This window comes from Lepisosteus oculatus, unplaced genomic scaffold, assembly GCF_040954835.1.
Source record: "Lepisosteus oculatus isolate fLepOcu1 unplaced genomic scaffold, fLepOcu1.hap2 HAP2_SCAFFOLD_306, whole genome shotgun sequence".
Classification (NCBI taxonomy): Eukaryota; Metazoa; Chordata; class Actinopteri; order Semionotiformes; family Lepisosteidae; genus Lepisosteus; species Lepisosteus oculatus.
The window spans coordinates 1-114,807 of record NW_027167838.1 but is presented as its reverse complement, the minus strand read 5'-3'; the positions used below and the strand labels follow the sequence as shown (position 1 = coordinate 114,807).

The following is a 114,807-nucleotide window of genomic DNA, read 5'->3' as shown; positions in this document are numbered from 1 at the left end:
CATTTCTCTCTCAAAATCCTTCCTTTCCTGTAAACTCTCATTTAGCTTTTGCTGCTGGAGAGCAACCTTCCTTTTATAATATTCAAATGCCTGAGAATGACAGAAAACCTTTCACAAGTGGCTATTGTTTAATGAAAAAGGAAAGCCTCTCAACAAAAGATGAAAAGGTCCATCTCATTGTTGAACATCTTGTTAGCAGTAGAAAACTTCCCATCCATAAGGTCACTACAGGAGACTCCAATCTCATCTCAATCTACAGCACCCTGAAGCTGGGAAGCTGGGTCTGGTCAGAGCTCAGAAGAAGAAAGGCTGGGTCCGACATTACTTGGATGAAAGACTCTGTGTGTAGTTCAGAACCTTGCAGGCTGGGTATAAGAGATTGAAGCAGCAATGTCTCTCCTCTAATGCTTAGGTAATGAAGAGGAGAGATCATCAACCACCCTCTTGGATCCTCTTGGGGAGATACCTCTGAGAGATACTTTAGAACAGCCAATTATGCAAAGCAGCATGTCTCTGGGATGTTACTTGGAATTAAAACCCACAACACGCAGAATAAATGCCACACAGGGAGGTGCCCAAGGCTGGAGATAAACAATGGGCTTTGGAGATGCAGTGCTATAACCATGAATTGGAGGCACCAAACACTACCAGAATATGGTGTTTTGGCACCTCTGTAGCATATCTTGGCATAACCACCCTAGAGTAGATGCACAATATAAGAGGTGCCAACATACCATGCTCATTGTGGTCACCGAGGATCCAAAGGTATTAGTTTAGGTTATTAATTTAAACCTATAGGTGCTCATCTTGGAAATACAACAAAATATAGCTGCAAGGTCAGTGTCAAGTCCGGAATTTGCATGAAGAAAAGTTCACCTTAAGAGGATGAATCCAAACATTCATTACTCCAGTACCTTTTTGTGCCTTCTAGCTCTGGTCTGATTCTTCAGCTGGGCCTGTCGCACCTCCCTCCGGGCATCTTCCTCTATTCTCATATGTAAAGCCCTTTCTCTGATTTTCCACATCTGTAGAGCCGTCAGTGAAAAGGCAAAGCCGATGAGAAACAGCAGAAAGCTAGATTGTGTTGAGCACAGAACAGCTACGCTACTAGACATTTATATTTATATGTCACCTGCTTATAGGTGGTACATTAAATATTGAGGAATCTGTTAGATCATGTGGAGCTGAATCTCTCCCCTTTTTACAATTTAGCAAATGAGGCCTTTGGGCATTTTTCAGCATATTAGGAGCATTCAGCAGCTGAATGTGGTCTGGGAAGCCCAAAGACAAAATAACTGGGAAAATAACATACCATACAGCAATGTACAGTGAGAATGTGAAAAAAAAACAAGAAACATGATTAAGCTGATGTAGAAAACCGATGAGGCTAAATACTGTATATTGATAATGCCGGTGATCTGAAAGCTGATAAATCAATGAAAGGGGTGAATAAACTATGTGTTTCAAAAGTGAGTTAAGCTACAGTGTGAAATGTAGGATTCATAAAAGCGTATGAAAAGTGTCTGAAGTCTAAGTGTGACAATACAGTAACATGATTCACTAAGGGTATCCACTCTGCAGAAATCTGTTCGGCTGGAAGAGGCGTATACACTATAAGGTGAGATAATTTTTTTAATGAGCATTTTGCAACATAAATGCTTAATTACTTGTCAGAAACACAACATCTTTTAAAACAGTTATGCTAGAGATCCTGTTATCTTTTGCTTGCTCCCCAATCATGCTGTATTTACAGAGGTGTCACAAGGTCACTTGCCAGAGTGGATATAAATGTCTCTAATCAGTTTAAGATGCAGAAGGAAACCAGCTATTAAAGATCTCCCATCCAGGTGATGACCAGGAGCAGCCCTGGGTCAAAATAAATCAAACTGTATTCTCATACCTCAGCCTGTCTGCATATCTCCTCTGTTTTCAGAGCTCCTGCCTGGTGCCTTCATAAACAACAACAGCAAAGAAAGCTTCATCCACAAGGCAATGTCAGACAGCAGCAGAGGAATTTGTGAATGTGGTATTTCCGTAGAGCAGATGTTCATCTTTTGGAAAACTTTGACTCAGTCAAGACTTCCACTTGCTTGCACAATTAATTAACTTAAGGCAAACCTTTACTTACAGTTGTATTCTTGACATCTAATGTTTAAACATAACAGTAAAATATTTACACATATTTACAGCGAAACAAAAAAAAATGTGATACAAATACAACAAATCAGGAATCCAAAAGGCAGGAACTTGCTGTTAAAGAGTGAGGAGCTTCCGTATGTTATTACCTGTCTCTGTTAGCCATAAACTGGTCTGAAATATTCTTGGATCCTTCCTCAAGGAGCCATTCCCTCACATCGGTGAAGCTGATATCCCTGGGAATCTCGTTCTGCTCCTGGAGCTCCAAGAACTTCTTCACTATTGTTTTCTGAAAGCCAGCACAGCCTTTTAATAGAGTGCCACACTCCCTTCATTGCAAGGTTCTCCTAAGCACTATTATAGCCGAGTGTTCACTTCAAAACCAACACTGACTTTTTCCATTAGATTTTTAATTTGAACTCACACCGATAGAATGTGTTTGCATATGTATAAGAGTGAAGGCTGAGCTACTGTAGTTTGTTGATCTAAACATTTCAATTTAAGATGTATATCTTGGATACAGTGGTTAACCTTGTTATCTCGCAACACTGGGGCCAGGGGCTCTATTCTGAGCCTGAGGTGATTTGTCTGTGTGGAGTTTATATGGTCTCCCCATATTCACATTGGTTTTTCACGGTTTGCTCTGGTTTTCTCCCACAGTCAAAAGCCATACTATACTGGTAGAAAAAAAGGTTTCTAGGAAAATTGGTTCTAGAGTGAATTTGTGTCTGTGTGTGTCTTGCAATGGACTTAATTCTGGTCAAGGGTGTATATCGCCTTAAGCCCGTTGCTTTCTGGGATAGGCCCCTGCTCCCTGCAGCCCTTAGATGAGGCGGTTAGATTAGATGACGTGGATGGAAAGGGATGGATGGAAGTTCAAGTCGTTTTTCAGCCTTGTCTGGCAAAGAAGACTTATAAATTCTGTTTTGGACTACACACAAAAGCTGCCTGTATTAACATGTGTTTGGAAAAATACATTTTTTTGCACTGAAAATGGATTAAAGTCTACTGAGCAGTACAGATAAGCAGTGAATGCTCCGATTCGGGTGGTACAATTAGTGGTTTTCCACAAAGAAAAACATCCAGATATATTGCCCAGCCTCAATGAATAAAAAAACTATCTTTTTTTAACTCTGTTATCGTGAACAGAGAAGACTACAAGGCGACCTGTTTCAAATATTCAAAATCCTCACAGTCAAGTCTGCTTGTTGAATGCTGACTTCTTTCAAGAAACAGCTGGATGAGACTCACAGACCAATTAGCAAGTAATTACCAAACAGGCTAAAGAGCTTCTTCTCATTCGTAACTTTTCTTATGATATGAAACCCATATCCTGCATGCAGAAAGGACTATATGGGCTATAAACAACACAAAGTATCATGAAAAGATGTACAGTATGGCTGAACTAACAAGAAGAAGCTAAAATAGGCTAGAGCAGTGACAAACATAAGCAACAACATCGTCAGCGTCAAAACACTAAAACAGAAATGAGCTTCATAGCAATTAGAGAAGAAACTGAAAGAAAACATTGAAATTGATCCTTAGAATACAAACACAGTCAAGGTAGAGACTTCCTTGAAGATGACATGATGACAGCAGTATATTCAAAAGTGCATAATGGAGAGATCTTATGGAAGCCTTCATCTAGAAATGTTACTGATTGCGGGCTGGATAAAGGCAGAAGTCTATGATGAAGAGTCAGAATCAGATGGACGGTTGTTTAAAAACATCACACTTACCTGTTTAGTCACATAATTTTTGTCATACTGCAACTTCACATTGCTAAGGTAGTTATGATATTGATTGTATTCTTTCAAAGAGCAGAGGACCTGAAAACAGACGAAACATGTTTCAAGTACTGTCTAGGAGGTTAAATGTTTTTATTTTTATTTTACAAATCTAGAGCACAGTCAAGTACTCTGTGTTTGAATATCTATTGAGCATAAGGACTTTAGCACAAACCATAGGCCTGCTTTGATTACATCTACTATTACATGCTTTGATTACAACCAAAGGCCTGCCCACCGAATACATCTATGCTGGAGTGCAGACATGAGTTAAATCACGCTACTGGAAACTGTTACAGCTAAATGAGCTAGAACCTGGTCTATTTTTTTTGACAACACCTCACTCCTTCACCATACCAAAAAAGACTCATTCTTTGCACAAACTCCAAACAGCCTTACTTTCTTCTGCTCATTGATTAAGCCTCTGTTCTGCAGAGACTCCTGCATGCCCTTGCGATGGTAATAGGTGCGCAGGTGGGGGTCATGGAGGCTGTTGTACTTCGAATCCAAAAGGAAACCGCGGGGATCAGTCAGAGTGAAGTCAGGAGATGGCTGGTGCAGCTGAAATAGAAGGTAAGTATTTTATTAAAACATGATATGTACAGGTAAACACAGATATGTATCCCCCTATGTTTCTGAACATAAAAATGAGAATGTTTTTTTTCTCCCCCCTCCGAAGGCGGTCGCCAGTTTCTTGGAAGACTACTCCAGAATCGCTGTTATCATTTTTTTCTACGTTCTTGAAAATCAAATTCCAATTTCTCAGTCATTGTAGCCAACTAAAAATATCTACATTGCAAAAAGACAGTAAGCACAATAAGCTTTAAGGCATACAGTACAGCTGAATTTCAATAATGTGATCAATATACTGCGTCTAGAAAAATATATAACCTTACTCCTGATGTTATATGCACAAAGATGTCAAGGGAAGACAGTTTGCTTACAGTTTAATCATTACAGCAACCACATTATACTAACACACACAGAAATGTGTTAATGTGTCCCAGGTATCATTTCATATTATACAATTTTACATGTTGGTTTACCCCTAAAAAGAATGAAAACCATGAATAAACATGTCATTTTTTACAATTTAAATGTTTGGATTTAAATAAGAATAAATGTATTCATGCTTTTCATTTTAGGTTACACTTACTTTCTCCGAAAGAGCAGTCCTGCAAAATTGAGGTTTAGACCCTGGGATTAACGGCAGTTTAGTGCCGACGGGTCTCTCCAACAGCTGCTGCTCTCCCTGCAGTGCATACAGCATGGTGTAGCAGCCCTGAAACACAGAACATAACTATCGTACCTCACAGAACCACAGCCAAAACACCAGAAAAAACAAGCAGAGCTGATGGCAGAAATGATTTCATCTGTCACAGAGTGAAATAAAATGGGTGTGGGGGCAACAGCAGGTATCAAGGACAATGTTGACTTTGCATAGAAGTTTGTATAGAATGACCAGTGACTTCAATGAGGGTGGTAATATGTGTCTTTCTTTGTTCTGGGGCTTCCTACTGATAAAGATGCTATTGCAAACATTGTTAACTACCACACAGTTCAGAGAAGACACATGGCATGTCAAAACTGGCCTAGCTGAGCCTCAGACCGAGGAGGTGGATCTAGAACATAACAATTCTAGAAAATCTAGAATGTTCTAGAGCAATCTTACACCTGGCCATCTGTATATAGCCATTTGATCAATGAGCCCCAAGAAGTTAGCTCTGCTTACACCCAAAACTATCAACCCCCCCCCCCCCCGAAGAAAGGTAGGGGGGCTTTAATAACCCCAGTGACAGAGCCAGAGCACACAGAAACAGAAGAAAAAGGAATAACCAATTTGTACCACAGCACCCAGGAGAGGGTTTGGACACCAGGGACTCTCTACAGTGAGCAAGGGAGGAAGGCTTTAGCATTGTCTTCCCCCCCTCTCTACTCAAAAAATTGACTCAGAGACAAATTGGGGGGCATATTAACAAACAGACTCAGTCAGGACTGAGGAGGATCCCTAAGACTACACAGAGTTTCTTTGCTATGACAGAAGCAGGCACACCAGGTCTCCAACTGGGGCTGGGTTTGGGAGAATATTTGCAGCTGGACTTTTCCTTTGGAACTCTGGTTTTGGTAACTGGGGTCAAATGGGGCTCTTGAGCTGGTCTGCAATATGTTCTGTGAGTAAGTAAGTAAGTACCTCTGGTGGATAAGTTGTAATATTTGTTCTGTGGATTAGGCTATGATAGATACTGGAATTGCAAAGTACTGTAATACAAATGGAAATTATGTAGGATGACTTCTGGTCTGTGGATGCACTAGTGGTTCTGGAAGATAAAAAGAACTTGTTGCTGGGGGAAAAGGTCTTTAGAATTGCTAGGTGGCATAATCAGCTACAAAACTAACTTTTAAAAGCAGTCCCTGCATTTAAAGGCCACGGTTCCTGACATATCTTTTTATAGATAGGTAAGAAGAGTTACCCTAGGGTGTTCAGAGGGCTAAATCAGTTCATAACATTCTTTTTTTTTCTTCTGCACAAACGAGTTGATTCTCTAAGTCTGTTTAGAGTTTTAGATTGGGAAGGCATATTCTCACCCAAGACATCTTAAGAGAACAAAAGAAAAGTACAGTACGTATATTCCCATAAAATACAGAAAGGGTTAACAATAAATTATTAACCCACGATTTCAGAAATAGAACACATAGCTGGAATTTTAAAATCATGTTCCATTTATTTTACCTTCTACAGCTTTTAAAACAGTATTAGAAATATTACTACGAGGTGTACGTTTTTACTGTTTTACTAAACCTTACCTTACCTTAAAGCTAAACTAATGCTGATTTTTTTTTTTAATTCACTACCTAAAAGTTCAAATATATAAACGTATGGATAGTACACTCACAGCTCCAGATCCCGGTTTCTTTCTCTCCATTTTTATCCCTGATATCGTTCCATTAATCCATTAATTAATTAATCTATTTTGAAAACAAATCCGTCGTGTTCGTGAGCGGTAAAACTTTATTTTGTATAATACGGACTTGAGCATAAACCACGGTATAACCAAAATGTTGTCTATTACGTCAGATCTGCAAAGCAGTTGCCTTATCTGACGTATCCAGCGTGTACAAGTAAAGACGTCATTAAAAGCTGCAGCAGGGAAGCTACAGTATTCGTCCCTGTACGGACTTGTTTTTTTATATATAAATTAATAATTAGGTTTTAATGAGAAAATCCAGACAAAAGGGCGATGTCCGATTTAATGTTTAATTTGAATGTCGCCATTCTAACTCAAAGCCTTCACGGTATCAAACCTGTGTGGTCACACGTCCCAAACAGTCTGGCTCTGCCAGTGGAGCCGAGAGACCCCAAAAATATAACACACGGTTTGCCTTTTAATAATTTACACCTCTAATCCTTTGGGATGGAAAAGAAGTGTAGAAATGCAATTTTAATTATGGTCAATTCTGGTATTGTAGCCATATATAGTTATACAGGTCTTGTCCTCAACAACTCAGGAGCTGGGTTCGAGCCAATGCAGTGAGGTACGAACTAGGGTGGGAGCGGCGAGGGCACAAGCCCTAGAACCCGAATCCGTTACAATAACAAAAGGACAGACAATGAAATATGGGCTATTTCGAACTCGCAAATGTGAGATATAAAGAGTTACTAAGTCAGAATTCAGAGTTGCTAAGTTGCAATTCTGAGATACCATAGCGCGTTTTTTTTTACTCCCTGGCGGAAACGGGCTTCCATAGAAAAGCCTGGAATGCAAGTGTAATCCTTACTTAAGGGGAGCCGGGTTTTAGAACTGGCTATAGTTGCTCACGGACATAGCGTTGGCTTTATGAACTACAACTCCCATAACGCACTACTCAAGTTTACGTCACAGTCCCTATTCTGCCTGGCTGTGGTGACCTCTAGCGGGTCCCTCTCAGTTCTGGCAGCTTTACCGTTGATCTTGTGCACTCACCGGCGCGCGCAAGAGGAACTCATACACGGCTCCCTTTTTTAAAGTTTATTTTCTAAAAAATAGAAGAAAATAAGGGAGCGTTCCAGAAATACGTACAAGTCAGGTTTACAGCAGGCTGGTAGCAAGAGTCTGACTCCTACCCTCGTACATGTTGTTTTCCCCTGTTTACTATAACACCATTTAAACGCGACACAACATAACAACTCAACTCACTAAGAAATTAACTCACAACACACAGACAGTTTTCATCTAGCGACTTAACACAGTTAGCTAACGAAGTTCAATTTCGTCTCTGATAACCCGCAGAGCCCGAATACACTTTTGATACTCTTAAAACAAATATAAACGAGTAAACCTTAAACCGAAACTATGACATCAGTAAACATAAATGTACAGACCTTTTAAAAAAGCCTTATTACTTCAGATCTTACCTAACAAATTAGAAAGAACCATGGGAGAGAAAGTCAGGCGGACAGCAGGCTGGAAGCGAGGGTCTACCAGCCCGCACGAGGCGCTGTTCCCGATTCCCGTGCCCAGCTGCACATCACCTGGTTGCACAAGCTTGACTTTTCATTTTCATTACTATATTTTCAGGTTGTGTTTTTCATACCACTACCGAATAAAAAACATATTTTAGAGGAAGATGTCAGCTTGATTAAAAAATATTGCTCCTTAAGCCTAGTCCCTTACTGTACTAATCTGCCACCTACTGGACAAGGTAATAAATAAAACAAGAAGAAAATCATAGAATATAACACCCACATTACAGGCCAGCCAAGTAAAGGGTGTAAAATGACCAGGGGAAGGGTCATTCATAACAGGTATTTTCAGAATGACCTAGTTAAAATACTAGATACGGACCTGAGCAAAATGGCTGCCAAAAAGAATAAGCTGACCCGTATATGGAAAGGGTCTACCCTGAGAAACAATGAGACACAGCTGAGCCGCATCAGGAACCGAAATATAAGTGCCCCGGAGGCAGTGAACAGGGAGAAAGATAGAGAGGAAAGAGGTTTATGTTAAAGATCGGACTTAGGAATAATGGACTACTGAAGGGAGAAAAGGTTTATGGTTTATGGTTTATGGTTTATGGTTTATGGTTTATGGTTTATGGTTTATGGTTTATGGTTTATGGTTTATGGTTTATGGTTTATGGATTGGGTTTATTACGGACTTTTGGAACAGGATTTAGAGAGCGGATTACGGACTGGATTTGGAAGATAATTGGAGGAAGAAACGCCACGAAACTCAGGAAAGAAAAGTGTGGTGTGAGTACTTCTCTCATTTGCATAAACTTTCCCCCGGAGACACCACAAGGGATATCTGAAGGACTGAAAAGTGCACTGATTGTCACATTATCTAAGGTTGTCTTTTAAAATGTACTTGTATTCCATTAATAGCATCTATTGCATTGCCCGAGAAAATCAGAAATTACTGTATGTAATTTGTTGGAATTGGGTTCCTATGAAAAAGACTTGTGAAGAAACCCAGCTGGGACTCAAAACCCTTGGTATCTCTTCAGAAGAAGAGAATGCAATGTGCCCCAAGCAGTATGATTTTCGAAACACGGATTTAGTACCAGAAACCAATTTGTAGCTATTTTGTGACCCAGTGGTGAATAGCGGAGTTATTCCAAATCCACTAGATGGCGGTTCCTGACGGTTGAGTCCAGCGTTCTGCGCATGGGCAGTAGGGACTAAGAAGCAGTGAGTTACCGTTAAAAAGAACCCGTAACTTCTACAGAGTCGTAACGGTAAATACGGTGTCATTTCCCTAAATGAGTATAGAGGGGTATTTCATAGGATTGAGACAAGATTAGCAAGATGGATATTGGATTTTAACGGAGTACACTGAAGCAGTAGAGTATTTAGGCAACTACTCGGGCTGGGGATATCTGTTTATTGGTTTGTTAGTAATGGGTTTCACATGCTCCTTGTATTTTCTCTTCCTTCATTCTTTACAGGGACTTATGTTTAGCACCGTGTAAGTGTTCGCAATTGTAGGTATCGTACTAATTATCGTAATGTAGTTCTCGGTGAGGGCTGAGAGGTGAGCGGCTTATTTCTGAACGTGCTGCGTGAACCACTGCCGTATTTTGTGTATATAGAAATATCGTTATGTCTTTTTTATTTTTTTAAACCAGGAACATATCAGACCACATATTTCTAGGCGAGTAAAGAACCCAAAATGTGTCCTGTGCTAATTATTCTTTGCCAGGCTACATTTATAAGAACCTTTCATCTTGTGTTTTAATTGTAATACAGTGTATTAAAATGCACAATGCTTTGGTTTTGGGAGAGAGGTAAGAAGGGAAAGCAAATGGAAGAAAAGTCCAGAATAGGCTTCTAGGCTGTAGAAAAAATGAGAATAGAATATGACGTATTCCAAGGAGAAGTCGGGGAAAAATAAGACCTTAAAAGAAATCAGCCTATCACTGTTTGCTGGGAGAATGGATGAATCCTGTCTAATGCTCAGCTGACACCCTGTTAAAAGCAATAAAAGACAATGTTAGTCCTCCGTGGTTAACCTACATTTGTTGTTGCTTTAAAACAGATAACGATGGAAGAACTGAATGACATGGTGGCGTGGGTGGCAGTGTCCATTATCCGAGTGCTACTCCCAGCCATCTCCCTGTATGATGAAAAGAGGAGCCGGAGGAGAGTCTCCTAATCACCTTGCCTCTGAATTGTGGATGGTGTTCTTGAATGTGTCAACTCTCCCTTATCGGCAAATAAGCCAAGAAGAAAGAATTCCCACCCCAGAGACTGTGCATCTTAATCATTCTGCAGACTCGGAGACTGACAGTGAGACTCTACAGGTTGTCTCTAAAAGCTTGAACCACTTTCACTGGATGTATTGAGTCAGTGTCAGTCTATGGTCTCCATATTAAATGAGATGTAAAGTCTCAAATTGTGCTTAATGAGTATGTTTTCTTTAGTGTTTTAATGATCCTTTCTGGTAACCGAATGGATGTAGTGTTTTTTGCAATGGAATGTGCAGCAGCACTGTTTCAGGAGGATATACAAAAGGTAAAATAGTTCATAGCTCAATGGATATGACTTAAAATTGCAGTGGTTTCCAGTACTAAAACTAGTGGTAAAAGGAAATAATTCTATAAGGGTTATGAAGGCTTTAATCCATCCATTTTCTAACTGCATTATCCAGTACAGGGTTGCAGGAAAGCCAGAGGCAGGATTCACTCACACCAGGGACAATTTTCACAAAAGCCAATTACTTGAAGACAACCCAAGCAAACACTTGTAGAACATACAAGCCCCACATCTGAGGATGAACTCATGGCCCCAGTGCTCTGAGACAGCACCACTGTGCCACTTCTTATGCTACTATATTCCAGTTAAATACCAGTGTTTACTGTTGCTTATTTTAGCCTGGAAGAGATGCATTATGATCATTTGATACTGGCAAATATTCTTGTAGCACAAGGAAAGCGGTGCAAACATATTTCCACTAGGGGGAACTGTCCTGCTTTGGCAACACAGTAAATTTATGGTATATATATTTATTATTTCTGGATAACCACTATAAATATAATTTGTCTTCTATTTCCTAAAACAATTCAATATTTCCCACTGTACTGCACACAGTATTTAGCCTTTAGAATTTAATTTGCTCAATGTTAGTACGGTAGAGGTACTATCATTTAACAGCATTCATGAGATACATTCAAACAGAATATTAATTCCATTGGAAGAGGGCCAGGGGAAGGGTCATTTATAACTGGTATTTTCGTAACGAAACGCTGTCTTTACTACTGGATAGACCTAGGCAAGATGGCCGCCACGGATCCCCGGCTGACCCGCTGTTGGAAAAGATATATACGGCGAAACAATGAGACACAGGTGAGCTCCGTCAGGAAACGGAATAGAAATGCCACAGAAGCACTGAGCCGGGCGGAAGCTGGTAAGGTGAGAGCGTTTTGGAGGAACGAGAGATTTAGGAGTGTACTGGAAGGAATTTAAGAATAACGGACTATTGGATATGGGTTTTGGATACGGCGCGGAGAAGTGTGGACATACGCATTTGGGGACTTAAGGATACTGGCAACGGATTGCGGAACGGATTTGGAGAGACATACGGACGAAGAACACAGAGGTTCAGTGTGGTGTGAGTTAAATCTCTTTTACACCTATTTCCCCCGGCGACGCCACACCATATATTCAATTGAATCTTTCAAAGAGAACCACCATTTCCCTGCAAAATTAGGCTTTTCTCTGTCACTTCCCAGGTGGCTCTGACAATCAGCTGCCGTTAAATTGTGGCTGTGGGCATCTGTTTCAATGGAGTTTGTACTCCCTCTTTAAGTGTGATATTAGAAATACATTTTTTTTTTTGCTAAAAAACTGCTTTTTACAAATTAAAGATACGGCTATAAACTAATATGACGTTTTGGTTGTGAAGCCTTCTTCAGGTGTGTGGAGACACGTATATTTTTAGACACATTTATTTAAAAACTAAGAGCTTTTTTTTAAATGGTAAGAATGGTAAATTGTGCCATGTGAAGTTCATTTTTCAGTTTCCACTGTCTACATTCCCGGGCACAGCTTATATGTGGGTTAATATTTACCTATCGGATTAGCAAAGGTTAAAATAAAACAATTGAAACAGGATGAGGAAATGTGCACACACTCCTCTGACATACTCATGAGAGAGTCTTTCCCCGCTTGACATGCTTTGAGCTTATAAAGAGAGATCACCCACTGGAGAAGAACACGACTGTGAGTGACATCACTGTGAGGTCACAGGCATTGAGCAGGTCAGAAAATCAAGACTTCAAGGGGAAACTCAATCCTACCCAACATTAGAGACATGCCTACTTTTGCAAGTGCCAGCTTGATAATGGTTTAAGTTCCTTAGATATTTTTTAACTTCAGCTAGGTGTATGGCCTTTGACTTAAAAATCAGTGAATCATTAAGGAATGCTGGAAGGCTTAATAGAATTAAGATATTCTTACCAGGTCGAAACACCAGCACGGCACTGTAACCTTATTCTTTATAAAAATGTGAACATAAACTCTCTCTTTTAAACTGTACAGGCCTATTACAAAGCCAGTTGAAGTGGACAGCTCCACAGAGTAAACAGTCATATAATCCGATGCTTCTAGTTGATCAATTATGTAGTAACTGTACTGTATATGAAGATGTGGTGATTGTTTTTATTTAACCTTAACCACCTGTTGCATAGGTTGTCTTGTGTTTTGCAATACGTAGTCTGTGGTGTTATTGATTTAGCTAGTAAAAATATATATATTATTCATCCATTGTGTGGTTTCTGCGTAAAAAAAAAAAACCCGCATCCACAGAAACAAAAATCACAGACATGTGCCGAACAGGACTACTAGTATCAATATAACGGCAGCGTCAGTTTTTGTGCTTGATATGAACTGCCTAATGGGGCCACAGGAATAATGGAAGGCAGGTCAGATCCAGCACTTTTATTACAAACAAGCCTTTAAAGAAACACAAACAGAATGTACTTTTATGATTTGAAATATTTGTATATCTCCCCCCCCATATATTCAGTACTTAATTCAAAAAATGTTTTTTTAGATGCATGACTTTCTCATGATACATATCCTTCCAAAATACATTTTACTTTTGCTATTAAGGTCAGTAGTGAATAGTTTAGGAACATGTAAAGGTTTATTCCATGCTGAAAAAAGAAAAGAAACATTTCAGCTGTAGAGTCTTCTTCAGGTGTCCGTTCCCGTTTCTTTTCTTCTCCTTTGCGGCCTACGCGTGTTGACGCACTACCTACTTGAGCTACTGCAGAGTTTTCTTACATATTACTTACCACCATTTGCTTTGACTTGGAAAAACTATGCAGAATCTTTTGAAAACAGCCCTTTGTCTATTTCTGCCAGCCACGTGTTACTGGCAGTCCTCAAATGTGTCAACTACCGCGAGGAAGGCCTTCCACACTCCAGGCCTGCTTGAGCACACAGCCCCGCCTCCTCTTCTCCTTTGACTGATCTCTCGGTTCGTGTTCGCGATGCAGGTCCAGTGCGGACCCCCGCCCTTCATCACACACCACTTGGAGTGGTCCACCATGATGCCGAAAGGCCTGGCCTCTGGCAGCTGCATAGTCTTCACGTTGTACACCTTGTGCGCCACAGAGCAATTCGACGGCAGAGGCTGATGAAGCTTCCCCCAGCTTTTGGCAAAGAAGTCGTCTCCTAAATAGTTAACCAGCAAACCTGAGTAGAGATCTGAAACGGAACAGAGTCACAGGTTCCCTGTAAGAATCTGTCCCAGACACACTTTCTACCCAACCAAAAACAGGAAGTGCACTTGCTACCAAAACGTCAAACTGGAACCGAGAACAAGTGAATGTGTATTTCTTCCCCCCCTCTCTGAATGCTGTACTGTATTGGTTGCTACCCAGAACGTTCTTTTTTAAATCAGCACCACCAATATACAGTAGATCAAGTGTGAAGTGTGACATATTGCTTTTGAAGGGCAGTGTTTGAAACTTACTGGATTGTTCCTTTTCTACATAACCTTTTTTTAAATGTATTTAAATGACAACCGTTTCCAATAACCTTTAAAGTAACAGCAGAATGAGATCCTTGGATCAATTAATCAATTTCTTTTCAAAACTAGTTGAGATTAATGGAACAAACTGCACATGTTATTTAAGTCCTGGTTCCTTTCAAGAAACAGCAGGATGAGATCCTTGAATTAACTACTAAGAAATTAGCTAAATGGGCCAAATGTAACCTCTCGTGTTCTTAGGTATTAAATGGTATCTAAAGAAGCTACACAAGTTATATTTTTATCCTTTCTTATGTTTAAATCAACATACCAAGAGAAAAACATGATTTAAATTGTTGTATAAATAAAAGATTCAAATATTCTATTAATCAATTTGTTCAAGAATTGGGCTTTACAGAATGTTAATAAAGCACCTACAAACTACCTCAGACACAAATCCTAAACCTAAATTACTACTGAGTATAAATTGATGCTTTACTAACATCCCATAAAATCTCTTTTGAAAGAAAGCGATGCTATGAAACCTTAAATCTAAAGTGTAACCGCAGAAACATGTAGGAAAGTTCAGTTGCCAGCTGGCAGATTGAGAAAGTTTCACCAAAACAAAGTATGCTTTTTTTATATAAATACATCTTCAATTGGGAAAGGCTTTGAGTAAAAATAAACTGGATATTGTTCCACAAAATCTTTGTGAGAAAGTGGGTCTTGCTGGCTAGAAACAGCCAACATACAATAGAGTTAGACTTTGTAAAAATTAAATAAATTCAGATTCTGAGAGGCTCAATAAGTGCTTGTTCAGAGTAAATCAGACATCGTTGTCCAAGTTTCAGCAGTGATACATAATTCACTGAATACCAAAACCAACAGGGTTGGACACTTTGGGATATCCAAGCGATCTCAAACTCGTCCGATAACTGCAACCTCTATGACCAGCTGGGCACCAGTGCTCTTGTACTGTTGTCAGTGAAAGAAAAACCATTAGTACAACTTATGCCAACTCTGACACTTAGCATCACTGTGGGGCTGTTAAGCACATATTTTGAAGAAATAAGTACATTTCATCATCTCTTCCAAGCTGGTACAGGTCTGGAACTGTGATAATTAATTTGTGATTTTAAAATGTAGAGGCATGCAAAAAATTAACTATTGATTCCAAATATCTAAAATGAGAAAAATAGCTGATGTGACATTTTCACTTCCCAGGAACAAACTGCAATAATGAAGCACAGAGATTGTTTATGGATCATGGCAACTGTGTTGTTCAATACTGTTTCTGTATCTTGAATTGGAGAATAGTTTCTAAAGAAGCGATCAGTTGGTAAACAAACGTGATCCATAGACTTTACTGATTTTTTTTCTGCAGACTCTAGCTCTGCCTTGAGTGGTGCTCACCGTCATTAAATCTAGAGCATTTTGCAAAGCTGGTGAAAGTTTACCCTGCTAAAGATGTCAGGGGCAGCTGCTTAAACCAAGGCTCTTTCCTGGGATAGCATGTTCTCTGAGCCACACACTGAAGGTCTCTGTGGAAGGTTTGGGGGACGTGATAGTCAAAAGAGTATACATGGATATACTGGAGTTGCACAGCTGTAGAGACAAGAATGAAAAATAACCAAGAGTAAGCATGGCATTTTCATACATCCAGGTCAAATGCCCCCTTTCTTTTTCCATTAGTCTGGAGAGTTTCCTTTATTTATTTTCACTTGTTAAACTATCCTCCAAGTTCTAAAATGTTGACATATATTTTCAGCAGCCACAATACACATCATTTAGATTTAATTAGAAAGTCTAAGGCTATTTTGGTATTTATTTTCATCTGTATACACAATGAGGTGTAAGTCTATTAGTGTCCACCTATTCTCAGGGTTATATTAAGCTTGCATATGAAATTGAACCACCAACAGAAAATAACAGAATAGACTGGTTTTTGCCCACAGGTAAATTTAGACTAGGAAAAGAAAAGGTGCTCCAAACCAGAACAAGAACTGCAAATAACCAATACTTGAATCTTAAAATCTGGAAAAATTGTACCAAAGGCTTTCAGAAAGTGATAGACAGCTGTGATGTCAATGCCATGGACATACTAAAGCTCAGCAATCAAACTTGTTCTTGAAAAGGTTCACACAGCTGTATGTACATGTGAACGCCTACCTATGTCCTTGAAGGTGCTGTATGTGTAAGTCCCGCAGAAGAAGGTCTGTGCATTTTCATGCCCACTGGAGGGCAAGAATGATGTAGAATGATTTTTCACATCTGGAAGTTCTGGGGTGCTGTGAACCAGCCACACTCCTGTCTGTCTAACATCACAATCCCTGAAAAAGGTCACACAAGATATATTCAAATCTCTTATCGTTTTTGATCCGTCTGGTTTTTCAGTTTCAATGTTTTTAAAGGACAAGTCTGCTCTTTTTGAACGGAGTCCATTATCAAGCCTGCTTCCAGCTGACGAAGTCAATTAATCAATTAAGTTCAAGAATCAAACGAACTGTATAATTGATCAAACTAAACAAAAAATCTTCTATTTTGGGCTAGTTTTCAGTTCTCTTAATCTGACCTTTGGCTTTTTTGTCCAACCGAATTAAACTGAACATACTTCATGGCCAAAAGTCAGATTAAGAGAATTGAAAACCACAGTCCAAAATAGGACTATTCTTAATCCTATTAATTGTTTTCATTTCTTTTCAACTGACAATTGGCCATGAAGTATGTACATTTATCTCTTAATCTCAACAATTTAATTTACTGTATTCATTTAGAAATGGGCTACTGTAAATTCAATTCAATAGAGCCCACAACAAGCATCTTTAGTGTTGTTTTACCCAGCAGATGAATTTTTTATTATAAACATCAGTATTATATTGATTTACAGAAGTGTTTTTAAACTCAGTGATTTTCACCAGGAGAAAAAGCTTTGAAGGCAACAGATTTGTTCTTAGCTTATGTGATGCCTCAGTCAAAGAAATGTAAAGGGGAAAAAAATAATGAACAAAAACAAGATGGAAATATATACTTTAAAGCTTTATGATTCAAGTTTTAAAACCAGAAAACACAGAAAGCTGGTGTTGGTATTCTAAAGACACAGTATATACTTCGGACGTGCCATCATGTCTTGACCATACACAGGAAATCCTAAAATAAATGTTTTCTACTGAATCAATGATTTGGACAACATCTGCAGAATCACACGTGTAAATGTTCTACCCTGAAATAGTGTAAATGTTAAAATATTTTATTTTAGATATATATAAAATGAACAATTCACATCCTGCATATGTAGCAAACATTGCACTTGGCTTTAATCATAGGAATAAGCAAGCAAACCCAGCAAGTATTACAGATACAATTCTATTGTTTGTTGTGCTGTCTATGATGTTTTTTCCCCCCATTTTCTGTGTCCTTCTGTCTTGTACATTATAAAATGTTACTTACCTTAAAGTTTGTATTTGTATTGCACAAAAGGCTTTTGAATTATAAGAGAAACCTGTGAAAATAAACAAATCGAAAAGACAATGTATATCCTGACCTCACTTTCTGGGAGATGACACAAATAATAAATAAAGGTTTCTTACCTTTTAATGAATGTAGGACAAAAAAGGCTGCAAAGTCTGCCCCACTGCACTCTTGGAGTCATTCACCAATTTCTTCCCATATACCCAGCCATTGGTATGGTCATCCATGTAGAGGTATCGCAGACCTCTTCCTTCATCGTGGTCTGGCAGCTTATACAGAATAAACCTGTATGATTCCAAAAACACATAAAAGAGTATCACATCCTGTATACTGCTCTAGAACTGTGACACTGTACAATGTGTCCTGGGTGTTGGACAGTGTTAACTGTTGAGATCACTAGAAAATAAAAAGGGCACTTAAACAATACTAGTGTCTGTTGCCAGTCTGTGGGTGCACTGGTGCTTCTGGGAGATGAACAGAACCTGTGGCAAGAGAAGAAGGGTCAAGCAGCCTTGATCATTTCTAGGTGATGTAGTGGCCTACAAAGCAAAAATAGCTCTTGTTTTTAGGGGTCCCCCATGTTTGACATGAGCATTGTGGCACAACTGGAATAATCGTATGCGATTAGAGCTCATTTTCTGCATTTTAAACCAGCAGAGCTCTGTAGAACTGAACTGCAGCAGTTGACAAAGAGTCAACAGTTGACTAAACGAAGCGAGGCAAGGCAAGCATCTCACAAACATTACTCTCCTCAAGAATACATTCTGGTGAATCGTTTCAAAACGAACTATTGAAAGGAAAAAAAAAACTTTCAAATCCAATAGTAATTTTTTTATGACAAAAAAATCAGACGTTGTACCCTGGATTTACAGATGCAGCCATTCAAAGTGCGCGGCACAGGCACGTACCGGGGGTAATTGGCTACGTCATCGCGCATCGTGACGCGAGACGATGCAAAATACCGCGGTACGTGATGGGTTGACCGACGGGCACTCGTGGTGCGTTGATCGGTCGTAGAAAGATTTAAATGTCTTTACTGTGCCAGTTTAAGTATTGAATATTTATATGGAATTTTACCACTGAAGGGAAATCTTAGTAGCTGAGCATAAAAAGAATAGGAGCATACTGTAACGTGTGTGAAGGCCATAAATGATATTAATTTTGGAACATAAACATACAGTATATGGCTGGTCTCGGTACTAAACAATACACACCAGTATTTTTTCTCCCTAAACATTTTAAGCTTCGAAGTCTTTAACTAATGTGATACTGGAGTCAACAAGCATACTTTTAGAATTTGATTAAAAGGGAATATAATATGGAATTGTGTATCTAAAGAAATTAATAAAGATATTATATTCATATACCGCAACACAAGAATAGTACACGCTGTACATTGTCTGTTGATAATGTTTCTGTAGTGCTTTTTCAGCACTCTGCATATGACCTTGCCGGTGGCGCTGTGGGTTAGGTTCCTGACTCCCACTCTGATCGAATTTAAGTAATTTTAATAACAATGAATAGTCACCTATGCGTTACAATATAAACATTTATATTGATTTAAATCACGTTTTGATTTAAATCGCAAACGCGGGTTTAAATACATGTTTTTTGATTCACAATCAGACAAATGCAACATAAATTGATATCTTTGTCTTCTAAGTATCTTAATAAACTTTCAGCATAGCTTTCTCCCCGTTTAGATTTATTTTTTCTTGGGACCTTGGGATCAAATGTGGAAAGATTATATTGTAACCATTTTTATTTTTTAAATACATTTTAGAAAAGTGTATTCTATACTAAAAAGCTGTACACCACCTCCTATAAAGATACATATTGTAATACTTTCGGGTTCGGATAGGACAGACACAAGAACTCAGACTTGCGGAGTCAAAGCAAGTTAAAGCCTTGATTTTATATATCACCTTTAAAAGTGGCATCTCAAAGCAAAGTAAATACCCAACACTGATTGTACCCATCTGTCCCCATTGTACCCAGAGAGCACAGCCAGGACAGACAGGCAAATAAGATACACTCCACAGACATTCACAACAGCGAAATATCATAAAACGTTTGCACATGTAGTTTAATTATTTGTTTTTCAGGAAGTTAAAAAAACACTTGAATTACTTATCCAGTCTCTCGAAATAAAATTATTTTTCAAGCAATGCAACTAACGTCAGGCAACGTGTTTTTTTTAATCCAACATTGACAGCCACATCTTAAATCTTGTCAGTCAGTTCTTTTTTCTCTATTTGAATTGTGGCGATTCAAACAACCTGGGATAACAAGTGGTCTCAAAGTCACCTAGCTCACAGAGCTTCAACAACAGATGACAATTCCCTTAGTCCTTCCTTAGTCTTCCTGAAATTGTCAGATTATGAGTGAATAAAAGCATTTTATTAAAAACGTTTTAATCGCGTATCTAAGGAACTAGCAGTATAACCTTGTTCATGCACAAACAGTGGCATGTGACATTATTAATTTGGGTGTCTCCTCCTGCCAGAAAGCTCTAAATTGCATTTTGAGTGCGGTTTTTGACTTTTTTTAAATTGCAACCCATAAATAAAGCTGATACTGTTTAGACTTTTAATTATTTTAAACTGTATTACAGCAGCACAATGCACAATGCAACGTAGATCGCTATCTTTGTCTTCTGCGTAATAATGTTCACCTCTCTGTCCAGCAAATTAACAATAGTAATAATAATGAACTTTATTGTATATGGCGCCTTTAAAGGTGGCTCCTCAAAGCGCTTTACAGGATAAAAACAATAACAACAATAGTGTCAGGCTGGGCAAACGATTTTTTTATAGAAATACAAAATGAGATATAATGATGTGTTCCGGTTTAGACATTAACGAGTACAGCCCCCCTCTCTGCGGGAGTGCTGGCTGTGACGAATTAAACCGGTTTCACAGGTATTTTCAAAGTAGAAGGGGACAAGATTTCCAGCGAAAGACACCTCCCCCCCTCCAAAAGTACAGTACTTACTAGTTAAGAAAGCTAGGCTACTCAATGAAATCGCTTTAACTTGCTAATACGTTGGTGTAACAGTCCGGGCGTGGCAAGCTTGTAATGTCAACCCGACATTTACGGCGAAAGGAACCCTTCTTTCATTGGAAGACAATGAACATATTCTAGCCCTAAATGAATTAATAGCAAATATGGTTTACATAAAAGACATTTTTCCAAGAAAGTTTAGCCTTTGTCACTAATGAAACCACTAAATAAAGACATAAATATAGAAATCTTAAGATTTTTAAAATACATGACTTTGCTAAACTTATTTAAAAATAAAAACGATTACAAAGGCCAGCGGAGAGAGACAACAGGGGAGGGATGTTGGTTTTACATAAGGGGCGGGGCTATGGAAATTAGGTCTGTTTGGGAATGTGGAGTTACATGTTCTGGCTGTTTGTGAATTATCGTTATTGAGTATAGAGTGTTGATGTATTGATTTTGTGTAATGCTGTATGTTGAAAATTGGATTTTGAGGAGGGTTTAGTTTTGCATAAGGGGCAGGCTATGCTAATTGTAGGAATTTGAGAGAGTTTTTGGTTTGTATTACAAATAATTCGTACTAGATATTGAGATTTGTTGTTGTCAGCATTTGTCTGATTGTGAATAAAAAAACACATACATTTAAACCCTCGTTTGCGATTTAAATCAGTATAAATGTTTATATTGTAACGCATAGGTGACTATTCATTGTTTATTAAAATGACTTAAATTCGATCATGTTGTGATATTTAGAAATATAAAAGTCAATTAATTGTCCATAATATTGCTATTCTATTTTTTCAAAGAAATGTCGCAATACACGAATATAATCATATCGTTACATCAGAAATTGAGAACAGTTCTTCTGAGGAACTGAAAAGAGACTCCCATCTTGAAAACAGTTCTGAAATCAAACCACTCAGTGTCCCTGTAGAACCGTTGAATATTGAACCGGTTTCCTTAGTTGGGCTCCAGGAAATGTCTATGGCTAAATCAACAGAATCACTTAATTTGACTTTAGTGTGTACTGAGACTGTGGAAAACATCATAACACAGCTGCTATTGCAGATATACCCTACTTTGATAAAAGAGGAAACTTCTACAGAAATCCCAGGGAAGATGTCTGTGTCTTTGCTGAGTCAGATAGCTGTGGACCTCTTTGACAGTGTGTTGCAGGACTTGTCCGAAAACCAGGAGATAACAGTTGTGAAACAGGATAATGATGTGTTTCATGAACCACACAAGATTCAGCAGGTTGCTAGCTCTGTTCACAATGAATTGCTGTGCCAAACTGGATCCCAACAGGTTCTACAGAAAGCTGTAGCCACCAGAAATGAGACAGTGGTCAAAACCATAATCAGTTCTATGGTGACCAACATTTCCAAGCTGACACATTCAGCTTCCCGATGTTCATCCCTTTCACCAGAGACCAGTATTAGCAGAGAAGCAAGTGAGATCGTTGATGAGGTGAGGGGTGATACTAACATAACTAGTGAGCACAACAAAGAGGCAATACCCAGTCCTCAGTTTTCTGAAGTTTCTCTTGTTTCTTCTGAAATAGTACATGGAATCACACATAATCTGCTAAAGGAAATTCAGCTAAACTGTTCCAGCCCTGAGTCCAGTACTCCTCAAGCTGCCATTGATATGGAAACCCGGAGCACTGAGCAGCTCATGTGCACCAAAATGGACCAGTTAGAACCTTCACCTGTTATTTGTCGAACAGTCAGAAGTAAAAATCTGCAGTCTCCTATGACAGTCTCCAAAAGGCTTTTCTCCAACAGTCCCAAGTGGTTTTGAAAACAGTTTCCAGCCAGAAGACACTATGGATAAGCCCTGCTCATCACGTTCCCTAGGAGAAGCTGTTGGTGTGACACCTTGTTAGCTTCTGAGACACGAGAGAAGCCTGGAGATTATCTGGTTCAAAGAGTCCAGGATCTAGAAGGAGTACAGCAGTGTAAGGCTTTAGGGAAGAAAAGCTCCTCGAGGCCAGACTGTATGAAAACACGACTTCTGGAGTCCTCTTAGCATGATGTGGTTGATGAGGTATGACCAACAGTTCCAAACCTGTAAAAATTTCTTATGAAAGTAGGATGGACCTGTTCTGTACCTAATTAACAGACATTAGTGTAGAAAGTACTGGAAACTGGAACTCTTATTTTGTAAATATGATGATAGTTATGTTGTGCATTTTCTTTTACAATAAAACTACAAATCCAGATTTGTTTTCCCTAATACTGTGTAACATCTCAGAAATATCCCTACTGTCAGTTCATAGCATACGTTCTAAACTCACGTGTCTGTGGATGTCAGCTTTATCACTTTCTTATTCAATTAGTACAAGAGCAATCAGGTGAGTTAATGCTACTATAGAGAGACTTGCTCAAAGTATTGTCTACATTTCCAAACTGATGTCTGCATCATAAAAAAAACTGAGATGCATTTTCTATACATGCAATTGTAAACATTCACATTGGTTTATTATTTTATATTTCATTGTCTGCCTTTATTCCAGTGTTAACGTCAGTGCTAAAAACATATACACACCCCATAATCCTTATCTTCTTTTCAGTAAGAGAAGTGTTACTTGTTTTGATTTACACTGAACAATCACTGAACTGTAACTTTTTGTTTTTTTGTGACAGGAGTTGCCCGGACACTCATCTTGGTACGTGTACAATCCCAGCCTTAATAAGGACAAAAATCTCAGTACAGCCCAAAGCAAGAGTGGTCTGCGCATTGACATAGCAAAACATTACAGGACCCCAATGCAACTGACCAAAACTCTAAGAGCGAAGGGCTTCTCTCGCACAGCAACATCCCCTTTGCAGTTAATAAGCCGGATGAAGATGTGAATGTGAGCCAGAAAGTCAAGAAGCATCCTTTGAAAAAGTTTGGCTCCATGATAAAGCATAGGATGAGGAAATGTGCACACACTCCTCTGACATACTCATGAGAGAGTCTTTCCCCGCTTGACATGCTTTGAGCTTATAAAGAGAGATCACCCACTGGAGAAGAACACGACTGTGAGTGACATCACTGTGAGGTCACAGGCATTGAGCAGGTCAGAAAATCAAGACTTCAAGGGGAAACTCAATCCTACCCAACATTAGAGACATGCCTACTTTTGCAAGTGCCAGCTTGATAATGGTTTAAGTTCCTTAGATATTTTTTAACTTCAGCTAGGTGTATGGCCTTTGACTTAAAAATCAGTGAATCATTAAGGAATGCTGGAAGGCTTAATAGAATTAAGATATTCTTACCAGGTCGAAACACCAGCACGGCACTGTAACCTTATTCTTTATAAAAATGTGAACATAAACTCTCTCTTTTAAACTGTACAGGCCTATTACAAAGCCAGTTGAAGTGGACAGCTCCACAGAGTAAACAGTCATATAATCCGATGCTTCTAGTTGATCAATTATGTAGTAACTGTACTGTATATGAAGATGTGGTGATTGTTTTTATTTAACCTTAACCACCTGTTGCATAGGTTGTCTTGTGTTTTGCAATACGTAGTCTGTGGTGTTATTGATTTAGCTAGTAAAAATATATATATTATTCATCCATTGTGTGGTTTCTGCGTAAAAAAAAAAAACCCGCATCCACAGAAACAAAAATCACAGACATGTGCCGAACAGGACTACTAGTATCAATATAACGGCAGCGTCAGTTTTTGTGCTTGATATGAACTGCCTAATGGGGCCACAGGAATAATGGAAGGCAGGTCAGATCCAGCACTTTTATTACAAACAAGCCTTTAAAGAAACACAAACAGAATGTACTTTTATGATTTGAAATATTTGTATATCTCCCCCCCCATATATTCAGTACTTAATTCAAAAAATGTTTTTTTAGATGCATGACTTTCTCATGATACATATCCTTCCAAAATACATTTTACTTTTGCTATTAAGGTCAGTAGTGAATAGTTTAGGAACATGTAAAGGTTTATTCCATGCTGAAAAAAGAAAAGAAACATTTCAGCTGTAGAGTCTTCTTCAGGTGTCCGTTCCCGTTTCTTTTCTTCTCCTTTGCGGCCTACGCGTGTTGACGCACTACCTACTTGAGCTACTGCAGAGTTTTCTTACATATTACTTACCACCATTTGCTTTGACTTGGAAAAACTATGCAGAATCTTTTGAAAACAGCCCTTTGTCTATTTCTGCCAGCCACGTGTTACTGGCAGTCCTCAAATGTGTCAACTACCGCGAGGAAGGCCTTCCACACTCCAGGCCTGCTTGAGCACACAGCCCCGCCTCCTCTTCTCCTTTGACTGATCTCTCGGTTCGTGTTCGCGATGCAGGTCCAGTGCGGACCCCCGCCCTTCATCACACACCACTTGGAGTGGTCCACCATGATGCCGAAAGGCCTGGCCTCTGGCAGCTGCATAGTCTTCACGTTGTACACCTTGTGCGCCACAGAGCAATTCGACGGCAGAGGCTGATGAAGCTTCCCCCAGCTTTTGGCAAAGAAGTCGTCTCCTAAATAGTTAACCAGCAAACCTGAGTAGAGATCTGAAACGGAACAGAGTCACAGGTTCCCTGTAAGAATCTGTCCCAGACACACTTTCTACCCAACCAAAAACAGGAAGTGCACTTGCTACCAAAACGTCAAACTGGAACCGAGAACAAGTGAATGTGTATTTCTTCCCCCCCTCTCTGAATGCTGTACTGTATTGGTTGCTACCCAGAACGTTCTTTTTTAAATCAGCACCACCAATATACAGTAGATCAAGTGTGAAGTGTGACATATTGCTTTTGAAGGGCAGTGTTTGAAACTTACTGGATTGTTCCTTTTCTACATAACCTTTTTTTAAATGTATTTAAATGACAACCGTTTCCAATAACCTTTAAAGTAACAGCAGAATGAGATCCTTGGATCAATTAATCAATTTCTTTTCAAAACTAGTTGAGATTAATGGAACAAACTGCACATGTTATTTAAGTCCTGGTTCCTTTCAAGAAACAGCAGGATGAGATCCTTGAATTAACTACTAAGAAATTAGCTAAATGGGCCAAATGTAACCTCTCGTGTTCTTAGGTATTAAATGGTATCTAAAGAAGCTACACAAGTTATATTTTTATCCTTTCTTATGTTTAAATCAACATACCAAGAGAAAAACATGATTTAAATTGTTGTATAAATAAAAGATTCAAATATTCTATTAATCAATTTGTTCAAGAATTGGGCTTTACAGAATGTTAATAAAGCACCTACAAACTACCTCAGACACAAATCCTAAACCTAAATTACTACTGAGTATAAATTGATGCTTTACTAACATCCCATAAAATCTCTTTTGAAAGAAAGCGATGCTATGAAACCTTAAATCTAAAGTGTAACCGCAGAAACATGTAGGAAAGTTCAGTTGCCAGCTGGCAGATTGAGAAAGTTTCACCAAAACAAAGTATGCTTTTTTTATATAAATACATCTTCAATTGGGAAAGGCTTTGAGTAAAAATAAACTGGATATTGTTCCACAAAATCTTTGTGAGAAAGTGGGTCTTGCTGGCTAGAAACAGCCAACATACAATAGAGTTAGACTTTGTAAAAATTAAATAAATTCAGATTCTGAGAGGCTCAATAAGTGCTTGTTCAGAGTAAATCAGACATCGTTGTCCAAGTTTCAGCAGTGATACATAATTCACTGAATACCAAAACCAACAGGGTTGGACACTTTGGGATATCCAAGCGATCTCAAACTCGTCCGATAACTGCAACCTCTATGACCAGCTGGGCACCAGTGCTCTTGTACTGTTGTCAGTGAAAGAAAAACCATTAGTACAACTTATGCCAACTCTGACACTTAGCATCACTGTGGGGCTGTTAAGCACATATTTTGAAGAAATAAGTACATTTCATCATCTCTTCCAAGCTGGTACAGGTCTGGAACTGTGATAATTAATTTGTGATTTTAAAATGTAGAGGCATGCAAAAAATTAACTATTGATTCCAAATATCTAAAATGAGAAAAATAGCTGATGTGACATTTTCACTTCCCAGGAACAAACTGCAATAATGAAGCACAGAGATTGTTTATGGATCATGGCAACTGTGTTGTTCAATACTGTTTCTGTATCTTGAATTGGAGAATAGTTTCTAAAGAAGCGATCAGTTGGTAAACAAACGTGATCCATAGACTTTACTGATTTTTTTTCTGCAGACTCTAGCTCTGCCTTGAGTGGTGCTCACCGTCATTAAATCTAGAGCATTTTGCAAAGCTGGTGAAAGTTTACCCTGCTAAAGATGTCAGGGGCAGCTGCTTAAACCAAGGCTCTTTCCTGGGATAGCATGTTCTCTGAGCCACACACTGAAGGTCTCTGTGGAAGGTTTGGGGGACGTGATAGTCAAAAGAGTATACATGGATATACTGGAGTTGCACAGCTGTAGAGACAAGAATGAAAAATAACCAAGAGTAAGCATGGCATTTTCATACATCCAGGTCAAATGCCCCCTTTCTTTTTCCATTAGTCTGGAGAGTTTCCTTTATTTATTTTCACTTGTTAAACTATCCTCCAAGTTCTAAAATGTTGACATATATTTTCAGCAGCCACAATACACATCATTTAGATTTAATTAGAAAGTCTAAGGCTATTTTGGTATTTATTTTCATCTGTATACACAATGAGGTGTAAGTCTATTAGTGTCCACCTATTCTCAGGGTTATATTAAGCTTGCATATGAAATTGAACCACCAACAGAAAATAACAGAATAGACTGGTTTTTGCCCACAGGTAAATTTAGACTAGGAAAAGAAAAGGTGCTCCAAACCAGAACAAGAACTGCAAATAACCAATACTTGAATCTTAAAATCTGGAAAAATTGTACCAAAGGCTTTCAGAAAGTGATAGACAGCTGTGATGTCAATGCCATGGACATACTAAAGCTCAGCAATCAAACTTGTTCTTGAAAAGGTTCACACAGCTGTATGTACATGTGAACGCCTACCTATGTCCTTGAAGGTGCTGTATGTGTAAGTCCCGCAGAAGAAGGTCTGTGCATTTTCATGCCCACTGGAGGGCAAGAATGATGTAGAATGATTTTTCACATCTGGAAGTTCTGGGGTGCTGTGAACCAGCCACACTCCTGTCTGTCTAACATCACAATCCCTGAAAAAGGTCACACAAGATATATTCAAATCTCTTATCGTTTTTGATCCGTCTGGTTTTTCAGTTTCAATGTTTTTAAAGGACAAGTCTGCTCTTTTTGAACGGAGTCCATTATCAAGCCTGCTTCCAGCTGACGAAGTCAATTAATCAATTAAGTTCAAGAATCAAACGAACTGTATAATTGATCAAACTAAACAAAAAATCTTCTATTTTGGGCTAGTTTTCAGTTCTCTTAATCTGACCTTTGGCTTTTTTGTCCAACCGAATTAAACTGAACATACTTCATGGCCAAAAGTCAGATTAAGAGAATTGAAAACCACAGTCCAAAATAGGACTATTCTTAATCCTATTAATTGTTTTCATTTCTTTTCAACTGACAATTGGCCATGAAGTATGTACATTTATCTCTTAATCTCAACAATTTAATTTACTGTATTCATTTAGAAATGGGCTACTGTAAATTCAATTCAATAGAGCCCACAACAAGCATCTTTAGTGTTGTTTTACCCAGCAGATGAATTTTTTATTATAAACATCAGTATTATATTGATTTACAGAAGTGTTTTTAAACTCAGTGATTTTCACCAGGAGAAAAAGCTTTGAAGGCAACAGATTTGTTCTTAGCTTATGTGATGCCTCAGTCAAAGAAATGTAAAGGGGAAAAAAATAATGAACAAAAACAAGATGGAAATATATACTTTAAAGCTTTATGATTCAAGTTTTAAAACCAGAAAACACAGAAAGCTGGTGTTGGTATTCTAAAGACACAGTATATACTTCGGACGTGCCATCATGTCTTGACCATACACAGGAAATCCTAAAATAAATGTTTTCTACTGAATCAATGATTTGGACAACATCTGCAGAATCACACGTGTAAATGTTCTACCCTGAAATAGTGTAAATGTTAAAATATTTTATTTTAGATATATATAAAATGAACAATTCACATCCTGCATATGTAGCAAACATTGCACTTGGCTTTAATCATAGGAATAAGCAAGCAAACCCAGCAAGTATTACAGATACAATTCTATTGTTTGTTGTGCTGTCTATGATGTTTTTTCCCCCCATTTTCTGTGTCCTTCTGTCTTGTACATTATAAAATGTTACTTACCTTAAAGTTTGTATTTGTATTGCACAAAAGGCTTTTGAATTATAAGAGAAACCTGTGAAAATAAACAAATCGAAAAGACAATGTATATCCTGACCTCACTTTCTGGGAGATGACACAAATAATAAATAAAGGTTTCTTACCTTTTAATGAATGTAGGACAAAAAAGGCTGCAAAGTCTGCCCCACTGCACTCTTGGAGTCATTCACCAATTTCTTCCCATATACCCAGCCATTGGTATGGTCATCCATGTAGAGGTATCGCAGACCTCTTCCTTCATCGTGGTCTGGCAGCTTATACAGAATAAACCTGTATGATTCCAAAAACACATAAAAGAGTATCACATCCTGTATACTGCTCTAGAACTGTGACACTGTACAATGTGTCCTGGGTGTTGGACAGTGTTAACTGTTGAGATCACTAGAAAATAAAAAGGGCACTTAAACAATACTAGTGTCTGTTGCCAGTCTGTGGGTGCACTGGTGCTTCTGGGAGATGAACAGAACCTGTGGCAAGAGAAGAAGGGTCAAGCAGCCTTGATCATTTCTAGGTGATGTAGTGGCCTACAAAGCAAAAATAGCTCTTGTTTTTAGGGGTCCCCCATGTTTGACATGAGCATTGTGGCACAACTGGAATAATCGTATGCGATTAGAGCTCATTTTCTGCATTTTAAACCAGCAGAGCTCTGTAGAACTGAACTGCAGCAGTTGACAAAGAGTCAACAGTTGACTAAACGAAGCGAGGCAAGGCAAGCATCTCACAAACATTACTCTCCTCAAGAATACATTCTGGTGAATCGTTTCAAAACGAACTATTGAAAGGAAAAAAAAAACTTTCAAATCCAATAGTAATTTTTTTATGACAAAAAAATCAGACGTTGTACCCTGGATTTACAGATGCAGCCATTCAAAGTGCGCGGCACAGGCACGTACCGGGGGTAATTGGCTACGTCATCGCGCATCGTGACGCGAGACGATGCAAAATACCGCGGTACGTGATGGGTTGACCGACGGGCACTCGTGGTGCGTTGATCGGTCGTAGAAAGATTTAAATGTCTTTACTGTGCCAGTTTAAGTATTGAATATTTATATGGAATTTTACCACTGAAGGGAAATCTTAGTAGCTGAGCATAAAAAGAATAGGAGCATACTGTAACGTGTGTGAAGGCCATAAATGATATTAATTTTGGAACATAAACATACAGTATATGGCTGGTCTCGGTACTAAACAATACACACCAGTATTTTTTCTCCCTAAACATTTTAAGCTTCGAAGTCTTTAACTAATGTGATACTGGAGTCAACAAGCATACTTTTAGAATTTGATTAAAAGGGAATATAATATGGAATTGTGTATCTAAAGAAATTAATAAAGATATTATATTCATATACCGCAACACAAGAATAGTACACGCTGTACATTGTCTGTTGATAATGTTTCTGTAGTGCTTTTTCAGCACTCTGCATATGACCTTGCCGGTGGCGCTGTGGGTTAGGTTCCTGACTCCCACTCTGATCGAATTTAAGTAATTTTAATAACAATGAATAGTCACCTATGCGTTACAATATAAACATTTATATTGATTTAAATCACGTTTTGATTTAAATCGCAAACGCGGGTTTAAATACATGTTTTTTGATTCACAATCAGACAAATGCAACATAAATTGATATCTTTGTCTTCTAAGTATCTTAATAAACTTTCAGCATAGCTTTCTCCCCGTTTAGATTTATTTTTTCTTGGGACCTTGGGATCAAATGTGGAAAGATTATATTGTAACCATTTTTATTTTTTAAATACATTTTAGAAAAGTGTATTCTATACTAAAAAGCTGTACACCACCTCCTATAAAGATACATATTGTAATACTTTCGGGTTCGGATAGGACAGACACAAGAACTCAGACTTGCGGAGTCAAAGCAAGTTAAAGCCTTGATTTTATATATCACCTTTAAAAGTGGCATCTCAAAGCAAAGTAAATACCCAACACTGATTGTACCCATCTGTCCCCATTGTACCCAGAGAGCACAGCCAGGACAGACAGGCAAATAAGATACACTCCACAGACATTCACAACAGCGAAATATCATAAAACGTTTGCACATGTAGTTTAATTATTTGTTTTTCAGGAAGTTAAAAAAACACTTGAATTACTTATCCAGTCTCTCGAAATAAAATTATTTTTCAAGCAATGCAACTAACGTCAGGCAACGTGTTTTTTTTAATCCAACATTGACAGCCACATCTTAAATCTTGTCAGTCAGTTCTTTTTTCTCTATTTGAATTGTGGCGATTCAAACAACCTGGGATAACAAGTGGTCTCAAAGTCACCTAGCTCACAGAGCTTCAACAACAGATGACAATTCCCTTAGTCCTTCCTTAGTCTTCCTGAAATTGTCAGATTATGAGTGAATAAAAGCATTTTATTAAAAACGTTTTAATCGCGTATCTAAGGAACTAGCAGTATAACCTTGTTCATGCACAAACAGTGGCATGTGACATTATTAATTTGGGTGTCTCCTCCTGCCAGAAAGCTCTAAATTGCATTTTGAGTGCGGTTTTTGACTTTTTTTAAATTGCAACCCATAAATAAAGCTGATACTGTTTAGACTTTTAATTATTTTAAACTGTATTACAGCAGCACAATGCACAATGCAACGTAGATCGCTATCTTTGTCTTCTGCGTAATAATGTTCACCTCTCTGTCCAGCAAATTAACAATAGTAATAATAATGAACTTTATTGTATATGGCGCCTTTAAAGGTGGCTCCTCAAAGCGCTTTACAGGATAAAAACAATAACAACAATAGTGTCAGGCTGGGCAAACGATTTTTTTATAGAAATACAAAATGAGATATAATGATGTGTTCCGGTTTAGACATTAACGAGTACAGCCCCCCTCTCTGCGGGAGTGCTGGCTGTGACGAATTAAACCGGTTTCACAGGTATTTTCAAAGTAGAAGGGGACAAGATTTCCAGCGAAAGACACCTCCCCCCCTCCAAAAGTACAGTACTTACTAGTTAAGAAAGCTAGGCTACTCAATGAAATCGCTTTAACTTGCTAATACGTTGGTGTAACAGTCCGGGCGTGGCAAGCTTGTAATGTCAACCCGACATTTACGGCGAAAGGAACCCTTCTTTCATTGGAAGACAATGAACATATTCTAGCCCTAAATGAATTAATAGCAAATATGGTTTACATAAAAGACATTTTTCCAAGAAAGTTTAGCCTTTGTCACTAATGAAACCACTAAATAAAGACATAAATATAGAAATCTTAAGATTTTTAAAATACATGACTTTGCTAAACTTATTTAAAAATAAAAACGATTACAAAGGCCAGCGGAGAGAGACAACAGGGGAGGGATGTTGGTTTTACATAAGGGGCGGGGCTATGGAAATTAGGTCTGTTTGGGAATGTGGAGTTACATGTTCTGGCTGTTTGTGAATTATCGTTATTGAGTATAGAGTGTTGATGTATTGATTTTGTGTAATGCTGTATGTTGAAAATTGGATTTTGAGGAGGGTTTAGTTTTGCATAAGGGGCAGGCTATGCTAATTGTAGGAATTTGAGAGAGTTTTTGGTTTGTATTACAAATAATTCGTACTAGATATTGAGATTTGTTGTTGTCAGCATTTGTCTGATTGTGAATAAAAAAACACATACATTTAAACCCTCGTTTGCGATTTAAATCAGTATAAATGTTTATATTGTAACGCATAGGTGACTATTCATTGTTTATTAAAATGACTTAAATTCGATCATGTTGTGATATTTAGAAATATAAAAGTCAATTAATTGTCCATAATATTGCTATTCTATTTTTTCAAAGAAATGTCGCAATACACGAATATAATCATATCGTTACATCAGAAATTGAGAACAGTTCTTCTGAGGAACTGAAAAGAGACTCCCATCTTGAAAACAGTTCTGAAATCAAACCACTCAGTGTCCCTGTAGAACCGTTGAATATTGAACCGGTTTCCTTAGTTGGGCTCCAGGAAATGTCTATGGCTAAATCAACAGAATCACTTAATTTGACTTTAGTGTGTACTGAGACTGTGGAAAACATCATAACACAGCTGCTATTGCAGATATACCCTACTTTGATAAAAGAGGAAACTTCTACAGAAATCCCAGGGAAGATGTCTGTGTCTTTGCTGAGTCAGATAGCTGTGGACCTCTTTGACAGTGTGTTGCAGGACTTGTCCGAAAACCAGGAGATAACAGTTGTGAAACAGGATAATGATGTGTTTCATGAACCACACAAGATTCAGCAGGTTGCTAGCTCTGTTCACAATGAATTGCTGTGCCAAACTGGATCCCAACAGGTTCTACAGAAAGCTGTAGCCACCAGAAATGAGACAGTGGTCAAAACCATAATCAGTTCTATGGTGACCAACATTTCCAAGCTGACACATTCAGCTTCCCGATGTTCATCCCTTTCACCAGAGACCAGTATTAGCAGAGAAGCAAGTGAGATCGTTGATGAGGTGAGGGGTGATACTAACATAACTAGTGAGCACAACAAAGAGGCAATACCCAGTCCTCAGTTTTCTGAAGTTTCTCTTGTTTCTTCTGAAATAGTACATGGAATCACACATAATCTGCTAAAGGAAATTCAGCTAAACTGTTCCAGCCCTGAGTCCAGTACTCCTCAAGCTGCCATTGATATGGAAACCCGGAGCACTGAGCAGCTCATGTGCACCAAAATGGACCAGTTAGAACCTTCACCTGTTATTTGTCGAACAGTCAGAAGTAAAAATCTGCAGTCTCCTATGACAGTCTCCAAAAGGCTTTTCTCCAACAGTCCCAAGTGGTTTTGAAAACAGTTTCCAGCCAGAAGACACTATGGATAAGCCCTGCTCATCACGTTCCCTAGGAGAAGCTGTTGGTGTGACACCTTGTTAGCTTCTGAGACACGAGAGAAGCCTGGAGATTATCTGGTTCAAAGAGTCCAGGATCTAGAAGGAGTACAGCAGTGTAAGGCTTTAGGGAAGAAAAGCTCCTCGAGGCCAGACTGTATGAAAACACGACTTCTGGAGTCCTCTTAGCATGATGTGGTTGATGAGGTATGACCAACAGTTCCAAACCTGTAAAAATTTCTTATGAAAGTAGGATGGACCTGTTCTGTACCTAATTAACAGACATTAGTGTAGAAAGTACTGGAAACTGGAACTCTTATTTTGTAAATATGATGATAGTTATGTTGTGCATTTTCTTTTACAATAAAACTACAAATCCAGATTTGTTTTCCCTAATACTGTGTAACATCTCAGAAATATCCCTACTGTCAGTTCATAGCATACGTTCTAAACTCACGTGTCTGTGGATGTCAGCTTTATCACTTTCTTATTCAATTAGTACAAGAGCAATCAGGTGAGTTAATGCTACTATAGAGAGACTTGCTCAAAGTATTGTCTACATTTCCAAACTGATGTCTGCATCATAAAAAAAACTGAGATGCATTTTCTATACATGCAATTGTAAACATTCACATTGGTTTATTATTTTATATTTCATTGTCTGCCTTTATTCCAGTGTTAACGTCAGTGCTAAAAACATATACACACCCCATAATCCTTATCTTCTTTTCAGTAAGAGAAGTGTTACTTGTTTTGATTTACACTGAACAATCACTGAACTGTAACTTTTTGTTTTTTTGTGACAGGAGTTGCCCGGACACTCATCTTGGTATGTGTACAATCCCAGCCTTAATAAGGACAAAAATCTCAGTACAGCCCAAAGCAAGAGTGGTCTGCGCATTGACATAGCAAAACATTACAGGACCCCAATGCAACTGACCAAAACTCTAAGAGCGAAGGGCTTCTCTCGCACAGCAACATCCCCTTTGCAGTTAATAAGCCGGATGAAGATGTGAATGTGAGCCAGAAAGTCAAGAAGCATCCTTTGAAAAAGTTTGGCTCCATGATAAAGCATAAGATCATGGGTAATAGGTCAAAAGACGTCAGAATTCAGAATGAAACAAATCCATCTTTGGAAAACTTAAGAGCCCAGGGAACATCCAGTGGACGTGGGAGCTGTGAAAGCTTTGGACCATTTCAAGTGCCTGATGAGTACAGCAAGCCTCAAAAACACAAGGTATGGATTAGATACCCAAACTTTAATTATTAATTTGGACATTGTATTTTTAATATTAGCACTACAGAAATTATTTGAATAGAATGCTCATTTGTACATCAAATAACACTCTAGAAGACATTCCTATTAATTGCAATCAACAAGAATAGCAACTGCTACTGTATGGTGGCCAATGCTGAATGTTCTGTATGAATAATGACTACAAATTTATCAAGATCAATACAGTACGTAACAGTTCAAGTATAATAGCTGTGGAAGAAATATTCCTAAATTGTTTTCTTTGTGTGCTCATAGTTTTTCAAAAAAAGTTTTTAGTTTGGACAGATTCAGTAGGAATAAGCCTCAGAACACTCCATATGGTGAGTATTTAGTTTGTGACTTGGATTTTATTTTGTGTAGCACATTAGTGACAAGTGTGGTTCAGAATTAGACATTGGATGGAATTTATGTAGAATGGGGGAATTCATCCTAAATTTAGAATCCTTTAAAAAACAAACTGATTTGTATACAAATTGGCCTTGGTGTTCTGCAAACGTCAAGTTTTATTGACTCTGCTACCTCCATAGGAATGGTGAGGCAGAACTCTAAACTCCACTCTGATCAAGTGGTCAACTGTGCACCTCTACTCTTCCCTGATCTCTCTTCTTCTAAATAGTCCATTGTCCAGTGCATCAATCTTTGGCAGTCCTCTTCAACAGTACTCTATTTTCTCAATTTTCAGTGCCCTCCCTCATTCCCTTCTACAGTATCTCTCGGTATAGTAAATATGACTAAATGTGACTTATATGATAGATATAAGATATAAGCTAATACGTCTTCCTTCTTTTACAAGTAAAGTTATGAAAACCACTTTAGAACTAAACAACAGGATCGCTCATATGAAAATAAGACCCTAGCAGTAGTCAATATGGTTTTAGAAAAGGTCATTCTTCCTTTACCATCTTGTTAAAATTCTTCAAACAAGTGACAGCAGTAAACACACAGAACGTACAAAATGATATGATTAGATTTTAAAGATGCTTTTGATAATGTTCTTCTTAAATTAAAGGCAATAGGCATTTAGGGAAATTCATGTATTGAACTGGTTAAGGGACAGGTAATAGTACAGATCAGGGGTGAATAGTCCAATAGAAGATTTCAGGAATAATAGTTATGAATGTGATTGAAATGACTGAAAAACAGTTGTCTAATAGCCAAATTACCACACACCTTTAATCAAATAGCTTCTTATTGAATAAACCTGACATTAAGATGCCTCTGGGTAGAACTGTATCCAAAGTCTATCTTACCTGCTGCCATGGAATAAAGAAACTGGAACAGTGACATGTCAAACCACTCTGTGTTTCCAGGGATCCCTGTAATTCCAAACTCCAGGAAGATGCCAAAAAAACCATCGTTGCTGTCGAAGATGTCGACTGCTTTATCCAGAGCCTTCCTGTAATAATCCATCTGCCACCATCAAACATGTTTCACATGGAGGGGAAACTCCTTGCAATGAAAACTCAAAAAAGGAGTTCTAATGATGGGAACCTCATTTGCCTATCTGATCTACTGTTTCTGAAATAAAAATAATCGCATTCATGTTTTTGTATAATGTTGTGTTATTCAAATAGGTGAGCACACTACCACATGCATGACCAGACACTTTTAAACTAAATCACAAAATGGTTTGTTAGTTGTCTGTAAATATCTTATTGGTGTACTATACCATTAAAAAAAATAAAACAGTCTTAGCCTTCATAATTCTATTCATAGTTATAGCAAGACCTGATTTACTGTAAGTATTCAAAATCCTCAAAGCTACTGACCTACAGTAGTGCACTTCATAAGATTTAGTAGTGCAGCACGAACTAGGGGAAACTATTTGGATTTAAAAAATATAAGAGGTTTAAATAATCTACCAAACAGGGAAATGCATATTTTTATTCAAAGGGTTTGGGGCCTGGAACAAACATCCCAACTATGATGTGGACGCTGATATCCTGACGTCCCTGAAGAAAGGGTTAGATTAGATACATGAATGAATTGGCTACTGAAAAACCAGGCAAGCCAGATGAACTATCAACGTTCTACTGTGCACCAACAAGTGCACCTAATGAACTTTCGTGTGATTGGCAAGTTGCAATGCCTCACTGCACAAGCTGTATTCCTGGTCAGAGGGCTTAAAACAAATTGCCAACTTTTTGTGAAAGTACATAAGCTATAACTATAGTATTCTCATTCCAGAAAATGTTGCGTTTCTTTTTTCCATCTGTACTGTGTATATATACTGTATGGACTAGGAACTTATCTACTCTGTGTTTTTGGTTTCCCTTCGGACCGCTTAGGGGAGCGAACGGTTAACGGACCGCGGTGAGCAACAAGTCCTGAAACGGTTAGCCATCATCTTGATACTGTCTGCAGGAGAGAGTAATTTTAATATAATTTGTCTTCCTGGAGATTGATTTAGATTATTCGAGAAATTCAAACTACGATCAAAACATTTATATTTATAGACATACTCCAATATGGCGTCTCGCTCTCCATTGTCTTCCCCCGACTCTGCTACGGGTTCAGGTACCGACCCGGCTCGGCCAGACACAGGAGAGCCGCTCGGTGGGTCAGATTCGGATTCAGACTTGGGTCTCGGGGAGGAAGGTTGCGGTGCTGGTGACCTGGGGTATCGCCTGGAAGAGACGGAGCTCGAAGCCGAGTTTGAAGCGGCAGCTGAGCGGCTCCGTGGACTGGTGCAGACAGCGAGCAGAGAACAGCTGCTTTACCTGTACGCCAGGTATAAACAGGTAAAGCGACCCCAAACCTTTGGCAACTCTTTAATAAACTGAAGCAAAGACGTGTTTGATGTGTTTTCGGGCTCAAGGTCAATTAGTTTGAAACCTTAAAAATGTGCACTCAGCATGTGCATAATCAGCTGCTGTCATGTAGTTGGTGACCTTCGTGTTTATAAAGTACTGAGTACGTTTGGATGAAGAAACCACTAGCAATATTTTCTAGTTCCCCAAGGGATCATCTTAACTGACAAACGTTGAATAGAAGTGTACAAAACGACTTTTCTGCTACTCTCCAAACATTTTGTATTACTGACAAACCTACTGGCCACGTAAACTGAGTTATATACATTATTTATATGCAAAATTTAGAAATAAGCAGTTGGCATAAATGAACAGGGTAATAAAATATATATCAATATATATATATATCATATCTAGCACATTTAAAAAATAAATTGAATCATTTTCCACACAGTGAGCATATTCCCCCTGTGAATTTAAAATAGGAATACAGTTAAATTCCAGTGGATTTGCTGTTTGAAACAGCCATTGTTATCCTGTGTTCACATGATGACTAGCTAATCATATTCTTAAAGTTTGCTTCTTCTCATTGATACCTTTTCAGTTGTTGAATATGTATTCCTTTCAGTAAGCGATAGCTAAAGTATTGTGCACAAACTCATTTTAAGTTACACAAGGCAAGAGACAAATCTGTGCGACTCCACAAACCCACACTAAATATAGGTTTCAGTGTTGTCCAGAAAAAAAGAAAGGTAAATGTGTGAACTTTCACAGATATTGTAAGAAACCCAACAGACCAGGGAGTGTAAGTAGGATTTCAGTTGTTAAAGGCTAAATACCATCCTAGGCAAGTAAGATCTGTCAGTCAACTTATGGGATAGACTATGACTAAATTACATACCCGAGAAGCTGAGTTCTAGCATTCACAGTCTCCTTGCCGAACTGTATTAAAAATAGAAAACAAAACATTTGCCCTACTGAAAAGCGGTTAAGAGTTTCTACCAGCTGGGCTCTGTAAGGCTGCTGATGGGTTACACATTGTGCTGTGATGCTGCAGGCAGGCCTGGAAGCAGCTTGGGGACATGAGCAAAGAACAGGCCATGCAGGAGTATGTAGCGTGTGTGCATTCGCTGGACCCAGAAGGAGGCCAGAAGGTAGGGACTTCTGACTCAATTTCACTTAAACCTGCTATTTGTTTGGTGTCAGCTTTTGGGCGCCAGGATGATGTCATGCATTGAGAGGGCGAACTGTCTCTGGGACAAGCTGTCAGATTTGTTCTAGAGATAAACCTGTTCCTGGGATTCCTACAGTACAAGAGACAGTTTCACATGATTCGTCAGTAAACTACTAGCTACTAGCAACCTAATGAATACGGTCACTTGAGCAGCCCACTTGTGTCTGTAACCTCTCTTGCGTTTTTCAGTTCTTGGCAGTTTGTATACTGAAGTAATTCTGGCAGTCATTTGTAACATTAACCTCTCTCAACACAGCACCGTCATCTTACCTAAACAAAACATGAATATTAATGATCAGAAACTAAGGCCCACTTTAAAAATCACAAATATGCTCCTTTAAAAAATCACAGAATCGGGTTCCAGATAGCTGCATGTTTTGCTTACTCAAAGAGCAAAAGGTCTGTTTTCTACCAAATGTTACCAAAAACATCCCTGCCCACTTGCAGCTGACAGGACTTAGCTGTTTCCCCATATATACTGTATGCCATATATATCCAGTGAGTATAATATGAAGAGGGGTGGATCAGTGTTCACTGTTGTCCCTTTTGTGCTACATTTAAATAAATAAAATAATTTTTCAGTTTGCATTGTCTTACCTTTATGACTACTGAGAATAAGTACTCTGGAACACAATCAAAAGAAAATTAAAATCTATATAAAGGGCCAGCATGGGTGTGGAGTGGATAGCGCTTCTGCCATGTAGCACTGGGGCCCTGGGTTCAATTCCAGACCTGAGGTGCTGTCTGCGTGGAGTTTGTATGCTCTCCCCATGTTTGCGTGGGTTTCCCCCCACAGTCCAAAGACACGCTGGTAGTTTAATTGGCTTCTGGGACAATTGGCCTTGGTGTGAGGTTGTGTGTGTCTATCTGTGTGTGTCCTGTGATAGACTGGTGTCCCCTCCAGCGTGTATACCACCTTGCGCTCACTGCATGCCAGGATAAGCTGCAGCTCCCCTGCAACCCTGTATTGGGAAAAAGCAGTTAGAAAATGGTGGGATTTATAGTTTAAAGTGTGAAGTGTATGTAGATAGAACAGTTATATTTCAGAATAAACAAGTATTCCATGTCTATGTGGAACAATTATTTGTTTATATTTTGGGTATCAATTTTGAAGTGACTAAAGGATTTACAAAACAGTAGTGCCTGGACTTTAATGAAGAGGATATGGCATTAAGGAATTCGAATTGTTTTAATTCAGCATTAGCTCTAGTGTAGATTTAACAGCCCAGTTCATAGAGGCCACGCAGAGTGGCCTCGATGTGTCAGCGTCTCTTATGATCATTGGTGCTATTAGTCGCAGTTCATGCTTGGCAAATTTGACAACTTGCCCAGAGTGGTGAGTGCAGTATTGCGAGATTTTCTCTCTTCACAATTCTCATGACTATGCATTGAAGGACAATAATAATAGTATAATGTTAATTTTTGAGTGTTTTTAAATAACCCTCAAAGCTCCTTATAGTAGTACACATAATACACAAAAAACGAATGGCACATATCAATGTTATAGCATTAATTTTTCAGTTGTTGAGCTAATATCAGTCTTGTCACGGTTTGCTTTCAGAAATGTTCTGTTGTATCTATGTCTTAATTTCAGACAGACTCCTGTAAAGTACAGAAACCAGAATAGTAGTAATCGAATTTGATTTTCAAATTAATCTGTCAGCAGGATAGCAGTGAAACCCAAAACCACAATGGTAAAAACGTTGCCCAAGAGCCAGTGTATAAATATTAAATAGTTACGTTTCCAGTACTAATCTCTATGTAATACCTCGGGTTAGTGCAATAACATCACTTTTAACTAGGATTTATCAATTTGTTTCTGGTGGTGGTATTGATAAATAAGAGCTAAACCAAGGAAGGGGTGTGCCAGATATCCCAAGATAAGTTTCCATGTGATCCAGTGTGGGACTGTGATTGACACCAGCAGCATTTTAGTTGAATAAAAAGCACATCAAGTGATCCAGAAGCCACTGGAAAATCATTAACTGACTTAACAATGGTAGTTTCTGTACTGTGTATCCAAACTCCAACTGAAGAGGTTCAAAGAGCTCATTAGATACAAGACGCAATTAGAATTAAGTCGCATTGTCCATTTCAGAGTTTTTGTGAGAAAAGGCAACTTAGTGGTACATAGTGGTAGTTAAGTGCTTGAGGTCCTAGGTCAGTTTTAGAAACCCTTACGTAACTAGAAATTTATGTCGAAATGCCCATTAATCACACCCCACGGGCTATGCATACATGTGTACAGTACATCAATGTGTCAGTTTACATATGATGTTATTTCGGTCAGTTTCTTTCTTATGAAGCACACATAGAAAATTAAGTTCAATAATTATTAATGCAGTGTTCTATAAATAGAACAAATATCTAAACATATTCATATGATGCATACAGAACGTTAAGCTCTATAATTTATAACGTAATGTGATATCAATAAAAAAATTGATAAAACCTGTTTGCCCGGATCGTGGTCACTGTCCCCCCAGATGACACGTTTCTTTTAAACCGCTCCACAAATTCTCACATGAACGTATTCTCCAATATCATCACAACAATACCATAATGTTTGTTTCCACAGATATGACACTATTATGCAATAAACCAATAAATTAATGAACTAGCAGAATCCCAATAAAAACACCCGGCCAGCACAGCATGTCAATATTATACATTTTTACCAACAAAACCGCAAAAGCAAAAACCAGCAAATATATATATATATATCCCATGTTTTTACCTTATTCTGAAGCATGATATATATCCAAAATAACCCAGACTTGAACGTTATTGACTTCATAGTAAATGTTTGAAGAACGACCGGTAGAAATAAGGCGATCTGATTAGTAAAAACCGCTTTCATTCATTGTATTTTCAGCCATTCAGAGCTCTTAGGGGGTAAGACTTCCTCTAGAAGCCTCGAGCTGCATTCCGCCTGCCTTTTAGCTGTCAATCATTGACTCAGAAGGGGTAATCAATCAGTTTTTTATCAGTGCTCCTTTTTTTCACACCAGAAGGCAACTCTGAGGTTTTTTTCATTGCATAACAGCAGATAAAGGCTCTCTAGCAGTGTCTAATAGTTTTTATAGCAATTGCAATGGTTATTATTCTTATTTTCAATATTTTTAGGATTTTTTATTATAGGCGTGAAATTTCATTCCAGGTTCAGTCTTCACAAAACATGATGTAGAATTTTTTCTAATTGATCAATTTTTCCCAGATTTGTATCCAAGCTAGTAGTCACCTAGAACAAGGCTCTTGACATGCATATAGTTAAAAAATCTGACCTCTGAAGACCAAAAAATCATGGTCACCTGCTGTTTTTTTTTTTTCATATGTCTGTCTGCTGAGTGGACACATTGAGAAATATAAGAAATTTGACTGTTCACCCTCAAAGCCAAGGGGGTTACCTTCAATTTAAGACCTGAACCAGGCTCCTGCTATGTTCTGCTGCAGAGATATAACAAATGTTTAAGGAGGAGGAAATTTCAGGCGGAAATTGGCTAAATGTGTCAATGTTAATAACAGGTTAAACAAAATTTGGAAGTGTCAAACATTTTTCTCCTACATTTTAATGTGAGAAAAACAAAACAAAGAGTTTGTTACCTGTCAAGGTAGGTGGGATGTTCACTACCTCATTATTTTTAAAGCAACTTAAAAGGTAAGTGTACAAATGCATAAATTAAGATTCAAACAATTAAAAGACAGTACAACAATCAAACAGCAAACTGGAACTATTTCTGATCAAATAATCTGTTCTCTGATAATAAAGTTGTTGTGAAAAAGTAATGTTACATTGATAGTTCAGGTGGGTAGCTGCGTCAGCATGCGTAGGCTGCAAAGGAACAAGTAATAGGTTTATTCCATGCTGAAAAAAAGTTTAGGCCATGGAGCCTTCTTCAGGTGTGACTCCAGTATTCAATTACTCACCAGTTAAATGAATCTTCAATTCCAACTCGGCTCTTACCTACCCAATTAATCTAATTATTTGCTTAGCCACAACGGTTTAATGTCCTTCCCCAAATCTCTGGGTGCTTCAGAGATAAAAGCCATGTCCCAATTCTTGACCTGCGCCCTAAGCCATTTCTACAAATCCGCACTTCTGTAATGTAGCGCAAGTGTGGACTTCAAGTGCGCCAGTATTAAAGGGCGCACTAGTACAAAAAGGTAAAAAACACCCTCGCGTGACGTCACTGTTTTGTCACACGGCTCAGGAGGGTCGAAATCCAAGTCGGCTGTTAAATTTCGTTGTCTGCTTGCAGTTTGATTAAATTGAATTTTATCTCGTCAATCCCTGTACAAATGTAGTGATACTGTGTTCATTCATGTTGTAAACTTAACCTCGATTCATAACAGGCGAAGTAAACTAAGGAATCACTGGCAATATTGCTGCTTATTCCAAGCTGTGTACTATTAAATACATTTCATATTGTCTGTCCCAGTACAAAATGACAGTATGAGGAACATAACGCTTTCATTCAACTAAATAAGGTAAACTTGGCTATACCTCAAAGCTTGTACTATAAAATACGAGCACCATTAAATGTTCTGTGTACAAAATACAAAGCTGGTAAATGAATAAATATACATCAGTTGAAATGGGGGTGACGAAATAAAAGCTTTATGTCAAAACTTTGTACGTAGAATACATACAGTTTAAATCTAAAGTAGCCTAATGAAGTTTGTTTTTTCAAAAAAATTGTAACGCTCCGGGGTTCACGTGGGTATGCGCCCTCTCCTCTGCCGCCTCAGGTCGAACCCCCACCATTGGGGACTCGAACCTGGGCCTCCGTTGCACTCGACAGGGACCCAGCCAGCTGAACTAAAGGGAAATCTCCCATCAGCCCGGCGGCTGCGGTCCCTGCTATTCACAGGGAAGGGCGGGGACGTCACCGCGCTGGTAAGCCGGCTCTCACAACCAATGGTGGCCGTATGAGTTACAATATTATGAGTTCTAAAACTTAAAAAAAGTTCAATTGTACCAATACGTGAATATTTTATTCTCCATGGCAACTTCTCTCCGCCTTGATACGTTAGAATGTGGAACGTCACCATTCCGCGAGCAACTGGGGGTAATTCCCTCCAGCGGAGTCCATTCCGATGCAGACTTCAGAGAAGTCTGCATTGGCGGTGCTGTTGAGCACCATTGTGACAAATTTAGAAATGGAATAACTATTGGATTTTAAGTCTTTCTTTCCTTTCAATAGTTCGTTTTGAAACGATTCACCAGAATGTATTCTTGAGGAGAGTAATGTTTGTGAGATGCTTGCCTTGCCTCGCTTCTTTTAGTCAACTGTTGACTCTTTGTCAACTGCTGCAGTTCAGTTCTACAGAGCTCTGCTGGTTTAAAATGCAGAAAATGAGCTCTAATCGCATAAGATTATTCCAGTTGTGCCACAATGCTCATGTCAAACATGGGCAACCCCTAAAAACAAGAGCTATTTTTGCTTTGTAGGCCACTACATCACCTAGAAATGATCAAGGCTGCTTGACCCTTCTTCTCTTGCCACAGGTTCTGTTCATCTCCCAGAAGCACCAGTGCACCCACAGACACTAGTATTGTTTAAGTGCCCTTTTTATTTTCTAGTGATCTCAACAGTTAACACTGTCCAACACCCAGGACACATTGTACAGTGTCACAGTTCTAGAGCAGTATACAGGATGTGATACTCTTTTATGTGTTTTTGGAATCATACAGGTTTATTCTGTATAAGCTGCCAGACCACGATGAAGGAAGAGGTCTGCGATACCTCTACATGGATGACCATACCAATGGCTGGGTATATGGGAAGAAATTGGTGAATGACTCCAAGAGTGCAGTGGGGCAGACTTTGCAGCCTTTTTTGTCCTACATTCATAAAAAGGTAAGAAACCTTTATTTATTATTTGTGTCATCTCCCAGAAAGTGAGGTCAGGATATACATTGTCTTTTCGATTTGTTTATTTTCACAGGTTTCTCTTATAATTCAAAAGCCTTTTGTGCAATACAAATACAAACTTTAAGGTAAGTAACATTTTATAATGTACAAGACAGAAGGACACAGAAAATGGGGGGGAAAAAACATCATAGACAACACAACAAACAATAGAATTGTATCTGTAATACTTGCTGGGTTTGCTTGCTTATTCCTATGATTAAAGCCAAGTGCAATGTTTGCTACATATGCAGGATGTGAATTGTTCATTTTATATATATCTAAAATAAAATTTTAACATTTACACTATTTCAGGGTAGAACATTTACACGTGTGATTCTGCAGATGTTGTCCAAATCATTGATTCAGTAGAAAACATTTATTTTAGGATTTCCTGTGTATGGTCAAGACATGATGGCACGTCCGAAGTATATACTGTGTCTTTAGAATACCAACACCAGCTTTCTGTGTTTTCTGGTTTTAAAACTTGAATCATAAAGCTTTAAAGTATATATTTCCATCTTGTTTTTGTTCATTATTTTTTTTCCCCATTTACATTTCTTTGACTGAGGCATCACATAAGCTAAGAACAAATCTGTTGCCTTCAAAGCTTTTTCTCCTGGTGAAAATCACTGAGTTTAAAAACACTTCTGTAAGTCAATATAATACTGATGTTTATAATAAAAAATTCATCTGCTGGGTAAAACAAAACTAAAGATGCTTGTTGTGGGCTCTATTGAATTGAATTTACAGTAGCCCATTTCTAAATGAATACAGTAAATTAAATTGTTGAGATTAAGTGATAAATGTACATACTTCATGGCCAATTGTCAGTTGAAAAGAAATGAAAACAATTAATAGGATTAAGAATAGTCCTATTTTGGACTGTGGTTTTCAATTCTCTTAATCTGACTTTTGGCCATGACGTATGTTCAGTTTAATTCGGTTGGACAAAAAAGCCAAAAGTCAGATTAAGAGAACTGAAAACTAGCCCAAAATAGAAGATTTTTTGTTTAGTTTGATCAATTATACAGTTCGTTTGATTCTTGAACTTAATTGATTAATTGACTTCGTCAGCTGGAAGCAGGTTTGATAATGGACTCCGTTCAAAAAGAGCAGACTTGTCCTTTAAAAACATTGAAACTGAAAAACCAGACGGATCAAAAACGATAAGAGATTTGAATATATCTTGTGTGACCTTTTTCAGGGATTGTGATGTTAGACAGACAGGAGTGTGGCTGGTTCACAGCACCCCAGAACTTCCAGATGTGCAAAATCATTCTACATCATTCTTGCCCTCCAGTGGGCATGAAAATGCACAGACCTTCTTCTGCGGGACTTACACATACAGCACCTTCAAGGACATAGGTAGGCGTTCACATGTACATACAGCTGTGTGAACCTTTTCTTGAACAAGTTTGATTGCTGAGCTTTAGTATGTCCATGGCATTGACATCACAGCTGTCTATCACTTTCTGAAAGCCTTTGGTACAATTTTTCCAGATTTTAAGATTCAAGTATTGGTTATTTGCAGTTCTTGTTCTGGTTTGGAGCACCTTTTCTTTTCCTATTCTAAATTTACCTGTGGGCAAAAACCAGTCTATTCTGTTATTTTCTGTTGGTGGTTCAATTTCATATGCAAACTTAATATAACCCTGAGAATAGGTGGACACTAATAGACTTACACCTCATTGTGTATACAGATGAAAATAAATACCAAAATAGCCTTAGACTTTCTAATTAAATCTAAATGATGTGTATTGTGGCTGCTGAAAATGTATGTCAACATTTTAGAACTTGGAGGATAGTTTAACAAGTGAAAATAAATAAAGGAAACTCTCCAAACTAATGGAAAAAGAAAGGGGGCATTTGACCTGGATGTATGAAAATGCCATGCTTACTCTTGGTTATTTTTCATTCTTGTCTCTACAGCTGTGCAACTCCAGTATATCCATGTATACTCTTTTGACTATCACGTCCCCCAAACCTTCCACAGAGACCTTCAGTGTGTGGCTCAGAGAACATGCTATCCCAGGAAAGAGCCTTGGTTTAAGCAGCTGCCCCTGACATCTTTAGCAGGGTAAACTTTCACCAGCTTTGCAAAATGCTCTAGATTTAATGACGGTGAGCACCACTCAAGGCAGAGCTAGAGTCTGCAGAAAAAAAAAAAAATCAGTAAAGTCTATGGATCACGTTTGTTTCCCAACTGATTGCTTCTTTAGAAACTATTCTCCAATTCAAAATACAGAAACAGTATTGAACAACACAGTTGCCATGATCCATAAACAATCTCTGTGCTTCATTATTGCAGTTTGTTCCTGGGAAGTGAAAATGTCACATCAGCTATTTTTCTCATTTTAGATATTTGGAATCAATAGTTAATTTTTTGCATGCCTCTACATTTTAACATCACAAATTAATTATCACAGTTCCAGACCTGAACCAGCTTGGAAGAGATGACGAAATGTACTTATTTCTTCAAAATATGTGCTTAACAGCCCCACAGTGATGCTAAGTGTCAGAGTTGGCATAAGTTGTACTAATGGTTTTTCTTTCACTGACAACAGTACAAGAGCACTGGTGCCCAGCTGGTCATAGAGGTTGCAGTTATCGGACGCGTTTGAGATCGCTTGGATATCCCAAAGTGTCCAACCCTGTTGGTGTTGGTATTCAGTGAATTATGTATCACTGCTGAAACTTGGACAACGATGTCTGATTTACTCTGAACAAGCACTTATTGAGCCTCTCAGAATCTGAATTTATTTAATTTTTACAAAGTCTAACTCTATTGTATGTTGGCTGTTTCTAGCCAGCAAGACCCACTTTCTCACAAAGATTTTGTGGAACAATATCCAGTTTATTTTTACTCAAAGCCTTTCCCAATTGAAGATGTATTTATATAAAAAAGCATACTTTGTTTTGGTGAAACTTTCTCAATCTGCCAGCTGGCAACTGCACTTTCCTACATGTTTATGCGGTTACACTTTAGATTTAAGGTTTCATAGCATCGCTTTCTTTCAAAAGAGATTTTATGGGATGTTAGTAAAGCATCAATTTATACTCAGTAGTAATTTAGGTTTAGGATTTGTGTCTGAGGTAGTTTGTAGGTGCTTTATTAACATTCTGTAAAGCCCAATTCTTGAACAAATTGATTAATAGAATATTTCAATCTTTTATTTATACAAAAATTTAAATCATATGTTTTTCTCTTGGTATGTTGATTTAAACATAAGAAAGGATAAAAATATAACTTGTGTAGCTTCTTTAGATACCATTTAATACCTAAGAACACGAGAGGTTACATTTGGCCCATTTAGCTAATTTCTTAGTAGTTAATTCAAGGATCTCATCCTGCTGTTTCTTGAAAGGAACCAGGACTTAAATAACATGTGCAGTTTGTTCCATTAATCTCAACTAGTTTTGAAAAGAAATTGATTAATTGATCCAAGGATCTCATTCTGCTGTTACTTTAAAGGTTATTGGAAACAGTTGTCATTTAAATACATTTAAAAAAAGGTTATGTAGAAAAGGAACAATCCAGTAAGTTTCAAACACTGCCCTTCAAAAGCAATATGTCACACTTCACACTTGATCTACTGTATATTGGTGGTGCTGATTTAAAAAAGAACGTTCTGGGTAGCAACCAATACAGTACAGCATTCAGAGAGGGGGGGAAGAAATACACATTCACTTGTTCTCGGTTCCAGTTTGACGTTTTGGTAGCAAGTGCACTTCCTGTTTTTGGTTGGGTAGAAAGTGTGTCTGGGACAGATTCTTACAGGGAACCTGTGACTCTGTTCCGTTTCAGATCTCTATTCAGGTTTGCTGGTTAACTATTTAGGAGACGACTTCTTTGCCGAAAGCTGGGGGAAGCTTCATCGGCCTCTGCCTTCGAATTGCTCTGTGGCGCACAAGGTGTACAACGTGAAGACGATGCAGCTGCCAGAGGCCAGGCCTTTCGGCATCATGGTGGACCACTCCAAGTGGTGTGTGATGAAGGGCGGGGGTCCGCACTGGACCTGCATCGTGAACACGAACCGAGAGATCGGTCAAAGGAGAAGAGGAGGCGGGGCTGTGTGCACAAGCAGGCCTGGAGTGTGGAAGGCCTTCCTCGCGGTAGTTGACACATTTGAGGACTGCCAGTAACACGTGGCTGGCAGAAATAGACGAACAAGAAAGGGCTGTTTTTCAAAAGATACTGCATAGTTTTTCCAAGTCAAAGCAAATGGTGGTAAGTAATATGTAAGAAAACTCTGCAGTAGCTCAAGTAGGTAGTGCGTCAACACGCGTAGGCCGCAAAGGAGAAGAAAAGAAAAGGGAACGGACACCTGAAGAAGACTCAACAGCTGAAATGTTTCTTTTCTTTTTTCAGCATGGAATAAACCTTTACATGTTCCTAAACTATTCACTACTGACCTTAATAGCAAAAGTAAAATGTATTTGGAAAGGATATGTATCATGAGAAAGTTATGCATCTAAAAAAACATTTTTTGAATTAAGTACTGAATATATGGGGGGGGAGATATACAAATATTTCAAATCATAAAAGTACATTCTGTTTGTGTTTCTTTAAAGGCTTGTTTGTAATAAAAGTGCTGGATCTGACCTGCCTTCCATTATTCCTGTGGCCCCATTAGGCAGTTCATATCAAGCACAAAAACTGACGCTGCCGTTATATTGATACTAGTAGTCCTGTTCGGCACATGTCTGTGATTTTTGTTTCTGTGGATGCGGGTTTTTTTTTTTACGCAGAAACCACACAATGGATGAATAATATATATATTTTTACTAGCTAAATCAATAACACCACAGACTACGTATTACAAAACACAAGACAACCTATGCAACAGGTGGATAAGGTTAAATAAAAACAATCACCACATCTTCATATACAGTACAGTTACTACATGGCCCCATTAGGCAGTTCATATCAAGCACAAAAACTGACACTGCCGTTATATTGATACTAGTAGTCCTGTTCGGCACATAGAAGCATTGGATTATATGACTGTTTACTCTGTGGAGCTGTCCACTTCGACTGGCTTTGTAATAGGCCTGTACAGTTTAAAAGAGAGTTTATGTTCACATTTTTATAAAGAATAAGGTTACAGTGCCGTGCTGGTGTTTCGACCTGGTAAGAATATCTTAAGTCTAATAAACCTTCCAGCATTCCTTAATGATTTACTGATTTTTAAGTCAAAGGCCATACACCTAGCTGAAGTTAAAAAATATCTAAGGAACTTAAACCATTATCAAGCTGGCACTTGCAAAAGTAGGCATGTCTCTAATGTTGGGTAGGATTGAGTTTCCCCTTGAAGTCTTGATTTTCTGACCTGCTCAATGCCTGTGACCTCACAGTGATGTCACTCACAGTCGTGTTCTTCTCCAGTGGGTGATCTCTCTTTATAAGCTCAAAGCATGTCAAGCGGGGAAAGACTCTCTCTCATGAGTATGTCAGAGGAGTGTGTGCACATTTCCTCATCCTGTTTCAATTGTTTTATTTTAACCTTTGCTAATCCGATAGGTAAATATTAACCCACATATAAGCTGTGCCCGGGAATGTAGACAGTGGAAACTGAAAAATGAACTTCACATGGCACAATTTACCATTCTTACCATTTAAAAAAAAGCTCTTAGTTTTTAAATAAATGTGTCTAAAAATATACGTGTCTCCACACACCTGAAGAAGGCTTCACAACCAAAACGTCATATTAGTTTATAGCCGTATCTTTAATTTGTAAAGAGCAGTTTTTTAGCAAAAAAAATGTATTTCTAATATCACACTTAAAGAGGGAGTACAAACTCCATTGAAACAGATGCCCACAGCCACAATTTAACGGCAGCCGATTGTCAGAGCCACCTGGGAAGTGACAGAGAAAAGCCTAATTTTGCAGGGAAATGGTTGTTCTCTTTGAAAGATTCAATTGAATATATGGTGTGGCGTCGCCGGGGGAAATAGGTGTAAAAGACATTTAACTCACACCACACTGAACCTGTGTTCTTCGTCCGTATATCTCTCCAAATCCGTTCCGCAATCCGTTGCCAGTATCCTTAAGTCCCCAAATGCGTATGTCCACACTTCTCCGCGCCGTATCCAAAACCCATATCCAATAGTCCGTTATTCTGAAATTCCTTCCAGTACACTCCTAAATCTCTCGTTCCTCCAAAACGCTCTCACCTTACCAGCTTCCGCCCGGCTCAGTGCTTCTGTGGCATTTCTATTCCGTTTCCTGACGGAGCTCACCTGTGTCTCATTGTTTCGCCGTATATATCTTTTCCAACAGCGGGTCAGCCGGGTATCCGTGGCGGCCATCTTGCCTAGGTCTATACAGTAGTATAGACAGCGTTTCGTTACGAAAATACCAGTTATAAATGACCCTTCCCCTGGCCCTCTTCCAATGGAATTAATATTCTGTTTGAATGTATCTCATGAATGCTGTTAAATGATAGTACCTCTACCGTACTAACATTGAGCAAATTAAATTCTAAAGGCTAAATACTGTGTGCAGTACAGTGGGAAATATTGAATTGTTTTAGGAAATAGAAGACAAATTATATTTACAGTGGTTATCCAGAAATAATAAATGTATATACCATAAATTTACTGTGTTGCCAAAGCAGGACAGTTCCCCCTAGTGGAAATATGTTTGCACCGCTTTCCTTGTGCTACAAGAATATTTGCCAGTATCAAATGATCATAATGCATCTCTTCCAGGCTAAAATAAGCAACAGTAAACACTGGTATTTAACTGGAATATAGTAGCATAAGAAGTGGCACAGTGGTGCTGTCTCAGAGCACTGGGGCCATGAGTTCATCCTCAGATGTGGGGCTTGTATGTTCTACAAGTGTTTGCTTGGGTTGTCTTCAAGTAATTGGCTTTTGTGAAAATTGTCCCTGGTGTGAGTGAATCCTGCCTCTGGCTTTCCTGCAACCCTGTATTGGATAATGCAGTTAGAAAATGGATGGATTCAAGCCTTCATAACCTTTATAGAATTATTTCCTTTTACCACTAGTTTTAGTACTGGAAACCACTGCAATTTTAAGTCATATCCATTGAGCTATGAACTATTTTACCTTTTGTATATCCTCCTGAAACAGTGCTGCTGCACATTCCATTGCAAAAAACACTACATCCATTCGGTTACCAGAAAGGATCATTAAAACACTAAAGAAAACATACTCATTAAGCACAATTTGAGACTTTACATCTCATTTAATATGGAGACCATAGACTGACACTGACTCAATACATCCAGTGAAAGTGGTTCAAGCTTTTAGAGACAACCTGTAGAGTCTCACTGTCAGTCTCCGAGTCTGCAGAATGATTAAGATGCACAGTCTCTGGGGTGGGAATTCTTTCTTGGCTTATTTGCCGATAAGGGAGAGTTGACACATTCAAGAACACCATCCACAATTCAGAGGCAAGGTGATTAGGAGACTCTCCTCCGGCTCCTCTTTTCATCATACAGGGAGATGGCTGGGAGCAGCACTCTGATAATGGGCACTGCCACCCACGCCACCATGTCATTCAGTTCTTCCATCGTTATCTGTTTTAAAGCAACAACAAATGTAGGTTAACCACGGAGGACTAACATGGTCTTTTATTGCTTTTAACAGGGTGTCAGCTGAGCATTAGACAGGATTCATCCATTCTCCCAGCAAACAGTGATAGGCTGATTTCTTTTAAGGTCTTATTTTTCCCCGACTTCTCCTTGCAATACGCCATATTCTATTCTCATTTTTTCTACAGCCTAGAAGCCTATTCTGGACTTTTCTTCCATTTGCTTTCCCTTCTTACCTCTCTCCCAAAACCAAAGCATTGTGCATTTTAATACATTGTATTACAATTAAAACACAAGATGAAAGGTTCTTATAAATGTAGCCTGGCAAAGAATAATTAGCACAGGACACATTTTGGGTTCTTTACTCGCCTAGAAATATGTGGTCTGATATGTTCCTGGTTTAAAAAAATAAAAAAAGACATAACGATATTTCTATATACACAAAATACGGCAGTGGTTCACGCAGCGCGTTCAGAAATAAGCCGCTCACCTCTCAGCCCTCACCGAGAACTACATTACGATAATTAGTACGATACCTACAATTGCGAACACTTAAACGGTGCTAAACATAAGTCCCTGTAAAGAATGAAGGAAGAGAAAATACAAGGAGCATGTGAAACCCATTACTAACAAACCAATAAACAGATATCCCCAGCCCGAGTAGTTGCCTAAATACTCTACTGCTTCAGTGTACTCCGTTAAAATCCAATATCCATCTTGCTAATCTTGTCTCAATCCTATGAAATACCCCTCTATACTCATTTAGGGAAATGACACCGTATTTACCGTTACGACTCTGTAGAAGTTACGGGTTCTTTTTAACGGTAACTCACTGCTTCTTAGTCCCTACTGCCCATGCGCAGAACGCTGGACTCAACCGTCAGGAACCGCCATCTAGTGGATTTGGAATAACTCCGCTATTCACCACTGGGTCACAAAATAGCTACAAATTGGTTTCTGGTACTAAATCCGTGTTTCGAAAATCATACTGCTTGGGGCACATTGCATTCTCTTCTTCTGAAGAGATACCAAGGGTTTTGAGTCCCAGCTGGGTTTCTTCACAAGTCTTTTTCATAGGAACCCAATTCCAACAAATTACATACAGTAATTTCTGATTTTCTCGGGCAATGCAATAGATGCTATTAATGGAATACAAGTACATTTTAAAAGACAACCTTAGATAATGTGACAATCAGTGCACTTTTCAGTCCTTCAGATATCCCTTGTGGTGTCTCCGGGGGAAAGTTTATGCAAATGAGAGAAGTACTCACACCACACTTTTCTTTCCTGAGTTTCATGGCGTTTCTTCCTCCAACTATCTTCCAAATCCAGTCCGTAATCCGCTCTCTTAATCCTGTTCCAAAAGTCCGTAATAAACCCAATCCATAAACCATAAACCATAAACCATAAACCATAAACCATAAACCATAAACCATAAACCATAAACCATAAACCTTTTCTCCCTTCAGTAGTCCATTATTCCTAAGTCCGATCTTTAACATAAACCTCTTTCCTCTCTATCTTTCTCCCTGTTCACTGCCTCCGGGGCACTTATATTTCGGTTCCTGATGCGGCTCAGCTGTGTCTCATTGTTTCTCAGGGTAGACCCTTTCCATATACGGGTCAGCTTATTCTTTTTGGCAGCCATTTTGCTCAGGTCCGTATCTAGTATTTTAACTAGGTCATTCTGAAAATACCTGTTATGAATGACCCTTCCCCTGGTCATTTTACACCCTTTACTTGGCTGGCCTGTAATGTGGGTGTTATATTCTATGATTTTCTTCTTGTTTTATTTATTACCTTGTCCAGTAGGTGGCAGATTAGTACAGTAAGGGACTAGGCTTAAGGAGCAATATTTTTTAATCAAGCTGACATCTTCCTCTAAAATATGTTTTTTATTCGGTAGTGGTATGAAAAACACAACCTGAAAATATAGTAATGAAAATGAAAAGTCAAGCTTGTGCAACCAGGTGATGTGCAGCTGGGCACGGGAATCGGGAACAGCGCCTCGTGCGGGCTGGTAGACCCTCGCTTCCAGCCTGCTGTCCGCCTGACTTTCTCTCCCATGGTTCTTTCTAATTTGTTAGGTAAGATCTGAAGTAATAAGGCTTTTTTAAAAGGTCTGTACATTTATGTTTACTGATGTCATAGTTTCGGTTTAAGGTTTACTCGTTTATATTTGTTTTAAGAGTATCAAAAGTGTATTCGGGCTCTGCGGGTTATCAGAGACGAAATTGAACTTCGTTAGCTAACTGTGTTAAGTCGCTAGATGAAAACTGTCTGTGTGTTGTGAGTTAATTTCTTAGTGAGTTGAGTTGTTATGTTGTGTCGCGTTTAAATGGTGTTATAGTAAACAGGGGAAAACAACATGTACGAGGGTAGGAGTCAGACTCTTGCTACCAGCCTGCTGTAAACCTGACTTGTACGTATTTCTGGAACGCTCCCTTATTTTCTTCTATTTTTTAGAAAATAAACTTTAAAAAAGGGAGCCGTGTATGAGTTCCTCTTGCGCACGCCGGTGAGTGCACAAGATCAACGGTAAAGCTGCCAGAACTGAGAGGGACCCGCTAGAGGTCACCACAGCCAGGCAGAGTAGGGACTGTGACGTAAACTTGAGTAGTGCGTTATGGGAGTTGTAGTTCATAAAGCCAACGCTATGTCCGTGAGCAACTATAGCCAGTTCTAAAACCCGGCTCCCCTTAAGTAAGGATTACACTTGCATTCCAGGCTTTTCTATGGAAGCCCGTTTCCGCCAGGGAGTAAAAAAAACGCGCTATGGTATCTCAGAATTGCAACTTAGCAACTCAGAATTCTGACTTAGTAACTCTTTATATCTCACATTTGCGAGTTCGAAATAGCCCATATTTCATTGTCTGTCCTTTTGTTATTGTAACGGATTCGGGTTCTAGGGCTTGTGCCCTCGCCGCTCCCACCCTAGTTCGTACCTCACTGCATTGGCTCGAACCCAGCTCCTGAGTTGTTGAGGACAAGACCTGTATAACTATATATGGCTACAATACCAGAATTGACCATAATTAAAATTGCATTTCTACACTTCTTTTCCATCCCAAAGGATTAGAGGTGTAAATTATTAAAAGGCAAACCGTGTGTTATATTTTTGGGGTCTCTAGGCTCCACTGGCAGAGCCAGACTGTTTGGGACGTGTGACCACACAGGTTTGATACCGTGAAGGCTTTGAGTTAGAATGGCGACATTCAAATTAAACATTAAATCGGACATCGCCCTTTTGTCTGGATTTTCTCATTAAAACCTAATTATTAGTATATATATAATAAAACAAGTCCGTACAGGGACGAATACTGTAGCTTCCCCGCTGCAGCTTTTAATGACGTCTTTACTTGTACACGCTGGATACGTCAGATAAGGCAACTGCTTTGCAGATCTGACGTAATAGACAACATTTTGGTTATACCGTGGTTTATGCTCAAGTCCGTATTATACAAAATAAAGTTTTACCGCTCACGAACACGACGGATTTGTTTTCAAAATAGAATAATTGATTAATGGAACGAGATCAGGGATAAAAATGGAGAGAAAGAAACCGGGATCTGGAGCTGTGAGTGTACTATCCATACGTTTATATATTTGAACTTTTAGGTAGTGAATTTAAAAAAAAAATCAGCATTAGTTTAGCTTTAAAATGTAAGGTTTAGTAAAACAGTAAAAACGTACACCTCGTAGTAATATTTCTAATACTGTTTTAAAAGCTCTAGAAGGTAAAATAAATGGAACATGATTTTAAAATTCCAGCTATGTGTTCTATTTCTGAAATCGTGGGTTAATAATTTATTGTTAACCCTTTCTGTATTTTATGGGAATATACGTACTGTATTTTTCTTTTGTTCTCTTAAGATGTCTTGGGTGAGAATATGCCTTCCCAATCTAAAACTCTAAACAGACTTAGAGAATCAACTCGTTTGTGCAGAAGAAAAAAAAAAGAATGTTATGAACTGATTTAGCCCTCTGTACACCCTAGGGTAACTCTTCTTACCTATCTATAAAAAGATATGTCAGGAACCGTGGCCTTTAAATGCAGGGACTGCTTTTAAAAGTTAGTTTTGTAGCTGATTATGCCACCTAGCAATTCTAAAGACCTTTTCCCCCAGCAACAAGTTCTTTTTATCTTCCAGAACCACTAGTGCATCCACAGACCAGAAGTCATCCTACATCATTTCCATTTGTATTACAGTACTTTGCAATTCCAGTATCTATTATAGCCTAATCCACAGAACAAATATTACAACTTATCCACCAGAGGTACTTACTTACTCACAGAACATATTGCAGACCAGCTCAAGAGCCCCATTTGACCCCAGTTACCAAAACCAGAGTTCCAAAGGAAAAGTCCAGCTGCAAATATTCTCCCAAACCCAGCCCCAGTTGGAGACCTGGTGTGCCTGCTTCTGTCATAGCAAAGAAACTCTGTGTAGTCTTAGGGATCCTCCTCAGTCCTGACTGAGTCTGTTTTTTAATATGCCCCCCAATTTGTCTCTGAGTCAATTTTTTGAGTAGAGAGGGGAGGAAGACAATGCTAAAGCCTTCCTCCCTTGCTCACTGTAGAGAGTCCCTGGTGTCCAAACCCTCTCCTGGGTGCTGTGGTACAAATTGGTTATTCCTTTTTCGTCTGTTTCTGTGTGCTCTGGCTCTGTCACTGGGGTTATTAAAGCCCCCCTACCTTTCTTTGGGGGGGGGGGTTGATAGTTTTGGGTGTAAGCAGAGCTAACTTCTTGGGGCTCATTGATCAAATGGCTATATACAGATGGCCAGGTGTAAGATTGCTCTAGAACATTCTAGATTTTCTAGAATTGTTATGTTCTAGATCCACCTCCTCAGTCTGAGGCTCGGCTAGGCCAGTTTTGACATTCCATGTGTCTTCTCTGAACTGTGTGGTAATTAACAATGTTTGCAATAGCATCTTTGATCAGTAGGAAGCCCCAGAACAAAGAAAGACACATATTACCACCCTCATTGAAGTCACTGGTCATTCTATACAAACTTCTATGCAAAGTCAACATTGTCCTTGATAGCTGCTGTTGCCCCCACACCCATTTTATTTCACTCTGTGACAGATGAAATCATTTCTGCCATCAGCTCTGCTTGTTTTTTCTGGCGTTTTGGCTGTGGTTCTGTGAGGTACGATAGCTATGTTCTGTGTTTCAGGGCTGCTACACCATGCTGTATGCACTGCAGGGAGAGCAGCAGCTGTTGGAGAGACCCGTCGGCACTAAACTGCCGTTAATCCCAGGGTCTAAACCTCAATTTTGCAGGACTGCTCTTTCGGAGAAAGTAAGTGTAACCTAAAATGAAAAGCATGAATACATTTATTCTTATTTAAATCCAAACATTTAAATTGTAAAAAATGACATGTTTATTCATGGTTTTCTTTCTTTTTAGGGGTAAACCAACATGTAAAATTGTATAATATGAAATGATACCTGGGACACATTAACACATTTCTGTGTGTGTTAGTATAATGTGGTTGCTGTAATGATTAAACTGTATGCAAACTGTCTTCCCTTGACATCTTTGTGCATATAACATCAGGAGTAAGGTTATATATTTTTCTAGACGCAGTATATTGATCACATTATTGAAATTCAGCTGTACTGTATGCCTTAAAGCTTATTGTGCTTACTGTCTTTTTGCAATGTAGATATTTTTAGTTGGCTACAATGACTGAGAAATTGGAATTTGATTTTCAAGAACGTAGGAAAAATGATAACAGCGATTCTGGAGTAGTCTTCCAAGAAACTGGCGACAGCCTTCGGAGGGGGGAGAAAAAAAACATTCTCATTTTTATGTTCAGAAACATAGGGGGATACATATCTGTGTTTACCTGTACATATCATGTTTTAATAAAATACTTACCTTCTATTTCAGCTGCACCAGCCATCTCCTGACTTCACTCTGACTGATCCCCATGGTTTCCTTTTGGATTCGAAGTACAACAGCCTCCATGACCCCCACCTGCGCACCTATTACCATCGCAAGGGCATGCAGGAGTCTCTGCAGAACAGAGGCTTAATCAATGAGCAGAAGAAAGTAAGGCTGTTTGGAGTTTGTGCAAAGAATGAGGCTTTTTTGGTATGGTGAAGGAGTGAGGTGTTGTCAAAAAAAATAGACCAGGGTCTAGCTCATTTAGCTGTAATAGTTTCCAGTAGCGTGATTTAACTCATGTCTGCACTCCAGCATAGATGTATTCGGTGGGCAGGCCTTTGGTTGTAATCAAAGCATGTAATAGTAGATGTAATCAAAGCAGGCCTATGGTTTGTGCTAAAGTCCTTATGCTCAATAGATATTCAAACACAGAGTACTTGACTGTGCTCTAGATTTGTAAAATAAAAATAAAAACATTTAACCTCCTAGACAGTACTTGAAACATGTTTTGTCTGTTTTCAGGTCCTCTGCTCTTTGAAAGAATATAATCAATATCATAACTACCTTAGCAATGTGAAGTTGCAGTATGACAAAAATTATGTGACTAAACAGGTAAGTGTGATGTTTTTAAACAGCCGTCCATCTGATTCTGACTCTTCATCATAGACTTCTGCCTTTCTCCAGCCCTCAATCAGTAACGTTTCTAGATGAAGGCTTCCATAAGATCTCTCCATTATGCACTTTTGAATATACTGCTGTCATCATGTCATCTTCAAGGAAGTCTCTACCTTGACTGTGTTTGTATTCTAAGGATCAATTTCAATGTTTTCTTTCAGTTTCTTCTCTAATTGCTATGAAGCTCATTTCTGTTTTAGTGTTTTGATGCTGACGATGTTGTTGCTTATGTTTGTCACTGCTCTAGCCTATTTTAGCTTCTTCTTGTTAGTTCAGCCATACTGTACATCTTTTCATGATACTTTGTGTTGTTTATAGCCCATATAGTCCTTTCTGCATGCAGGATATGGGTTTCATATCATAAGAAAAGTTACGAATGAGAGGAAGCTCTTTAGCCTGTTTGGTAATTACTTGCTAATTGGTCTGTGAGTCTCATCCAGCTGTTTCTTGAAAGAAGTCAGCGTTCAACAAGCAGACTTGACTGTGAGGATTTTGAATATTTGAAACAGGTCGCCTTGTAGTCTTCTCTGTTCACGATAACAGAGTTAAAAAAAGATAGTTTTTTTTATTCATTGAGGCTGGGCAATATATCTGGATGTTTTTCTTTGTGGTAAACCACTAATTGTACCACCCGAATCGGAGCATTCACTGCTTATCTGTACTGCTCTGTAGACTTTAATCCATTTTCAGTGCAAACAAATGTATTTTTCCAAACACATGTTAATACAGGCAGCTTTTGTGTGTAGTCCAAAACAGAATTTATAAGTCTTCTTTGCCAGACAAGGCTGAAAAACGACTTGAACTTCCATCCATCCCTTTCCATCCACGTCATCTAATCTAACCGCCTCATCTAAGGGCTGCAGGGAGCCGGGACCTATCCCAGAAAGCAACGGGCTTAAGACGATATACACCCTTGACCAGAATTAAGTCCATTGCAAGACACACACAGACACAAATTCACTCTAGAACCAATTTTCCTAGAAACCTTTTTTTCTACCAGTATAGTATGGCTTTTGACTGTGGGAGAAAACCAGAGCAAACCGTGAACAACCCATGTGAATATGGGGAGACCATACAAACTCCACACAGACAAATCACCTCAGGCTCAGAATAGAGCCCCTGGCCCCAGTGTTGCGAGATAACAAGGTTAACCACTGTATCCAAGATATACATCTTAAATTGAAATGTTTAGATCAACAAACTACAGTAGCTCAGCCTTCACTCTTATACATATGCAAACACATTCTATCGGTGTGAGTTCAAATTAAAAATCTAATGGAAAAAGTCAGTGTTGGTTTTGAAGTGCACACTCGGCTATAATAGTGCTTAGGAGAACCTTGCAATGAAGGGAGTGTGGCACTCTATTAAAAGGCTGTGCTGGCTTTCAGAAAACAATAGTGAAGAAGTTCTTGGAGCTCCAGGAGCAGAACGAGATTCCCAGGGATATCAGCTTCACCGATGTGAGGGAATGGCTCCTTGAGGAAGGATCCAAGAATATTTCAGACCAGTTTATTGCTAACAGAGACAGGTAATAACATACGGAAGCTCCTCACTCTTTAACAGCAAGTTCCTGCCTTTTGGATTCCTGATTTGTTGTATTTGTATCACATTTTTTTTTGTTTCGCTGTAAATATGTGTAAATATTTTACTGTTATGTTTAAACATTAGATGTCAAGAATACAACTGTAAGTAAAGGTTTGCCTTAAGTTAATTAATTGTGCAAGCAAGTGGAAGTCTTGACTGAGTCAAAGTTTTCCAAAAGATGAACATCTGCTCTACGGAAATACCACATTCACAAATTCCTCTGCTGCTGTCTGACATTGCCTTGTGGATGAAGCTTTCTTTTCTGTTGTTGTTTATGAAGGCACCAGGCAGTAGCTCCGAAAACAGAGGAGATATGCAGACAGGCTGAGGTATGAGAATACAGTTTGATTTATTTTGACCCAGGGCTGCTCCTGGTCATCACCTGGATGGGAGATCTTTAATAGCTGGTTTCCTTCTGCATCTTAAACTGATTAGAGACATTTATATCCACTCTGGCAAGTGACCTTGTGACACCTCTGTAAATACAGCATGATTGGGGAGCAAGCAAAAGATAACAGGATCTCTAGCATAACTGTTTTAAAAGATGTTGTGTTTCTGACAAGTAATTAAGCATTTATGTTGCAAAATGCTCATTAAAAAAATTATCTCACCTTATAGTGTATACGCCTCTTCCAGCCGAACAGATTTCTGCAGAGTGGATACCCTTAGTGAATCATGTTACTGTATTGTCACACTTAGACTTCAGACACTTTTCATACGCTTTTATGAATCTTACATTTCACACTGTAGCTTAACTCACTTTTGAAACACATAGTTTATTCACCCCTTTCATTGATTTATCAGCTTTCAGATCACCGGCATTATCAATATACAGTATTTAGCCTCATCGGTTTTCTACATCAGCTTAATCATGTTTCTTGTTTTTTTTTCACATTCTCACTGTACATTGCTGTATGGTATGTTATTTTCCCAGTTATTTTGTCTTTGGGCTTCCCAGACCACATTCAGCTGCTGAATGCTCCTAATATGCTGAAAAATGCCCAAAGGCCTCATTTGCTAAATTGTAAAAAGGGGAGAGATTCAGCTCCACATGATCTAACAGATTCCTCAATATTTAATGTACCACCTATAAGCAGGTGACATATATAAATATAAATGTCTAGTAGCGTAGCTGTTCTGTGCTCAACACAATCTAGCTTTCTGCTGTTTCTCATCGGCTTTGCCTTTTCACTGACGGCTCTACAGATGTGGAAAATCAGAGAAAGGGCTTTACAGATGAGGATAGAGGAAGATGCCCGGAGGGAGGTGCGACAGGCCCAGCTGAAGAATCAGACCAGAGCTAGAAGGCACAAAAAGGTACTGGAGTAATGAATGTTTGGATTCATCCTCTTAAGGTGAACTTTTCTTCATGCAAATTCCGGACTTGACACTTACCTTGCAGCTATATTTTGTTGTATTTCCAAGATGAGCACCTATAGGTTTAAATTAATAACCTAAACTAATACCTTTGGATCCTCGGTGACCACAATGAGCATGGTATGTTGGCACCTCTTATATTGTGCATCTACTCTAGGGTGGTTATGCCAAGATATGCTACAGAGGTGCCAAAACACCATATTCTGGTAGTGTTTGGTGCCTCCAATTCATGGTTATAGCACTGCATCTCCAAAGCCCATGGTTTATCTCCAGCCTTGGGCACCTCCCTGTGTGGCATTTATTCTGCGTGTTGTGGGTTTTAATTCCAAGTAACATCCCAGAGACATGCTGCTTTGCATAATTGGCTGTTCTAAAGTATCCCTCAGGGGTATCTCCCCAAGAGGATCCAAGAGGGTGGTTGATGATCTCTCCTCTTCATTACCTAAGCATTAGAGGAGAGACATTGCTGCTTCAATCTCTTATACCCAGCCTGCAAGGCTCTGAACTACACACAGAGTCTTTCATCCAAGTAATGTCGGACCCAGCCTTTCTTCTTCTGAGCTCTGACCAGACCCAGCTTCCCAGCTTCAGGGTGCTGTAGATTGAGATGAGATTGGAGTCTCCTGTAGTGACCTTATGGACGGGAAGTTTTCTACTAGCAACATGTTCAACAATGAGATGGACCTTTTCATCTTTTGTTGAGAGGCTTTCCTTTTTCATTAAAGAATAGCCACTTGTGAAAGGTTTTCTGTCATTCTCAGGCATTTGAATATTATGAAAGGAAGGTTGCTCTCCAGCAGCAAAAGCTAAATGAGAGTTTACAGGAAAGGAAGGATTTTGAGAGAGAAATGCAAGACCGTATTAAAATGCAATATTTTAATGAAATACTTCAGTCTGGAAAACAGGGTAAGCTTCTAGATCCAATAATTTGCAGTGGTGCAACTATGATTAAGTTCACAATTTAATGTGTTTTAGTTTGTTGGCTAGAAGGAATGATGCAGGTTGACAACATCTTCAGGTTTACTACTGATTACAGAACTGTAGAATTTGTTTAATAAACACCTACAATTACAAAATTCCAAAGCTTTTCAATCATATGGCTGTATGAAAAGAATAATATGTATGTACTGAGATCAAAACTTTTTGAAGGGAAACACGCAATAAGTTGCAGGTATCATAAAATAATACATTAAGAAGGAATCCTTCATTATCTTCAGATTGTTTAATTTCCAGCCACAACATGTACATACATTATATTCAACATTTCTGTAATCCACATTTTGTTATAAAAACATTTACAGTATCTATTGATCTAAACTATCTGAAATAACTATTCAACTAAAAGGATGTTTTCTTTGTGGCACAGCTTCTACTGAGATCATTAGCACGGAGAATAGAGATGTTACCATTGCTAATGAGAAAAGTTCTAAAATCACCAAAGGTCAGTATTTTCATTTGTTTCTAGAAAAAATAAAGGTTTTGAAAAAAGTTATGTTTTGACAAATTTTCCAATGCAGCTGCAGATAAATTCAGTGGGTGCTGAGATACTGAAAGATATTGTGAAAGACAATGGAACATATAATCCAAAAAATCAGTTTAGTTCAATTCAGTTTTATTTGTATAGCTAATTCAGATAAAAACATGTCAATGATTAATGCACAAGTGTTGGGTTTTGAAAGCTTTGGTAACATCTACTGTTAAGGCTGAAAAAGGTTCCAATTAAGTCTGGGGATCTCTGGGCAGCCATTGTGCCACAGTCTGGTGCAGTAAAAGTGTTGTGAGCTAAGGTGTGAAAATGATTTAAATTATATGGGTAAACAGATAAATAAATCTTAATCAGCATCCTAATTGTATCTATGAATAAATACATGTTTTCTGCCTTTTTTGGATGTTAATTGGATTAATCACATTATAATGCATGCCATGAGAATTCTAATGCGACAATAATTCTTTTCTCTTGGGTCAGTTCATATTTCACCTGACTCCACTGAGGAGGTGACTACTGATTCCAAATGGTTTCATGAAGTCCCTCTGATCAGTCAGCTGTCTGATGGGTAAGTCCTACATGCTGCAGTTGTGGTATGTTAATCATCAGTGCGTACAGAAAGTTTTTATTTTAAGCATTTTAAGTATGGTGATGTGTAAATGTTTAAAGAGCAACTGTTTTCTATTTTGAGCTCACTTCCCCAGCTGAGTTCGTGAAATTGCTTTTTCTCTCTTTGCGAATGCATGAATCAGTCTGTTAACAGTACAGAACATGTGCATATTTTTGTGTTAGCTCATGTGCATTTTTCCAAATCCTAGATATAGTTTACCATAGACTGACTTTGTTGTAATGACTAGAACATTGACATTGAACACTGAACCTTCGCAAAAATAAACTGTTGTATTGTACTTATGTATAACTCTGATCATACTGCATTACAACAATAATATATTAGTCATATTAAAACAAATTTCTATCATTATAACAATTTGTTGTGGCACCGGTATAAAATGTGAAGTTTTGCTGAAGTATTGACAGTGGGAGAAATGTCTGGTCGTGTTTGAATGGATGTTATGTTTCAATCAACAACCACCAGAGGGCAGTAACAACTAAGTAACACTAAGTCATCAAATGTGTTGGAAACGCATTTTGGGCTTTGTCCTGAATGATGCAGCAACAACATACAGTTGTATGCAAACGTTTGGGCACCTCTGGTCAAACTGCCTGTTTCACAGAATCTTTAAATTCTCTAAGGTCTAATCTCTATGAAGTTAACAGGGTACAAACATAAACATGACATATTTCTGCACATTTCAATGCAGAATTACTATTTATTTTCTGAATTGAACTGTATTTGTCATGTGTCAATTATGAGGTACCCAGTATGAAACTGGTTAGATACATTGCGCCTGACCAAGTAGTTGTTGTTGAAAACACAATGATGTAAATTACCAGTGATCTTGCTTCACATAGGAACACGATTGTACCATACTCGCTAAAGTGTTATGGAACAGTTGCAGTTTGAAGTTTAAGATTTATCATTTCCAATGTGCTATTTTGTTGTGGTGATTTTTATTTTATAAGCCTCTCATATTAAAGTAAAAACTTAAGCAAGTTTTAGACATCCAGTAGGTAAATTGAAAAAGTACGAACACAATCGTGGTTAGGAGGCCATCTTTTTTACACAGGAATATGCTTTAAAATAGATTAATTGTTCTGCCACTAGAAAAGATGCCTATATATTGTTAATTAGTCACCATTTTTTAATATTGCAAAATATAGTTCGTATTTTGTCCATGTAGTAGCAATGTCACACTAATTAATTTTTATCATAATGTTTTTTAGTGAAAGGAAGGTGATTGAGAAAAGTTTATATGGACAGGTAAGGTACACTGCTTATCTGAATGTAATGGATGCATTTTATTTTTCCAGATAGCTCCTTGAGGTTAAAATGCACAGTGTCATAACTAAAGAACAAATGTAAAGAAATATGTTAATTTGTTCCTTCAGTACAGTAAATCCTGAAATTTAGTCCACCTAGCTGTTGCTTAGTGGTTCCTTCCCTGACATGTTCAGCTCAGCTCCCACTAGGTTTTGATTGTGGCTGCCCTGGCGTCAGAGCCACATAGCCACTCCTCAGAGCAGAGATATTCCACTATGCCAAAGGTCTGCGCCTCTTTGCCAGAGAATATTAAGCTGTCCAGGTTCCAAGGGGGTGACTTCACTTTCTACCATAGACTCGATGCCAAAAGAACCCTTTGACACTGCCTCCTCTGGAATGAAACAGGGGTCTGCACATTTAATTATTTATAAATTAAGGGATCCATTTGCAAAATCTGCAATACTGACCATTCTATTTCTTTGGTTAGACTGGTATTCTGTTGTTCTTGCTTCATTTATATATTAGAAATACTGTACTGTATATATTTTTATATACAATAGTATATCTATAATAGATTTTTACTATACTGTATAGACAACAGTATATTTGTATTAGTTGCGTCTGTGCTGGCATTCAAAATTTGGTTGCAAATTTCTAAATGTTAACATGGGAAACAATGAACCCTGACAAGTAAGTAAAAGTAGGTCTTATATTGATAGGTGTACTGTATATTGAACATTTTTCGTGCTCTGTGGTTACTTTTGTACTATTGCTTTAAAACAGATAACAACGGAAGAGCTTAACGAAATGGCGGAGAATATAGTGGTGTGGGTGGCAGCGTCTATCATCAGAGTGCTGCTTCCAGCCATCTCGCTTTACAGTGAAGAGAGGAGCAGGAGCGTGTCTCACTGCTCCTTTGAGTCCCCGGTTTACTTCAGCAGTAGTGAGGAGGCCACCCTGAGTTCTCATTCTCTGCTTGGTACTGAGTCAGGGTCCACATGGCAGTCCCAGAGTAGGAGCAGTAGCTTCTGGTCAACGAGATGCAGGATCTCCACTCCCTTCCCTTCACCCCTCTCGTCCTCGGGTAGTTCAGGAGAAGAAACAGGGAAAAATACACCCTGCTTAAAATCCAGAACACCCTCGAAGGAGATTGTGGTTGCTGATGGAGGAGAAGATGCTGGAAAGCCCCTCTCAGAACCTTTTAAGGACCTTTTTGGAATCACTAAGTCAAGTATAATTACAAAAGCAGAACGTATAGTACAGGATGTCCTTAGCAGAGCCCTCACTGAAGCACAGCTTCCTGCTCAGCTGATGGAACCCCAGTGTTGTGCGTTAGGTGTCTTGATTACCCGCTGCAGATCGAATAACCTTGCCACTGAACTTGTGGATGCTGTTCTTGGACTTGTCATCTCTGCCTTGTCAGAAAATAAGCAAAGAATTCCCACCCCTAAGACTGTGCGTGTTAATCTAGAAGCACAGACAGAATCTGTAGCCTCAGAGGTTGCCAGTGAGATTATACAAGTTGTCTCTGGAAGACTCCAGCCTTTTTTCACAAGCGCTGTTGAGTCAGGGTCAACCTGTAGACTCCTGGGTGGCCATGGTGGTGACCTACATGCCATAGGACAATCCCAGAGACTCCACTCAGAACAATATGATGAGGCGGAGTTAGCTGTCACGGCAACAGAAATAATCAGTACTGTCTTACAAGAAGTCAAGAGTGAATTCTGCAAAGCAAATACTGAAAATAAGATGAGTGACGTGAAAGAAACATATTCAGGCGATAACCAATCAATGAGTGACTTTGTGTCAGCAATTCTGAAAAATTTAGAAACGATTTCACCCTCCTCCAGCTTATCTGTGGAGAAGAACTACCTTCTTCAGAGTCCTGATGCCCTGCAGAATGAGAGAGATGAGGCAAAAGTGACTAAGAAAAGAACAAATGGCAGTAGCCCCCCATCTTTCAAATTAAAGTCTCACTCCTCGGAATCAAGTGTGGGAATGGAAAGAGCAAACAGTGATATTGCTTTTGGGATCTCTAAAGCCAAAATCATTGAAATTGCTGAGCAGATAGTATCTCAGATCATTGAAAAAACAAAGTGGGATTTCACCCCTGTGGGTAACAATTTACATGAGAGTAACTCAAAAGAGTCATTATTGCTCCCAGAAGCTGCAGAAATCTCCATTTTGGAAAACATAAGTCCAAAATCTCAGATTCCCAACAATAGGGTCACTGTTATTGCCAAGGACATTGTACATTCTGTTTTTGAAAATGTTTTGTTTGCACTGAATTGTATTGAAACAAATAAATATCTGCAAGAATCCAATAAAAATGTTGCTGCTGCTCCTCAAACTTCTAGAGGCAGCACAGAAAGAGGATCCATTGATCATACTTTTGACTTTAGTTCAGTTGCAAAAGGCATCGTAAGGACTATATTTGGAAAGCTCAAATCTTTACTCACCCAGACTAAAGAAGATGTATCTAGTTCCAGTTCTCCTGCTCAAATCAATGCAAAGAGCTCAAGCGTCAGCTCTTCATCAAAAACTTCAGTGTTTTCTGATTCTGTGTCAGATATTTCAGATTTGTGCACCTATACAGTAGAAACTGCTGGAGCCATTTGTGAAGCAATGAAAAAAGAGTTAGACCAGGAGATTTATTGCACAACAGTGGCAAAGAAGGCTTCAGATGAAAGCCTTCTGGCTAGAGAGGTTGTTACTTCAGTTTTGGAGTACCTTGAAGAGCAATATATTTTAGACACCATTAAAAGCCCTTCACCATATCTTAAAGACAGGGAGAGAGATGCTTCTACATTTATAAGAGAGGAGAGTATTCAAGATCAATCAAAATCCCAGATATCTCCTGTTGAAGAAATCATATTATCTGATATTGATAAGGCAACAGGACAAGTCCCTAATCAAATTACAATGGAGATTTGTAGATATCCTCCAAAGGTGGTGTCATCTGAGAACATTTCTTCAAAACAGCAAATTGGGCAAATGGACATGAACTTGGTTGAGGACAATTTGAGTGTTTCCTCTTCTGGAGAGAGCATCATATCAGATGGAGAAGGTGAAGGATCAGAGAAGATGCCGAGGACCTCCAGCTCTGTATTCCATCGTACAGCAACAAGGATAATAAGTGAAATTATTGAAAAAGCAGCTGCAAAATTTATATCTTCTGGACTTGCCCATCTCCCAGAGCAACCAAACAGTACAGCTGATGATGTATGTAAAACACCGGATGCAACAAAACATGCTCAAGAAGCAATGTCCTCAGACTCTTCTTCTCATGTGCAAACCACTGAACTGGCTTCAGATATTGTTGTTGATGTTTTAGAAAAACTACATTACGCTACATGCTTTGAGAAGATTTCTTTCTCAACAGACTACAAAGATAAATTAGAAAGTTCTGATACAGCCCTGTTACCAGGAACATCAGAAATTAAAACTGATACTAGAAGAGCTGAGCACCTTAGGACAATGACTGAGGAACTCTTCAAAACTGTGAAGAACAAACTGAAACACTTTTGGAATCAGAAGAGCCTGTCTTTGTTCAAAGCAAGGAAAGTTTTATCTGCTAAAGAGCAGAGATCAGCAGATTCACTTGAGATGTTTCCTCCTTCAGTCCAGGTTTCACACCTGAGCTTTAGTGAACCACACTTGACTAAGAAAAGCATGTCAGTACCAAACTCGGCACCCCGTAAGCATCTTAGTGAAGATTCAGAACCTTTAGGTGTGTTAATGAACGTTGATTTCTCAAGGCAAAGCAGGACTACTCAGGAAAATCAGGCAAATTTAATCATCTGTGCCAAGGATGTTGGCAGTCAGATATTGCAAACAATCAGGAGTGAAATAAATAGGGGTGATGACAAAGGATGTTGCTCAGGAGCAAGAGCAAAACCCTCAGAAGAAACCCTTCAAGCAAGTGAACTGGTGGATTCTGTTTTATCTACATTTGAAAATCTTAAAGTTTCAGATGTGGTCTTAAAGCCAGATTATGAAACAATGCACCTCTCTGGTGAACAATATGGGAAAGACAGGATGTCTAGTGCAGAAGACACTGTCCATAAAGAATACACTAAAAGTAACCGTAGAGAATATTCTGTTCAACGTTTCCCACCCATAAATGTGCCTGGGATGGTGATTGATTCTTATACAGATGACACAGAAGTCATGACTCGGGACACTCCCTATAGAGCCTTGACTGATGCTTCATCAAAGCTTCAGGATCAACCTACACCTACAGCAGAACAAGAAAATGAATTGACATGTAAAAGCAATCGAGTTCCCCGGTCCCGTGTTTGGAAGAAACCCTTTACTGCAAATGACATGGGACTAGGTGAACAAGAGTTCATGGAACTTCCTTGCAGAAGCAATGTGATAGAAGATTCATTTACAGCTCAAAACAGCTTAAATGCTGCAGAACAAAAGAGAGGCTCAGAGAAAACAACAGTTGACAATGTTGAGGAAGGAGACCAGCCAAGCCCTCTCATTTCACCAAAGCTTGACTTCTCAGCAGAACACATAGCCCATGCAGAGTGTGAAGTGTCTGACATTGAAATTGTTGCCATGGGTATTGTTGACATTATTATGGGCAAACTTGATGTAATGGTGGCCTCAGATACAAAAAGCAAGTCTAGAGCAAGCCAAAAGAAATCGGAGTGTGCTGCTGGTCTCGTCACTGAGAATATAGCATTTCAAACCCACTCTAATAATGTTAATTTGGACATTGAAAAGCTTTCAGCTGAAGAGGCGTCCTGGGCATCTCAAGTACCAGGAGCCACAGCAAAGCACAATCTACCCCCACTGCAGACAAGGGTTTCAGACGAGCCTAAGGACCAAGTCAGGACCTCCACAGAGAGTCCTACAATGAGTCCTATTGAAAGGAAAGTGGAACAACTTGTCTCGAGTGGATCTCTGCGTGTATTTTCAGAAGAACTTGTCAAAAATGTTTTCCATTTAATTTTGAAATCGGGAATTGCAGTACAATTGGGCACAGCTCACAAATCTAATTCAGATCCAATTTTAAAGAGCCCCCTAGTAGTTCAGGATTTATCCCATCCAAAGTCCCCGGAGCTTTCTATGCAGTTGTTGTATTCATTTACTGAGAAATCAGTGAAAAGGCTGTTGAAGCAGTGCCTCAGTTTTCCCGATTCTCCAACGTTTGACACAAATGAGAAGGATGTTTCACTTTTTCAAGACTGTGATACAAATACGGAATTGAAGTCTTCCCAAAGGATTTCAGAGAACGTGTCTCTGACTGTCAAGGATCACAGACCACAGAAAAGTACTGAACCATCAGTGCCCAGTTCACAGATGTACCATGATGCAATTAATCAGCTTTCCAGCTTGCTTGTAAAGTCTGTCATGGATGTTTTGTCTGCTGCATGTGATTTATCAATGGAGCCTGAAGAGAGTGAAAATCAAGGTAAGAAGGAAATTAAATCAAATCATTTAAAAGTGTATTAACATTTTAGTTGCTATGAAGTACAAGTTAAAAACTGTAGTGACTGTATGTAAATATACAGTACCTTGATTTTCTATCTGTTGTATCTTTAAAAGTTTTTGATGTATTTAGACCAATATAGTGTAGGCCATGACTATGAATGAGAGAATGAGTGAATATAGCCATATATTCAGTAGCCATATATAACGTATCTGTGAATATGGCTGCTTCTTTGTTTGTAGTTACCTGAGCTCCAAGATGTAATAGTTTTACAGGAACATGAAGCTTTATACTCAAATATTTTGTGATGCCTGTCATTCGTTACTTCTCAATATAATTTAGTTTTTGTTTCATGCTTTCTGATATTTTGCTTCACTATCATTAAATGAAAAGCTCTTTGTTAACATAGGTAATATACCAGCAGCCAGGGTGACATCAGAAATTGAGAAGAGTTCTTCTGAGGAACTGAAAAGAGACTCCCACCTTGAAAACAATTCTGAAATCAAACCACTCAGTGTCCCTGTAGAAATGTTGAATATTGAACCGGTTTCCTCAGTTGGGCTCCAGGAAATTTCTATGGCTAAATCAACAGAATCACTTAATATGACTTTAGTGTGTACTGAGACTGTGGAAAACATCATAACACAGCTGCTATTGCAGATATACCCTACTTTGATAAAAGAGGAAACGTCTACAGAAATCCCAGGGAAGATGTCTGTGTCTTTGCTGAGTCAGATAGCTGTGGACCTCTTTGACAGTGTGTTGCAGGACTTGTCAAAAAACCAGGAGATAACAGTTGTGAAACAGGATAATGATGTGTTTCATGAACCACACAAGATTCAGCAGGTTGCCAGCTCTGTTCACAATGAATTGCTATGTCAAACTGGATCCCAACAGGTTCTACAGAAAGCTGTAGCCACCAGAAATGAGACAGTGGTCAAAACCATAATCAGTTCTATGGTGACCAACATTTCCAAGCTGACACATTCAGCTTCCCAATGTTCATCCCTTTCACCAGAGACCAGTATTAGCAGAGAAGCAAGTGAGATCATTGATAAGGTGATGGGTGATATTAAAATAACTAGTGAGCACAACAAAAAGGCAACACCCAGTGCTCAGTCTTCTGAAATTTCTCTTGTTTCTTCTGAAATAGTACATGGAGTCACAGATAATCTGCTAAAGAAAATTCAGTGTTCTAATAAGAAAAAAGATTGCTTAGCTTCTGAGACCCCAGAGAAGCCTGGAGATTATCTGGTTCAAAGAGTCCAGGGTCTAGAAGGAGTACAGCAGTGTAAGGCTTCAGGGAAGACAGTTAAGAAGACTAAGAAGAGCTCCTCAAGCCCAGACTGTATGAAAACACAACCTCTGGAGTCCTCTTCGCATGATGTGAAGGTTGATGAGCTGATGAGTGATATTAGAATTGCTAGAGAGCACAACAAAGAGGCAACACCCAGTGCTCAGTCTTCTGAAGTTTCCCTTGTTTCTTCTGAAATAGTACATGGAGTCACAGATAATCTGCTAAAGAAAATTCAGCTAAACTGTTCCAGCCCTGAGTCCAGTACTCCTCAAGCTGCCATTGATATGGAATCCCGGAGCACTGAGCAGCTCATGTGCACCAAAATGGACCAGTTAGAACCTTCACCTGTTATTGGTCGAACAGTCAGAAGTAAAAAACTGCAGTCTCCTATGACAAAGTCTCCAAAAGGCTTTTCTCCAACAGTTCCAAGTGGGTTTGAAAACAGTTTCCAGCCAGAATACACTATGGATAAGCCCTGCTCATCACGTTCCCTAGGAGAAGCTGTTGGTGTGACACCTTGTTCTAATAAGAAAAAAGATTGCTTAGCTTTTGAGACCCAAGACAAGCCTGGAGATTATCTGGTTCAAAGAGTCCAGGGTCTAGAAGGAGTACAGCATTGTAATGCTTCAGGGAAGACATTTAAGAAGACTAAGAAGAGCTCCTCAAGCCCAGACTGTATGAAAACACAACCTCTGGAGTCCTCTACGCATGATGTGAAGGTTGATGAGCTGATGAGTTATATTAGAATCGGTAGTGAGCACAACAAAGAGGCAACACCCAGAGCTCAGTCTTCTGAAGTTTCCCTTGTTTCTTCTGAAATAGTACATGGAGTCACAGATAGTCTGCTAAAGAAAATTCAGCTAAACTGTTCCAGCCCTGAGTCCAGTACTCCTCAAGCTGCCATTGATATGGAATCCCGGAGCACTGAGCAGCTCATGTGCACCAAAATGGACCAGTTAGAACCTTCACCTGTTATTGGTCGAACAGTCAGAAGTAAAAAACTGCAGTCTTCTATGACAAAGTCTCCAAAAGGATTTTCTCCAACAGTTCCAAGTGGGTTTGATAAAAGTTTCCAGCCAGAAGACACTATGGATAAGCCCTGCTCATCACGTTCCCTAGGAGAAGCTGTTGGTGTGACACCTTGTTCTAATAAGAAAAAAGATTGCTTAGCTTCTGAGACCCCAGAGAAGCCTGGAGATTATCTGGTTCAAAGAGTCCAGGGTCTAGAAGGAGTACAGCAGTGTAAGGCTTCAGGGAAGACAGTTAAGAAGACTAAGAAGAGCTCCTCAAGCCCAGACTGTATGAAAACACAACCTCTGGAGTCCTCTTCGCATGATGTGAAGGTTGATGAGCTGATGAGTGATATTAGAATTGCTAGAGAGCACAACAAAGAGGCAACACCCAGTGCTCAGTCTTCTGAAGTTTCCCTTGTTTCTTCTGAAATAGTACATGGAGTCACAGATAATCTGCTAAAGAAAATTCAGCTAAACTGTTCCAGCCCTGAGTCCAGTACTCCTCAAGCTGCCATTGATATGGAATCCCGGAGCACTGAGCAGCTCATGTGCACCAAAATGGACCAGTTAGAACCTTCACCTGTTATTGGTCGAACAGTCAGAAGTAAAAAACTGCAGTCTCCTATGACAAAGTCTCCAAAAGGCTTTTCTCCAACAGTTCCAAGTGGGTTTGAAAACAGTTTCCAGCCAGAAGACACTATGGATAAGCCCTGCTCATCACGTTCCCTAGGAGAAGCTGTTGGTGTGACACCTTGTTCTAATATGAAAAAAGATTGCTTAGCTTCTGAGACCCCAGACAAGCCTGGAGATTATCTGGTTCAAAGAGTCCAGGGTCTAGAAGGAGTACAGCAGTGTAATGCTTCAGGGAAGACATTTAAGAAGACTAAGAAGAGCTCCTCAAGCCCAGACTGTATGAAAACACAACCTCTGGAGTCCTCTACGCATGATGTGAAGGTTGATGAGCTGATGAGTTATATTAGAATCGGTAGTGAGCACAACAAAGAGGCAACACCCAGAGCTCAGTCTTCTGAAGTTTCCCTTGTTTCTTCTGAAATAGTACATGGAGTCACAGATAGTCTGCTAAAGAAAATTCAGCTAAACTGTTCCAGCCCTGAGTCCAGTACTCCTCAAGCTGCCATTGATATGGAATCCCGGAGCACTGTGCAGCTCATGTGCACCAAAATGGACCAGTTAGAACCTTCACCTGTTATTGGTCGAACAGTCAGAAGTAAAAAACTGCAGTCTTCTATGACAAAGTCTCCAAAAGGATTTTCTCCAACAGTTCCAAGTGGGTTTGATAAAAGTTTCCAGCCAGAAGACACTATGGATAAGCCCTGCTCATCACGTTCCCTAGGAGAAGCTGTTGGTGTGACACCTTGTTCTAATAAGAAAAAAGATTGCTTAGCTTCTGAGACCCCAGAGAAGCCTGGAGATTATCTGGTTCAAAGAGTCCAGGGTCTAGAAGGAGTACAGCAGTGTAAGGCTTCAGGGAAGACAGTTAAGAAGACTAAGAAGAGCTCCTCAAGCCCAGACTGTATGAAAACACAACCTCTGGAGTCCTCTTCGCATGATGTGAAGGTTGATGAGCTGATGAGTGATATTAGAATTGCTAGAGAGCACAACAAAGAGGCAACACCCAGTGCTCAGTCTTCTGAAGTTTCCCTTGTTTCTTCTGAAATAGTACATGGAGTCACAGATAATCTGCTAAAGAAAATTCAGCTAAACTGTTCCAGCCCTGAGTCCAGTACTCCTCAAGCTGCCATTGATATGGAATCCCGGAGCACTGAGCAGCTCATGTGCACCAAAATGGACCAGTTAGAACCTTCACCTGTTATTGGTCGAACAGTCAGAAGTAAAAAACTGCAGTCTCCTATGACAAAGTCTCCAAAAGGCTTTTCTCCAACAGTTCCAAGTGGGTTTGAAAACAGTTTCCAGCCAGAAGACACTATGGATAAGCCCTGCTCATCACGTTCCCTAGGAGAAGCTGTTGGTGTGACACCTTGTTCTAATAAGAAAAATGATTGCTTAGCTTCTGAGACCCCAGAGAAGCCTGGAGATTATCTGGTTCAAAGAGTCCAGGGTTTAGAAGGAGTACAGCATTGTAAGGCTTCAGGGAAGACATTTAAGAAGACTAAGAAGAGCTCCTCAAGCCCAGACTGTATGAAAATACAACCTCTGGAGTCCTCTACGCATGATGTGAAGGTTGATGAGCTGATGAGTTATATTAGAATCGGTAGTGAGCACAACAAAGAGGCAACACCCATAGCACAGTCTTCTGAAGTTTCCCTTGTTTCTTCTGAAATAGTACATGGAGTCACAGATAATCTGCTAAAGAAAATTCAGCTAAACTGTTTCAGCCCTGAGTCCAGTGCTGAAGATCTGAAGAGACCTCTGCAAACCTTGAGTGAAATGGTTATAAGTATTACTGAATCTGTGATCATGCAGTTATCAGCTGTTCCAGGAATTACTATAGGAACACCTGACCATGACAGATGCATCTTTATTCAGCCTTCGGATGCAGACCAAATGATTGAAAAAGTGTACAATGACTTGCTGCAAGAAAGTGGCTCCCTTATTGCATTATACGATGCAATAATGTCCAAAAATCAGGAAGTGTCCAATGCCATTATTGTATCTTTGGTTAAAGAGCTCTCAAAGCTCTACTTTTCAACAGCTGAGTCTTCAGCCTTAGGTCCTTCTCCTTCCTTCATTACAAACGAAGCCACTAATGATGTGAACAGCAGTGAAAATGACACCTTTAACCTTGGTTGCCAAGAAAAGGGAATGTCACCTCCAGAGCCCGCTTCTGATATTCAAACACTTTCTGATATTCCCCTACCATATTCAGATATTGTGAAAAAAATTGTAACTAAACTGCTCTTAAGAATTCATCCTATTTCTCCAAAGAGGGAGAAGAAACAAGAACAGATTATGGATAGTTTATCTTGTTGGGAGCTCAGTGAATTTGCTGTGGGCATTATTGACAATGTGCTGAAGAAACTATTTACAGCCCCAGATACCTCAGAATGTAATCCAACAATGGGAAGCAATATCCAATGTGAGCTGGTTTCTGTCAAACAAGTGGCCAGCTGTATTTACAGAGAACTGCTGCAGAGTGCTGGTTCCAAAGACAACTTACAACAAGCAGTAGCAGCCAAGAGTGAGGCCCTGGCCCAAAAGATAGTTGATTCTCTTGTGAGAGAAATTATGAAGTTCCAACATTCAGATATCGAGTCTTCAGATGCTCCTCAAGCCGCCATTGATATGGAAACCCTGAGCACTGAGCAGCTCATGTGCACCAAAATGGACCAGTTAGAACCTTCACCTGTTATGTGTCATACAGATGCAGTGAAAAATATCATGGCAAAACTGCTTTTGAAAATTCGCCCTGGATTCCCCAACCCAGAAAATTATTCTGGGGAACTGGAAGAGCTGTCCGAGTCTCAGGTCAGGGACCTGGCACTGAAACTCACCAAAGATGCGCTGAAGGAATTGACAAAGGTTTCCACTCTAACCATCAGTGAACCAAAGGCTGAAGAACATCTTCCATTACAGCAAGCCATCAAGAAAACCGTTAGCTCTGTTTACAGCAAACTGATGGAATCCATTGGCAGCAAGAAAGTATTACAAGTAGGAATTGCCTCACAGAATCCAGAAATGATCAAGGAAATGGCCTGTTGTGTGGCTAAAGAAACTATTGCAAATTATGGTTTACGAAGCGGGTGTTCAATTCCATCTTCACAATCTCTCATTTCTCAGAAAACCAGTAAGTCCACACAGGACAAAATTGTGGACACAAACGTAACTACAGTCAGAAGTAAAAAACTACAGTCTTCTATGAAAAAGTCTCCAAAGGACTTTTCTCCAACAGTCCAAAGTGTTTTTGAAAACAGTTTCCAGCCAGAAGACACTATGGATAAGCCCTGCTCATCACGTTCCGTAGGAGAAGCTGTTGGTGTGACACCTTGTTCTAATAAGAAAAAAGGTTGTTCTGCTTCTGAGACCCCAGAGAAGCCTGGAGATTATTTGGCTCAAGGAGTCCAGGATGTAGAAGGAGTACAGCAGTGTAAGGCTTCAGGGAAGACAGTTAAGAAAACTATGAAGAGCTCCTCGAGGCCAGACTGTATGAAAACACGACTTCTGGAGTCGTCTTCGCATGATGTGGTTGATGAGGTATGACCAACAGTTCCAAACCTGTAAAAATGTCTCTTATCAAAGTAGGATGGACCTGTTCTGTACCTAATTAACAGACATTTGTGTAGAAAGTACTGGAAAATGGAACTCTTATTTTGTAAATATGATGATAGTTTTGTTGTGCATTTTCCTTTACAATAAAACTACAAATCCAGATTTGTTTTCCCTAATACTGTATAACATCTCAGAAATATCCCTATTGTCAGTTCATAGCATACGTACTAAACTCACCTGTCTGTGGATGTCAGCTTAATCACTCAATTAGTACAAGAGCAATCAGGTGAGTTAATGCTACTATGGAGAGACTTGCTCACAGTATTGTCTACATTTCCAAACTGATATCTGCATCATAAAAAAAATTGAGATGCATTATTTTCTATACATGCAATTGTAAACATTCACATTGATTTCTTATTTTATATTTCATTGTCTGCCTTTATTCTAGTGTTAACGTCAGTGCTAAAAACATATACACACCCCATAATCCTTATCTTCTTTTCCGTAAGAGAAGTGTTACTTGTTTTGATTTACTTTTAAAAATGAAACAACAATCACTGAACTGTAACTTTTTGTTTTTTTTGTGACAGGAGTTGCCCGGACACTCATCTTGGTATGTGTACAATCCCAGCCTTAATAAGGACAAAAATCTCAGTCCAGCCCAAAGCAAGAGTGGTCTGCGCATTGACATAGCAAAACATTACATGACCCCAGTGCAACTGACCAAAACATCTGAGAGCAAAGGGCTTCTCTCGCACAGCAACATCCCCTTTGCAGTTAATACGCCGGATGAAGATGTGAATGTGAGCCAGAAAGTCAAGAAACATCCTTTGAAAAAGTTTGGCTCCATGCTAAAGCATAAGATCATGGGTAATAGGTCAAAAGACATCAGAATTCAGAATGAAACAAATCCATCTTTGGAAAACTTAAGAGCCCAGGGAACATCCAGTGGACGCGGGAGCTGTGAAAGCTTTGGACCATTTAAAGTGCCTGATGAGTACACCGAGCCTCAAAAACACAAGGTATGGATTAGATACCCAAACTTTAATTATTAATTAATTTGGGCATTATTGTATTTTTAATATTAGCACTACAGAAATTATTTGAATAGAATGCTCATTTGTACATCAAATAACATTCTAGAAGACATTCCTATTAATTGCAATCAACAAGAATAGCAACTGCTATGGTGGCCAATGCTGAATGTTCTGTGTGAATAATGACTACAAATTTATCAAGATCAATACAGTACGTAACAGTTCAAGTATAATACCTGTGGAAGAAATATTCCTAAATTGTTTTCTTTGTGTGCTCATAGTTCTTCAAAAAAGAAGTTTTTAGTTTGGACAGATTCAGTAGGAACAAGCCTCAGAACACTCCAGATGGTGAGTATTTAGTTTGTGACTGTGATTTTATTTTGTGTAGCACATTAGTGACAAGTGTGGTTCAGAATTAGACATTGGATGGAATTTATGTAGAATGGGGGAATTCATCTAAATTTAGAATCCTTTAAAAAACAAACTGATTTTTATACAAATTGGCCTTAAACTTCTGCAAACGTCACTTTTTATTGACACTGCTACCTCCATAGGAATGGTGAGGCAGAACTCCAAACTCCACTCTGATCAAGTGGTTAACTGTGCACCTCTACTCTTCCCTGATCTCTCTTCTTCTAAATAGTCCATTGTCCAGTGCATCAATCTTTGGCAGTCCTCTTCAACAGTACTCTATTTTCTCCATTTTCAGTGCCCTCCCTCATTCCCTTCTACAGTATCTCTCGGTTTAGTAAATATGACTAAATGTGACTTATATGACAAGATATAAGCTAATACATCTTCTTTTACAAGTAAAGTTATGAAAACCACTTTAGAACTAAACAACAGGATCGCTCATATGAAAATAAGACCCTAGCAGTAGTCAATATGGTTTTAGAAAAGGTCATTCTTCCTTTACCAACTTGTTAAAATTCTTCAAACAAGTCACAGCACTAAACACACAGAACGTACAAAATGATATGATTAGATTTTAAAGATGCTTTTGGTAATGTTCTTCTTAAATTAAAGGCAATAGGCATTTAGGGAAATTTGTGTATTGAACTGGTTAAGGGACAGGTAATAGTACAGATCAGGGGTGAATAGTCCAATAGAAGATGACAGGAATAATGGTTATGAATGTGATTGAAATGACTGAAAAACAGTTGTCTAATAGCCAAATTACCACACACCTTTAATCAAATAGCTTCTTATTGAATAAACCTGACATTAAGATGCCTCTGGGTAGAACTGTATCCAAAGTCTATCTGACCTGCTGCCATGGAATAAAGAAACTTGAACAGTGACATGTCAAACCACTCTGTGTTTCCAGGGATCCCTGTAATTCCAAACTCCAGGAAGATGCCAAAAAAACCATCTTTGCTGTCGAAGATGTCGACTGCTTTATCCAGAGCCTTTCTGTAATAATCCATCTGCCACCATCAAACATGTTTAACATGGAGGGGAAACTCCTTGCAATGCAAAATCAAAAAAGGAGTTTTAATGATGGGAACTACTGTTTCTGAAATAAAAATAATTGCATTCATGTTTTTGTATAAAGTTGTGTTATTCAAATAGGTGAGCACACTACCACATCCATGACCAGACACTTTTCAACTAAATCACAAAATGGTATGTTAGTTTTAATGTTGTCTGTAAATATCTTATTGGTGTACTACACCATTAAAAAAATAAGACATTCTTAGCCTTCATAATTCTATTCATAGTTATAGCAAGACCTGATTTACTGTAAGCATTCAAAATCCTCAAAGCTACTGACCTAGTGCACTTCATAAGATTGAGTAGTGAAACACGAACTAGGGGAAACTATTTGGATTTTTAAAAAAATATAAGAGGTTTAAATAATCTACCAAACAGGGAAATGCATATTTTTATTCAAAGGGTTTGGGGCCTGGAACAAACATCCCAACTATGATGTGGACGCCGATATCCTGACGTCCTCAAAGAAAGGGTTATAACCTCATAGTTATTGTTTCATTTCAAATCCAATGTGCTGGAAAAGAGCCAAAACAGCAAAAAGTGTGTCACTGTCCAAATACTTATGAACTACACTGTATATTGGTTTTCTTTCTCACCGTACATCAGTTAAATATATAGTGTTTAAATGTCTTGGGTAATGTGTTGTGTCTATAAATGTATTATGTGTTATGTCTTTACCAGCCTGCAAAGCAAATTTCCCATCTGTGATTAAGTAAGAGACAGAAATCAAATTGGTTTCCGTAATGAACAAGTGCATTACTGGGACAAGTAATAGGTTTATTCCATGCTGAAAAGAGAAGAAAGAAAACAACATTTCGACCCTGAAGCCTTCTTTAGGTGTGACTTCAGGTGTGAGCAGGTAGCACCTGAAGAAGGCTCCACGGCCAAAATGTTTTCTTTCTTCTCTTTTCAGCATGGAATAAACCTATTACTTGTTCCTTTGCAGCCTACGCATGCTGACGCAGTTACCCACCTGAACTACTTCCAGTACATTACTGTATGCACAAAAATCTTTCTTTAGAAAATAAAATCATGTTTATTTAACGGTTTATGTATATAGTGCCTTTTTCCCTCCAGTGAATAAGAAAAGAAAAAGATGATCACTTTATGTGGAATGTCTCCTCCGTGAATTTTTGTTTTTCAGTGAAATTAAATGTTCATTTTTGTACCTAAGAGCAAGGCTCCCTGAAATGGCATTAACTTCCATTTTAACAGTAACATTAGCAAATTACAGGACAGCTACTTTCATAGACTTTTTCTGAACAATACAATAATACATCATAATAGCCAAATGAAACATGCTTAATTGAACTAATTATTTCTAGTTTAATTCAATTTCAATATTTCATTCATTTTTAGTTCAATTTAGTTTATTTTAGTTGATTTAAAGAGATTTCTAAAAATGCCTGAGCTGAATCACACAACAGGAGTGAACCTGGCTGAGTGGGGAAGAGCCAACCTTTCCAGCGCAGGTTTTGCCAGCAGGTGGCAGTAAGTCACAAGACATGAAAACAATGTTTAACTACAGCAAAACACATTAACGATAGTAATGACAGAAAGACTTAAAACTATTGCTTAGATTCTCTGAGACCCATGATGTGATTTGACTTCATTTGGCTGGTGTCTTAATTTCAAAGTAACAATTTTACATTTCAAAATGAAAAACTAATTGAATACAGATGCAGCCATTCAAAGTTCGCCGTACAAACCCCATACCGCACGCAACTATGCACAAGCCCCCGCGCCGTACCGCGGTACGTGATTGGCTGGCCAAAATGATGACAGGGGCACTCGTGGTGCATTGGTCGGTAGTGAAAAGATTTAATCATTAAATCTCTTTACTGTGCACGTTTCTGCTTAGTATTAAATATTTATATGGAATTTTGCAACTAAAGGGAAATTTTAGTAGCTGAGCATAAAAAGAATAGGAGCATAACGCATCTGAATGTCATAAACGATATTAATTTAGTAACATAAACATATTATGTAAACTGTATATTGCTGGTATTGGTAGTTTAAAGAAAAAATACACACCAGTATTCCATTTCTCCCTAAACATTTTAAGCATCAAAGTCTTACATGTGGTTATTTCGGAAATGTTTTTACGTCCTCCTTCTGACCATATTGCTGTGTGTTTATGTACTTTGTGAAAATGGATTGTTTTAACCTTTTCTGAGAATACGCTCGTTTCGGAGTAAACAAAAGCATACTTTTAGAATTTGATTAATAGGGAATATAATATGAAATCGGATAGCTAGCTAAAGAAATTAATAATAATATAACTATATTCATGTACTGTTGCACAAACAGTAGTATAAGACTTTCTATTGATATGTGTATGGCTGTTTCAGTACATGATACGTGTCTGTTTCTGTTGCGTGATGGCTGAAGTGACTGGCTTATAAGCCTGAGGGTGAGTGTTCAAATCCAGCTGTTGCCGTGAATTTTCTTTTAACAAATAAACATTTATGAAAAACTAAAATATCAAATATTATGGGCACTATATTGTCTCTGTCTCTATCTCTGTCTGTCTTTCTGTGCTGGCTGTGCCAAATTTCAATCCACAGTCTGAGTCTCTGTGTCTACATTGTTTGTTAACAAACTGGTTTCACAAGTCTTTTCTCAACTTATTCATTTTCAAGGTAGAATAGGGCAAGTCTTCCAATGAAAGACATTCCACTTTCCCCCCACGGACAGACTGACACATGTTTTCTTAGAAAAATAGATCACAACGTGAACCTCTGTCAGTCTTCTGTGTAAAAAAAAATCGTCTTGAACAACGTGGGTGCTGTTTTTAATAAGCTGCTGAGTAAAGAATAGGAATTTTCCTGCTGTCAGCAGTATTGTGTATATAGCTTTATGTACAGGCTGTGAAAAGTTTCACAAGTAGAGGTCTTTAAAATTACGTGGGTTTGTTTCTACACCCTGCAGTACCACTGTGTACATACTGTACAGTATGAACATGTTGTGATATTTAGAAATATAAAAAATTTCAATATAATGACAATAATATTTGCTATTTTAGTTTTCCAAAGAAATGTTTATTTGTTAAAAGAAAATTCATGTTGACAGCTGGGATCATACCTCCAACCTCAGCCTTATAAGTCAGTCACTTAAGCCATCACACCACAGAAATTGACAGGTCATGCAGTGTAACAGCAATACAGATATCAATGGAAAGTCTTATACTACTTTTTGTGCAACAGTACATTAATATAATTATATCGTTATTAATTTATTTAGATATGCGATTCCATATTCTATTCCCTATTGATCAAATTCTAAAAGTATGCTTTTGTTTACTCAGATAACGAGCTTATTCGCAGAAAAGGTTAAAACGATCAATTTTCACAAAGTATATAAAACTACAATAATATGGTCAGAAGCAGCACATAAAACCGTTTCTGAAATAACCACATGTAAGACTTTGATGCTTAAAATGTTTAGGGAGAAATGGAAAACTGGTGTGTATTTGTTCTTTAAACTACCAAGACCAGCCATATACAGTATAGTTTACATACAGTGATCTGTTTATGTTCCTAAATTAGTATCTTTTATGAGCACGTGAAAGGCATAGTGAATCGGTGATTCTCAAGACTTTGTATGATTGAAAACGAATGTGTGATCGGATCAACGAAATGCTGTGGTGTTACTTTTTGTCAATGAAAAAATAAAGTCTTTTCGTTTACAAAGACGATTACAAAGAATGTGGACCAGGGTAATACTTTGAGTTTAAAGCTTGTCCGAAGTCATTCATTATTAATACTATTAGTAATATCTTGGTAAAGACTTTGATTAATAAAATATTTCTGCATAATTAAAATATTTATTATAAAGGTGGTAGGCTGCGTACTCTTGTCCAACTGACCAATCTTGCTTTCATAAAATATACCAACTTTTTAATGTCTAATGATTAACATGCTGTAATACACAGTTTAAATTTGAAAGTCTAAAGAGTATACAACTTAAATTCTTAACTGAGTAAAGATTGTCCTTCAGCAGTGAGCAGGATTCAAAACCAGTTTTTTTCTGGTGACAACTCAAATGCTGTACATGAAAGTTTTATTAGCTCCACCTGCCAGTTTTACAAGGTGATTCTGGCTACTATTAACATAATATAATTTGCATACGGTAAAGGGCGGTATGACGCGAAATGACGTGTTATGACGGTATTTGATGCGATATGCCTACCGCGTTGTACCGCAGCGTACCCCGCTCATTTTGAATGGCTGCATCTGTAGTTATATAAATCACCTTTTGTCATGTGCCATAGTCCATTAGGATTGTATTGCCTTTTGAGCACTATTTAATTTTGTTTTACAAAAAGGAACAATAAAAACAAAAAAAAGTTCTGGAGCTCAGTTTTAAAAAAGCAAAAAGTTCTATTCTATGAGAACCAATGTAGACAAAAAATATACAAATTAGTCACATTGTGCAATGAAGTTCAGATTGCACTTAGTGATATACTGTATACTGCACATCAAAAGACAAATATGATAAATTGCATGTTTTAGAAAAAGTGTATAGAATTTGGATATTGAATAAATCTTTTGTATTATCGACTTCAGTGATCATGAGTAACCGTGAACACAGTTGAATCATGGTGACTGCTGCATAACCATTAAGTTGTCTCTATCTGAAAAAAACATATATAAAAGAACCACTGTGTCTAGCTTATGAAATTTATTGACAAGCTGTGCATAATGCCGAAGTACAGAGGCACCTTTGTGTCAGCAGTATATTGGGAGATGGATTAAGTAAGTGCATTTTAAACTGTAAGTAAACAAAAGGTATCTAACCTGGCAAGATCTTACAGTGAAATGAAGTCCATACAGTGATAGGCTACCATCATGCAGACTACGAGTCACACATCTTGCCAAGAGTTGCTCATCACTATCAACTGTGCTGGTCTGGAGAGGAGTGTCTAGTCACTACAGAACTCCACTTGTAGGAACTGATGCCAGCTTGACTACATGGACATGATACAGCATTGATGAAGTCCTGGCATCACACTTGCTTCCCCTCCAGTGACCTCAATCTGATGCGATCTGTTGTCCTGCTGGAATGTCATGTCCTCGTGCTGCTCAGGGAGCGTCTGTTTTCTCAAGTGCTGGGAATTGGACTGTTATTCTGTGGATGCCTTTCTCCCCAGACCCATGGAGCCCCATGGAACATCTGTGGGATGACTTTAGCATCCAGGGCAACAGAGATCAATGAACGGGCACATGCTTTTCCAGGTATTATGTGAGGAATGGGACAAAATCCCACAACACACCACCAGGAGCTGGAGCAAAGCATTGTCTTCAGCTCATTTTGCTTTCAACAGCACCAACACTCCTGTATCCCGAGGCTTAACAGTAGACACCCTGTTGATCAACCCAATTGGTTACAAATATTAAACAGCATAATTTGTAAATCCATAAATTGTCATTTTACTTAATACAGAATTTTTGCAATAACTTTAGCATGAAAGTGTACATTCCAAAAAAATATATACAGTCGTTATCTACAACAAAAGCCATGAACATGACAAATGAATATTACAAAGACAACAACCCAGTGGTGTCAGATTCATTACTGTAGTGGGCTAGATTTGATTGATGTGCTTCAAGCAGGTCACACATACAATACATTAATGAAGTACTAGGTACCATTACATTATATTTTTCATGTTTTGTTGTTTTAGTGTTTATACAATGACATACCCACCTTTTAAATCCTATTAGACGTCAGTGTTTGTTACATGCTAATTTAGAAAAAGTTACTCATTCATAAAGTTTGGTAATTCAGGAGCCTCATTCACAGTGCTTTAGTGTTGAAGTCAACGGTTTCTGTGACATGAAGACATATACAGAGGTTTGTCGTTTCCAGCATTTTTCCTGGAGATGACATGTGGTGAAGATAGATAGATATGACTTTATTGAACCCAAAGGCAAATTGATGTGTTACAGCAGTCCAGCTCAAGACAAGCAAAAACAGACATCAGAATAGTTATAAAACAAAAGACAACAAAATCAATAAATAAAAAATAAATACATAGGTGTGTGCAAAATGTGATGATCATAGTCACTGTAAAAACAATAAAATATGTGCAAAATGTGCATAGGTTTATACAGACTGATTGTCCAAAAAGTACAATGGAGCAAACATGCTGTCCATAGACGAGCAAATGAAGGGCTAACAGTCCTAGCCTAGGGCAGCGTTATACACCCTGACAGCCGCCGACCTGCGGAAACGTTCCCTTGAACACCGTAGCTGGAGCAGTCTGTTGCTAAAAGTACTCCGCTTTTAATAACAGTCCCATGAAGCTGATGAGAGGCGTCGTTCATGATGGCTGTGAGCTTGGTCAGCATTCTCCTCTCAGCCACCACCTCCATGGGGTCAAGGCTCATCCCCAACACAGAGCCAGCCTTCTTGATAAGTTGATAAGATCAAGTCAGTTGTGCCTCTTGATGTTATAACTCTACACTGAAGCTCAACCAGGCATATTGTGAGTAAAGGTGTAGTGCTAGGGTGCACAACTACTAGCTGGAGATCCACAGTCCACCTGTTCTTTTTCAGTAGGTCTCTTTAAATCACCACCGAAACACCTGGGCACAGGGGTTAATCTGGTTTGTTTAGGCAAATAATTATGGCAATTTGCTAGTTAGGAAATGAAAGCCTTTAGACATTTCAAACCTTCAAGGCTGGAATTGTGCTCCCCTGGCACAGAAACTTAAGTGTTATAAGGAGAAAATGAAAACAAGCATTTTGAAAAACAAAAAAGGGTCCCTCTTATTTGGATTAATAGTTTCAAATACAAATGTTTTACCTTTGTAGTTTTTAGCCTGATTGAAAACTAGATATTTAGGAAAACATGAGACGTGTTACTGGAGTGCTGGGAATACTCTTTCTCTGGAACAGGCTGCCCTGCCAGATTAATGAGGCTGCTAAGCAAATAAATGCTCTGGGTGGGCCAAATGATTTCCTCATATTCGTGACTTTCCTTACATTGTCCAGAACCTGATGAAAACCATTAACATTTCCAATTCAAAATCTTATTAGCCTGGAGTAAAGCATTCTGCATTTAAAAGAGAGAATAGAAGAAAACGTTTTAGCCCAAGAGTCAATACATGTATTACAATGTATTTTTTTAATCAAAGGGTTGCTATAAGAAGAGATCTGTCACAATAGTAAGGTTCTTAAATAACAGTAGGTTTTACATAGTCCTGAATATAGGGATCTATCCTCTTTCTCTATCACAAGTGTGTGTGCAGCCTGGGCATTTTTGTTCCTTTCCATTCCCTAGTCCTTGTTGATGCAGATCCTTAATTCTTTAAGCAGTGAGTTAAAGAGTTAATCAATGGTCAGCTAAGTAAATCAAACAGGATGCAGTTGTTCATCCTTGCTATAGGAAGGAGGGGCACAATAGCTGCAAACCACAGTGATGCTGATAAGTCTTTAACACCTAGTCTTATTGTTAATGAGACCAAAATACCTGTAAATGTAACAAGAACCCACAAAAGAATGCATTAAACAGAAAGGTCTCCAGTTAAAAATGATTTTGCATCAGGTGGTTTCACCCTCAAATGACAGCTTGGAATCACTGGGCTTTGGAGGATCCCTTGGTGGTCTGTGATTAAAACAAAACACAACCCCAAAACAACAGTCACAAGTGTGCTCTTTACATACCAAACTGCCCCCTGCATGGGCTGATGGGATTTCATGGCTCATCAGCCCTCCTGTCAGAGAGAGATCCTTTGTGGTGAAGCTCCCTCCCACCCTCTGGGAACCCCTGACCACCTGCAAACACAGCCCACTCCCCTGACACCAGGCTGCCTCCTGACTCCCTTTGCCACTGAACGCAATTAACACTCTCCTAATCTCCTGCCTGCTGTATGATTGTGCCTGTCGAACACAATTAGCATCTACAGGTCTTTGTCCTGACCAGAGCTATAAGGCTGGGGGCTTGCTGACAGAGTGTTGTGCTGTCAGGTCGCAGGGACGGTACACATTTCCTCCCCAGCAGATCAGAACCTGGCCGTTTTTCTTCTTGACCTGTTAACAGATTGACGTTATCTGTAGAGGCCCAAACAGAGGAAAAGGTGTAAATGCATTGTGCAGGTTCAGTAATTCACCTGTTAAATCTCAACGAAGTTCACCTTGGCGGATTTATTGTGGTTTTTGCACTTGCACTTTGGTTTTAAATCGTTTTGCTTCTGTTTCCTGTGGTTCTGACAAGGTTTCACAGTGCTTTATTATATTGGTCCATGGTATTACTACAGAGCACATTCCTTAAAAAAGTATACTGTAGCATGGTATTCCCATAGTTCTGTGTAGGAAAGCACCATTCCGCATATTAAAACTACTCCAAAACTATAGTGAAGCCATTATTCTATTACAGCCTCTCTCATTTAATGCTAACCCTCCGCATTATGTCTGAACAATATTTCTTAAAATCAAAGTTTTAGTGAGAACTAATTAACCTTGTTTAATGGCTGCTTTTCTCAGCACTAGGCTCACACAGAAGTCAGGAATATTCCTGACAGGAATACACTATTAGGCATAAAATGTATGTTGATGGAGTTGTGTTGACGTTGACAGAGCTATGAAAATTAGTGTCCACATGTTGCATCACATATTGTTTAATCCACTATGCAGTATAGATATAAAAACATGAATGGAAACAGATACCATTGTGAAATAACTTATGTTTATGTAACATTGTTTATTATACTTTATAAATTAGAGAATAACATTGCTGGAGGTGGAAGGGAACGATGATAATGTGAATGACGGTGACTGGGTGTCTATCTTTCTCTGGCATATAGATGACAGTTGCTAGGGGAAAATTGTATTTGTTTAAAAGTTAGCTGTGTTAAGCCTAGGACACAACCTGTTATTTTCTGTACCGTCGTGCTGGCACAGAGTAAAAAAAAATGGATGCAGTCTCTTTCTCTGTCTGAGGATGCATACTCGAAGTCATTTATCAAGAAGTCCCAATAACGATGTCTCTGAAGTGCTGACTTGCAGAGTAGAAGCAGGGTAGTTCAGATTTTGATCCAGAGGAAGATGAGGGAACATCAGTAAGCCGTGAAGTTAAAACCTTTTCTGGATTCTCCCTTTGCTTGAGGGCTAACCCCCACATTTGTAAATGGTAATATATGAATCTGTGGTGCCCAAAATGTGGGTCGGTCCTTGGTTTAAAGTCTCATCCAAAATACGGCTTCTTCTGCAGCGTTGTACCTTGCAAATCTGTGAAGAAAAGGGTTTGGAATTTCTGAACCAGAAGAGTGCATCACACAGTGCATCACACCATCAGCAGTGGTGGATCGATCCCAGTATTGTCTAGTTGGATCCTTGCTTGCTTTAAGAGATCTGAGGATATCTGGCTCTATAACAGAATAAGCTGATGACTACTGTAGTTGTGTGTGATGTCTCCAGGTACACGCATGGTAGAAACATGCCACTGAAACCCCCTCTGTGTGCGATTCTGAAGGTTTTGAGGAAGTGCTTTGAGTCTCCTTCTTTCAGTTGTGTTGAGCAACTGCCTTGTTGTCATGCATGCTTGGGCTTGCTTTCATTTAGAGCTTTGCTTTGAAATCATTTATCCGGTAAATAATTCACCATTATTATAACAGCTTCTCACCTGAGACTGGCGATACAGTAACAGCTGACAATTATACAGTTACAGGAAAGGAGCAGAGGCTCAGAAAATAAAGAATGACGCTTTGCTTCTCGTTTTCCATTCCAGCCGCCAGAGTGGGTGCTTTTGTGAACAGTGGGCCACAGACACAATAGACTGAATTTCACTGCCATTGTGCTTGTGTTGTGTTTCTTTGGTGTTATTGAGGTGTAAAGTTGTAAATGGGTATTTTTGGAATGCCACATGAGGGATATGGAAATAGGGTCTGAAAACAAAGATCTAATTTCAGATCGCTGACTGCTATAGCAATGGATTTGTTTTGATTTTTGCCCCAGAAAAGTAGAGGGGAATTTTCCCCTAGAAAGATACAGTTCCAGGCTCAACTTTATAAGATCACAGTGTCCTTACCACCACATCATGTCGTCCATTTTTGTCTTTTAACAGTTTTTCAGTTATGCCTTTGTGCTATGTTCAGTGAACTGAATTTGAGATAATGATGTCAATATAAATATACTCAACATAATGAATGCATAATGTTATTTTAATTTGTTAATTTAAAAAAGGTGTATTGAAACACCTCTTATTCATATTCATTAATGAAACCCTATACTGACTTTAGAAGACCTTGCCACTCATTTCAGGATATTGTTAAGAAATGCATTTATTTGCATCCCAGCCTGAAGTGGTGAATGGACATTGATGTAAAGCATTTAGACATAATGCCAAAAACAATTGAAGCCTTAAGTACTGTATCTAAGTCCTACTGTCATCTGAACTGTGCCATGCTTCTAAGCCTGCAAAACTGTTCATGGGTATGGTAGTTCAGGCTTTGACTCTGTCTGCATTACCTTTGGAATACATCATTCCTGTGAATTTCAATTTCTATGCTGCCCAAGAATGCATTGATCTAATTTGGTGCATTATATTATGCATTATATGCACCAAATAATGATACATGTTCTTCCAACAGTCCTGTTTGTTGTGGTAATTTACAGGCAATGATTGGCAATCCACCCTGAAGCTTTTTCTATGTATTATTTCGCTTATATATTAGATATAAGCAGTTAGTCCGTTACAGTCAGTGCTAATTAGTGCTTATTTCACAGATAGAAGCATAAACATCTTAAGTTGTAAACTAGGGCTCAGATTAAGTGAAAGCATTATGTTTGAGACTTGGTGGTCCTAAATTTGTTGTAATCTGCACTCAGTGGTGCACAAAATCACTAGACGTAGTTTTAACTAACATTTAAAATTGACATCCCTTAATGTGACCTTTACCGTTGCTGGCGCAACGCGCGTTTTATTTCCACTTCTACCAGCAGGTGGCAGTAGCCATAACAGACAGGAGTGAGATCTGCAGATACCAACTGCAAGGATTCATTGTACCAAGGCAACAGGTATTTCTTTTTTCTGTGTTGTTGTTGTGTGTTCCTTGTGGATACCTATATTTTTGCTCATTTATCTACATTTATAGTGATGCTATCCTTTTTGTAATTGTGAGTAGCTATCGGAGTAATTCTGCATTTTTGACGAGCTGACTTTTTTGTCCGTAGTTGCATTGTTTACAGGTTTAGGAGTCCCAAAAAAGGAATTATTAGTCTTTGGGCATAATGTAAACGTTCTTTCCTGTGTGCTGACCTCAAACTGCGCCTCTTCAGACGTTTTATCTGTACAGCTGATGATTTCCTGCGGTCTCTGTACCGTCCATCTCTATTTTTGGAATACGCGTGTGTGGTATTAGTTGAAATGTACAGCTCCAGCATTCAGGTCTAAGCACTAGTGTTAAAAGTCCCTAGAAATAGGGTTTCATTCTTCCTTTTCTTTTCTCCTTTCTTCAGCCTGGACAACGGCTTCCACGTTTTCTCGCAGAGCTGCACACTATGGAACATCCTGTGGTCTACATCGTCGTTGGGAAACACAATTCCGGGATGTTTTAGGACGTTCATGCACTGGTCACACCTGCACTTTACATGAAATCTGTGTTTTTATTTATGTTTTGCATGTATTGCTGCTCGATTTCGTTACGTTTTCTGTGACAATGGAATCTATTTGCACACTTCTGTGTTAATTGTTCTTTCACAAATGACGGACTGATGACTTTGCAAGCTTTTCATTTTGCTTGCCTTTTGGAAGTTTCTATCTGTGATACATCGAGAAAGACCTTTATTTTTTAACATAAACCAGGAATCTTGTATGCCTACTAAATTCTGTCTCTAATAATTTCTTCCAACGACAGATTCGTTTACAGTGGTTTTCAGGTTTACTGTGTGCAGATAGGTAATGCTCTCCGCCTTCTTTCAGCGTTTATTAAACTTGTCATGTTCATGTACTGTAACATTGTGTTTTACTCACAAGGCGTTGAAAGGCCTTTAATTCATTGTCATACCTTTGTTTTATTTTTCTTCAGACAATATGAGTTTATGCAGGATACAGGAGCATTACCCTTCGTGATGTGAATAATGTTGGTGTGCGTGGAACCTGTTAACCATGCCTGTTGCAATTCTAAATCCTCTAAAGCTCAGAAAAATTAAGACTGCCCAAAAGGATATGCTCCTTTTCATTTGTTTTGTATGTTATGACAGTTTATTAATGCCACTAACCTGCAGGTTTGCAGGAATCCTTTATTTTGTATTTAGTTTCAGTATAATTTAGTTTCAGGCTTTATCCTTTGTGGTGTGTTTAATTTTCTCCTCTGGCTCCTCTTCTTCTTGCCATATTTTACCTATGTAATTTTGCTGACCTTGCCTCTGCTAATTAAATGGCAACCATCTTCAGCATTCTCTCATACAACTGTTGGTCAGGCTTGTATTTTAGAGGTGCTGACATTCAAATTCAAAGTAACAGGGAAATGTTAATTCCATCAAGAAAGGTAAAGAAAAGAAACACAAGGTTTCAGCTGTGGAGCCTTCTTAAGATGTGAGGGAGAGAGGGAAAGTAGCAGATAAATGAGGCGCAGGAGAAAACAAGACAGAGTAGGCACAAAGGGGTAGACAGCTGAGGGAAAATGAGCACAAAGCAGGTGAAAAACAGTGTCCAAACTCAGGTATAACAAGAGGAGATGTGTGGAAAGCCAAAATCTGCAAATGAATAATTTTGGTTTTGGGTATCTTTCTGCAATAGAAGTTCTAAAACATAAAACTGAAAGATTGTGTCTTTGATACTCACAGCTCTGACATGTTCCTTAAATGTATTAAAATTCAGACTCTTATTGAAATAACCTATGGATTACAGTATTGCCAAAGCATTAATATTTAACTAAACATCGACAAATCTAGTACAATAAATCTACTAAACTAAACTATTTGGAGGTTTATTCCCCAGTAGGATTGATAGCTGTTCTGATTTTGGGGAAGTACTGTATGTTTCTCTACCAGTGTAGCAGCAAGTTTCTCTCCATCTCTGCTTCTCTCTGCCAGCAGTGGGAGCACTAAACATCTTCTTGCACTACGGCTACAATTAACCATTTTATTGCATCTCAATACACAATACAAGAAAAGTCAACCATGCAGGACTCAGACAGGGTGCATGGCTCCATTTAGCATGTTGTGGAAGGAATATTACTGAATGAAAATCCATTGTTTTGCCTCATAATTCATTCATAATATAGACAAAAGCAGGCTATTTCTGGTTAACCTTACCAGATTTTACAGTACAATAAGGGTTTTTCCTTAACTTTTGCATCATATTTTGTAAATGCATAATTATCTCATCTGATTGGTACTGTACACATGTGTACAAATTATTTATTTTATTTGCCCATTAAAGTTAAAAAAAGTTATGAAACTATTTTTTACAGAGAATGATGACAATGTTATGTATTTTTATTTAATCTTTTATATCAAGCCACAAAAATGTCATGTGTTTTAAGGCAATAAATGCCTTAGAAAGACAGTTATATGTTTTTAAATGTTTTTTTTTCCTGTTAACTGATTACAAATTCTTTGCACAGTATGTAAAATAAACTTTCAGATGATACTTCAAAGTTGTTCTTTTCTATTTCTCTGTGCATATCCTGCTTCTATATGTGATTATATCTAATTTATTTGTAGCCTGAGGGATGTTACATTTACCAAAAGGATTTTTGACACTTAATAAAAATGGAAACATATTATATACACCATATTGATCTACATTTTTGAAAACCTACACCTATATTGAGCAGTAGTGCTTCATAAAATATTGAGTTCCAACATTTAAACATTGGACTCCTTTAAGCGATACACGTAAAAATGAAATATTCCAAAAAGCTGAAAGGTTTAACTACTAAAATAGAATTGTCCAATATGCACATCATAGTATTAATATTCAAATATGTTTTCCACGCTGAAAACATCCAGCATCTACACTCATTTTTTGTATCAAGACTGATTTTGCTGGACATTGCAGTTAAATACAAGCAAAGTTAATATTGTGTGAAATCTAAGGTATAGTAACATAATGTAACTTTTTACTCCACTGTGTAATTTGAGCTTTAGAATTCTGAATCCTGCAGTTTTTAGATATTCTAAGTATTGCAGTATGGTTTTAGCTTCATGTGAATTTATTAGTACTGTACTATTTATTAATACAGCTTCTAACTACTAATTAATACAGCTTCTAAACAGCTTAAACAGCTTCCTTATTGGGTATTAATAGTTGAAAGCAAATTTACAAATATGACACAAAAAAATAGAATTCAGCAGAACTCAGCTAACCTGTGATTAAGACCTTGGGTTCTTCCAGGACAAGGGAAGACAACCACTCTATTTAGTCAGCTATTGCTGTGCTTTTATATTTGCTGAATATCAGTAGAAGGAAAGAACTCTTGTACTATTTGGATTATGTTCTGGGAAAAGCAGCAGTTTGAGACTCTAGGAAAACCAATCCAACGCTGTGAAAAGCCACAACCTTTTTAATCATACACAGTACCAGTGTAATTAAAAGCAGCACCAAATTGCCTCTTTCAAACTGCTTAATCCATCTAATTAAAATCTGCTTTGAATTTCTCTTGCTTTTAGTCTGCCATGTCTTATATTTTGTATACCTGTAATTACTGTTTTCATTATAGTAGGATATTAACACTCTCCATAAAGAGGCAGCAGGTTGCAGTTGTTGATGTGGACTAAAGGAGTGCCGGTCAGATTGAGAGAACCTTCCTCGCTCACAGACATCACTCTTCATCTGTTCATCAAGGCAGTGTTCACAGACCTGAAGCTATGCGGGGTGGTGCCACTACTCCACTGAGCCCATCACAGTATCCATTCTGGTAGTGATGAGCCCAACTAAGCTTGTGAGAGTCCTGTAGCTACTATATATTCGGCCCAATTACAGAAATATGAACACTTTTAAAAGGTTGAGGTGCACAACTCTAGTCATCAGGAACCACAATGAAACAGATTTTCCAGGCATTCTTAAATCAACAGCTGGAGACCTTGCTGGAGCAGTTATTATCCGAATGTTGAATCCTGCATCATATTTTGAGATGTCTAAAGTCAGAGCATGTTTTGAAGTTAAGAAGGGAAGGGAGTTACACAGTACTAAGATGAAATAATACATCTTGCATACATTAAAATAATCCCCTTTATTGAACTTTACCTCTTTTATATTTACAACACTTAGAACTGTGTCCATGACAGTATCTTCTTGAAGGTTAAAAGAAAAACAAGGCAGTGAAGCAGTGTAATAACCACAGTACGTAACGGAAAGGAAAATAAAAACATTTGAGCTTACGATATTTTACACGCTAGTAATATCTTTCAAGGAATCATTCAAATATATTGAGCACACAAAAATATACAATTTCAGAGAATTTCACATCTGATGTTCTATTATTTGGTACATTAGCATGTTCTTGCGAATATCCTTACTGAAAAAGGCCACTTAGAAAAATGCACGTCTTTCAAGTTGAGGCCACAAAACTCATTTCATATTCTGAGGCCCTCTAATAAATATAACAGTTCAAAAAAGGCATATTCACACCAGGTCATTATCTTGTCACTACTATGCCCTAGTTTGAACAGCATATTTTTTGGTCCTGTGCACTTTGTCTTGAGCTTCACAGTTGCATGATGCTGCACAACGCCTAGCTCTATGTTCAGATAAAGGTTCTTGAGACACAAACTACATGAGCCCCCAGCAATCCCCACCCTCTTGGTGGGCAGAAGCTTACTTGCAACTGAAACTGTGAAAATGGGAAGGTAGTCAGAAACTGAGACAGCACTGCATGCTGCAACTGCTTGATATGAACAGAAAAATGAAGATGTGTAGAACAAGCAAAGTTCCAAGTCCTTTTCACTTTTCAATGATAACAAAGCCGCAAAAGAATGAACTGTTCTTGACCCACTGCATGTTGCTTTTGCACCCAAGAGCATCTATTAAGGCCTTGTCATGTACAAGCTTAAGAGGCCACACCACTTTTTCTGTACATCATTCTGACTTTTAATAAAGTCTGTCTTGGGTCAAAAGAGGAAAAGAGGTAAAGCTCTTAATGGGCTGAGTGTTCTCTAGTGAACCGATTGCACTTCAACCCATATTATCACACCTCTTCAAAGCAGGATGACTGACAAACACACTGTGTTCAGTAACATTCCAGTTCTACAAGGCACAAGTCCCTGGGTAAGCCATGCCGATGTAGAATTTATGACAAAAATGTATAAAAAATCCTCTCTAACTATATTGAATTCAATAAATAGAGCTATTGCAATAGTGCCTTTGGACAATTTTTAAATATATTACAAAATGGTACTCTTAACACTCGTGTTGAATTTCCATTACCTGGCATCTCCATAAATAAATAAAAAATGGCAGAATGATGTGTCTAGAAACCGCCTGAGAAGCAACAGCGGTCATACGTTGCTGTCTTGTAAGAGTGGCTCCTTGGCCTCCCCAGGTGCCTGGGGGCTGTGGGGGTGGCTGTGGGCTGACAGATGCTTCTTCCAGGTGCTGCTCCGCGGGGCCATGTTAGTGTGCTCAGGGATGAACAGCGCCACCAGCAGGGCGAGCAGCACAGCACATGCCCCAAACAGGAACGGAGGACCAGGGATTATTGAACTCTGCGTGGACAGAAATAAATCACAAAGGGACGGTAATTAAAAAGTGCAGAATGAAGCCCGCCAAACCCAGGATTTTTAGGGGTATTATATATCTTAATCTTGAGACATTCAATGTGCTATGTGAAATGAAATATCCCCTGAAGACGTCTCAGCAGCTGAAATGTTGGATGTACCCCTGTTTTTCAGGCTGGGATTAACCAATACATGTCTCCTTGCAGCTAACACATACCAACACAGCTACTCACTTGACCACAGTTTAGATAAGACTGCACAGGGGGACCATGAGAGTGTGACCTGTACCCATACACTCCACAGACATCACATTTATAACTCCTGATACCAGCTATTAGTTGGCCAACATCAACTGCAAAAAAATGTTAGTGCCTCACTAAAAGTATCTGAAGATCAACAGCAAAATCTGCATCCAAGTGTGTTAACCTAACCATTCTTACAATGTACTGCAAGTCATGAAAGACTCCTCTGGGATACTGGCATGACAGGTAACATGTCCTGCGAAGAATGATATTCCCTTTTATAAGATAGAGACAAGTTCTATGGTTACATAGAAACTGAACATCAAAATCCTACCTGTCTGGTTTCATATTTGTTTCACCATCTCATACCATTTTGACTACATTTCACATTCCAGAGCATAATTCTGAGAGACTGACACCCAAACCTAAAGATGACGAGTTTCAATGACAATTCCATGAAGCTGGACACTGTACGTTACCTGATGATTGTGTTGAGAGTGATGTGATGATTCAGACTCAGCTCCCAGGCCACTGTTACTCACTGGGAGTTCATTAAGCTCCACATGGAATATGTAGAAAATTAACCCGTACAGCGCCGGTCCCAGGCCATTACACAGCCCTCGAATCCCAGTGATCATCCCCTGAACCACACCTATAAGAGAACGAGACCGTCAGCCTTCCACACACCATTCACAAGAAGACTTAGGTAAGCAGAAATCTAGCAGGATCACATGAAGATACGTACAGGACAAACATGTAGGGTACATTTTAGTTTATTTTAAAAAGTCTTAACCCCCAATGCTGGCATTTAGCACAGGACAAGACATGGAACAGCCCCCTGACTAAAACTGCACCTAACCTCACTGACTGACTGCAAACATGTGCTTCTCTTCACTGTCTCGCCAGTTCTAATGAGCAGGGAGAGCTAAGAACGCACAAGCACAGCACAAACATTAGATTAGCTAGTGCAACGATCAAGACAAGATCTTCTGCTCCAGCTCTCAAGGCCAAAAAGATTTCTGGGTTTTAGATCCCTAAAACTCCTAGTTACTGTATTAACAACTAATTACTAGCTTAAGCTAATTTAATTAGTTTCACAGGCCAATCTTTTGACAATCAAGAACCATACTGGATGCCCTCTAATCTAGCCATTACACTTAAGACTACTGAGCTCTCTCTTAGTGGATGGAGCATTGGATATTTATGAGCTTTTCAAACAGAACTGTCAAACCAAATGGGTGAAAGAATAGATCTGTCTGACTTCACGACACAGCTTTGTGGCATAACAGAGAAGTTGCAAGATTACAAGTACAAGAAATACATAGTGCTTTCATTTTCAGATGGATGACAGAAACCAACAGCTGAGTTTATGTACAAAGCGAGTTTTTTCTTGCCCTGGGTACCTTGCTGGTCTGCTTCAGCTGTCCTGGATACAAGAGCACTGACTGCTGGGAAGGTATAGCTGCATAGCTGCAACTGCACCAGCAGCCCACATCATCCTGAGGAGAAACCAAGAAGGAAAACTAGTATCAAACTAGAAATATGCATAAAACAGCGACTGTATTTCAGGTTTATAAGATTAAATGTTTGGTTTAATAGTGACAGTACCTGCTTAATAATTTTAAATAACTCAGAATAGGACTGATATTAAAGGTTCACAAATTATGTTTGATGACCTACAGTGTCTGTTAGGAAAAGCTCCTGGGTTTTCTACTCCTACAGAATACAAGGCACATACCAGGGTTCTGATCCAAAGCCGTACCAAGCAAGTTGCAGAATCTGGAAGCCCAGGCCAAGTAAAATAGTGTTCTTGTTCCCAATGGACCGCATCAGTAAACTCAAGACTACAGTCTGTGAAGATAAAGAGGCAAGAAATCAATACTTTTTTACCTTGTTGAGCCACATGTTTGCAGAGAAAACCTCATGTTTTACCTGTGTTTCAGTGTTACTGCTCTGTGAGGAATGCTAAACTGAAGCCATGATTTCATTAAAGGGAACCTCTTATTGCATCCACCCCTGAGAGGGGGGAGAAATACACATTCACTTGTTCTTAGTTTCAGTTTGACGTTTTGGTAGCTACTGTAGTGCACTTCCTGTTTTTGGTTGGGTAGAAAGTGTGCCTGGGACAGATTCTAACATGGAACCTGTGACACTGTTCCATTTCAGATCTCTATTCAGGTTTGCTGGTTAACTATTTAGGAGACGACTTCTTTGCCAAAAGCTGGGGGAAGCTTCATCAGCCTCTGCCGTCGAATTGCTCTGTGGCGCACAAGGTGTACAACGTGAAGACTATGCAGCTGCCAGAGGCCAGGCCTTTCAGCATCATGGTGGACCACTCCAAGTGGTGTGTGACGAAGGGTGGGGGTCAGCACTGGACCTGCATCGCGGACACGAACCGAGAGATCGGTCAAACGAGAACAGGAGGTGGGGCTGTGTGCACAAGCAGGCCTGGAGTGTGGAAGGCCTTCCTCACAGTAGTTGACACATTTGAGGACTGCCAGTAACACGTGGCTGGCACAAATAGACAAAGGGCTGTTTTTCAAAAGATACTGCATAGTTTTTCCAAGTCAAAGCAAATGGTGGTAAGTAATATGTAAGAAAACTCTGCAGTAGCTCAAGTAGGTAGTGCGTCAACACGCATAGGCTGCAAAGGAACAAGTAAAGGTTTATTCCATGCTGAAAAGAGAAGAAAAGAAACTCAATGTTTCAGCTGTAGAGTCTTCTTCAGGTGTCAGTTCTTGTTTCTTTTCTTCTCTTTTCAGCATGGAATAAACCTTTACTTGTTCTTAAACTATTCAGTACTGACCTTAATAGCAAAAGTGAAATGTATTTAGAAAGGATATTTATCATGAGAAAGTCATGCATCTAAAAAAACATTTTTTAAATGAAGTACTGAATATATGACCCTCACTGTTGCTTAAGATCCAAAAGTCAGGAAACAACTTTGAACCTATACAGTCAAAGCCTAAAGTGGAGGGGGGGAAAAAGTCAAATTATTTTTGCTGAGGCGATATACAATTATTTCAAATCATAAAAGTACATTCTGTTTGTGTTTCTTTAAAGGCTTGTTTGTAATAAAAGTGCTGGATCTGACCTGCCTTCAATTATTCCTGTGGCCCCATTAGGCAGTTCGTATCAAGCACATTATATTGATACTAGTATTCCTGTTCGGCACATATCTGCGACTTCTGTTTCTGTGGATGCGGCTAAAGGGTTTGTTTATCAGGAGTAATGACATCGCGCAGTTTAATAATGGAATGGTTATGCTGTATTTTGATTTTATGACTCAAATCCGACTCCTTGGAGTTAACAGTATACACCCATGGATAGGTATATCCAACTACACGTGTGTATTAGCTTTCAACGCTACACTTTTCTCAAAATATGGCAAATCCAAGTGATCTCCAGTGTCTTTTAAACATAATCATTCAGTTTGTTTTCACAGCAGTTTTGTAATAAATTAATAGTGTAATGCTGACAGCACTTTACACAGAAACCACGCAATGGATGAATATTAAATATATATTTTTACTAGCTAAATCAATAACACCACAGACTACGTATTCCAAAACACAAGACAACCTATGCTTTTCAGAACAGGTGGTTAAGGTTAAATAAAAACAATCACCACATCTTCATATACAGTACAGTTACTACATTATTGATCAACTTGAAGCATTGGATTTTATGACTGTTTACTCTGTGGAGCTGTCCACTTTGACTGGCTTTGTAATAGGCCTGTACAGTTTAAAAGAGAGAGTTTATGGTCACATTTCTATAAAGAATAAGGTTACAGTGCCATGCTGGTGTTTCGATCTGGTAAGAATATCTTAATTCTATTAAACCTTCCAGCATTCCTTAATGATTTACTGATTTTTAAGTCAAAGGCCATACGCCTAGCTGAAGTTAAAAAATATCTGAGGAACTTAAACCATTATCAAGATGGCACTTGAAAAAATAGGAATGTCTCTAATGTTGGGTAGTATTGAGTTTCCCCTTGAAGTCTTGATTTTCTGACCTGCTCAATGCCTGTGACCTCACAGTGATGTCACTCACAGTCGTGTTCTTCTCCAGTGGGTTATCTCTCTTTTATAAGCTCAAAGCATGTCAAGAGGGGAAAGACTCTCTCTCATGAGTATGTCAGAGGAGTTTGTGCACATGTCCTCACCCTGTTTCAATTGTGTCATTTTAACCTTTGCTAATCCGATAGGTAAATATTAACGCACATATAAGCCGTGCCCGGGAATGTAGACAGTGGAAACTGAAAAATGAACTTTTCATGGCACAATTTACCAATTTAGACTATTTTAGACAATAGTCTAGTTTTTATATAAATAAAGGTAAATGTAAAGGTGCTTTTTTTTCCTGCACGAAACTGTCTTTCATAATGTAATATTATGCTGTGGATTAAAAACAAAAGATTCTTTAAGTATAAGTTGTTATAATTAGATGCCATTGTATGCTATATTCGTTTATAGCAGTGCAGATGGGTAGCTGTGTCAGCATGCGTAGTCTGTAAAGGAACAATAGGTTTATCCCATGCTGAAAAGAGAACCGAAAAAACACAAAGTTTCGGCTGTGAAGCCTTCTTCAGGTGTGTCTCACAGACCTTAAGAAGGCTTCACAGTCGAAACATCATATTAGTTTATAGCTGTATATTTAATTTGTAAAAAGACGTTTTTGAGCAAAAAATATGTATTTCTAATATCACACTTAAAGAGGGAGTAGAAACTCCATTGAAACAGATGCCCACAGCCACAATTTAACGGCAGCTGATTGTCAGAGCCACCTGAGAAGTGACAGAGAAAAGCCTAATTTCGCAGGGAAATGGTTGTTCTCTTTGAAAGATTCAATTGAATATATGGAATTAATATTCTGTTTGAATGTATCTCATGAATGCTGTTAAATGATAGTACCTACACAGTACTAACTACATGCTTCAAGACTAACATTGAGCAAATTAAATTCTAGAGGCTAAATACTGTATGCAGTACAGTGGGAAATATTGAATTGTTTTGGGAAATAAAAGACAAATTATATTTACAGTGACTACTGTTCAGGGGATAAAGTGAGCTCCTGAAGTGATTATCCAGAAATAACTAATTTATATACCATAAATATAGTGTTGCCAAAGCAGGACAGTTTAGTCCAGTTTAGTCCCCCTAGTGGAAATATAATGTTTGTACCGCTTCCCTTGTGCTACAAGAATATTTGCCAGTATTAAATGATCATAATGTATCTCTTCCAGGCTAAAATAAGGTCACTAGTCACTAGTCAGCTAGTAATAATAATAAATAATAATTGCTTACACTTATATAGTGCTTTTCTGGACACTCCACTCAAAGCACTTTACAGGTAATAGGGACTCCCCTCCACCACCACCAATGTGCAGTATACACCTGGATGATGCGACAGCAGCCATAGTGCGCCAAAACGCTCACCACACATCAGCGGGGAGGAGAGCAGAGTAATGAAGCCATTTCATAGATGGGGATTTATTAGGAGGCCATGATTGGTAAGGGCCAATGGGAACTTTGGCCAGGACGCCAGGGTTACACCCCTACTCTTTTCGAGAAACGCCCTGGGATTTTTAATGACCAGAGAGAGTCAGGACCTCGGTTTTTGGTCATAAATCCGAATGCAGATTATGTCCAAAGAAAGGATAATCCTCTTGCAACTAAACAGATAAGCAGTATAATTGTTGATGACTGTAATTTTCTTTGCTCTCACACTGCAACAGAAATGAAGAAACTGACCTCTGGTAATTGCAGAGCCCTTCTCCACAGCATTGAATTGGATCAAGTGATTAGACAATGGATGGATAATATTCCATGTGGCATGCTGCTGTGACTGAGAATATTGAGGACAACACCTGTATAACTATAAATGGCTACAATACCAGAATTTACCATGATTAAAATTGCATTTCTACACTTCTTTTCCATCCCAAAGGATCCCAAAGTCCGTCACGCATTGTTCACCATTATACCAGCAGTTCCTCGGAGCTACAGATGAAAAGTGGTTGAAAAGTGAGAAATTTCTTTACCAATTATTTTAAGGAAAAACTTTAGGTAGGCCAGATTAAGAATTCCTGAGTGAAATCTAGCCAGAATATAGAGGGGTTAACACACCTATTCATATAAACGAGGATCTTAAATAACCAAGTATGAAATTTAAAGCACGGCATTGCTACCGTACAAATACCTTCAGCCAAACCGAAAACAACCAGAACACATCTCGAGACTGAGGAATTAAGAACCTCGTGAAATGGCCGTTCCGCTGTGACGTCATCCTACCGTCGCACCCAAAATGATGTCTGTACGTTTTCAATCCCTTTCTGCAGCTACCCAGCTACAGATACCATCTTACCAATTTAACAGCTTCTTCCTGCATATTAGGTGTCATTTTAGACATATCTAGAAAAGACACATACAGACACATAAACCGCCAAAAAGCAAGACTGGGCAGAGAGAGGATGTTTTCATCCTTATTTCACCGGTGAAGCCCAACTGAAAGGAACTAGGAGACAGCAGAGTGCAAGAGTAGCATTATAAAACGCTTTAAAAAAAGGGTTTATAAGACTATAAAACCTACTGTATATACAATATACTTCTATAGGAAATTAAGTCTGAAGGTGAACCGGACCCCTCGTCACATTACGAACACTACAAAAAGTAGTTATTTTTAGGATATTTTCTTCAGCAGCTCCACTTGCTTTCTATAACAAAGTTAGGAAATGGAAGGGCACATCGCAGTAGTCACTGAAAACTAGGTCTTGATATACAGAAAAAAGATATAGTTTTTAAATATAGTACAGTTGGAGATTTCCGTATGTACTGTGGCCACTGTCATTTGTACAGAGCAACACAGTACAAAAACTGTCGCTCTGTACAAATGACTAATCAGTCCGCGCTTTTAAAACAAGTGTTTATTACTTTGTATTATTATTATTATTATTATTATTATTATTATTATTATATGTGTAAATTATTAAAAGGCGAACCCTGTGTTATATTTTGGGGTCTCTAGGCTCCACTGGCAGAGCCAGACTGTTTGGGACGTGTGACCACACAGGTTTGATACCATGAAGGCTTTGAGTTAGAATGGCGACATTCAAATTAAACTTTAAATCGGACATCGCCTTTTTGTCTGGATTTTCTAATTAAAACCTAATTATAAATATATATAAAAAAACAAGTCTGTCCTGGGACGAATACTGTAGCTTCCCTGCTGCAGCTTTTAATGACGTTTTTACTTAACTTGTACACGCTGGATACATCAGATAAGGCAACTGCTTTGCAGATCTGACGTTATCATAGACAACATTTTGGTTATACAGTGGTTTATGCTCAAGTCCGAATTATACAAAATAAAGTCTAAACGCTCACGAACACGACGGAATTGTTTTCTCAAAATAGATTAATTGATTAATGGATTAATGGAACGAGATCAGGGTTAAAATGGAGAGAAAGAAACCGGGATCTGGAGCTGTGAGTGTACTATCCATACTTTTAAATATTTGAACTTTTAGGTAGTGAATCGTAAAAAAATCAGCATTAGTTTAGCTTTAAAATGTAAGGTTTAGTAAAACAGTTAAAACGTACACCTCGTAGTAATATTTCTAATACTGTTTTAAAAGCTCTAGAAGGTAAAATAAATGGAACGTGATTTTAAAAATTCCAGCTATGTGTTCTGTATTTTATGGGAATATACGTACTGTACTTTTCTTTTGTTGTCTTAAAATGTCTTGGGTGAGAATATGCCTTCCCAATCTAAAACTCTAAACAGACTTAGAGAATCAACTCGTTTGTGCAGAAGAAAAAAAAAAGAATGTTATGAACTGATTTAGCCCTCTGAACACCCTAGGGTAACTCTTCTTACCTATCTATAAAAGATATGTCAGGAACCGTGGCCCTTAAATGCAGGGACTGCTTTTAAAAGTTAGTTTTGTAGCTGATTATGCCACCTAGCAATTCTAAAGACCTTTTCCCCCAGCAACAAGTTCTTTTTATCTTCCAGAACCACTAGTGCATCCACAGACCAGAAGTCATCCTACATAATTTCCATTTGTATTACAGTACTTTGCAATTCCAGTATCTATTATAGCCTAATCCACAGAACAAATATTACAACTTATCCACCAGAGGTACTTACTTACTCACAGAACATATTGCAGACCAGCTCAAGAGCCCCATTTGACCCCAGTTACCAAAACCAGAGTTCCAAAGGAAAAGTCCAGCTGCAAATATTCTCCCAAACCCAGCCCCAGTTGGAGACCTGGTGTGCCTGCTTCTGTCATAGCAAAGAAACTCTGTGTAGTCTTAGGGATCCTCCTCAGTCCTGGCTGAGTCCGTTTTTTAATATGCCCCCCCCCATTTGTCTCTGAGTCAATTTTTTGAGTAGAGAGGGGAGGAAGACAATGCCTTCCTCCCTTGCTCACTGTAGAGAGTCCCTGGTGTCCAAACCCTCTCCTGGGTGCTGTGGTACAAATTGGTTATTCCTGTTTCTTCTGTTTCTGTGTGCTCTGGCTCTGTCACTGGGGTTATTAAAGCCCCCCTACCTTTCTTTGGGGGGGGGGTTGATAGTTTTGGGTGTAAGCAGAGCTAACTTCTTGGGGCTCATTGATCAAATGGCTATATACAGATGGCCAGGTGTAAGATTGCTCTAGAACATTCTAGATTTTCTAGAATTGTTATGTTCTAGATCCACCTCCTCAGTCTGAGGCTTGGCTAGGCCAGTTTTGACATTCCATGTGTCTTCTCTGAACTGTGTGGTAATTAACAATGTTTGCAATAGCATCTTTGATCAGTAGGAAGCCCCAGAACAAAGAAAGACACATATTACCACCCTCATTGAAGTCGCTGGTCATTCTATACAAACTTCTATGCAAAGTCAACATTGTCCTTGATACCTGCTGTTGCCCCCGCACCCATTTTATTTCACTCTGTGACAGATGAAATCATTTCTGCCATCAGCTCTGCTTGTTTTTTCTGGCGATTTGGCTGTGGTTCTGTGAGGTACGATAGCTATGTTCTGTGTTTCAGGGCTGCTACACCATGCTGTATGCACTGCAGGGAGAGCAGCAGCTGTTGGAGAGACCCGTCGGCACTAAACTGCCGCTAATCCCAGGGTCTAAACCTCAATTTTGCAGGACTGCTCTTTCGGAGAAAGTAAGTGTAACCTAAAATGAAAAGCATGAATACATTTATTCTTATTTAAATCCAAACATTTAAATTGTAAAAAATGACATGTTTATTCATGGTTTTCTTTCTTTTTAGGGGTAAACCAACATGTAAAATTGTATAATATGAAATGATACCTGGGACACATTAACACATTTCTGTGTGTGTTAGTATTATGTGGTTGCTGTAATGATTAAACTGTAAGCAAACTGTCTTCCCTTGACATCTTTGTGCATATAACATCAGGAGTAAGGTTATATATTTTTCTAGACGCAGTATATTGATCACATTATTGAAATTCAGCTGTACTGTATGCCTTAAAGCTTATTGTGCTTACTGTCTTTTTGCAATGTAGATATTTTTAGTTGGCTACAATGACTGAGAAATTGGAATTTGATTTTCAAGAACGTAGAAAAAAATGATAACAGCGATTCTGGAGTAGTCTTCCAAGAAACTGGCGACAGCCTTCGGAGGGGGGAGAAAAAAAACATTCTCATTTTTATGTTCAGAAACATAGGGGGATACATATCTGTGTTTACCTGTACATATCATGTTTTAATAAAATACTTACCTTCTATTTCAGCTGCACCAGCCATCTCCTGACTTCACTCTGACTGATCCCCACGGTTTCCTTTTGGATTCGAAGTACAACAGCCTCCATGACCCCCACCTGCGCACCTATTACCATCGCAAGGGCATGCAGGAGTCTCTGCAGAACAGAGGCTTAATCAATGAGCAGAAGAAAGTAAGGCTGTTTGGAGTTTGTGCAAAGAATGAGGCTTTTTTGGTATGGTGAAGGAGTGAGGTGTTGTCAAAAAAAATAGACCAGGTTCTAGCTCATTTAGCTGTAATAGTTTCCAGTAGCGTGATTTAACTCATGTCTGCACTCCAGCATAGATGTATTCGGTGGGCAGGCCTTTGGTTGTAATCAAAGCATGTAATAGTAGATGTAATCAAAGCAGGCCTATGGTTTGTGCTAAAGTCCTTATGCTCAATAAATATTCAAACACAGAGTACTTGACTGTGCTCTAGATTTGTAAAATAAAAATAAAAACATTTAACCTCCTAGACAGTACTTGAAACATGTTTTGTCTGTTTTCAGGTCCTCTGCTCTTTGAAAGAATACAATCAATATCATAACTACCTTAGCAATGTGAAGTTGCAGTATGACAAAAATTATGTGACTAAACAGGTAAGTGTGATGTTTTTAAACAACCGTCCATCTGATTCTGACTCTTCATCATAGACTTCTGCCTTTATCCAGCCCGCAATCAGTAACGTTTCTGGATGAAGGCTTCCATAATGTTACGATCCCTGCCTCTCGGCAACGGAGGAGGCAGAAGTAGGTGTAGCCCCTATCCATCAGTTCACCTATCAGTTTTCCCATTCACCACCACACTCCCGTCTCATCCTACTTAAACACCTGTCCTTCCCTACCGAGCTTCCTGGTTGCGCTTCTTCTACTCTGTGTTTGTCTTGGATTTCGGCTTACGGTTTTTCCCTTTGGACTTCGGCTTTTCGGATCTCGACTTGGATTGGTACTTTCGCTCTGTCTTGGATTACTGGCTACCTCTGGATTCTCGGATTGCTCTACGGACTACGACTTCGGATCACACTTCGGCTTCGGTACACGTTCCCTTTCGGATATCTTGCTCCCCCTGGACTCTCGGCTCGTTCCTACGATTACGGTTTGCTTTCGGTTTACGACTTGGCTTTGTTCGCTCCTGCAAGTGGGTTCACTCACTAGTTCGGTCCCTATTACCGAACTCGTAACAGAATACTGAGCCATTTAACATGGACCCAGCGGAGCAACAGGAGATTCGCACGGCTTTGGATCAGCACGGACAAGCCTTACTCCAGCTCCAGGCTTCTGTCCAACAGATCTCTGCGCACCTGTCTGCAATGCCGCCCATCGGCAATCTAGGAAGCAACGCTGGAGCTGCCGCTTCGGCTCCACCCCCGCCAGCTGCTACACCTGCCCCTCGGCCTCTTCCACTAACTCCACCTGACAGGTTTGACGGCAACCCTACGAAATGTCGGGGCTTCTTAGCACAGTGTGCGCTGGTTTTCAGGCTCCATCCGGAAACCTTTTTTTCTCCTCAGGACAAGATCGCCTTCATAGTTTCACTGCTAACCGGCCGCGCTTTGGAATGGGCTACTGCTCTGCTTGATCACAAGGCTCCTGAAATTCAGGATTATGATCTCTTTTTAGGAAAATTTAAGGGTTTTTTTTGTTATCCTGTAGTTGGTCAAGACTCTGCCTTCCGCCTCTCCTCCATCCGCCAGGGCTGCCGGGCTGTACAAGACTATGCTATAGATTTTCAAGTAGCAGCAGCGGAGACTCACTGGAACAACGAGGTCCTAATTTTTTTTTCCGTCAAGGACTCAGTGAAGAAATAAAGGATCGTCTGGTAAATATGCCGCAATTGGGCAGTACCTTGGAAGAAGTAATTTCACGAGTATTGGAATTGGATATCAGAATTCGTCAAAGGAGTGCTGAAAGATCTCGGACCTCAATATTAAAGGCTCCTCGGCTTTCTTCTATCAGATCTTTCGACTCATATCAACCTAGGGAAGTAGCCCGAACCCAGTTAACCCCTGAAGAACGAGAGAGGCGCCAACGAGAGGGTCGCTGCATGTACTGTGGGAAATTAGGACACTTTAAAGCGGCCTGCCCTGCCTCATACTCGTCCTTGAGGCGCAGCCCACCTTCTCAAGTTCCTAAGGTGAGTGAGATTTCTCAATCCCCTCAGTTTTCCTCTGGATTTTTTATTCGTTCTACACTATTCTGGGGTAATGAAATGAGACCTCTTCTAGCTTTTATAGACTCAGGGGCGGCAGGAAACTTTATTGATGCCTCCATCGCTCAAACGTGGAAATTACCCTTGACCCCGGTGACTACACCACTTCGTGTTCAATCGATCGACGGCTCCCCCGTATCTCCAGGACTCATTAGATGGCAAACTGAAATTATAAGTTTGCAGATTGGCGCCACCCATGTGGAAGACATCTGGTTTTATCTCCTTGAGACCCCAACACATCCTCTGGTGTTGGGCTTTCCTTGGCTACAACAGCATGACCCTAACATTTCTTGGCCCCGAAAAGAAATTTTAGCTTGGGGACCCAGATGTATTAAAGACTGCTGTCGTCTACCAGTACGAATTGCACTCACGGCGGCATCCCCTTCAGGGGTTCCTACCATACCCCCTCAATATTCCGATCTACAGGAAGCCTTTAATGAGCAGGAGGCCTTGACCCTCCCACCTCATCGACCTTATGATTGTGCCATTGACCTTCTGCCAGGTACTATCCCTCCTAAAGGTCGTATTTTTCCGCTCTCCAGTTCTGAGTCTGAGGCCCTGAAAGTCTACATACAGGATTCTCTGAAAGCTGGACTTATACGTCCATCCACTTCACCAGCATGTGCCAGTTTTTTTTTCGTGGAAAAGAACGATGGTGGGCTTCGTCCCTGCATCGACTATCGTGGTCTCAATGAGATCACAATCAAGAATCGGTACCCTTTGCCTCTAATTCCAGCAGCACTTGAGTCGGTGCATGGAGCCAAAGTCTTCACCAAACTGGATTTAAGAGAGGCCTATAATCTAATCCGCATTCGGGAAGGGGATGAGTGGAAGACGGCCTTTATGACTACCCATGGACATTACGAATATTTGGTCATGCCCTTTGGTTTGGTTAATGCCCCAGCGGTGTTTCAGTCTTTTATTAATGACATCTTTCGTGATCTACTACAAAGATTTGTCTAGGTCTATCTAGATGACATTCTAATTTTTTCTGATTCCTTCCAGGATCATGTTCTCCACGTCAGAGAAGTACTCTCCGGGCTCATCAAGAATAAACTATATGTCAAACTGGAGAAGTGTACCTTCCATGCTTCAAGGATTCATTTTGTAGGTTATGTCATCTCTCCAGAGGGTGTGGAAATGGATTCGAGTAAAGTCTCGGCGATTACTGATTGGCCCACACCCAAGAACCTCAAACACATTCAACGATTTCTCGGCTTTGATAATTTTTACAGGAAGTTTATTCGAAACTTCAGCTCGGTGGTCACTCCCATAACCTCCTTGACCCGTAAAGGACCAAGACAAGGCAAATGTACCCCTCAAGCCGAAGAAGCATTTCAGCGTCTGAAACACCTGTTCACAACAGCCCCCATCCTAAAACACCCTGATCCAACTTTGCCTTTTGTAGTCGAAGTGGATGCCTCTGGCCATGGTGTGGGGGCTGTTCTCTCTCAGCGTCATGGAGAAAAACAGATTCTTCACCCCTGCGCCTTCTTCTCCAAGAAGTTATCCCCTGCCCAAATGAACTATGATGTGGGTAACCGTGAGCTCTTGGCCATTAAGCTGGCATTGGAGGAATGGAGGCACTGGTTAGAGGGTGCTCATCACCCTTTTTTGATTTACACAGATCACAAAAACCTGGAGTACCTGCAGTCGGCCAAACGTTTTTGTCCTCGCCAGGCTAGGTGGTCCCTTTTTTTTTCCAGGTTTAATTTTTTGATCACCTATACTCCAGGTTCTAAGAACGTCAAAGCAGACGCCCTCTCGCGGATCCATGACCCCCCCTGAGGCCGAATTGACCCTAGAACCCATCATTCCATCTGGTAAGTTCCTGGCTGCGGTAAGATGGGACATTGAGGTGATTGTCCGACGAGCCTTGGTTGGGCAGACAGTACCTCCTCAGTGTCCTCAGGACAAGTTATTTGTCTCTCATCCCGTCCGATCGGCAGTTTTACAATGGGGTCATGACTCCCGCTTCGCTGGACACCCTGGAGTCCACTGTACCTTGGATTTCATCTCCAGAGACTTCTGGTGGCCAACTATGGCTAAGGATACCAAGGAGTATGTCCAGGCCTGCGCTATCTGTTCCCAAATGAAGTCTTCCCGAATGAAGGCAGCGGGTCTACTTCAACCCTTACCCATCCCGGATCCTCCTTGGACCCACCTCTCAGTAGATTTTGTTACTGACCTTCCACCCAGCCATGGACACACAACTATTATGGTAGTGGTAGACCGTTTCTCCAAATCTGCTCATTTTATTCCCCTACCATCTTTACCTACAGCTCGAGAACTAGCAGAATTGTTTGTACAGCATATCTTCAGATTGCATGGCATCCCCAAGGATATTGTTTCAGATAGGGGCCCTCAGTTTGTCTCCCGGTTTTGGAGGGCCTTCTGTAAGTCACTGGGCGCCTCAGTCTCACTTACCTCGGCTTACCACCCTCAGGCCAACGGTCAGACAGAACGCATAAATCAGGAACTGCTGACCTATTTACGAACTTATATCTCCTCTACCCATGATAATTGGGTGTCCTTGCTCCCATGGGCTGAGTATGCACACAACTCATTGTATACTACTTCTACTGGCATGTCTCCCTTTAAGTGTGCCTTAGGTTATCAGCCTCCTCTGATCCCTGACTCCCACCCCAACACAGAGGTCCCTTCGGTTCAGGACTATATCTCTAACCTGAAGACCTTCTGGAGGAAGGCCAAAGCCACCCTTCTTCGCACCTCAGCTCAGCAGAAGAAGGTAACTGATCGGCGCCGTCGGATCCCACCCAGACTTCGACGCGGTCAGTTTGTTTGGTTATCCACTCGTAACCTTCCTCTTAAGCAACCTTCTGGCAAGCTTGCTCCCAGGTACATTGGTCCTTTTCGTGTCCTCGCCCAGATTACCCCTGTAATTTACAGACTGGCCTTGCCTCCTACCCTTCGGATCCATCCTACTTTCCATGTTTCCCTCCTTAAACCCTTTCACAGATCCACCCTGTCTAAACCACAACAAAAACCCCCACCGCCTCGAGTGATTGATGGACTCCCTGCTTACACGGTCAATAAAATCCTGGATTCCCGATGGTCTCGCGGAGCCCTACAATATCTCGTCGATTGGGAAGGCTACGGTCCGGAGGAGCGCTCGTGGGTTTCGGAGAAGGATATTCTGGACCCCAATCTCATCAAAGACTTCCACCTTAACTTCCGGATCGTCCCGTTAGGGCGTCAGGAGCCGCCCGTAGAGGGGGGGGTAATGTTACGATCCCTGCCTCTCGGCAACGGAGGAGGCAGAAGTAGGTGTAGCCCCTATCCATCAGTTCACCTATCAGTTTTCCCATTCACCACCACACTCCCGTCTCATCCTACTTAAACACCTGTCCTTCCCTACCTCGTTGCTCAGTATTGGTTTTCCCTATCGAGCTTCCTGGTTGCGCTTCTTCTACTCTGTGTTTGTCTTGGATTTCGGCTTAGGGTTTTTCCCTTTGGACTTCGTCTTTTCGGATCTCGACTTGGATTGGTACTTTCGCTCTGTCTTGGATTACTGGCTACCTCTGGATTCTCAGATTGCTCTACGGACTACGACTTCGGATCACACTTCGGCTTCGGTACACGTTCCCTTTCGGATATCTTGCTCCCCCTGGACTCTCGGCTCGTTCCTACGATTACGGTTTGCTTTTGGTTTACGACTTGGCTTTGTTCGCTCCTGCAAGTGGGTTCACTCACTAGTTCGGTCCCTATTACCGAACTCGTAACACATAAGATCTCTCCATTATGCACTTTTGAATATACTGCTGTCATCATGTCATCTTCAAGGAAGTCTCTACCTTGACTGTGTTTGTATTCTAAGGATCAATTTCAATGTTTTCTTTCAGTTTCTTCTCTAATTGCTATGAAGCTCATTTCTGTTTTAGTGTTTTGACGCTGATGATGTTGTTGCTTATGTTTGTCACTGCTCTAGCCTATTTTAGCTTCTTCTTGTTAGTTCAGCCATACTGTACATCTTTTCATGCTACTTTGTGTTGTTTATAGCCCATATAGTCCTTTCTGCATGCAGGATATGGGATTCATATCATAAGAAAAGTTACGAATGAGAGGAAGCTCTTAAGCCTGTTTGGTAATTACTTGTTAATTGGTCTGTGAGTCTCATCCAGCTGTTTCTTGAAAGAAGTCAGCGTTCAACAAGCAGACTTGACTGTGAGGATTTTGAATATTTGAAACAGATCGCCTTGTAGTCTTCTCTGTTCACGATAACAGAGTTAAAAAAAGATAGTTTTTTTATTCATTGAGGCTGGGCAATATATCTGGATGTTTTTCTTTGTGGTAAACCACTAATTGTACCACCCGAATCGGAGCATTCACTGCTTATCTGTACTGCTCTGTAGACTTTAATCCATTTTCAGTGCAAACAAATGTATTTTTCCAAACACATGTTAATACAGGCAGCTTTTGTGTGTAGTCCAAAACAGAATTTATAAGTCTTCTTTGCCAGACAAGGCTGAAAAATGACTTGAACTTCCATCCATCCCTTTCCATCCACGTCTAATCTAACCGCCTCATCTAAGGGCTGCAGGGAGCCGGGGCCTATCCCAGAAAGCAACGGGCTTAAGGCGATATACACCCTTGACCAGAATTTAGTCCATTGCAAGACACACACAGACACAAATTCACTCTAGAACCAATTTTCCTAGAAACCTTTTTTTCTACCAGTATAGTATGGCTTTGGACTGTGGGAGAAAACCAGAGCAAACCGTGAAAAACCCATGTGAATATGGGGAGACCATACAAACTCCACACAGACAAATCACCTCAGGCTCAGAATAGAGCCCCTGGCACCAGTGTTGCGAGATAACAAGGTTAACCACTGTATCCAAGATATACATCTTAAATTGAAATGTTTAGATCAAGAAACTACAGTAGCTCAGCCTTCACTCTTATACATATGCAAACACATTCTATCGGTGTGAGTTCAAATTAAAAATCTAATGGAAAAAGTCAGTGTTGGTTTTGAAGTGCACACTCGGCTATAATAGTGCTTAGGAGAACCTTGCAATGAAGGGAGTGTGGCACTCTATTAAAAGGCTGTGCTGGCTTTCAGAAAACAATAGTGAAGAAGTTCTTGGAGCTCCAGGAGCAGAACGAGATTCCCAGGGATATCAGCTTCACCGATGTGAGGGAATGGCTCCTTGAGGAAGGATCCAAGAATATTTCAGACCAGTTTATGGCTAACAGAGACAGGTAATAACATACGGAAGCTCCTCACTCTTTAACAGCAAGTTCCTGCCTTTTGGATTCCTGATTTGTTGTATTTGTATCACATTTTTTTTTTGTTTCGCTGTAAATATGTGTAAATATTTTACTGTTATGCTTAAACATTAGATGTCAAGAATACAACTGTAAGTAAAGGTTTGCCTTAAGTTAATTAATTGTGCAAGCAAGTGGAAGTCTTGAATGAGTCAAAGTTTTCCAAAAGATGAACATTTGCTCTACGGAAATACCACATTCACAAATTCCTCTGCTGCTGTCTGACATTGCCTTGTGGATTAAGCTTTCTTTGCTGTTGTTGTTTATGAAGGGGTTTATTCACCCCTCTCATTGATTTATCAGCTTTCAAATCACCAGCATTATCAATATACAGTATATAGCCTCATCGGTTTTCTACATCAGCTTAATCATGTTTCTTGTTTTTTTTTTCACATTCTCACTGTACATTGCTGTATGGTATGTTATTTTCCCAGTTATTTTGTCTTTGGGCTTCCCAGACCACATTCAGCTGCTGAATGCTCCTAATATGCTGAAAAATGCCCAAAGGCCTCATTTGCTAGATTGTAAAAAGGGGAGAGATTCAGCTCCACATGATCTAACAGATTCCTC

At 39.2% G+C, this 114,807-nt stretch overlaps 5 protein-coding genes, 2 long non-coding RNA genes and 1 pseudogene across 7 annotated transcripts; 5 read left to right on the top strand and 3 right to left on the bottom strand.

Annotated features, from left to right (window-relative positions):
* Positions 1-914: 914 nt before the first annotated feature.
* On the bottom strand, positions 915-6,926 carry LOC138227275 (fibrous sheath-interacting protein 2-like; the record flags this gene model as incomplete). The annotated part of the gene is made up of 7 exons (XM_069186281.1): positions 6,818-6,926; positions 5,080-5,205; positions 4,323-4,484; positions 3,876-3,965; positions 2,286-2,425; positions 1,901-1,949; positions 915-1,025 (listed from the first exon to the last, which is right to left on the bottom strand). Coding segments are annotated over exons 1-7 (708 nt in total), but the record flags the coding sequence as incomplete, so codon positions are not given.
* Positions 6,927-9,182: 2,256 nt separating this feature from the next.
* On the top strand, positions 9,183-10,805 carry LOC138227277 (uncharacterized). Its single transcript, XR_011184897.1, has 2 exons — positions 9,183-9,638; positions 10,439-10,805. It is a non-coding gene; the product is annotated as an uncharacterized lncRNA (long non-coding RNA).
* A 13,777-nt stretch (positions 10,806-24,582) lies between these two features.
* On the bottom strand, positions 24,583-30,035 carry LOC138227274 (deoxyribonuclease-2-alpha-like; annotated as a pseudogene).
* A 7,150-nt stretch (positions 30,036-37,185) lies between these two features.
* Positions 37,186-39,580, top strand: LOC138227276 (acyl-CoA-binding domain-containing protein 6-like). The gene is made up of 2 exons (XM_069186282.1): positions 37,186-37,957; positions 39,024-39,580. The coding sequence occupies exons 1-2, from the start codon at positions 37,685-37,687 to the stop codon at positions 39,132-39,134; spliced, it is 384 nt and encodes a 127-aa protein (XP_069042383.1). The 5' UTR covers positions 37,186-37,684; the 3' UTR covers positions 39,135-39,580.
* Positions 39,581-56,202: 16,622 nt separating this feature from the next.
* LOC138227273 (fibrous sheath-interacting protein 2-like) lies at positions 56,203-62,161 on the top strand. The gene is made up of 7 exons (XM_069186280.1): positions 56,203-56,252; positions 57,857-57,982; positions 58,577-58,738; positions 59,096-59,185; positions 60,637-60,776; positions 61,113-61,161; positions 62,039-62,161. Exons 1-7 carry the CDS (start codon positions 56,223-56,225, stop codon positions 62,159-62,161), a joined length of 720 nt encoding a protein of 239 aa, XP_069042381.1. The 5' UTR covers positions 56,203-56,222.
* A 4,223-nt stretch (positions 62,162-66,384) lies between these two features.
* Positions 66,385-91,614, top strand: LOC138227271 (fap1 adhesin-like). The gene is made up of 4 exons (XM_069186279.1): positions 66,385-67,693; positions 71,430-77,503; positions 78,112-78,543; positions 91,516-91,614. Exons 1-4 carry the CDS (start codon positions 66,385-66,387, stop codon positions 91,612-91,614), a joined length of 7,914 nt encoding a protein of 2,637 aa, XP_069042380.1.
* A 3,604-nt stretch (positions 91,615-95,218) lies between these two features.
* On the bottom strand, positions 95,219-97,710 carry LOC138227270 (uncharacterized). Its single transcript, XR_011184896.1, has 2 exons — positions 97,442-97,710; positions 95,219-96,708 (listed from the first exon to the last, which is right to left on the bottom strand). It is a non-coding gene; the product is annotated as an uncharacterized lncRNA (long non-coding RNA).
* A 6,712-nt stretch (positions 97,711-104,422) lies between these two features.
* Positions 104,423-114,171, top strand: LOC138227278 (fibrous sheath-interacting protein 2-like; the record flags this gene model as incomplete). The annotated part of the gene is made up of 5 exons (XM_069186283.1): positions 104,423-104,452; positions 106,007-106,132; positions 106,728-106,889; positions 107,247-107,336; positions 114,032-114,171. Coding segments are annotated over exons 1-5 (548 nt in total), but the record flags the coding sequence as incomplete, so codon positions are not given.
* Positions 114,172-114,807: the final 636 nt, after the last annotated feature.

What these genes read in the sequence shown, in the direction of transcription:
- LOC138227276 (XM_069186282.1), top strand. Translation starts at nt 37,685, where the DNA reads ATGGCGTCTCGCTCTCCATTGTCTTCCCCCGACTCTGCTACGGGTTCA. An exon ending in TGTACGCCAGGTATAAACAG is followed by an intron (nt 37,958 to 39,023) that starts GTAAAGCGACCC and finishes GTGATGCTGCAG; the next exon opens with GCAGGCCTGGAAGCAGCTTG.
- LOC138227273 (XM_069186280.1), top strand. Translation starts at nt 56,223, where the DNA reads ATGGAGAGAAAGAAACCGGGATCTGGAGCT. An exon ending in GGACTGCTCTTTCGGAGAAA is followed by an intron (nt 57,983 to 58,576) that starts GTAAGTGTAACC and finishes CTTCTATTTCAG; the next exon opens with CTGCACCAGCCATCTCCTGA. An exon ending in AAAATTATGTGACTAAACAG is followed by an intron (nt 59,186 to 60,636) that starts GTAAGTGTGATG and finishes GCTGGCTTTCAG; the next exon opens with AAAACAATAGTGAAGAAGTT.
- LOC138227271 (XM_069186279.1), top strand. Translation starts at nt 66,385, where the DNA reads ATGGCGGAGAATATAGTGGTGTGGGTGGCAGCGTCTATCATCAGAGTG. An exon ending in GTGGGATTTCACCCCTGTGG is followed by an intron (nt 67,694 to 71,429) that starts GTAACAATTTAC and finishes TTGTTAACATAG; the next exon opens with GTAATATACCAGCAGCCAGG. An exon ending in CGCATGATGTGGTTGATGAG is followed by an intron (nt 77,504 to 78,111) that starts GTATGACCAACA and finishes TTTTTGTGACAG; the next exon opens with GAGTTGCCCGGACACTCATC.